The following is a 111,947-nucleotide window of genomic DNA, read 5'->3' as shown; positions in this document are numbered from 1 at the left end:
CTTTGTTTATTAAATCATGGTTATGATTTGTACTGCATGAACCCAACCTAGTCAGTTAATTATAATTAACTTATTTTGTGCAATATGTCCATTTAGCTTGGCTGTGGTCTGCTTAGACAGTCACAGAAGTCCCTGCAGTTCTCTCTTGGCCCTCCTGCACTGATAGGTCTATAAATGCCCTCATGGCCAATGTGTCTGACATTTCTTTCCTAGGGATTTCATTTCATTATGATTTAATTGGCTGTTAGGTGCCAAGCAAAGTTGCTTGAGAATTTTGAAATATTTCTCTACTGAATGACAGCTATTTTAATTCTGCTTTGTATTTGGTTGGCCGTGCCTACATTTTTATTATAGCTGTCTTTCTAAACATTTTGTTTGATGGCTTGTACATTTAGAGACTGAAATGTCAAATATAAACATGTCTGTAAATATAGCATTGCATTGGAAATGATCTTAGTGGGACTATTCATGCCATTCAAATTGATATAAATATGGAAGCAAAATGAGCAGCACATGTACAAATTGATACCAGCTTCACTGGAAACCCAATCCCATGACTATTTGGTCTTCCATGAGGTCTGTCATCCAAAGAGATAAGAATGACTGAAGCCCAGTTTTCTCACAGTTTCAGTCTTTTGTTTCTCTAACCCAATCACATTGTTGGCACTTCTACCTTTAGAATCAAGTCATGTTTCTACAGTCGTTGACCAGGTTTGTATTTCATTCAAAATCATAATCTAGATTGTGTGAAATTAATCATGTGGTTTGAAAAGCATAGTTTAGTTCTTGGCAGGTTTTGTGAATTTACCAACTACAGCAGTACCATGCTTTGTACAGAATGTGAGGTCTCAAATTTGAAATGAAGCGAACCAGTTTAGTTAATAGCTATTTTCAGAAATTATTTTCTTTTTTTAAAAAAAAGACATGGAGAAACAGGCTGAATGACTTAGATATAGATGCATTTCCTTTTCATTATTTTCAATCTCATGTTTCTCATTTCTTTGACTTACTATTTCTTATTCAATTTCTGTGCTTGGCAGACATTGCTTATTTGGAAAGTTTCCTATATATGGTTTCCTGCTTTCCTTTTCATAGCAGCACTTAAAAAATCTAGCAGGGTGTTTTTCTATCAGTAGGGGGCAGTACAGGTAGTCTCAGTTTATGACCATTTGATTAACAATAGTTCAAAGTTACCACAGATTTGGAAAAAATGACTTAGAACCTGTACTTGTACAGATAGTCCTCGATTTATGACCACAATTGAATCCAAAATTTCTGTTGTTAAGTGAGACATTTGTTAAATGAGTTTTGCCCTATTTTACAACCTTTCTTGCCACGGTTGTTAAGTGAATCACTGCAGTTGATAAGTTACTAACTCAGTTGTTAGGTGAATCTGGCTTCCCTATTGACTTCGTTTGTCAGAAGGTGCAAAAGGAGATCACATGATACTGCAATGGTCGTAAATATGAACCAGTTGCCAAGCGTCCGAATTTTGATCACAGGATCTTGGGGATGCTGCAAAGGTCATAACTCTGAAAAACGGTCATAAGTCACTTTCTCAGTGCCATTGTAACTTTGAAAGGTCATTAAATGAACTGTTGTAAGTTGAGGACTAGCTGTACTTCATGTCACACCACATCTGCAGTCATGTGATTACAATTCAGAGGCTTGGCGAGTGGCTCGCATTTATGATCAGTTGCAATGTCCTGTAGTCACATCACATAAATTTGTGAACTTTATTGCCGATTTATAGCCAAAAATGCCCATTAGGGAAGTTGGATTCACTTAATGACTACTGTAAAAATGCTTGTAAAGGCAGGCGACTCAACTTATGACCGCAGCGACTTAAGATGGAAATTCCAGTCCAGGTTGTATTGTAAATCAAAGACTATCTTGCCACAGTTGTTAAGTGAAACATTGCAGTTGTTAAGTTACCTGTAAAGCACTCGGACTCTTGCTTTTTTGTTTCCCCAGTATCAATGCGAAAGAAAGCAGGCAGGTTTTTACAGGAAGCTGCTTTGTTTGGGAACTAGTAGTGATATGTACCTTTCTCTCTCCTCCTTTTCAGATTTGCAGAGTTTGCTTTTTACAACAGAGGGTTTGTTTTTTGTTTTATTTTTAATGTTGTAGCTTGTCTAAAAGGCTGCATGCTGTTTCTTTCTTTCAAATAGAAACTTATTCTGTCCCAGTTGAAAATGAATAGTTTTGATGAGCAGGTGAAGGAGCAGGGAAGTTTGGATAAGAGTTGCAAGGGCAGATCAGGACATCTGAAATGGTGAAGTATGGTGGGAAGGTTAGAGGACGTAGAATCCCTGGAGAAACACTCTTTGCTATCCTGATCTATTATGATGTGTGAATTCAGCCATTACTGCTCTCTGATTGTAGATGTTCAAAATTTAATAATTTCTAATTTAATAATAAGAAAATCAGAACTGTTGTCTTCTCAGAGACTTAGAAGATGCAAGGCTGAGAAATGTTTTCCGAGAAGCCAACAGTTCTGATCTTCTAATTATTCATTTTTTAAAAATGTCTATAATATTTTTAAACATTTTGTTCTTGCTTTGTTTTATCTCTTTGGTGCAGCAAAGGAATAGTGTGATTGATATTAGTAGCTTCTAAAGGCATAACTTTTACAAGACTGCATCATCCCACACACTGGGGCGGGGGGGGGAGGGCGGGGGGGAAGCACAAGTGAAACATTTGTTGTGGAAGAATTAGGTGGAGAAGTGCAAAAATCTGTTCTTTTAAAATGGGTTGTCTTCACAAATTGAGTGGGAAAGTGGGGTGGGGGTGTAACTCAGAGCTGACATATGTTCAAGCCCAAAAGGCTGAAAGAAGCGCATCCTCTATTTGGTTTGTTGACAAAGCCATTTCTAGAGGAAGGAAGTCTTAAACCATCCAGGCTGAGGTAGTTTCCAAGTAGTTACTTGCTCAAGTGTAACATTTGACAGCAAGAAAGCTCCTGTTTGTCTGAACTCTTAGTCGGAGTTCTCCTGTCCTTGTGTTAGGAAATACATTCCAAGCCTTTTAATTGGAAAATTAAAGACAAATTCCAAAACAGTGGCACACTGCTTTGGGAAATGTAGACCATATGGTGTCCTTTGTTACTTTGCAGGTTGTATTCTGTCTTTTGTGATGTCATTTTATGTACTAAGGGAATGCAGAAAATCTTCTGGAGGAGGCATCAAACACCATAGTGGGATGTCAGATGCTGGATCATGCAATCACAGTGTAACAACAAAAATATCTCTGAAACAATTAAAAACTAAAACCGAAAGAGAGTCATGATTCCAGCCCGCTGCATAATACATTTAATACACATCTAAACACACACATATGTACATGTGTGTGTGTGCGTGTGTATAATTATTTAAATAAGCATTGCTCATAAAATCTGTTCATTGTTTTTGTGCTTCTCTGCATGTAAATGTGGACTGAGAGGAATTGGGCAAGCACAAATATTTCTGCTTTGCTTTGCAGAGTATGTTAAATAATATTTTTCAATTATATCTTTTCCAAAATTGATGACCCTCACATTCCCTTATACAGATAGTCCTCAACTTATAATAGTTAGGGACCGTTCAAAGTTACAAAGGCACTGAAAAAAGTGACTTATGACCATTTTTCACACTTATGACCATTGCAGCATCCCCATAGTCATGTGATTTACATTTGGACACTTAGCAACTGACACGTATTTATGACTGTTGGAGTGTCCCGGGGTCATGTGATCAGCTTTTGTGACCTTCCAACAAACAAAGTTGATGGGGAAGCCAGATTCACTTAGCAACGGTGTTACTAACTTAACAACTGGAGTGATTCACTTAACAAATGTGGCAAGAAAGGTCGTAAAATGGGGCAAAACTCACTTAACAAATTTTTGACTTGGCAACATATATTTTGGGCTCAATTGTCATCGTAAATCAAGGACCGCCTCTGTATGCTTGGCCACAACTCCTGTCATTGATGGAAATTGTAGTCTAATACCTGTAAATCATCAACTTGAAAAAAGCTAATTCTCTATTTCCCATGGACCTAAATAGAAGAAACAAAATTTCTTTTGCAATTGGGAGAAACAACAACTTAGGTTAATTTATTTCCTATTGAGTGAGATTATATTTAGCTGTGGTGGTTCAGTGGTTAGAATGAGGTACTGCGGGCTACTGCAGGCTACTTCTGTTGCCTGCCGGCTGCCTGCAATTTGGCACTTCAAATCTCACCAGGCTCAAGGTTGACTCAGCCTTCCATCATTCCAAGGTGGGTAAAATGAGGACCCAAATTGTTGGGGGCAATAGGCTTGACTCTGCAAACTGCTTAGAGAGGGCTGTAAAGCACTTTAAAGTGATATATAACTCTAAGTGCTACTGCTATACAGCAGAGATTTTTCTTGTCTAAAAAAGATCAGTAAATTGCCTTCAAAATTCAAGACTTTACTGTCTCAGCCACTCAGAGAATAGAAAACCAAAAAGAAATCTTCCCCTTAGAGACATGCACAATTTTGGTCTATAACTATATCTAACACCTTTTGCTATTTTGAAGGCAAAAAGTGTGAGCCTATTTCACTCTTATTTTTGGAGTTCCAGCTGCTTGCATGCAAACCCATTTTCATTACTGCTTTTGTGGAGTAGGATTAATCTGTTTTTTAACTTTACATAATGGTCTTCAAGTTGTCATTTAGCTGTTCTTGGCTTTTAGTTTCACATAATAAGTGAATATTTCCATTATGGCTTAGTATTATGCATAAACATGATTCAAAATATCAAGGGTTAATATGAAAAATAGCCACAGTATTTTTAATATATTGTAATGTTACTGAGGTTTTTTCCCTTTTAACTGAGCTGGCCCTTTACAGGTAGTCCTCGACTTACAACAGTTCATTTAGTGACCATTCAAAGTTACAACAGCAGTGAAAAAATGACTTATGACCATTTTTTACACTTACAACCATTGCAGCATCCCCATGGTCACGTGATCAAAATTCAGACACCTGGCAACTGACTCATGGTTGCAGTGTCCCCGGGTCATGTGATCACCTTTTGCGACCTTCTCACAAGCAAAGACAATGGGGAAGCCAGATTCATTTAAAAACAATGCAGTGGTGAAATCTGAACCTGTTTGCCACCGGTTCATTGGTGCACATGTGCAGTACGCGCCAAACACACGCGTGGCATGGAAAAAAGAGGCTTGGGAAGGTAAGTAGAATAGCGAGGGGGTGGGAACAGCTATGCCGCGTGATTTAGATTCACTAGAAGCAGCACAGCTGATCGTCAGAAATACCTGTTCGGAGGAAACCAGTAGCTTTTTTTTACTACTGATTCACTCGAACCGGTAGTTTTTATCACTACTGGTTTGCCTGAATTGGTGCGAACCGGTAGCATTTCACCACTGCAACAATGTTACCAACTTCACAAGTTGGTAACAAGTTGTTACCAAGTGCAGTGATTCACTTAACAAATGGGGCAAAACTCAATTAACAACTGTCTCACTTAGCAACAGAAATGTTGGACTCAATTGTGGTCATAAGTTGGGGACTACCTGTATTAGGCCTTCATGTAGCCACATGATGCTTGTGAAGGGCCAGCAGTTGCCTTGGCTGGATATGCCTTGTCATCAGTGGGAGGAAAAAATTGCAGGATGAAACATGTGGAGGGGAGACATCCATATATTTAAAATCTCTCGAGGAAAACTCAAATATAAATGCAAAAATAACTTTGCAGCTGGACGATCATAACAGCTCAATTTTAGATGACCATTGATGTCACTTTCAATATATGGGTTAATGTGTTCGTTGGACATTTGTATATATACTACACCAAGGGTCCCCAACTCCTGGTCCATGACCCGGTAGTGGTCCGTGGCCCGTTGGAACCAGGCTGCTCAAGCAGCAGTCAAGCATGCAAAGCTTCATTTGCACAAGCAGAGAGCATGTATGCAAAACCATCCTCTCACCCCATCCGCTGCCACCATCACTGCAGGTCAGAAAGATTGGAGCCAGAAAGGTTGGAGATTGCTGTACTACACTATTAGACATATTTGCATATTTGTTCAAAGACAACATGTTGAACATATTGGGGTCTCTTTCCTTCAGATAAACATTTCTATTTATTTTCATGTTTTCCACTTTTTTCCTTCTTAAATTCATATTATGCAGAGTTTTGTAGTGAATAACCTATAAATCTAACTCATAGTATTGATTTGGTATAGTTATTTTTGTTTTTATTCTTTTCTTTCTTATTCTTTTTGTCATTGCTTACCTTTGTGACTTGTTACAATGAATAGGAGGGAAAGCTGTTAATTGCTAGTAAACATTCTTTAGGAAACTCCTATCAATGACCTGAATAGTGCAAAGATTGAGAGAATCCTATCTCAAAGGAGAGGAAATGGCATCAGCCTTATATTCAGATGTTAACCTTCAAGAGAGATTGGCAGATACTGTATCTGCATCTTTCCCAGAAGGAGATTCCTGCCATACCATAGTAGCATTCAAAGTATAACAAATCTTGTTTGCCTTATTTCTAGTGAAGTTATGACTTCACCTAGAATTGTGAATTGCTTAATTGTGGTTTGGTCAATATAATTCAATTGGCTGTCTTCACATAGCATGCTAAACCGTAATCAACCACAGTGCCTGCCTGGTAATGCTAAATCAAAAAATCCCATTATGGCTTGGTGTGATATGTGAGCTCAGCCAGTGGTGAAATGTAAAATTTGTTACTACCGGTTCTGTGGGCGTGGCTTGATGGGGGGTAATGTGATTGGATGGGCGTGACCAACTTTTTTAAAAAAAAACTTTTAAAAGCATTTTTTTTATAACCCCTTTGGCTCTTCTCCGAACTTCCTGCCACCATTGCTACCGGATCAGGCGATCCAGTCCGAACTGGGAGCATTTCACCCCTGAGCTCAGCCTAAGTGACTCCAAGGCATTCAAAAGTAAGCCTTCTCTGTGTTCCATGAATTGATGTAGCCGCCTGAATATCAGTTGTTTAAATCTGTGAGTCTTACTTCTAAGTAAGCCTTGAGCTCTTGCACATAGCCATTGTCACTATTTCCCAGATATTCACGAACATTCTTGCGGTGGCCCATGATTGTTTTCACTGAAGGTGTTGAATACTCAATAAGGGAGTGAAGCCGAAGAATAGCTTTACTCAGGTCTGCCGTCTAGGCGGGAAAAATAGTTCAAGCCGATTGGCTAAACTGTCTGACAGCTCCTATAAAAGGGCAAACTGTCAGACAGAGTGTTGCTGGGTTTTACTTGTTTAATAAAGAGTTAAAGTTGAAGAACTGCCTCTGTCTCTTCAATCGCCCACTATCTAACACTGGTGGGATTCTGTTAGGAGAACACTAACAGAAGCCACTGAGAACTTTCTGTGAGGCAGTCAGACCTCCTTCAAGTTGATAAATGGGGGAATGCAAAAATCAATATCCAGCCATCCCCACCCATTCTTCAATTGCTACGTTGAAACAGACACTTGTCATTAACTACAAATCTATCTTTCTGCTCCATTGAAGTTTGATGGCTTAGCAGCTGAAAAAGAGAAGAAGTTGAGAGGCAGAGGCTGCTAGAAGTTGTTCCCACAAGACACTGCTCAAAGTCTAGGTTGCAGCTTGAAACAGAGATGTTTTGAGATTGGTATTCATCCACACAGCTGAGCCCAGACTAATGAAAGCATGGGATTATAGTGGCAATCTTGGGAATAGTGCCTGGGTCTTACATGAAGCTGCTTCTATAGAGAACTGTATTGCAAAGCCACAGTTCTCGGGACACCTAACATGAAGTAACACCAGTGTAACATAGCAGTCTTTTCATCTGAGTAAACTCACATAAGATTGCACAAACAAAGAAGAGATATGGAACGAACAGAGTTAGGTGCAGGTTTCAGTACTTGATTCAGTTGGGATTTGTGCTTTATATATTCCTTACCGTAGTATAGAAAAGAATTTTACAAAGGAACAGGGAAGCTAAAGCTTTTGTTGACATCCAATTCAGAGGAAGTGCCTTTGGCTCAAACATATATAAAATATGACTTTTTCTGTAACTTTGTGAAACCTGATTTAAAAAAATCAGAACTATCAGCACATGCTCACAGGATAACCAGACACAGTGGACCAAAAAAAATAAATAAATCCCTTTCATCGTTTAACAATTAAACTGCACATCAGGTCAGCTTCTAAATGTTGTAGGTTTGGGGGTCTTTTTGTATTGCTGAAATCCAGATTCCTTGAGAAGCTGGATAATTTCTAAGAATCCATTGTTCCAACTCTGGCCTCTTCCACACACTTGCATGGCAATCTCAGGTCTCCAGAAGACTTCCTTTCTTCAGAAATGGAGCTGCTTCAGCAGGTGTTTCAGTTGTTCCACTTTGTACTACTACATCTTTGGGATCTACAGGAACTGCCTCTTTACTGGCCTTGCTGCTGCCATGATAGCAGCATGAGACTCCTGCCGTGGGAAGTTTTGACTGAGCAGAGGAGGAGTTTGCAGTTGCCCCTCACAGTGGCTGATTTTTATTTTACTCAAAGGCTGCCTGTAGGGCAGGGGTGGGCTTCAAAAATTTCAGCAACAGGTTCTCTGCCCAGTTGCTGGGTGGGCGTGGCCATGGTGGGCGTGGCCATGATGGCCTCCTGCACCATGGAGGGAGGGGCATTTTTGCCTTCCCCAGGTTCTAGACGCTTTCCTTGAGCCTCTGGGAGGGTGAAAATGCCTCTTCTGGGCTCCGGAGAACCTCCAGAGGCCAGAAATGGGCCCATTTTCAGATTTCTGGAACTTCCGGAAGGCTCATTTTTCCCCTCCCCGAGCCCCTGCGTGGGCCCTGCACTTACCTCGCATCCAAAATGGGCCACATGGAGACTCCTGGGAGAGGCGGGGTGGGAGGGACAGGGCGGGGTGGGAGGAGCCAGCCAGGGGTGGGATTTGGCGGTTTGCCAAACTGGCCATAACATTAGCTATGGGTCCGCCTGAACCCGGGCGAATCTGTAGCAGCCCACCCCTGCTGTAGGGTAATTGCATTCTCTTGTTGGCTAGCTGAAGAGAGCCCTGGCTAGTTGTGGGGAGCTCTTGGCATTGCAAGGACAGCAGGAGTGGGGGCATTTGCAAGCTGACACAGAAGTGTCAAGTGTTTGGGAGATAAGGCTGGCAGTCGCGTAATAGAGCCATCTGATTTTCTATCATAGAACTAAAAAGCCATAAACTATGAACCATATGCTCTTTAGCAGGTGACATAGCTGTAACGTCTTCTAATCCAGAAGAATCTTCCCAGGCTGGCCCTCTCCAGACTGGGCACGCTAGAGGCTCTGCTAGTTTGGAGATTTTGGAAGTTGCCATCAGGGTACTTGCAGGAGAACACACTGTCAAAGCAGTGTTTGGAAAGAAAATAAGGGGTGGGGAAACCACTCCCAGAGCAGGCTTAAAAACTGACAAGAATTTCATGGCCTCTCACTTTGCTGTTCCAGATAGCTTTCAAATTTCCTGATCTTTAGATTTTTAGTAATCTGCTCTTTAAACATTAGACAACAAAGTGATTGTTCCTCACCTTCTTCTGATTAAGCATCCAGTAATAGAATCTCTAGCCTTTAATTTTAGGACTCTTATCCAGCTTATTACTGATTCCAGGCATCCCTCTATCTTGACAATCAGCTTTTATTTTATTTTTCCATAGTAATGTTCTGGATTACAATAAAAGTATAACCAATTTGATTCTAATCACAGCCTCCTCTGCAAAAATCAACAGATTACATTTTTCATGACAGGACTAGAAATAAGAATGTTGGCTTTCTCGTCCTTGTAATTCCAAACAGCCTGTGAAAACAAGTGTTGGCCCTGTTCTGGTTGGCTAAGCAGCCAAAGCTAAGGTACATCCACTATTGCATTTTCATTCTTAATCATCTTGTTTTGCTGGCATGTCTGAGGGCATTTGTACCAGGAGGGAATAAAATCCTTTTGACCCTGGCATTTCTTTCTTCTTTTTTTTTAAATTCAATTAAGATCTAAAGGTTAACTCTTAGCTGCATGATAGACAAAGCTTTGTGCTCTTAGCTTGTTTGAACAAATATCCCCTTGGCCAGGGTTTGCAAGCCTGACAACTCCACCAGCTGGGTTTTGCGCAATGGATAGCTGTGAATGGTTCCCTAGCTTTGCTGTCTCCCATATCTGCTTTCACACTCCTATTGTAATTGCTAAATAGATGAAGTTTAAATACAAAACCAGAGGCTTTAGTGGGAGAAATTTATGTGTAAAGGTCTCTTTGCTAACCTTCTTCAAAATTCTCAGGTCTGTTGTTGTGATGGTCCAGAGCAAAGTGGAAAACAGCCATGGGCAGGGCTGGCTTCATGGTTATTAGTTCCAAAAAAAATACTGTACACAAAGTGCTGCCGTAACATTGTTCCCTTGTAGACCTTTGGCAGACCGTCTCTTGCCACCTGACATTTATTTGTCTGAGGAAGGAAACGCTGAAACCAGCCAGCTTGCTTTACAAGGCAGAGGCAGGTCTCTTGGTGAGCCACAGAAGGAGTCAACCTCTTACAAAAGAGGAGGAAGGGGGGGGGTGGAATACCTCAAACAGATAAAAGGACACTGAACAACAGTGGTAAATCAAAAAGGCTAGCTGGGAGTTGCCAGAAGTAGGCTTAAATAATAATTTATCTGCAGATCTTGGAGGGCCATTTCACTTCCGCCCATATGCATTTTTGCTGTGTTGCTCAGATGAGCCTTCAGACCAATTTGATGAGTTGAAAATATACTAAGTAAGTATATTTATCCCTAATGCACCAAGACAAATTCCTTGTGTGTCCGATCATACTTGGCCAATAAAGAATTCTATTCTATTCTATCTATCTCTTGATGGGAAATACTCAACCTCCATTAGGCATAATTTTCAGGCCAGAAAACATATGTTTTTCTTGCTTTGTATTTTGTTTGATGTGCAAAACAGTGGGGAGTGATATAATTGAGATTTCCTGGAGGTTGTTGTTACTGATGTTGTGGTTATTGATCACCGCAATACAAAAAAGATCTTAAGACTCTGGAAAGAGTGCAGAGAAGAGCAACAAGGATTATTAGGGGCTGGAGGCTAAAATGAAGAATGGTTGCAGAAATTGGGAATGTCTCGTAGTCTAATGAAAAGAAGGACTGGGGTGACATGATAGCACTGTTTCAATATTTGAGGGGCTCCTACAAGGATGAGGGGGTCAAACTATTTCCCAAAGCATCAAAAGGCAAAGCAAGCAATAATGGTTGGAAACTAACCAAGGAGAAAGGCAACCTATAACTAAGGAGAAATTTCCCACCAGTGAGAGCAATCAACCAATAGAACAGCTTGCCTTCAGAAGTTGTGGGTGCTCTATCCACTGGAGGCTTTCAAAAAGACACTGGACAAATCATTTGTCTGATATGGTATAGGGCAGTGATGGCTAACCTTTTTGCCGTTGTGTGCCAAAAGCGGGGGGAGCGGGGGATTGCGTGTGTGTGTGTGTGCCCACACCCATAATTCAATGCCCCCCGTGCTCCCCCCGCTTTTGGCACATGATGGCAAATAGGTTACTGGTGGGCCCATTAGGCCAGTTTTTCACCCTCCCCAGGCTCCAGAGGCTTTCTTGGAGCCTGGGGAGTGTGAAAACAGCCTTCCCCCCCCCGGAGGCCCTCCGGAGGCCGGAAATGGCCCATTTCCCGACTTCCGGTGGGCCCGGAAGGCCCGAAAATCAGCTGGCCGGCACACACATGCACGCTGGAGCTGAGCTAGGGCAATGCTCATGTGCTCACAGATATGGCTCTGCGTGCCACCTGTGGCATGTGTGCCATAGGTTTGCCATCACGGGTATAGGGTCTCCTGCTCAAGCAGGGGGTTGTACTAGAAGATCTCTGAGATACCTTTCAACTATTACTATTATTATTATTATTATTATTATTATTATTATTATTATAGTGTGTTTTTATAATCTAGATTTGTTTTGTCAATATGAATGTTTTTCTTTCTCATCAGAAAACATCTTTGATACTTGATGACTTCTCCCAGATTTTCTAAGCCCCCTCTAAAGGCTGCAAACATCTATTTGGTGGGTTACATTTTCTTTAAATGCAAAATAGACTCTATTCCTAGGATTGAGTAGCTTCTACAATCCAACTTGGGCCACAGAAATGCTTCTCTGCAGATACTCCTCTGACATAACTGAATTCCTAATCTTGCTTCTACCTTATTTATATTCAATGTCCTCAGATAAGCTGTAGATCTCTGTAGGAACCCAGGAAAAGTAAAGCATTGCACCCAGTGCTTCAGTTGTTCTTTCTCATCCAGATACCTGACCATCTTTCCATCTTTAAGGATACAAGATGGCAGTTGTTCATAAGAGTGGCTGACAGGATTCTAGAGAAAGAGAAGGAAACACAGGACAGGAAGTATTTCTGCTGTCTCCAGTAACTAAAATCAAGGGAGTTCTGAAAAAATTACAATTGCCTTTCAGACTTTGATCTTGCAAACTATTCTGCTTTTAGACTGATTTTTTAAATAAACAAATCCTGCACTTTCATTTTTCATTTATACCTACTAAGCAGGTATATACAAAAGTATGAAGGCTATTGCTTAACGCATTGTAAGCTGCCCTGAGTCTCCGGAGAAGGGCGGCATATAAATTGAACCAATAAATAAAAAAATAAAAAAATAAAGTTTCCTCAAACCAGTGTCCCTAGGCTCCCTGGAGGCCAGAAATGGCCCTGCTTCTGGCCTTCCTGAACTTCCAGTAGGCCCATTTTTTGCCCTCCCTGAGCCTCTGCGAGTGCCCTGCACTTACCTGCATCCAAAATGGGCCGCATGGGGACTCCTGGGAAGGGTGGGATGGGGTGAGCGGGACCAGCCAGGAGTGGGATTTGGGAGTTCTCTGAACTGCACAGAATCTTAGCTAGAGGTTTTCCCGAACCCCTGCGAGCCCCCAGCAGCCCACCCCTGGTATTTGAGAAACAGCCGAAAGCAGTCTGGAAACAAGCCGCAGGTTGCAGTAAAAGTATTAAGGATGCCACCATTGTGCCAAAATGGGCAGATTAGAACAAAACATGCAAAATATCCAGATTTAATCTTCATTCTGTATATGTCTTTTAATTAGAAGAGGTCTTTGGCAGTTAGCTCCCTCACCTCTCGCTGTGAGAGGTAAATTAACCTCTTTCCTGGACTGGATGATAGCTGCTTTGCTCCTTTTCATAGTCCTGACCAGATTGTCCATAGGGTGCAGCAAAAAAAAGAGGTCAAAATGGCAGCCACAATAGTGCAATGAAAGCTTGGTCTATTTTTTTATATGCCACACTTCATTTGCACCACAGGAGCTACCATCTTGACATTTATTTATGTATTTACTTAACTTACTTATTGTATTTTTCAGAGTATAAGACGCACCTTTTTTGACCCCTAAAAGAGGCTGAAAATTTGGGTGCGTCTTATACTCCGAATGTAGCTTTTTCAAAGCTTTTTTTTTTCAGCCCTAACTGGGCGCTAGCCGAGTGAAGTGATCTCCCCCGTGCTTTGCCTGCTTTTCTCATTGCTGCTTCCTCTCAGCTGTGCCTTAGAAGCTGTTTTTTTATCCCCAAGCAGGGGATAAAAAACCAGCAAACTAATGTGCTGAAGCTGACCAGACTAAGGACGCTAGCGGATGAATACTGGTAGGCAGATTTTCCCCCCCTATTTTCCTCCCCAAAAACTAAGCTGCGTCTTATATTCTGAAAAATACAGTATTTATTTATTTGTTTGTTTATTTGTTTATTTGCAACATACCCTGCAATCACTGCTGCCTGCAACTCTTCTTTGTGGGTCAAATAATGCAAGACCAGGAAGAACAACAAAACCAAGAGAGTGACTTTGATTATAAATACTTTTTTACAAACTACATTTTAAAGTAGAAACTTTGCCTGGCCAGTCATTGATTTACAAAATAATGTGTCTGTTTTTAAAGAAAGCAACCTATTCTCGGAGTAATATTCAGTCTGGTTGTCGTGCTATTTTAACCTAGGAGGGTGAATAGGCTACTTAATTGGATTACTAAATGTCAAGATAAAATAAGGATACAAACAATCTCTTCATGCTTCATGCACCCCCCAAAGGGATGCTTCCTGAAATAGAGTGATTGGAGTCTGCCATCTTGTGGCCTGCTTCAAATGTGCAGATAAATTTCTGTCGGTTTAAGACAGGTCTTCAAACTTGGCCGCTTTAAGACTTGTGGACTTCAACTCCCAGAATTCTCCAGCTAGCTACGCTACGCTGGCTGGAGAATTCTGGGAGTTGAAGTCCACAAGTCTTAAAGTGGCCACGTTTGGGGACCTCTGGTTTAAGATAAAGGTATTCCTTCTCGTATTTGTAAGCATACACACATCCTGGAGTATAAACTCAAATAGGTTAGTTAACCTATTCATTGATGATACGTCAGAATTGGTCTCAAGGCTAATGAGGCCACAATTGTCTTTACTGAAACAAAGGTGACCCTTCCTGGGATGGGAGTCCCCTGGAGAGCACAGAGCATCTAAAGAGACTTAAAGAAAGATAATGGGATGGAATAAATATAACACTGTCCTTTGATGTTCCGTTTGTGGTCCTTGTTAAAAAAAACAACACAGTAGAGAAAAAACACCACAACAGTGTAATGTAAATGAAAAAGGAAGTGAAAGAAACCACAACTAAAAATAGCGAGCGGAACATAAAAAAAAAAGAAGAAGAAAAAAGTCAGGCTTGCTTATTGTTTTGATGAACAACACTGTCGCTTTGCAGGAATGCAAAATGAGCAGGGCTAGCAAGAATAACTTTTACCATTTTTCTTCCCCTCTGCAGCTGGCTTTTTGTTTATCTTAGAACTACATTAAACTTATTGTAGTGCTCAGATTACAGTTTTTGGTATTTCCTACTTAGAACTAAAGTAAGGAACCATGTCGCGAATCTTCTGCTTGCGCACTCTAAAATTTTGATGAGATGGACAGATCTCCAAGGGTTGCCAAAAAAAAAAAAAAAGTGTATGTGAACATATTTATAGTGTTTTTCAATTAAAACAATTGGTTTAATAAGAATGTATAGGTTACATTTCAAAGGTGAAAAACACTCTCAGATTAGTCCAGGTCTTTATAATTTTAAACTGCTTTTATATTTATTTATTTATTTATTTATTTATTTATTTATTTATTTATTTATTTATTAAATTTTTATACCGCCCCCTCTCCCGAAGGACTCGGGGCGGTGAACAGCCAGAATTAAAAACACACAATACAAATATTAAAATACATTAAAACGAAATTAAATTATCTTTGGCTTCTCCAATTTAAAACTCCTTACCCATAAAATTCCCCAATTAAAAAATTTTTAACCCAGCCCGGCTTGCTGAAATAAAAAAGTCATAAAAATATTTATATTTTTATGTTTGTTTTATTTCATTGTAAGCTGCCTAGAGTTGCCTTGAACTGTGAGATTGGTGGAATATAAATTTAATAAAACATTAAAATAAAACTTTTTTATATAACCTAGCAATTTATTATATTAAATAACATTTTTTTTTATTGTTATGGAGTACTACTGTAAAGTGGTAAAGAATTCCATAGCAGCAAAACCACATTCATTGAGAAGTGGACAATTCTACTAGCTTGAAAGCTATTATTAAAGTAATAACTATAACAGATCTTTGCTAAATTAACTGGTGGGCCTGTTGAGGGAGTTCTAGAATCTGAGAAAATGGTTGTGTTCCCCACAAATGAATTCAGTTGTGACGAGAGAAAATAAAGGGAAGAAGCCAGAAAAGGGGTAATTGACTTGGAACCCTTTGGATATTTTGAAGGGCAGCTCCTCCCATGGTTTTGGTTTGGTTTTAGGTTTTATTAAATTTGTATACCGCCCTACTCCCGAAGGACTCAGGGCGGTGAACAGGCACAAGATAAAATACAGACATACAAAAGTTAAAACAATTTAAAACCAAATTAAATAATATTGGCCCATGACAATTAAAATCCTAATAAATTTAAAACCAATTAAAATTTCAATTTAAAATTTTAAAAAAGGGGAGAAAAATTAGGCCAGGCCGGCTTGCTGGAATAAGAGGGTCTTAAGAGCGCGGCAGAAGGTGCGCAGATCCGGGATCCTCCGTATTTCCGGGGTGCTCATTCCAGATAGTGGGTGCCCCCACAGAGAAGGCCCTCCCCCTGGGGGCCACCAGTCGACATTGCTTGGCTGACGGCACCCGGAGGAGACCCTCTCTATGAGAGCGTACCGGCCGGTGGGAGGCTATTTGTGGTAGTAGGCGGTCCCGTAAATAACCAGGTCCTAAGCCATGGAGCGCTTTAAAGGTGGTAACCAAAACCTTGAAGCGCACACGGAAGACCACCGGGAGCCAGTGCAGCTCGCGCAGGAGAGGTGTTACACCGGAGCACCATGTTGCTCCCATAACCACCTGCGCGGCCGCACTCTGCGCCAGTTGGAGCCTCCGCGTGCTCCTTAAGGGGAGCCCCATGTAGAGAGCATTACAATAGTCCAGGCGGGAGGTGACGAGGGCATGAGTGACTGTGTGTAGGGAGTCCCAATCCAGAAAGGGACGCAACTGGCGGATCAGGCGAACCTGATCAGGCGAACCTGTGGTTGAACTACAGATAGGCCTCATCTTACGACCACAATGGAGCCCAAAATTTTTGTTGTTAATGAGAAATTTGTCAAGTGAGTTTTGCCCCATTTTACGACTTCTTGTGCCACGTTTGTTAAGTGAATCACTGCAGTTGTTAAATTAGTAACAACGTTGTTAACTGACCCTGTTTTCCCCATTGACTTTGCTTGTCAGAAGGTCGCAAATGGGGATCACATGACCTTGAGGCAGTGCAATGGTCATAAGTATGAGTCAGCTGTCAAGCATCTGACTGTAAAATCATGTGACCATGGGGGATGCTACAATGGTCTTAAGTGTGAAAAATAGTCAAAAGTCCCTTTTTTCAATGGTGTTGTAACTTTAAACAGTCACTAAATGAACTGTTGTAAGTCAAGGACTACCTATAGTGTGCCCGATGGAAATCAAACTTTTAAGCATTAGGAGGAGGTCAGATAGGCTATTCCTGGATGTTGACATATTTTTCAAGGTCCCTGATGAAATGAAGTAATTTGGCCATCACTTTATTTTTCCTCACCAATTGTCCATAAAAAGAGCACAACAAGGTAGAATTAAAATCATCTGTCTGCTGTCTGCTACTGTTGTGACTCCGACCCCCAAGCCCGTCTTATCAGAGGGAGAAGACTCCAAAAGTGAAGGAGAGGAGTTGGCAAGGCCTCGCTCTCCGGGACCCTCCTCTCTGGCAATGCCTCAGGTGTCTTCCGAAGGAGAAGAGATAAGCCAGGAGCCAGCCACTTCCGAGCAGCCGCAGTTAGACAGCGACGGAGATAAGTCTTGGCTGGATCCCCAACAGCGTTGGAAAGACAAGTGCGTGCAGCAGAGAAGGAGGCGTGCCAGAGATTAAGCTGAGTCACTGGACCATACCCCACAGGGGATAAAAGGGGCTGTGGTGGCCATTCAGGCTTTGTGACGGACAAAACTGAAAGCTAGCAAGTCATTCTGCATTTCTGGAACTTTGTTATATGCTCTGCTTGGATTGATTTTTTGGACTGGACTATTCTTTGGCTTTTGTGGACTTACTTTGATGTTTTCGGTCGGAGGGGATAAACCTCCCTTTGTAAGTAAAAACTTTTGGCAAGCAGCCACTGGGTTGCTGCCAATTCTGTTATCAAAGGAAATTCTTGTCTGCTGGTTTATTTTAACTCTTGGTCGACTGCTGGTGTGCGTGTGTGAGACGGGGACAGAACAGCTTCTAGAGCTGATAGCTGAAGTCAGACCAGGATTGACTTCAATAAACAAGGAAATGCTTCACTGAACTGTCTTGGATCACCCATCTCCAGATTGTAGCTTCAAACTGAATGTATTAGTCAGCAAGCATTTTAGTTTCATGGAGGCACAGTACTAAACCCACAATGACCTCATACTTTTGTGGTAATATTCTAAGTCAATATAAGTAATCATGTTTACACACTAACCATCTGGTATTCTTCCTGTAGCTGCCGAGGATTTTATTATTATGGTTCATCGCACAGTCAGCCAGATGTTCAACCTGAATTATTGTTATTTTATATATTAAATTTGTTTGCCGCCCATCTGGCAGTGAGGTGACAATTAAGGACAATTGCAATTGCAGGATACTGCATTCGGTTCAAGAGTTGTAAGAGAGTTGGAGTCTCCAAAAGAGAAAATAGAAGGTCCCTTTCAAACCGTTTGAGCTGCAGGAAGCCAAATATCTCCATATATTTTTCTTCCTTAGTTCCCCTGGACATTCTCCATCAGTTCCAACTCTCTTTCATACAGGCCTCCATTGTGAAGAATCGGGTACCTGTTGCTTTATGCTTTGTTGCGGTCCTGCAGGACGCAGTCCATGCAGGGGTGAAATGCTCCTGGTTTGGACTGGATCGCCTGATCCGGTAGCGATGGCGGCGGGTGGTTCGGAGAACCAGAAGCAAAAATCCTTGCGCCCCACTCCCATGCCCAGCTGAGATGCGCGATCATCAGAGGCTGTTTTTTTTACTTTTAAAACCATTTTTTCTACAACATCTTCAGCTGAAAAAATGCTTTTAAAAGTTAAAAAAAAGCCTCTGATGATCGCACAGCTCAGCTGGGATCATCAGAGGCTTTTAAAAGCATTTTTTCTAAAGCATTCTAAAAGAATGCCTTTAAAAGCCTCTGGTGATCCCAGCTGAGTTGCCTGATTGTCAGAGGCTCCTGAAAGCATTTTTTTCTGCAACCTCTTCAGCTGAAGAGGTTGTAGAAAAAATGCTTTTAAAAGTAAAAAAAAAAAAAGTTGGCCACGCCCACCCAGTCACATTACCCCACCACCATCAAGCCATGCCCATAGAACCAGTAGTAACAAATTTTAGATTTCACCCCTGAGTCCATGATGGGCAGATCTGGGCAAGGGGATCTTGTGTGTCTACACTCTTACAGAGAGATGGCCCCAGATCAGGGGCATCCATTGCTACCGGTTCGGTCATGGGTACGCTCATGCTCACTTGTGCATGCAATGCTTCTGCACATGTGCATATGGGCAGGTGGGTGGAGCCTCCTGCTACCGCCGCTACCAGTTTACCCGATCCGGGGTGAACCGGTAGCAACCGACCACTGGCCCAGATTGCTCTATTTTGAACTATTGACTCCCTAAGGTGGGGGTTATCTTTACCATGGCCTTACCATGGTACCCCCCATACCCTCCACCCCCCATGAGAGTGCCATCAACTATTCAAGGGTAAAAATGAATACCAACAGCAGCAAAGTCTTAAAATTCAAATAGTGGGTAGTAGTTTTTTCTCCTCCTTGTATGTTTACAGCCCAGTTCTAATCACAGGTGTCGGAACAGTGTCTAGAAACTTAAGCAGAGTCCCACTGCTCCAGCTGTCGGCTCCCACAATATCCAGCTGGATGCAGTTGGGGTGCTTATAAGCAGGGGCAGAATGGCAAAAATATCCTTCTGGTCAAGTTCTCCCACTACCAGTACTTGGAGGCATATTTTCCATGTGGATAATACATATTCATAATGATTTAGGGCTCAGGGACACTTGTAGTATCACCTTTTTATTATTGACTCTGCCTGCCATATAAAATTGTATCCTCCAAGCTTCATCAGTAAAGCAGTGTCACTGTCATTGGATGAGAGCCAAGTTTGTGTTGCTGTGGATCCCCTGTGGAATAGTATCTCCTCCAAAGCCTATAGAGCCCTGACTCTATTAGCTTTCAGGAAGGCAGTGATGGTTCTGGTTCTCCTCAGAGGCTCTGGGCCAGCCAGAACTGTTGATGCAACTGAAGTTGTTGATGCAACTGAAGTTGTTAAAGTGTAATCTTTGATTTTGTTTTCTTCCTTGACATGGCTGCCTTTTAGTGATATGATTTTTAAAAAAACTTTTTTGACTTTTTAAAATCCTCTGTAAGCCATCCAGAGCTGCAGATAGCTGTTTTTGGAAATTAAAATAAATAACTTGCACTATGCAATAACCTCTTTTAATCACATTTTATTTAATTAATTAAATTGTGTTCTGCCTTTATTATTTTTACAAATAACTTACAGCAGGAAACATACTTAATACTCATTCCTCCTCCTATTTTCCCTGCAACCACTCTTTGAAGTGGGTTGGCTGAGAGAGAATGACTGGCCCAAAGTCACCCAGTTGGCTTTCATGGCTAAGGTAGAACTTGAACTCATGGTCTCCTGCTTTCTTGCCCATGCCATGCTTCTTGACCCACTAGACCAGGGGTGGGGAAATGTGGCTCTTTTACAACCTGTGGACTTCAACTCCCAGAATTCCTGAGCCAGCTTGGCTGTCTCAGAAATTCTGGGAGTTGAAGTCCACAGGTTGTAAAAGAGCCACATTTTCCACCCCTGCACTAGACCAAACTGGCTCTTATAACTATTTTGTTCTTTACTTGCTGGGTTCACCCATGGTCTAAGCCATAAACCATGATTTATGTGCCACAGTGGCTGGATTCACTACAGTCAAACTCAAAAAGCTAGGAGACCATTGTCAAAAATGTCAAATTTGTGATTGTGATGATTGAAGCTTTGCCTGTTTTTAATGTATGCAACACATCATACTATTGTGACTACCATCTTGACAGTTTTGGACCTGGCACACCTTTCCATGATATCATACCAGGGGTGAAATCCAGCAGGTTCTGAAGAACCAGTAGCGGAAATTTTGAGCAGTTCAGAGAACCAGCAGCAGAAATTTTGAGTAGTTCAGAGAATCAGCAAATACCACCTCTGGCTGGCCCCAGAGTGGGGTGGGAATGGAGATTTTGCAATATCCTTCCCCCAGGAGTAGGGACGGGATGGGAATTTTGTAGTATCCTTCCCCTGGTGTGGCGTGGGAATGGAGAGTTTGCAGTATCCTTCCCCTGCCACGCCCACCAAGCCACGCCCACAGAACCGATAATAAAAAAATTTGGATTTCACCACTGTTTCATACTGTATGTGAACCCAGGGTAATATATCCTGTTGAAGTCTATTTCCTATATTTGCTGACAGAGATGTCAGGAAATTAGTTGTATTACTTCCTTATTGTCTACAGCAACATTGATAGTGTTGCTGTAGACAATAAGGAATTGCAGCAGCATTGCAGCATTGATGGTGGCAACAATAAAATTCTGTTTAGAGCCACTATCATGCAGTTGGTGACACAGATGCATTGGCATGAGTTATGTACTTTCACAAGAAATGGTCAGCTTTTGCCTTGAAGGCATTCATTGCCATCCCTGTTTTTTCCATAGCTTTTGCACCTATTGATCAATGTTTCTCAGTTTTGGCAACTTTAAAACATGTGGACTTCAACTCCCCAAATTTCCCAGCCAGCACATTTTAAAGTTGCTAAAATCCCTGCCATAGATACTGTTGGAAGAAACATCCTTCTAGGTTCTGCTCCAAGTGGGGAACAGACACTGGAAACATGGAGACTGCTTGGAAAGATGGTTTAATGGTGGACAGGATCACATGGCTTGACTTCCTGAACAGAAAAAGGGGCAGATACAGCAAGTTTTTCAGGTTTTATGCTCTATCTGGCTTTGAACTTCCTGGGGCCCAGAAAGAGTATCCTGATTGGTTGTCAGACTCCCAGGGGGTGGGGGCCTTGCTGGCTGATGGTCACATGTACTTCCCAGGTCACATGTGGTGAGTTTCTGCTGCTATTGTGTAGAGGGCTAATCCTATCTTTGGCAATTCCTACTATGGCTCTGCCTGAAGGAGGTAGATCTTTGTTACGTAGAATAGACTGGCCCAGGCCTTAATGGCCCATTGACAAAGAGTGGGGGGCAGGAAGGTGGGAGTGCTTTGTCTGTAAAATATGCTTCTCATATTTCTCATCCAGGGAAATATAATATTCTGCCTTTTTCATATTTCCTAAAATATTTCACTCTTCCAGGAAAGGGGTGGGTGCTAACTTCCTACAATACCACACCACCACTAGCGAAGAAAACAACAGGCACAAAGGAATCTCAAGATTGTCATGTTAGGCAATCATAGTTAAATTTTACAATGTTCAAGGCTGATCTTTTTATTCAAATATTAACTGGATTGTGCCTCAAGCAAAATACAATATCAGCAGAGGTGTAAAAGAACTCTATTGTAGACAATGAACACTGGGTGGTGCTAGATGCCGACATATGTCTATGCACCCAGATATCCCCAATGTTTGGTATACTATTCTACAAATTGGATCAGAGATTACAATAGAATAACAGTTTGGAACATTAATTTAAATATATATATATATATTTAACTTTAAAATATTTCAGGGTGATATTATTTCAGTATTTTATGCAGCTCTGAATCATAAATGCAGGGCTTTTAAAGATTTCGTTTGTTTAACTGTGGATAAATCTAATTGACCATATATTATTGAAATGGCTTCAATGTAGTGAGATGACAGTTCAGACCACAGATACTTCCACATTTTCCTGGGAAGAAACTTCCTTTCTTTATACACTTGGTACAGAGCATCCAGGTAATCTTTGTCAATTTGCTGCAAGTTATTAATTTTTAAAATATATTTGTTCAGACATGATGGAAGGGCAGATACGTTGCAGCATCAATCATAAATGACTACTTTAGGCAGAAAGGGATGAACTACAGTACTAGTTGCAGGTGCCAGAAAGCAAAAACTGGACACACTAAGGTGTAGAGCAGGGGTGAAATCCAGCAGGTTCTAACAGGTTCTGGAGAACCGGTAGCAGAAATTTTGAGCAGTTCAGAGAACTGGCAAATACCACCTCTGGCTGATCCCAGAGTGGGGTGGGAATAGAGATTTTGCAGTATCCTTCCCCTGCCATGCCCACCAAGCCATACCACACCCACCAAGCCACATCCATAGAACCGATAGTAAAAAAATTTGGATTTCACCACTGGTGTAGCGGGTTCAATTACTGGTACATTTATTCATTCCAGTGTCTGAAGCTTTTAGGGAAATGGCTTTAAAACAGTCTCCCATGAAGTTTGGGGCTTTCAAACTATCATATCAGATTAAAATGTCCAACCAAAAAGATAAGCTGTGTCAGCAGTTAATGGCATTTGATCTTCCTTTAAACAGACAGGTTAGGCAGGCAACTCCAGCCAAGGGGTTTAGGCAGTCCCTTTCCCTTTAGAGCAGCTAACTCCCTTTCCTCTTTCCTGGTATTCCGTTTTCAGCTAATCGAAGGGTGGGGAGTTAATACAGGAAGTTCAACAGCCATTGCCATGGCCTTCAACTTTCCCTCAGTCATCACACTCGTTTTTTCTTCCTTTTTCAGTGCAGCGCTTAAGATCAGCAGGTACTGAGTCTAACGTTCCCTAATGAGTCTTACTCTCAGGGAAGCTGAAGTGTTATCCTCGCCACAGGAGAAATAATTTTATTATCTACCTGGATTTAAGAAACCCAATCTTAGTGTAACCAGAAAAAAAAAAGCCAAGTTAGATTTTTTTTCTCTCAGGGTGAGATGGTATGGAAGTGAACCCCAAATGTCTTTTTCTACTGGACTCCAGAAAGCAGGAAGAGAACGAGGTGTAAAACTCTACATTAGTACAGCAGGAGTGGGCAACCTGTAACCTTTTTGAGTGCAGCAAAAAGGCAACTCTCATTAGATCTAGTCCAATTAGATCGCCAGTGATTACAAAATGGATATTGCAATCCAACATCTGGAAAGCCGCAATTTCTTCACCTCTCTATTAGAGCTTCTGGGCAGGGAATTTCAGATTCATCTCTAACATGATTACTAGCAAATAAAGATATTTGAAAAGTGCTCTCTTCTGAGAACTGAGGAAACTTAAGGAAGAAAACATTCCTGCTAAATAATTAAGACCACAATGGAGCCCAAAATTTTGGTTCTTAAGTTAGAAATTTGTCAAGTGAGTTTTGCCCCATTTTACGATTTCTTTTGCCACATTTGTTAAGTGAATCACTGCAGTTGTTAAATTAGTAACCACGTTGTTAAGTGAATCTGACTTTGCATGTCAGGTCGCAAATGGGGATCACATGATCTTGAGGTAGTGCAATGGTGAGTCAGTTGTCAAGCATCTGACTGTAAATCATGTGACCATGGAGGATGCTGCAATCGTCTTGTAACGTGTGAAAAAGCGTGAAAAATGGTCATAAGTTCCGTTTTTCAATGGTGGTGTAACTGAGTCACTAAATGAACTGTTTTAAGTCAAGGACTTAAATTGTATGCCGGATGGAAATCAAACTTTTAAGCATTAGAAGAAGGTCACATAGCCTATTCCTGGATGTTGACATATTTTTCAAGGTCCCTGATGGGAAGAATATTTATGGACCTATTGTCCATAAAAAGAGCCCTACAAGGTAGAATTAAAATCATCTGTCTGCTGTCTGCTACTAGAGCTGATAGCTGAAGTCAGACCAGGGTTGTCTTCAATAAACAAGGAAATGTTTCACTGAACTGTCTTGGATCACCCATCTCCAGATTGTAGTTTCAATTGTAGCTTGCAATCCAACATCTGGAAAGCCACACTTTCTTCACCTCTGTATTAGACCTTCTGGGCAGGGAATTTCAAATTCACCTCTAACATGATTACTAGTAAATAAAGGTATTTGAAAAGTGCTCTCTTCTGAGGAGAATTGAGGTGACTTAAGGAAGAAAACATTCCTGTTAAATAATTAATTAATTAATTAATTAATTAATTAATAATTAATAAAATACCAGTATTATCTTTTAATATTGAAGCTAACCTACGTGGATGTCGACATCCTATAAACCTTTGCCATCAATGTCAATGTCATTTTCTAATATAAATACTGGACCTTTTTTTCAAGGTTCAACGGTAGCTCATGGGAATCATAGTATGGCATGATCAGTAAATAGTAAATGCTTGCAAGTTCACAGAAAATCATTGAAAACACTTTATTAGTCATTTTATTAACCACTTTGTTAAAATAGGGGGATTGCAAAGGTTTTTTTTTAAATTAGTTTTAAGTAGCATCATTATATTATAGAGATTTCATTGGCTGATTCACAGAGCCATGTTTTGAACCAGCCAGAGTGGTTTGAATCGCATAATTTTCAGCTATAAATCCTACTGGCAGGGCTCACACATAATACTAAATCAAATGCTAACAACAAGTATTACTTTGGCACATTTAAAGCCATCTGGGTGACTTAGGGCCAATCACTCTCAGCTCCCCCACCCCATGGTGGTGAAAATTGGAGATGTGTGCATTAAGTATGTACGCCATCTTGAGCTATCAAAATAAAGGTGGAATAAAAATCCATATAAATAGCAAAGTAATTAGCACTGGATGAAATATTAATTTTGAAAAAAGATAATGAAAATGATTCAGATTTAGGAACATCTTTATAGCATGAGCAAGCATTCTTGAGAGCACACACAAACAAAATTGAATTAAAAGATGTAGGAAGGAGACCCTTGAGTAAGAAATAACATTAAGAGGATATGGCTGAAAGATCTGACTGTCAGCACTAGAGTAAATGTAAAGTCTCCAAGACTGAATAAGAGATGATTTCTTGTCCGAGGAACTGATCAGAAATCAGGTTATGTTCGTTCTATATATAATCATATCTTTGGTTCTTTTGGCAATAAATCAACAATCACCTCAAATGTTTATACTGCAACTTGGTAACAATGAAGAAAGATAATTGTGTTTCAATAAGATCTAGCCACTCCTATTGTCATAATTCCATTATTGGTAACAGAGCAATACTTGACCATATGACTTGCTGCTTAGTATTCAGTTGCAGGGTGAGATTAACATTACTTTTATATAGCACAGCTTCTATACGTAGCGTTTCACAAATAATACAATCAAAGGGTCCCTGCTCCAAGAGTCTTATAATCTAAAGCACAAAGAAAAGCAAAAAGAAAGAGTAATTTATTTATTTATTTATTTATTTATTATTTAAATTTGTATACCGCCCTTCTCCTGAAGGACTCAGGGCGGTGAACAGCCAAAATTTAAAACACATACAGTATAAAAATTAAAAAGAATTAAAACAGAATTAAATCAGTTTGGCTTCCCTAAATTTTAAAACCCTTTCCCCATAAAATAACCCATTAAAATTTTAAGCCAGCCCGGCTTGCTGGAATAAGAAGATCTTTAACGCTCGGCGGAAAGTACGGAGGTCCGGGATCAGTCGTATTCCTGGGGGTAGCTCGTTCCAGAGGGTGGGTACCCCCACAGAGAAGGCTCTCCCCCTGGGGGTCGTCAGTCGACATTGCTTGACCGACGGCACCCTGAGGAGACCCTCTCTATGAGAGCGAATTGGCCGGTGGGAGGTTATCGGTGGCAGAAGGTGGTCTCGTAAGTACCCGGGCCCTAAGCCATGGAGTGCTTTAAAGATGAGAACCAATACCTTGAAGCGCACCTGGAAGACCACCGGGAGCCAGTGCAGCTCCGCAGGAGAGGTGTTACATGGGAGCGCCATGTCGCCCCCATAATTACCCGCACGGCCACATTCTGGACCAGCTGGAGCCTCCGGGTATTCCTCAAGGGGAGCCCCATGTAGAGAGCATTACAGTAGTCCAGGCGAGAAGTGACGAGGGCGTAAGTGACCGTGCATAAGGAGTCCCGATCCAGAAAGGGCCGCAACTGGCGTATCAGGCGAACCTGATAAAAAGCCCCCCTGGCCACGGCCGTCATATGCTCTTCTAAAGACAGCTGTGCATCTAGGAGGATGCCTAAGTTACGAGCCCTCTCCGTGGGGGCCAATGACTCGCCCTCAGCTGGCTATATCGGGACGCCGGCAACCACAGCCACTTGGTCTTGGAGGGGTTGAGTCGGAGCCTGTTCCTCCCCATCCAGACCCGCATGGCTTCCAGGCATCGGGACATCACTTCAAGGGCATCGTTGGGGTGGTCTGGGGTGGAGATGTACAGCTGAGTGTCATCAGCGTACAGATGGCACCGCACCGCACCCCAAATCCAGTAATAAAGATGAACAGAGGAAGAAACTTTCAGAGAACTTGCCCTGTCAATGTATTGCAATGAAAACAGAAATTGTACAGTACACCAAATTAGGATTAAACTTCATGCATCTGATTAGGTTGGATTTTAAGGTGCAATAATGCCCTAGATGTGATTATTATGATTGCATGTAGTTTTTAGTTATAACAAGGTCCTAAATTGTTCCAAAGCCTTTCTGGAAAAAAAAAAGATATGAATTCTCATAACAGAAACAAAAAGATAGGTACTAATTTTGAAATAATGGAATCAGATATTTTTAGATTCTGATAATTGGGATCAAGAATGGTTGAGATGAATGTTGAGACGGTTACTATATTTGGGAAATAAATTGCTCTTTAGTTATTAAATTTATACACACCAAATTATATTTAAGTAAGTTTAATGTAGTACCAAAATATAATACATTAAAGGCCGTGATTTCTAAAGAAAAACACTTTTAAAGTAATATATTACTACTTTCACTCATTAAATAAAAAAACCTTTTATAACTGTATGAAGATAAATCATTATTTTAATCTTGGGATAGAGGTGTTTTGTGCAATGGCTGCCATAAATCTCACATATTACAGGTGTGTCCCTAATTTTTCAATATTTGCAATCACAATAATTATAGCAATAATTAAATACCTTTTCTCACAAAGTACTAAGCCTGGGTTAGCCTTTGGCAACAGCTGCACACTCCCAGGTCTGGACTGATTGCTCCACAGGAATGTATTAAAGGGCTCAGAAAGAGTTGCTTTATTCAGAGGGTGCAAAGCTGCGGAGCAACTACCTGTAATGTCGTGCCAATCTACAGCATGCTAATCACGCTTAATCCCTTCCTGTCATTTTCTTGCTACGAATGTCACACTTTGAATGCTTATATTTCAATAGAATGTAAGTATTGTTTTTGTCTGGTTGGGAGGCCATGGGCATAAAAATTCCAGATGTGGAAAAAAAAAACCTGGTAGCATCTCTCCACTATTAGAGTTGAGTGGTATCAGCGTGCTGCTCAATTCCCTCTCATGGGAATTGCATTGACAGTGAATGAATCTGTCAAGAGCTAAACCAGCTTGAATTATTTGAAAGATAACTTTGTCTTTCAAGAGAGAGACAGTATATCAGAGTATGGGAGGGTGAGGAAAAGGAATAGGAAAAACGTGATACAAATACATATGTATCTAAGGGTTATTTGAGGGATCATCCATTCTCTGGATTACATCTGCCCATTCCATCAAATCTAGCAGAGAGGATCATAATATTAATATTTGTTTGTATATATTGTTTTTAGCTTTGTTATATGTCACTCAGTCATTTGTAAATATGATGAATAAATAAATAACATAGGAAACTGTATCACTTGAATATACTCTGGTAGCAGAAAAACACGCCAAGTGGCAAGTGGAATACTCTAAATTGTTGTTACACAGGGGACTTTGTGAATATATATGAAATTTTCAATTGCTACCTAAAAGAAAATTATTTTTAAAAATCAAGGATACTCCAGATACATTTGTATATTTTATTTTTAACAATAGAACAGAGATTGATAAGATTCAAAATATGCATTTAATGTTTCTACCTTGTATCTTTTATATGTGCAAACCGCAATGTGATATGGCCAATAATAAATATGTTTTACCTATTTTTCCAGTCATCATCAGTTAAAAGGAAATGTTCTATTTGGTCAATAAATTTTTCATGCTAGACTGAATAAAATTATATCTATACATTGGCATTAAAGGGGGCCAGTAACTAATGCTGTAGTTTTTAACACTAACATGATACATAAAGTGTCAAGTTAGTTAATGTGCTTGAAGCCCTTTTTCTTTTTAGTTACTGTTTATTTTTAACCTTTGGCTGCAACTTTTTTTTTGCTCCGATCCCCATCTTTCCAGTATTGCTCTGTCTGCATTTCGGTAAGTCGCGAGATAGTCCGTTGAAAGGCAAATATCTCTTCCTCTCCCGTAAACATAGAAAGTGCTTCAGCTGAATCCTAGAGACACGTAAAAAGAAAAATACAAGAATTTTTTGGGGAAAATATTTATATATATTTTTAAATGTTTTAATATTTGTATTCTATGTTTTTTATCTTGGCTGTACACCGCCCTGAGTCCTCAGGGAGAAGGGCGGTATATAAATTGGAAATTAAATTAAATTAAATTAAATTTAAATTAAATTAAAAAAAGCCATTGTGGGCTTCTTGCATGGATCCTCAGTAATGAAATTCCACTGCACAGCAAGACAACGAACTCTTTAGTACAGATCGCCCTTGTTCAGCAACCAAACTTGTTTTGCAATTAGGACGGTGATGAAAAAACAACGTTATGGTCACTCCCTGTATTTATGATCTTTACAGGTGTGCAAAGAACTTAGTAATCACTTCACTTAACGATCAAGTTGCCAGTCCCAATTGTGATCACTAAATGGGGACAACCTATAGTGAAGAGAAAGACACATAGGCCACCAAACCACTTTGCAACTGGAATCCTTGGCTCAAAGGGTAGCCTCACTTGTATCCAGCTCATATCTACTTACTCCAGTGTCAGGGTTCCGACGGATGCCCTAATTAAATCATGAGTCTCGAGCCAAGCTTAAAAAGAAATCCAGTTATTTATTAGGAGCTTTATGTCGGCATGTGAAGCCAGCTCTGACCCTCCGTAATTTATGCTCCAATTATGACCCCCCTACCCCCAGGGTGTGTCATCAATCACATTCGCCAACAGAGCAATTTCACGGGTTGTAGCAGTCACTCCTCTTGGGCTGCTGTAGGTAAACTTGGGATACAGCCTTGAGGAGATAAGCGTGGAATGTGCATTTGTCTTTGGCTGCTGTGCCATTTTGCTGGTTTCCCATCCCCCCTGGCCTATGGCAACTCGAGAGCAGGCCAGGGATGCTTTGCAAGTTGACATCCAGTTTCTGAAACATTAACAGGAAACAGAGCTCCAACTCCCATTATTTTATAAACACACCCAAACTTTATATACGTGCATTTGTTGATGCTTTTTTTGTGTTTGTATGTCTAATGTGTTTTATCAGTGTTGTATACTGTGATTGCAGGACCTCTGTAGATTGCCATACGCTAAATAAATAAATAAAACTCCCATTACCTAACATGAAGTGTGGGGAGGGTAGAAATATAAAAAATGTATCCATGCCTTTGTTTTTTACACTTCACTGGAATGGAATTACCTTTCAGGTAACCAGGATGGCTAGAAGAGCCAAATCCCAAATTTCATAGGAAACAGTGGAGAGGATGTCAGGTATTAGGGTTTTTAAACTTCTTTAACTACCTGTCCAGACCATTTTTGTTGCATTTCCAGTAATACATTTTGAGGGAAGGGTAGAAAGAGATGAAGAATATAAGCTGAAGTAATAACAAGTGAGAAAGAGAATGAGAAAGTTAGAAAAACAGAACAGCTGGTGTGCAGGTAAGACTCTTGACACATAAACAACTTTATAAAAAGATCCTGGACTACAGTGGACAAAGACCGCTGTGGCAGTGAATATACATCTATTGCTCTCTCCATTCCCATGAACTCAAAAGCCGTCTCAAATCTGCTGGACTGAGGCAAATTGTCAGAAGAGATCATCTGATGATGAACCTGTCCCATCAGGTGTAGCAGAACATGTGCTATATGGTACTTTCTGGGGGGGGGGGAAGTCCCCTTTTGAGTTTGTTACCCTGTCCTTTCCAGTGAACTGTGTGAACTACCTGTTTTTCAGGAAAAAAAAGGATTTTTCTTCCACAAACCATCCCTGGAGATTTCAAAAGGCAGCTAGACAGCCATCGATTGGGAATGTTTCCATTTGAATTCCTCTTCTGAGCAAGGGGTTAGATTCAATAGCTTGATGGCACCCACAAACTCCAGGATTTGGGTGCAAAGTCAGCATAAGACTTTATAGAGATAAGGGTCCAGGCTCTCTTGAAGAAAGCTTACTGACAGGTTACAAAAGGATTGTTCCTGTCACTCACCTGTGCCTTTTTTGATAAAAGTCATCAGAACTCCAAAATGATACCTATACAGTAGTGGCCAAAATTGTGGAAACCTTTTGGGAAAAGTGTATTTTTGAGGTTTGATGGCTAATAACACCACTTTTTTGGGAGTTTCAAGATAATCATATTCTACTGCTGGAATGGCCTGGGAATAACCCAGACCTTAACCCAACTGAAAATCTATGGAGCCGAATAAAGAAACTTGTTAGTTAGAAGCGACTCAGCAATAAAACCCAGTTAATAGAAGCAATCATTCAATCTTGGTTTCACATTATAACAGCTGCAGAACTAAAAGATTTGGTACACTCCATGGGAAGACGTTGTAAATTCATGCTAAAGGTTACCCAACTACCGTATTTTCCGGCGTATAAGACGACTTTTTAACACATGAAAATCTTCTCAAAAGTCGGGGGTCATCTTATACGCCGGGTGTCGTTCTCCTGTAACCAGGCAGACCAGCCCGAAAGGCTCTGACGAGCCTTAAATGGCTCTGACGGTCCCAGCTCTGACGGTCGATCCCAGCTCTGACGATCCCAGCTGAGTTCCCTGCAACTCAGCTGGGATCGCCAGAAACCACGTAAAAGGGAAAAAGTTTTTTCCCTTTTACTCTGGCGATCCCAGCTCTGACGATCCCAGCTGAGTTCCCTGCAACTCAGCTGGGATCGCCAGAAATCACGTAAAAGGAAAAAAAGTTTTTTACCTTTTACTCTGAGGATCCCAGCTCTGACGATCCCAGCTGAGTTCTCTGCAACTCAGCTGGGATCGCCAGAAACCACGTAAAAGGAAAAAAGTTTTCCCCCTCCAGCTTGCTTACCTCAGCTGCTAGTCGCAACGCTTGCCTTGCTTTGCTTGCCTGAATCTATTCAGGCAAGCAAGCAACTCCCTGCCTGCAATCAAGCAAGGAGTTAGTTGTGGACTTCAACTCCCAGAATTCCTCAGCCAGCAAAACAAAGCTGGCTGAGGAATTCTGGGAGTTGAAGTCTACAAGTCTTAAAGTTGCCAAGGTTGGAGACCCCTGTTTTATTGGGTAAGTTTTTTTCCCCTTTGGGAGCTTTAAAAAAAATAGTCAATTGGGGTTTTTTAGTTGTTCTTTTTTAGACCTAGCCATTTAAAGTTTAGGAAGTTTTAAATTTAGCTTTCATATAAAAATAAAAATAAAATAAAATAAAATAATATTTGTGCAGCTTTCTGAGATTTAGTGTGTTTCTGTAGTGTTTCACTCCAACTACACAAACACACAAAATCTCACAAAGCTGTATGTGGAATTTTGTGTGTGTAAAGTATGAAAGTTGGTTTTTTGGACTTTTTGTGGCTGTGTGAGGTTCCTGCTTGTTGCAGGGGCCATTTTGGGTCTAGCACAGCTGCTTTTACATTGTGGGTGAGCCAGTTGTGTTGTGTTGTGTGTGTTTAGAGTGTGAAAGTTTTTTGGGGGGGCTTTTTGTGGCTGTGTGAGGTTCCTGCTTATTACAGGGGCCATTTTGGGTCTAGCACAGCTGCTTTTACATTGTAGGTGAGCCAGTTGATGTTTTTTAATTTTTATTTGGTGTGCATTGGAAGAGGGGCAGTCTTATATGACGAGTATAGCCCAAACCCTATATTTTAACAGGAAAAGTTGGGGGTCGTCTTATACGCCCAGTCGTCTTATACGCCGGAAAATACGGTAAGTATTAACTGACATGGTAATTTTTGTATATCTCATTTTTTCTGTGTTTCACTTTTCTTCTTTATATTGTAACTACTATTCTAATACCAAATCCTTCATAAAAGTTATTGCATTACATTCTTGATTAAATTATCTTTCCATTGATATATAATTTTATGGTACTACTAGAAAAAAAAGTGGTGTTATTAGCTAGTTTTAGAAAATACACTTTTCCCAAAAGGTTTCCACAATTTTGGCCATTACCGTATAGGTATCGTTTTGGAGTTCTGCGGCCCTGATGACCTTTATCAAGAAAGGCACAGGTGAGTGACAGGAACAATCCTTTTGTAATCTGTCAGCAGTTTAGCAAACGTAGTAGTTACTGCCCATGAAATCTATTTTCATTGGGAAATGCTGGTAGTAATTTTTCATATGCAGCAGTTAACTCAAGAATTCTCACTCTGCAATTAATATCTGGGGGGGGGGGGAGAGAATAATAAAAGATTCACAAAAAGATATTGCGCATTAATGAATATTTATGAATGTTTGCAGTGGGGTTTTGCTTTGTTTTATATTGCATATTGTAGGAGGTAGTGTGTATCAGCTCTTTTCCATATGAATCTAAAGAAAAAAGACACTTATAGATGCTCCCTATTCTAACAGAGCTTCTAACTGATACACAGCTTAAAACAAGTACAATGAACTGCATTTGAGTAATTTGTAACAGTTGACCCAACATTTTCAATGCATTAGAAATATATTCTTAGATTTGTGGACGTTTATGGATCCTAATCCATGAATAAATAGCATAACCTTAAATTACGGCAGAGGAAAAAATGCTACATTGAACCTGCAGGAAAGCTACAGACTGACCCTCTAAATGTTTTTTTGTTTTACAATAATGCCAGCACATAGACCCAAACCAATTATGCTCTCTTGCAACAAAGGCACTAATGTTCCTAGTGCTTACCTGGCTCAACCCCAAATCATCCATCAGTACCCTTTTCTCATCCAGTCCACTATCATGGTCCGCTTGAATAAATATACTCTGGAGGGGAGCTGATGCAGAGCAAATAAGACGCACCTGGAACAAAGAATAATGGCTGAAGTTCATCAATTAGAGTTCTTATTTCTCCATTGAATCTCTCAACCCTCTTTATTTTCTTTTATTTTTAAATGGAATACTTTTTAAAGTTCATTTGGAGCAACTGGTTTCTGATTCTGGTGGTACAGGTTGCACTCATTAACAATGCAGAAGGATGTAGAGGTGGTGCTATCATTCAATTACAAATAACTTTTAATATTGAAATATTTTTATTATTTATCTTACTTCTGTAATAGCTTTTAAAATAAAAAAACAAAAATACAGTAGATCCATGATAGCGAACCTATGGCATGCGTGCCACAGGTGGCACACAGAGTCCTCTTTGTGGGCACATAAACCATCGCTCAGCTCAACTCCACCCTGCATGGATGTGCCTCCCGCCGGCCAGCTGATTTTTGGGTCCCTGCTGCGCATGCACAGGGGGGTGGGGCGCATGTGGGAGACGCACGCATATGCAGGGATTTGTGCGCGCATGCGTGGGGGCACGAGGGAGCGCGGGGGGTGCGGCACCCCCCTGTGGCCCATTTTGGGCTTAGCAGGCCTCTCGGCAGCCTCCTGGGCCATGGGGGTGGTGGTGGTGGTGGTGGTCGCACGCGCATTGTATTATGGGTGCAGGCACATGTGCGCGCACTTTCAGCACACAACGGCAAAAAGGTTAGCCATCACTGCACTAGATGCTGAATTGCTATTTCAAACTCGATCAAAAAGGTACTTATTTTATTTATACATCAGGCCATCGCTCTAAATCATAGGTGTCAAACTTGCAACATCACATTGCCATCATGTGAAGTTTTGTGACATTTTTCCCATTACCGGAGGTGGGGTGGGTGTGGCATGCACGTGATGCATCTGGCCCGTGGGCCGCCAGTTTGACACCCCTGCTCTAAATCATCACTAAATCAAATTTAGATAGCAATCTGTTTTCATTCATTTTTTAAAAATATTTTTGCCGTATACAGTATTAAGATCCAGGAAAAATCAAATGAGGGATTCCAAAACCTTTCAGCCCAGTGATAAAACCAAGAAAGCAGGGAAACATGTATAGTTCTAAGACACACACACCTTCATTCAATAATGCCAGACATCCAGATATTATGTTTCCTTCAAATATGAAAACCTTTGGATCCAGCTGTCCAAGAGCTCCAAAACACTGGAAAGCAAACCAGGTCTCTTTAGAATCTCCTCACAAGGGCTGCATGGATTCTTAAATGCCTGCTTCGTTCTACTACCCATTTTGGCATGACATCTTACAGGTGCAGCATTTTTCATTCAATTAAAGCAAAAATTCCTGAGAAAATACTTGCCTGGCAGGATAGAGATGCAGATCAATTGTGAGCAATTGCATTTTTTTAAAAAATGTGCAGGTAGCAGTCAAGGAATCTTTTCCAACTTTAACTTTTGAAAATTGCAGCAGGCTAATAATACTAGTCTTTGGAAAGCATACTTTTTTCCCCAGGACTTTTGGAATGACTACAGTATATGACAATGACATGCTATTCTGCTGTCCTCCCAGGAAGGGCCATAGAGATTGGGACTTTCGTAAATGATCTAGATGTCTTAAATATAGCTCCAGGTGATCCTTGTTAATTTAAAATAGAGAGGTAACCCTCTTTTTTTAAATTTTGAGATGAGAATAAATTCTGATTAGGCAATACTTGAGGACAATGATATCATTATGGATTCTTTTACACAACTAACATTATTTGTCTTTATGAGATTTACCTCAGAATGGAAACAGTTTGCTTGTTTCTTTCTCTTAGCTCTTGTGAGGTATTGTAATAAATATGTCATGCTTCTGGAAGACACAGTCATTAAGCACCCTCTTCAGTGATGGGTTGCTCCCGGTTCAGTCCGGTTCTTGTGAACCGGTAGTAATGGTGGTGGGAGACTCCGCCCACCTGCCCAGATGTCATCATGAATGATTTGCACATGGGTAGAAGCGCGCACGCGACCAAAGCAAGCGATGCGCACGCGTGTGCGCTCCCGTTGCAAACCGGTAGCGGAGGTAACTAAAACCCACCCCTGACCCTTTCCTTTAATTGTAGTCTCACTATGGATGCACTTGTTGGATTTCGGAGAAGCAAAAGTTAGCCTATTTGCTTCCTTTCAGATGCTCCTACTTGTTCAATAGGAAAAGGTTATACTTGTGCACGGCTCTCTGCTGAGGGGGAATTATTAATAGAAGCCAGGATGTTGGGAATTTTATTCTGACCTAAACAGAACTCATTTGCATTTTCAGGGGTCATGTATGGATAACAACATAATCAGACCATTTCCCCATTTCAAAGTAATTCTCAACCCATATGCAATTAAAAATTAAAATTAAAATGCATACATATATTTCAAATGAAATATAATTAAACATACTATACTTAAATGTAAAAATACATTTAAAGAGACACATTTAAATACATAATTTTGCATAGCCATTTTAAAAAAATCTGTAGATTCATCTGGAAACAGGAGAAAATAATCCTATGAATGCACTTTAAAAGCAGAAAACTGACATGGAACAGAAATAGACTGATCTCTCCCATCGTACGTCCATGAAAAAACTGATAAAAGTTCTTATGGGCCATAAAGACAGTATATAGGGAATATTTGTTTTACTCTCTCTCTCGTGTTAGCCAGGAAGGATAAGAAATCTCTATTGTAGTTTTTACTACCTTGCAGATTCCCTGGTATGGTAGAAAGAAGCATCACCCAATGGGTTAATCTTCCCCAGTGCTGCAGCTGCAGAGGTATACTTTAAACTGTCACTATGTATTTGAGGGGACAATTAGGTTGCTCTTTTTCTTTTCTTGGAGAATATTTAGTCTAAAGAACAGAACATGATCCTGGAAGGAAATGGATTGCAGAAATGAACAAAGTTAGCGTACAGATAGGAAGGTAAATCCTTCAGAAAAGTATCCATGTAAGGGCGATCACTGATATGGGAACGGTATGCTTAGAAAAGCAGGATGTCAGGATATAGCAAATGAAATACGACATGTAAGAAGCCCAAGGGATCATACAACAGAAATCCATTGAGGCAGGCAGAAAGGACAGACTTGAGAGCTAAAAGGGGACAGTGATCTACCTTAAAAAACCACAGCCATAGAACAGTACAATGCTGCTTAAAATGCACAAAAAGGATAGAAACATTGGTGTTCCTTCACTGGGAGGCTAAAACCAGGAGCTCTGATGTTGTGTGGTACTTGGGAAACAATACTTGTGGGAAAGTCCAAACACGTTACACATGTAGCATTAGAGGAAAGAAGTAATCCTGCTTTGTTCTGCTAATAAAAAAACATCACTCTGACATCTGTTCATAAAGAAGTGCTATGCTGCTCAAGGAGCTAAAGGTTCTTCTAAAACCAATGAGTGGCATTTAGTCAGCAGAAAATGTATTTTCTGGAAATGGCCCACATTTCTTGCTGAACAAGACGGGATGTGCCTCTGTGCCCGTGTCCGTGCATTACTTTCCCGGTACATTTTTGAAAAAGAATTTAATCTCAATCGATATGTCCTGATTGCATAAATATTTAAGTGCATGTCTATAATCACACATAAGGTGAAGCTTAATAATCTTCCATTACGTTTTAAAACATCAGCTTAAATACAAAGAACCTTTAAGTTGTTTTAATATTGCTGATTTTCCTTCCATGATTGAAACCTTCGTAAATCTAAGTGCCGCATTTATCATTACTATTTCATTAGAGGTTCCACAACTCAGACTAAAAGTAAGAGTAGTTGTTTATTCTAAATTGAGTATCACTTTGGGGCAAATTCATTAACATTTTACTCATCTGTGCATTTTGGAAAATAAATCAACACATACACCCGCATGCAAAATAACCTGGAGTAACTACCCAACAAAAGTCTGTAAGTGGTTTGAACAGAACTATTGTCTGGAGTCAAAACACTGTGCAATTTCTCAGCAAAAGCAGTTAACGCAATTTAATCGGATGAATTTGACACGATAGGCAGCGGCAAAATAGACTGAATGTTTTCTTTATCTTAAAATTATTAAGGAAAGAATTCAGTAGATAGCAATGCTTTTGCTCTCCTATTCTTAAGAAGACAGATAAAATGCTCCCCACATCCCATATTATGATTCAGGGTCACTAAATGAAAATGTTTAGCAGGAGATCCAAGGAAGAAAAAAAATCAAAGGCCAAATTGAACTATTTATCCTATCTTTTTTATATTCGATCAACTACAGGAAGACAGTTAATTCAAGTCCCATTTTTAGTGCAAAGCGATAAGCTGTGAATGATTTTATGACAGACACTCTTTCTCAGCTTTAGGAAGCAGGCAGCAATGACAAACGTGTGTGTGTGTGTGTGTGTGTGTGTGTGTGTGTGTGTGTGTGTGTGTGTGTGTAGATGGTAGTTATCTACATTTTTGATATACCCTGAAAACAAGCAGATAGGGTTTTCCACTGCAGAACCGCCAGATGAAGATGAAGGAAATCAGCATAATGTCCTGACTACCCTTTTCCACATAAATCCAAACAAAAAGTCTGAAAAGGCCCCATTATCATGGACACCTCAGAAGTAGACTAGGTGATGAAAGGCTGGAAGCAAATTCACTGTCTCTTTCAGTCATCCTAAAACCCCAAACCATGTCATTTTAAAAAGGGATGAAGATGAACTTTCCGGGTGGACTCTTCTTCACTCAGAAGGGAAACACTGTGTTTCTAGTATGAAAAGTTATTTGAGGTATGCCCATTTCCTCAGGAGAAGAACATATGGTAGATCTGCCCTTTCCTGGGCTGATCTGCCTGCTTTATTTATTTTTTTAATTCTATAGTCTTTCATACAAACCTATAGGAATTTTGGAGGCAAGTACATCTGCACAAACGTTTGTTTGAAAAATTTTGATTTGTAACATACCTTTTGTTTTTAGTTTTTCAAGAGATTGCTATTGTAAGGGTTTGGTTTTGTTTTTGCAACAAAACCAATAAAATAATTTTGTGGCATATTTTTCTCCCATATGTTGCAAATTCAGCGACATCTGTTTGGTTATCTTAATTCTAATCTTTACTAGCCATGGACAATGTTGCTGCTTTATCTAGCAGTAAAAAAAAAGTAATAGTTTCCCTGTCAGTCATACCCAATCTAGGGTGCGATGCTCATCTCCGTTTCTTGGCTGAGGCAGCCAGCGTTGTCCAAAGACTATTTCCATGGTCATGTGACCAGCATGGCTGTATGTCAAAAGTGCACGGAATGCTGTTACCTTCCCACCAAAGTGGTACCTATTTATCTACTTGCATTTGCATGCTTTAGAACTGCTAGGTGGGCAGGAGCAGTAATGGGAGCTCACTCCATTCCGCAAAGCTCGGTTCTCAAACCTGGGCTGTCAGCTCTCCAGCTGACAAGCTCAGTGTCTTTAACCACTGAGCCGTTGTAAATTTTAATGCAGCTGGCAGCTAAAGGAGAAAATGCAGTAATTTAAATTCAATTAGACAACACATTAATCTTAACAGTCAAGGCTTTAATAGCTCACATGGCAATGCAGTATGATCCATGAATATATGCTGATGCTTTTTGCCAGGCATTAATTAATTAATTAACATTCAGCATTTCCAAAATAATTCAAGATGCATTCATCTTATAAAAGATCCCGGACCTGCGCACGTTTCGCCGTGCTCTCAAAACTTTTCTATTTCAGCAAGCTGGCCTGGCCTAACTCCCATCTTTTAAATTTTTAAATTTTTTAATTCGTGATTTTACAAATTGGGTGTTTTAATCTGTGTTTCGGCCGAAATATTTAATAATTTTAAGGGATTTTTTAATATTTGTATTATCCGTATTTTATCTTGGCTGTTCACCGCCCTGAGTCCTTCGGGAGTAGGGCGGTATAGAAATTTGATTAATAAATAAATAAATAAGAACCTGCAAACCAAATGCTTACCTTTTTTTCATAAAAAGTATCAATGAGAGTGATGAAGCGTCGAGCTTGGGTTCTTTTTGCCATTGTAAGGAGAGGTATATTATGAACAAAAACCAGATCAAAATTCTTAGATATTTCCAAATAATCACTGGCTCCAAGAGGCTGAAATGGGAAATAAGCAGCAGGAAATCAATAGATTGACAGCTTATATTTCAAAAGGCAACAAAAATGCTGTTTTCTGTTTAAAATTGGCTTTTCTTGTCCTAATCAATCAAATGCTTTTCTATTTTGCTTCCCCCTCAGAAAAGGAGGGGGAAACTAAATATATGGATTTTAATAAACATGCACATTTTGTTCTAATTGATTAAGACCGTGTTTTTCCTTTATTCCCATATTTATACTGTAATAAAGAAGGATAAGGCTGAAAGAAAAATAAAGATGTAAGGATAGCAAAACATCATTTACCTCACGATAATCTTATTTGGACAACCCCACACTAATACAGCTCGCCTTCTACAACCATTTCTGAAGCAAAAGGTAAAAATGTATATAGGTAGTCCTCGGTTAGCGACTATTCATTTAGTGACTGTTTGAAGTGGTGGCAGCAATGAAGAAAAGCTATGTCTGGTCCCTGAAGGCTGTTGCATCACCCCATGATCATATGATAAACATCTGGCTGCCTGGAAGCCAGCTCACAATTACAACTGCCAGTGAGTTTCAACTCCCCTCACCAGTCTATCTCCTCCCCATCTCTGCCCTTTGGGCTGCCCTGCACAGTGACATCATTGGCAGTTCCACAGCTGAAGTAAAGGTCCAGAGCTTTCAACAGTGTCAGCCAGCTGCTATCACCCATGGACCACTACTTCAGCTCCAGAGTCACTTAATGTCACCTGAAGACCTTAGCTATGGCTAGCCACCCCAGTGCCATAGGGTAAAGTCCCAGGCATTCCCACTGCCCTGTGCTCTACTGGCCCTGTCACCCACAGCTGACCTTCACCATTTTCTTCCTCCTGTTGCTGACAAAGTTTGCCCAGAAGGGGAATTAATCAAATTTGCAAATGACACCAAGCTGGCAGCAATAGCCAAAATGTAAAGAAAAGTAAGATTTTTACTTAAGGCAAGAAAAACCAAATGGACAGGTATAGAATAGGGGGAACTTGACTCCATGGCAGTAACTGCAAGAGGGATCTACAGGTCCTAGTGGACAATCACTTAAATATGAGCCAGCAGTGTGCTCAAAAAAGCCGACGCAATCCTAGGCTGCATCAACAGAGAGACAAAATCAAGAACATGTGAACTGTTAGTACCACTTTATAATGCCTTGGTAAGATAACATTTGGAATATTGCATCCAGTTTTGGTCACCACAATATAAAAAAGATGTTGAGTCTCTTGAAAGAGTGCAGAGAAGAGCAACAAAGCTGATTAGGGGGACAGAGGCTAAAACATATGAAGAATGGTTGCAGGAATTGGGTATGTCTAGTCTACTGAAAAGCAGGACTAGGGGTGACATGATAGCAGTGTTCCAATATTTGAAGGGCTGCCACAAAGAGGGGGTCAACCTATTCTCCAAAGTACCTGAAGGCAAGAGAAGAAACAATGGATTTGACTTTTTTATTGCTATTTTGGTTTTTAGCACCTGTGGTAATTTTGATTATACCTTGATTGGGTTTGTAGGGGTTTTCCCCTCTTCATGATTTGATTTCTTTACTTTTTATATTGCATTGTCACAGGACTATAGAATAGAGTTGGACGGGACCTTGGAGGTCTTCTAGTCCAACCCCCTGCTCAGGCAGGAAAGCCTATACCATTTCAGACAAATGGTTGTCCAATCTCTTTATAAAAGCTTCCAGTGTTGGAGCATTCACAACTTCTGAAGGCAAGTCGTTCCACTGATTAATTGTTCTAACTGTCAGGAAATTTCTCCTTAGTTCTCAGTTGCTTCTCTCCTTGATTAGTTTCCATCCATTGCTTCTTGTCCTGCCCTCAGATGCTTCTCAAGAGTTTCTCAAAAGCATTATTCTTGTCAACTGCCTCTCACAACCATTGGGAGAGTGCTGAGCACATCTGGGGAGAAGAAATAGAACCAGTCATAGAGTACATGACATGGGCAGTAGAGCTTAGGTGTCTTCACAAAGGTATCTACATCTCTTAGTAAGATCTGCCTTTGAATCGTATCAACAAACCAAACCATTTCTATTCTTAAAAACAAAATAAAGAATACAAGCACATAAATCTCACATAAATCCAAATCCAAAGGCTCTGTAAAAGGGAAACAAATCTTCAACTTGAAAAAAGGTGGAGTTGACAGAAGTCTAGCGTATAACCTGATACTGAAGATATAGGAAGCTGCTTTATAGACAATAGCACTTAGACTTATATACCGCTTCACAGTGCTTTATAGCCTTGTGGGGTTGTAAGCGGCTTACAGAGTTAGCATATTGCCCCCCAACAATCTGGGCCCTCATTTTACCTACCTTGGAAGGATGGAAGGCTGAGTCAACCTTGAGCCGGTCAGGATCAAATTCCTGACAATGACCAGTGAGTTAGCCTACAATTCTGCATTCTAACCACTGCGCCACTACGGCTCTTATATTATACCATCAAATGTTAAATCTAGTTTGCTTAATACTGTCCATTTTAACTTCAAGCAGTTTGCAAAGTTTTAGCCTGGTGTCCTTCTCAACTATACTCCAAGAAAATTTTTTAACTGACAGCGAAAAGGGCTTGAATCTGGAACACTGATGCTCTAACTCTTCACAGTGCAGTGAATATACTGAAACGATCCTCATTCAGCAGTTGTGGAAAGGCTGTATAATTTTATATTCTCTGGGTATACGTTCTTGAAAAACATTGCAATTTTTTTGAAAGAGCCAGACGAGTTACTGAAGCTACCTGGAATCCAGGACTTTGTTTTCTATGAAGGATTAGCCCAGTATTGTAGGCTGCATAGAGAGCTTGTAATGGTGGTGTGCTTTATTATGAAAATATCACCTCTTTGAAGAACATGCTGTTCTCTTTTAATAGCCTACGTTTGAGAAAATATTTCTTAAGTCATGTAATTTGCTCCGTAAACAGCCAATGTGTTCGACCTGAATACTCAGTGCAATTCGGGTACCTTCTTGGAATGTAAATTTCCAATTCAAGTTTCAGAGGAGATTGCATGACACATTGTTCCACCTTCTTATAATCATCTGAGAGACCAACAACTGTGGGCCTCTGGATGTGGCAAAGTTATAAAACCAGCAACCTTACGCAGCAATAGGTATATTGACTAACACGGTGAGTTTTACTTTACTAATGTTTGGAATTTGACAGGTTCCCAAGCCTTATGTCTATAACACACTGTAGAAAATGAATATATGTGTAAGATAACAATTATGGGAATCATAACTGATATTAGACTTTTGTATCATTATGCTTGTCCTTCCCAGTCCTTCCTTGCAATTCTCTGATCAAATTTGGAGAGCACTCACCAGCCAGCCTCTATTTATACTTCACACTTAAATTAGTTTTATGACATTTTAACTTTTTCAAATGTTAATAGAGAAAAGAAAATACTGACTTTCCTGCATTGTTTGTAACAGTAACAGTAACACAGTTGGAAGGGACCTTGGAGGTCATCTAATCCAACCCCCTTCTCACGCAGGAGACCTGTATTAGGGATTTGAACCGCCGAACTGCTGACCTTTTTGATCGACATGCTCAGTGTCTTAGTCACCGAGCCACCTAGTCAGGCAGTTTGTGATTTACAAGTTGGTTTTTCTGTCTTTTTGCTACCATAGAAAAGATGGATGATGGGAGAGTCTGTTGTAGCTATTTCTCCTGATAATCCTTATTATGGAGGAGTAGGATTTTATTAACATTAGGCTAACTCCAAATTCATTTATGGCAATTCAGCCTCATCAATTAGCCCATTTTAGCCTACAATCTAAGTGATTCCTTTTTCAATTTATCTGCCAAGTTAACAAAAGTATAACTGTCATTATCTCGGTTCAAGTTTTTTTAGAGGTATATATTAAAGCATTCTTGGAAATAATGAGCAATAGATATTTTTCTATTAGTGCCATATTAGGATGGTGATAACTTTGAGTGTTTTTACATCTGAAGAAAGTGACAGCCTTCTCCTTTGCAGAGGAATTATTCATCAACAGCATCATCAGCTTAAAAAATCATTATAAAAGAACAGAAAACTGAGGGAAGTACTACTGTTAAATCTTAAATCTGTCCTGTGCAATTTATTTAGAGATAAGAAAATGTACATCCAGACTTACTTATTGTTCTAATAGGCAAGGCAATTATTGGTTTTGGCACTCTGAAGTTCCTCCATTTTATTTAGAATGGATCTCTATTTTATTTAGAATTGATTACTTCTGTTAAGATGCAAGAATAAGGGTTAATTTGAATACTGCAAACTAATTTTGTAAGAAGCAGCTTCGACATCATCGTTTGGACAGAGAATATAACCAGGGAGGCAATTGTGTTGATTTTGCAATCATAAACATTTCACAATTATTGTCAATGATAAAAACATGCCTGTAATTGTAGAATCCATTTTTTAAAATTTACTTTAAGCACCAGCGTAACTAGAGGGCTCTAGATGCATTTCTTAAGGTTGCTGGTGAACAAGCCCTCAGTTTTCAGTTTATTCCCCCTCTTCAATAAAACAGCAAACAAATCAATACAATATAGAACTCCAGAATTATAACCTTCACTTATAACATAAAAGATAAAGGTTGTCCTTGCAAATATGTGCTAGTTGTTCCTGACTCTAGGGGGAGGTGCTCATCTCCATTTAAAAGCTGAAGAGCCAACGCTGTCCGAAGACGTCTCCGTGGTCATGTGGCCGGCATGACTAAACGCCAAAGGCTCACAGAACGCTGTTACCTTCCCACCAAAGGTGGTCCCTATTTTTCTACTTGCATTTTTAACGTGCTTTCAAACTGCTAGGTTGGCAGAAACTGGGACAAGTAACGGGAGCTTACCCCATCACGGGGCATTAGGGATTCGCACCGCTGAACTGCTGACCTTTCAATCAACAAGCTCAGCTTCTTAGCCACTGAACCACCGCGTCCCCCACTTATAACATATGCATGTCCTATTTTAGAATCATAACCTTGGAGGGATTCATTCAGGCCACAGAGTCCAATTTCCTGCACAATTTAGGAATCCAGATTAAAGCATCCCCAATAGATGACTGACAGGCATGAACTTTTTAAAAAACCTTATCCACTGAAGAGGAGCCTACATTTGGCTGGGGTTAATACTGGCTACTATTAGCTAATGCTCTCCACCATAAGCAACTATTCTTTTTCCATCCCATTCCTGACCTATGATGTGTGTGTGTGTGTGTGTGTGCGTGTGTGTGTGTATTATTACACACAGATAGGTACATAACTAATGTTTGTGCTGTTGTTTTAAAAAAACTGTACACTTTCTTAGAGTAGTACTGTTAGAAGAAGTGTGTATAAATGGAAAAAAGGAAATGAAGAGGTATTGGGTCAGTGGTGGGTTGCTCCCGGTTCGCACTGGTTCACAAGAACCGGTAGTTAAAATTTGTAGTAGTTCGGAGAACCGGTAATAACATTGGCTGGCCACGCCCCCGAACCGGTCCCCGGCTCGGTCGCCGCTCGGTTACCCTGCCCACCTCATCAGAGGCTTTTTTTTCTTTTTTACTTTTAAAAGCATTTTTTCTACAACCTCTTCAGCCAAAAAATACTTTTAAAAGTAAAAAAAAAAAAAGCCTCTGATGATCATGTGGCTCAGCTGGGATCGTCAGAGGCTTTTAAAAGCATTTTTTCTACAACCTCTTTGGCCGAAAAGGTTGTAGGAAAAAAAATGCCTTTAAAAGCCTCTGGCGATCCCGGCTGAGTTGCTAGATCATCAGAGGCTTCTAAAAGCATTTTTTCTGCAACCTCTTAAGGTTGTAGAAAAAATGCTTTTAAAAGTTAAAAAAAAAAGTTGGCCTCGCCCACCCAGTCACATTACCCCCAAGCCACGCCCACAAAATAAACCAAGCCCACAGAATCAGTAGTAAAAAATTGTAGAACCCATCCCTGTTGGGTCCCTTATACTTAAGATCATTACTAAGTCTGCAAGTTCACTCTATTCTTACTGGGAAACAGTAATCTCTGCTCAAGCGTAATTATATTAAAAAGTTATTGCTGCCATCAGAGGGCAGTATTTGCTACACAGTCTACAGTTTCAAGGGTTTTGTTGTTTAAAGAAGTAGCCACAGAAGAGAAGGATGTTATTATCAATTTTTCAAGGTTTCTTCATTACAAATCCCAGATGTAGGCTTCATTTATAATTCAAATCATGATAAACTTGTAATAAACATAGATTAATATCTTTTAAATTAAATTACACATACAGAAGAAAACCTTAAATCAATGGGTCTGATATGAAAACACTAGTTTTTAGTGACCATAAGTTAGCTGTTGTTGCAAAAAATGTAGTTATGGGCAAATAAACATTTATTATTATAATAAATATATGTAGCAGCTACATTCAGTCATTGTTTCCTACATAATTATTTGGAACTCCAGGAGTAATTATGTCAAGCCACTGTCAGCTTTGGCCTCTTACATTCAATTTTTTTCTATGAAACCCGAAGAAAGATTAAAAAACTCTCACCTTTCAGAGATTTGTAATTTTAATTTAAGTAACTGTGATTAGCTGTAACTATGACTGAAAGAAACAGACATGGAACTGCTGCTCTGACAAGCCCTTATAAAGAAATATTCCAGATCAGAATGTGGTGGATAGAATTGAGATTTTAAAAGTGGATGTTTTCATAGTCCTTTTGGCATATAAACACAAAAAGCCTGTTCCAGTTTGTTCATATACGTCCAGTTAATTTACACTAAACTACTGAATTGTATTAACCGCATAAGTTTCCAAATATAATTATGAAGTAGAAAAATAGCAGAAACTGAATATCAGCAGACTTAGGGGAAAGGACCACATTCTCACAAGGGAGAAAATTTGGCATATTATGAATATTAATCTCAATTAGTACTTTCAATTCTTACATTTTCTAATACTTTTATTAAAAATAGTTAATGATATTTTAAAGAAAAAGTCAGCCTCTATTTCTGAGCTTACAGACACACTGCCCTTTATGCAATGGACCTCATAAAGAAAAATCTTAAAGGAATTACTCTTTTTTTTAAAGAAAAATCTTTCTTAACCAATCTTCTAAACAGATGAAAGGAACTAATGTCATGAGGATTTCCTCCCCCCCCCCAAAAAAAACAATGAGGTAGTACTGAAGGCATACAGATAGTCAACTTATGTCCAATTGACTAATCTATATGCTTCACCAACTATTCGAAGTTACAATGGACTCCCTCACAAAGGGATTTACAACCCAGTTTTGAAGTACCAATGTCAACACCCTGCCACATTTTGGGTGCTCAGCAACCCATCCATATTTACAGCTGTTTGCAGCATCCCATGGTTACATAACTGTGATTTACAATGTTTTTGCCAGAACTCAGTGTTAACTTCTAGTTTCTAGCAAAATCTGGCCCATAGCGAACAATGGGTTTAACGAACACCACAAAAAAAATCATAAAATGGGTCTAGTTACATGGTGAGCTGCTTTACAACCGTCAAAACTTAACTGCCAGGATCAATTATGGTTGTAAATTAAGGATAACCTCTACATTGTTATAGATACATTTTGATACTTTTTTTCTGTGTGTTTTGTTATCTTTTATCTCAATTTAAACATGTATTTTGACCATATCCTATGCTTTGTTGAAAGTCCCAAGATAAAGCCTCTTTTACGTGTAGGATCTTAAATGTCAAAAGCAGGACTGGGAAATATGACTCCTGCCTTGATTATCCCTAACATCTCTCACAGTCTCAGTGCTCATCAAGGCTACTTTCCCAGTACCTATTTTTCAGTCAAAGCAACTTGTATACCATGGACAGCAAGGAAGCATACATGCCCTTTCTCTGCATGTCCAGAGCCTTCTTCAGAGAAGAAAGGAAAGAGAGAGAGAGAGAGAGAGAGAGAGAGAGAGAGAGAGAGAGAGAGAGAGAGAGAGAGAGAGAGAGAGAGAGAGAGAGAGAGAGAGAGAAAGAAAGAAAGAAAGAAAGAAAGAAAGAAAGAAAGAAAGAAAGAAAGAAAGAAAGAAAGAAAGAAAGAAAGACGGGCAATTGAAATTGCTATGTTGCAGTTTGAATTTTAAAAAAGAGGGGGGAAAGAAAAATAAAAAACTGATCTCCAGTAAATGATAGCACAAAATGATTTGGACAGTCTGAAGGGAAACTAAGATATGTGAAAGAGAGTTGGAAGCAAGTTTAGGAAGCTCGGAAGTGAGATGAGTTTAGGAGTTTAGAAGTCAGCCACAAAGAGAGATGGTTGGGTTCAGACTAAGTCACGTGGTTTTATTGAATAAACCATGGTTTACAAATCATAATTGCTAGGTTAATTAAACCACACAAACTGCCTAGCATGATGTGCAGGTGGGAAAAAGGGGCATTATTTTTATCGGCAGGGCTCAGTATTAATATAAATGATTAATTTTTATGTCCTTTGGCTGTTTCATCAAAACATTAAACTTGTATGTTCAAACGATGTTTCTGCCTTTACCAATTTGGCTTTCAAAGAGGTTTTGTTGTAGCATTTTGTGACTGCTCACTCACCTTGACAACCAGTACATATTGTTCACAAAACCAGATGTTTTCATAAATCAAAAAAGGTTCAACAGTCTTCCTTCTTCTTGCAAAATATTGCCCGTTACTGAAAATCAAATATTCTAGGAGATCTTTTGGTCTGATCCATAAAAACAGCTAAGTCTGAGGTATTAATACATCAACGGACTCTTTTCTAAAAAAAGGCACTGACATTAAATATCACAGATTACTTTGAAGAGAAACATCCTGTACCTGCTTTTTCATCTTGTTAGTGTTTATAGTTCTACTTTGCAATTCAGTTGTGGTGGTTGCTATAAACTCAAAAGAGATCTGAAGGCTTATTTGGAGCAGGGATATGATCAAAACAGACCTGAAAAGCCCAACCAGCTTGATGGTGTACTCACTTTGTCACACAGCTCTTCAAATGTGAAGTCTGCAATGGTTCCACATGCTTTATTCACTCTCAGTCCTCTGCCTTGTACTTTTAAAATCCTTGGTCTAGTTACTATGGGAACATGAACAAAGACTCAATCTTGTCTGGATAATTACTATAAAACTCATCTCTTACAGATAGGAAATGCATAGCTTGATGAATAATAGCACATGATTCAACACATAAATTAGACAAAATGCTGATACAATGACTGCCACTTGAGTGTGGCATCAACCCATATACAGCAGTAGAACTTATTAATTGGTCAGTGGAGATTGGGCATTGTGTTCTAAATGTATTCTCTTTCAAGAGAAATTAACTTACGTACAATCATTTTGTTTTTGAGCCAGCTCATCAAACAACTTATCCATGACAGCCTCCACATCAGCTTCACTTGTGCTACAGTGAAAAGAATAATAGAATATGAAATTAATAACACTTGAAGCCAACATCAAACAGCTGCCTGAGCTTGCTTAGCTTTCTGCCCATTTAAGAGAGAGAGACACAGAGAGAGAGAGAGACAGAGAGAGAGAACGAACAGGATGTTATGTTGTAAATACAAACATTAGATTTAGAATTCACTTAAAAAGCAGAGAACATTAACTCTCAGGTAGATAATTTCATTTTATTTACATTCATTGAAAGACTTCTACATTTCAAGCTGTCTCCATTAATATGACAAAGCAAGCAAGGCCATCCATGCAATATATGCACAACAATGAGACAGGCAGAGTCCTGTCTATATTTTATAAAAAAGGTAAAAGCTGACTGACATCTGAGAGGGAACCTTTTGGAATTATGTGTATTCATAACACAGACAACACTTAAAATAGATTGGAGTAAAACTGATCTCTCTTCTGCTGGCTACTGGAGTCCAGAATCAAGATTACAACCCTAAGACATTTTAGAATATCTATAACTCTTCTGAATATAATTTAGTTGATATATTCAAGGAGTTGATCAAAATAAGTCTTTTTACTTTTAATAAAAAGTCACCCAATATTTATAGTTCTTTTTATCAATTAAAAAAATAAATTATGCAATACTTTGCTTAAAATTTAGAAGGTGCTAAAAATTTAAAATGTTAATAGCAGCTGTTAAAATTTCCAAGCCAGATTTCCTATCAGATGCCTCTGGGGCATCTGTTGGTAGAGCTAGAAATTTGGTTTCAACGTCACCCATTATGCAACTTAAGACAGCTGTCCAGAGCTGGACTAGCCTTTTTGATAAAAGACAATAAATTGCCATGTTAGTATAAATGCTATTACATCCTTGTATTTTTTATTTTCTGGAAGTAGAGAAGTATTGATAATTTTTATTTCCTCAACTGTCTGTGAGGGGTCTTTGGTCTCCAAAGATGCTAAAACAGAGTGAAAAAATCTCCCCCCTCCCCCTCTCTCCCTCTCGATTGGCAGCTGTTATAAACAGGCAAGAGGACAACCATTCAAATGCCAATACCACAAGCTATGATTTGCTACGCTGTGGTGTGTTCAATCCTTGGAGAGCAAAGAACCAATGGTGGCAGAAGTGGGATCCACGGCTGTGGTGTAATTCAAGACTATTGGCAGGGAGAAGCATTTCCTCCTGGCTGCAGCTGCTTTTCCAAAGCACAGGCAGTTTGGTCTAGTGATTAAGACACCCAGTAAAAAGCAAGAAATAGTGAGTCCTAAGTCCCATCTTAGCCATGAAAGCCTGTTGGGTAACCTTGGACCAGTCACTCTCTCTCAGCCCAATCCCAATCCCAAGGAAAATATATTGGATATGTTTGCCATCTCGAGTTATGTATCAACTTCACTCCCTCACACTGCCACTTGGTAAAGAGCAGAAGACAACAATTTTCTTTTCTCTTCATCCTTAGTTGGCAAAATATCTTGGCCACTCCCTGATAACTAATAGTGAGAGGCATAATATTTATTTCTTTCGTTACATTTGCATTCAGGAGCTCATGCAGCATATACCTGTATTTTTTGGAATATAAGATGCACTTCCCCCCCCCCAAAAAGGGTGGAAATGTCTGTGCGTCTTATACAGCGAATGTTTTTTTTTTTTTTTAATTTTGATTTATATGCCGCCCTTCTCCGGAGACTCAGGGCGGCTTACAATGCGTTAAGCAATAGCCTTCATACTTTTGTATATTTATACAAAGTCATCTTATTGCCCCCACAAACTGGGTCCTCATTTCACCTACCTTAGAAAGGATGGAAGGCTGAGTCAACCTTGAGCCTTGGAGAGATTCGAACCAGCAGTAAATTGCAGGCAGCTATGTTAATAACAGGGTGCGTAGACCACTGTACTATCAAGGCTCCACCCATCCATTGGCCCCCCCACCCTTCAGCTGTTTTTGACCTCCATGCGTCGCATTTTCGGCCTCCGCATGCCCCATTTACCGCCTGTTCCAGGCTGTGGGGATCGCCACAGTATATCGCTGCCAATCGCCGCCTCCACATGTTGTGTTTTTGCCTCTGCAAGCCCTGCTTTTGGCCTCTGTGCGGCGCATTTTTGGCCAGTTCCAGGCGGCAGGGATAGTCAGCGGCAGCAATCCCCGCCGCCTGGAACAGGATGAAAACACGACACGCAGAGGCCGAAAACAGGGTTTGCAGAGGCCGAAAACGCAATGCACGGAGGCACCAATGGGCTGTGGTGATCCCCGCAGCATGGAACAGCTGATTGGCAGTATTCTGGGAGGCTAATCCAACTGCCAATCAGCTGCTCGTGCTGAATCAGGCTGCAATAATGTGCTGAAGCTGACCAGGCTGTTTGCTGTTTGCTTGCAAGGACGCTAGCCAGATGAATACCAATGGTAGGCAGAGGCAGATTTTTTTTTCTTGTTTTTCTCCCCAAAAACTAATGTGCGTCTTTTACTCTGGAGTGTCTTATACTCTGAAAAATACAGTAGATGATGCTCCCTCCTTAATTTTTCTTCAAAACAAAAACTTAATCACATTGACTGTATAAAACGGAAGTGAATAGCCCAAAGTCAACCAGGGGCCTCTACTGTTGAGGGTACACTGGAATATGTATATCCCTTGTCTTACTCCAACACCTTAATCACAATGTCACATTGGTTCCTAGCTTTTAAGGGTAGGATCACGTTTATGATTGCTTACTATTGCAGCCTTTCATGCTCACACAAATTATGTTTGGTGAACTATGATGTATTGGTGATAAAACTCATGATTGGTGGGAGTTGTAATCCCAACGTATCTGGGACAAAATACACATAAGAAATATATTTATTAAGAGTGCTACATTAAAATTAGCATTCTGTAATTCTTGCCTATGAAGTGGCATGCAATGCCGGTTCTATGTATTCTTTCTCCCAAGCATCTACAGTATATATCCTTCACTGTAGTAAAATGTAATCTAGCCTCAGCATATCTTAAAATGACTCCTTCCAAAAATCTGTTATGGGAAATCCATTGGTGGGCTAGATGGAAAGACAGGTTTTCTTCAACTTACAACAGTTCGTTTAGCGACTTCGAAGTTACAACGGCACTGAAAAAAGTGACAGTTTTTCACATTTATAACCATTGCAGCATCCCTATGTTCATGTGATCAAAATTCAGACGCTTGGCAACTGACCCATACTTATGACGGTTGCCATGCCCTGGGGTCATGTGGTCACTTTTGCAACCTTCTGACAAGCAAAGTCAATGTGTAAACCAGATTCACTTAACAACCATTTTACTAACTTAACAATTACAGTGGTTTACTTAAAAGCTATGGCAAGAAAAGTTGTAAATGGGGCAAAACTCACTTAACAATTGTCTCGCTTAGCAACACAAATTTTGGACTCAATAATGGTCATAAGTTGAGGCCTACCTTTTTTAAAGGTACTTATTTATTGCTCACCAAAAATACAGATTTGTAGAATATTTAAATAGTAGTATAGATAGTCCAAAGGAAAGAATACAGAGTTGGATTAGGACTGCTCTTTTTACTAGTGGAGAACATTTTAAAATCCTTATAGTCGTATAAAACAATACCATAATAAAAGCCAGAAGATTTATTTTTCTATTGGCTTGATTAAAACCACTTTCCATTTCAGATGTTGGAACAACTTTATATCACATATACTTGTATTCCCAAATTGCTCTGAGGGTAAACTATCATTAGGGAAAGAAGAAATCAGAGCTATACAGATAAATTGTACTGATAGTTGTATTATAGCTTCATTTTTATCATTATCAGAAATACAGAATTCTGAAGTCAATCAACATCCTAGATACAAGCAGATCATCTGTCAAAATAAGACTAAGTTTTGAATCCCCAAATGTTAACACCAAATAGTAAATGAGCCCCTATTTATATAAATAATTACTTTACTACAATAAGGATTCTCGTTTATTTACCAGGGAATTGAACACTCTTTGCAAGAGGATATTCATTGCTTTATAGCCATCTGTCACTTCCATTCTGCAAGCACCATACCTCCCCCCACTTCTAATTAGCCTTAATTCAGTCACAGATTTGAAAAAAGATGTTACTGGAGATACTGGAAATATTATCTGATGGTATGAGCAATGTCTTTAGGATTTATAGCAGTTGACTATGGGACTAACTTGGTTCAGTTTTCCTCCCCCTCTAAAAGTTGCTGTGACTGTAATAAAATGCACAGTCAGTCATAGTTTCTACCTACAGATAGTACAGCTTTCCTGCAGCAGGCAGTGCACGCTTCCTGTAGTCAATTCCAGAATCCAGTTGGATGGTGTTGCAGTATTTCTGAGCAGAGAAACAAAAGAAAGGTGGCATTACTTCTCTTAGTCAGACGCTGCAGATGTAACTTTGCATTTGTTGTTCTCCCAACAACAACAAAAAAACCGTATGCGCAAAAATAAGCACTTATGTAACAGTACTGGCAAAAAAAAAAAAAGCGCATCTGAGGCAAATAACCTGTATAAATAAAACTTGCATATCTGAAACTTGCTCACAAAAGCATATATGGAATTCTTACGCTTTTTAAAATAATAGCTGACACCCCGGGGCTCTACGTTTATTACCAAAACAATAAAAGAAGTGCAATATCAAACATTCTTTTCTAAACAAAAAGCTGGTATTTTCTTCAAAATTTAAATCCATACCCCGATTTGTACTTCGTTGCGTATCTTCCTGCCATCTATTCTTTTTTTAACTTTTAAAAATAATACATCCAACAGAAACAACACATGTATTAATTGGATCTCTCTTTGGGTAACTGACTTCTCCATCATAGGACTGATTAAAGCCTACAGGCATGATTGCATTCCATACTCACTAATCACCATCAGGGATTCCTAATCAGCAACTAAAGAACTTTTAACGGGAGTCTTTGTATTTTTCACCCTTAATTTTCAAAGCTACAATCCTAACACAGTTGGTTTACATTAAAATCTTGATATGATTGTATTTGATCTGTTAGTGTTAAAAGCCTACTCTTGTTCCCTCTGAATTAGTAGCATAGTCAGGTAGAGCTGCTTGTAGTGCCAAAGAAACGATTTCACTTTCACAAATATGAACTGTGACTTCTTACCTCATTTAGCCTCAAGGCTATGAATTATTCAGCTATTCAGATTATTGGGTGTTGGTTTACTACTTCTACTTAGCATAGTTGTGTATGTGTATCATTCAATCATATTCTAAAATTTAATTAGGATGGTTAAAAAAGTTCTCTCACATGCACCAAGCACATCCAAAAAATCTTTTTGTCTTTTCTTTTGAAAGATAAAACATATTTATAAAGCTTTCCCTTCAGCTTAAAAAGGTAGAAATAGTGTTATGTGGGTAACAAACACAGCGGTGTTTTAAGTTAATATTGCTAATATTGCTATTGAATGATTTTTTTCTCCATCAAATAGCAGTGGCTCTCAATGGACTACTTATTTTAAATGTGTTGGGACATTATGGGTAATCGGTTTTAAATTGGGGGAAGCCAATATAAATTTAATTTTGTTTTTATAGTATTTTAATGTTTATATTGTATGTTTTTTAATTTTGGCTGTTCACCGCCCCGAGTCCTTCGGGAGAGGGGGCGGTATAAAAATTTAAAAAATAAATAAATAAATAAATAAATTAGTAGAAAACGAGTTAAGTCCCATCACAAAATCCACATTCCTGGTTATACTAACCATGCAGAAACATACACATCTTTCAGATATATCAACAGAAAGGTTTTCCTTTATTTTGCGATATATCAGATCTAGCAGTGATGTGGTATGATGTCTTGCTTCATCAAGGGAAAGACGACTTTTGATCTTCTCCTGAAGGATAGCATTCCTTCCATAATTACAATGAACAGACTTGCTCTAGATCAGGAGTCTGCAACCTTAAATACCCAAAGAGCCATTTGGCCCCGTTTCCCACAGAAAAGAAAACACTGGGAGCCACAAAACCCTTCCTGTGCCTGACTATTTCTTGAGCGGCCACAAAACTAGCATATGTAATTGAATTAAATGTTCTGTTTTCTTCTGAAACTTTTCTTTTCTTTGATTTATCCATGGTTGGCCTTCCGGGAGTTGAAAAGCTCAATTAACAGTGTGCCAGTGGGTGTTGCATGTTGGCAGTTGTGACACCTATTTTGAGTGACAGGGAGCCGCAGCAGAGGGGTGAAAGAGCCACATGTGGCTCCAGAGCTGCAGGTTGCTGACACCTGCTCTAGATTGTGTCTCCGAGACTCTGCAATAAATATTCCCTAGGTCAATGTTTTTCCAACTTGGCAACTCTAAATATGTGGGCAGAGTCAAGTTTTCCAGAAGTGAACCAGCACACGATAACAGTGCTAGTACAGCAGTAGCACATCTACTATATTTCAAGAAAAAAAAATCAATAATGTTTTTACAGTTTTTCAAACACCCTCCAAAGAAGACTAGAAAACTTGCTGGCCAGTGATGCTTGATTTCTAAAAGTAGTAACAGGAAATATAGATAATGCAATAAATAAAATAAGAATTTAATTTACATCTTGCGGTACATTTTTCCATTAAATATATAAATCAGATTTGTCAAACTTCATTAAAAGGAAAGGACAGGGAACCTACTCCTCTAATGGACATTTTAGACTGGCCTAGAGTTCCCCTAACCTCTGACCATGGGCCATGTTAACTTGAACTTAATGTTAGATGTAAATCAACACATCAAGAAGGTTCAGGATATATGGGAAACACTGGAATTAAATGCCATGGGAAATTTACTGAATTTACTATCCTGTAAGCCAACAAGTATAGTTTTGGTTCTGGTTGGAAAAACAGCATTTGGGAGCTAATCTAAAGAAATGGCAACACATGAAATCCTATTCATGTAGATGGGTGTTCACTCCTATGATGGCACTTCCTCTTCCTTGTCTCCACTCTATTCCAGGGAAAACTATTTCCATTGAGGAGTTGACAAAATACCCTTGATTATAGTTTGTATAATGTACAAACACTATAGATTAAAATGGATGAAAATATATAGCAGAAAATGTAAACAACTACGTGAATCTTAAGAGAGCAAGACGTTGGTTCAATTTACATACAGTAAAAGCGTTAGAAAAAACATTATGCTCAATTGTGATTCAAATAGCTATTAAATTTCAAATGCATTTGATTTTTATATTATAAATGGCTGATATTTAAAAAATTCTTGCTCAAATTCCCAGCTAGTTGTAGCTCTAGTTATAAGACTGTGCTCTTGAAAGCTATCTTGAGCTCAATTATTTTTATATGATTTTAGGAAAGATTTCATAGGCCCTATAAAGGGTCAGCTTGATGACTGGATTAGACGCAGAGCTCAGAGATACCTCATTTTTGCTTCAGCAGCTAGATTTTTGGAACAGGGGAAATCCTGAAAAAAGTATCTCTATTGATGTTATTTGACTGGTAAGTGACTGAAAGTTAGTGGTCATATGATTGTCAGGAGATAAATTTTCCTCGATAACCAACCATTCCCAGATTCTTAGTGTAATTTTGGGTAGAGAAAAATCTGTTTATTTTCTGACACTATATATTGTCTTGAATATGGCTTATTGTATAAAAATAACATGCAAACATTCAAGTAAGCTGATTCAAACCACATCCTATTCAGGGGCAGGTTTCAAAACCTGTCGCTACCAGTTCACTCGTGGGTGTGCGCGCGCTCGTGCGTGCGTGCGACGCTTCTGTGCATGCACAGAAGCGTCCAGGAAGGTGGGCGGAGCCTCCTACCGCCACTACCAGTTCGCCCGATCCGGGGCAAACCGGCAGCACCCCACCGCTGATCCTATTATACTTCCTGAGTTTTAAGTATTTCTGACCAAACAAATTGGATAAAATACAACAAAATTTTATTGCAAACAAAAATATTTCTTCTATCACTAGAATTGTTTAAATCATGTAAGCCTTGGAATGGAGGACTGCTGAAGGAAGTGGGACTTACAAATACTGTTCCTCCCTCTCTTTCACTAAGTAGTACATCCTGAGTAAACTATTAAGTATGATGATTTCCACAGTGCAATAAGACTCTGGATCCAGTTGATTCCTTCCATTTCCCTTCACGTTTTGTGCTAGCTAATCTAATCCACTGTTTGCCTCATTGTCCACCCTTCATATCTTTTACCAATTAATCTAACTCCTGAGAATCTTTCTTAAGTCTTCTCTTTCTTTTGGACTTAAAATATAACTGGTGGTCACACACTTCAATTCTACACATAGCAGATGCTGTGCTAAAGCTCAGCCTGAGTGTATGTTGTGAGGTAAAATGCATCTTTTAATCTAATCAAAAGACCAAAGATTCTGATTTATGTGATAACCAAAGTCACAGAAAAACGATTATGTTATGCTTTGCTCATAGCAAACAATAGGAGAGTAGCAATATATTGTTTCCTCCTCATGCATTTGACCTTGTGATGACTGTGATGGATATAATTAAGGTAAAAGTTCTTTAAAATAAAGATTTTTCCCTTCTCAGGAGAACATACATCTCTGTAACAAAAACAACAACAACAACAACAACAAAAAAAAACAGAAAAAGAAGAATCATCCAGCATTTTGTGAAATAAAAAACTTGGTCAAACTATTGTTCAATGTGCACTTAGTCTTTGTCTTCATGTTCTGATGTTGTTCAAACAGCAGACTTAAAAGAAAATAATGTCAATGAATCCTCCCAGGCACTATACATGACCTCTAGGGTAATTAGCAATCACTGAAAAGCAACAAGACTAAAATGTTCTATTCTTTATTACTGTCAGCTCTTATCTTGATCAGCATTTTAATAAAGATGGTTCGTTCCGAAGACAGTTCCATGAATCAGTCATAATTACATCCTGACACACAGTGAATAGTAAAGCAATACTAAATATCACTTCATCAACCTTTCTAACCTTTATGCAAGTATTAACAGTAAATAATTTTTACACAATCCAACAACAGAAAATCTGCATATATCTTAGCTTTGTACAGACTCTACCCCAAGTGAATTTCCTGTGACCTATACCAGCAAAAACACAATTGGGCATAATTATCCAAGCTTCAGAGATATTCAGGTGTTGCTTTTTTCAGAGTGTACAACTTCAAGTACAAAAGGCTACTTGTTCTATATAATAAGCCCTCAAAGGGTTAAATTAAACACTCGTTTCCTTTTCCTAATAACAGCAACTCTAAAGCATGGCAAGCTCATGCTGAAAAACTCATGGCATTCCTTAACGTAACTGTTTAGTTCTATATTTTGAATACCGGAAATCTAAAAAGACACCCTAAATGGATTAAATCTTTGAGCTAAGATACACAGCAATCTGATTATTCTGTTTGCTAAGTTGCAGAGTTTGATGACAAAATGAAAAAGAATGAGTCCTCTAAGGGCTAATTAAATCATATTAGCATTTGATATTTGCAGAAAGTTTTCAAATTGCTTGAACTATTGTTTAAACCACTGATTGATTTTTTCCTTATATATTAAAATAATATAGATCTGTACAAAATGAAAAAGGTTTCTTTTTCCAAAACAGTATTGTTCTCTGGAATCTCAGCTGAATATATTTAGCTTCTGAATTAGTTTCTAATTCTAATTGGATATTTTGCTAATTGTTCCTACATAGAAGCATATATTAATAGCAATTAATAAATTGACAAAGATTGTAAAATTTGCAATGTAAAAAAACAAAAAAAATGCAACTATAAGGTAGTTTATTTTTTCAAGATTTCTTGGGACCTTTTTTTTTGTTTAGGCACAACATGTAAATCAAATTTTGATCTTTGATAGGATATGCTGAATTATCGATATCCAATTCACATTTTTCACACAAGGAGCAAATAGAAATCTATTTTCAGATTTCTTAACATTATTCAAATAAGTAGAAGTGAATATAGTCAATAGCATATGTTAGAATAAAATCGTCAGACATTAAAAGATATAAATACAGGTATGTAAATACACTATTCTGATGTACTTCTCCTTAGAATGAAATATTCTCACTAGATTTCCACTCTTTCAACTTGGATTTGCACTTTTCTGCATTGGTCTTTCCTTTTGCCAAAGATTCAAATAGGAAGGGCGGAAAAAAAGTGAAGAAAGATGTGTTGATTTTGGAAACTAGCTTTCCCACAATACAAAAGTGATTAAGATCTAAGCAAAGGCTAAGGATGGCTTATGCCTAACTCTGATGAGGTCCAGTACCTCATTACCCACAACTGAAAACTTCTGCTGCATTTTGTTTCAAGGGAATCCAAAAGTCCTTGCTGTAAAGCAGACTGGGAGGGGGGGTTTGGGGGGGTGAACATGCATTCAGCTTTTCTGTATCACAACCATTATGAAAGAAGTATAAAACACTGCCTTTATGCTGCCAAGCCACAATGACTCCTCTTACATCAAAGCAGTTTTGCCACTTGGATTTGTTCCTTCCAAATTTATTCAAGCCAAGGGCAGGGAGACAACAATTCATACACACTAATTATACCTAATTATCTATTCCTCCCCCCCTCCCTCAACTTTCAACCACCGTTATTTGCTATTTGGGTTTCTCACAACCTCCTCTTGCCCTGTCCATCCAGCTCCCCAGTAAGTCTTTGAAGAAAACAGTTGTGGCTTTTTTTGAATATTCACCACGTAAGGTTCAAACTATTCCCATTATTCTTAACACAATTTAGTTGCTAAATTTGAAGACTCTTTTTCTTAATTTGGAAAATTTTTAACAATTCTGCCTGAAGAAAATTGCCAGTGATATGCTTTTCTTCTTCAGGAGCTTCTCTTCTCCTGATGCTTTCTTTTCATGAGCTCAATGAAATGTTTATTGGATTAATGTTCTTCTCTGTGGACCTTCCTGGAGCCTGTGATAAAGCCCTTACAAACTTTATTAACTGGCTGAGACTTTGGGGAATGGGCTATACAGAAAGATGGGGCTCAGCTTTATTTCACATTGTACTACAAGCAAAGAAAAGTGCCATATGCTAATTAAGCAAACACATCCCAATACCTGAAGAAAACACTATTAGGTAGCTGTTCCAAAATGTGCGTAACTTGTTTGAACCAAAGAGTTAATTTGCTGAAGCAGGATTAAAGGAATCATTAATATTAAAATAAAAAGGGAAGAAAATGTTAAGAGTTTGCCGCAATTATTTTAACATTAGGTGACAATTTGTTTTGAAAAATGAAGAACGGTCAAACAATGGCTCGGGAAAAATAATTGGCACTTACATACACACTTCCATACAGACGCAATTTACTTTTCTATAGTTTCAAAATAACTTCATTGAATCCAAATGTTTTAAAAACTGTTGCCTGGTTCTTGAATATTTAATTTGTGTTGTGGTTCTAGAAGAGACAAAATGAATAAATGCATTCAGTGTACTCTTGATTCCCATTCTATAGGAAACCTTTTAGAGGAGCAAATGAAAGTCTCAAGTTCTAATTTTGTAGGCTAAAGCATAGATGCTTTCAGACAAAATGCTTAAGATGAGATCACATTAAAAGCAGTCATAGAACAGGGCTATGTAGTGAACGTGGATCTAATTCAAAACCTATTCTAGCATTTTATTATATTCATGAGTGTATGCCTGCATGTGTATAGACACACAGAGCCTCCTTTTTTTTATTATATTAAGCCCAGTGATTCCCAACAACGGAACTGCATTGTATATCCCAAAAGTAATCCATTTAATTAATACAGAGAAAAAAGAAAGACAGAGTCTACAACTGCCACAGCTTGGGAAAGAAAGACTTCTATTGAAGACTTGCTTGGCTTCTCACTAAGAAAGAAATCAAAAGGCCTAACATCTTCAGCACTGAAAAAGTCAATAGATAAGTGAAGACATCACAATATCAAAGACTTAATCCCAGGAATTCTGACTCAGGTGACAGCTTAGCAGAGGTCAGGGTGCTGACACTGACCACAAAAGCAACTTTAAACTATTCAGTGTACTGAAAGCTTCTAGGCTATCGCCGCCTTAGAACAGAATTAACTGACAAATCAGTTTAATCACCAAAATGACTTTTTTAAAGAAATCAGAAGAAACAAATTTGTTCAGCCTTACACAGGTGGCCCGACAAAGGCAGAACACATAATCAGAAACATTTTATATTTTCTCACTGGTGCTAAAAGATGCGATTTTGCCCTCAAATGGCTCAGAATTTGCCAGGGTGTAGAGAGAACCATTCTTGACCTAACAGAACAGTAGTTAAATACATTTTATTATCACTAACAAGTTTGAGACCATAAAAACAATAATTTAGTAGGGATAAAGCCAGCACTGTTGAAAACAAGCCAGTAACCTAATCTAAAATTTATTCAAAGACAAGTTTCATAAAATGAAACACAATTGACTTCCAGGGAAATATGCAGCTGCATTACTACTACTTAAACGATAATAAGAGATGTAGGAGAAATTCAAGAATAGCCACAGCTCAAGTGAAATTAGGTCACTATACAGACCACAAAACATGAAATTTGAAGGAAAAAAAACCAGAGATGGTTTCTTTGGGCCCCACAAATGAAAGATGACAATTGACGTAATATGCTAACTCAGAAAATAGATGCCCCACTGATTTTAGCTAATACAAAAGTGGTTGCACATTTGTAGACTTTAGCATCTTCTACGCAATTTCATGAATTTATATCATTTATAGAAATCATGTGTTGTTGATTACTTTGACTGTAGGAAAAGCTACCCACTTATTTAAAAATATTATCCCTTTATTGCTTATTTTATATGGAGATGATTCAACAAAACAAAGCATTTTAAAATCTCATTAATTTTCAAAGAAAGGATTTAAACATATAAATGCAATGCCATTTCATATATAATATTATTTACTGATATTTTTTGTATTGATCAAATGCATTGTACGCATATAAATACATACATACATACACACATACGATATACACATTTCATAGGCACTTGACTGAATATCAGAAGTGGGGAAAAAAACAATTTTCCCCCTACTGTAGTGAAATACTAGATTATTATAATAGGTACCAGCAATCAGTAACAAAAGAATCCAATGCAAGGTCTCTTAAACTTCTGTGAGACCCTGTTGAATTTACATTGAATTTTTATGAGGCCTCATTTAAATGAATTGGAACTAAATGTAGGTAGTTCTTGACTTGCAACCACAACTGAACCCAAAATTTCTGTTGTGAGTTTTGTCCCATTTTACCTTTCTTAACACAGTTGTTAAGCGAATTACTCAAGTTGTTAAGTTAGAAACATGATTTTTAAGTGAATCTAGCTTCCACACTGGCTTTGCTTGTCAGGACGTCGCAAAAGGTGGTCACATGACTTCAGAACACTGCAGCCGTCATAAATACATGCCAGTTGCCAAGCTTCCAGATTTTGATCACATGACCATGGGGAAGCTGCAATGGTCGTAATGGTCACTAAAACAAATGGTTGTAAGTTGAGGACTATCTGTACCTGTTCTGATGTAAATTTCCCCTTCTCATTCCTGGTAGTGTTTTTAAACATAGAAGTAGCCAATGAAATTTGGGAAGCCGCCATCTAGCCATGCATCAAACCAACCCCACAGTTATATAAATTATTTCCCCCTAGTTTCTTTTGCATTTAACAAGAAAACATGGATTTAAGGAACTATATTCACTATAGTAATTTTTAAAAAGTTAGTTCTCCAGCAAAAAAAAAATTGAAAAAGCAAAAACAATGCCATGTTAACAAAAATAAATGCTTCAAGGGTATTATATTATTTTTATCAGAAAAATCATCTGAACCCATCATAGGAATAATGACTTACTAAATTATGGAAATACACATTGATGTCTAAATTAACGTCCTCTTTTAAAAGTAATACACAGATTTATACCACATAAAAAATGTGAGTTTCTCAATGTATAGAATTTATATTTTCATTTTACAAGAAATCAAAAAGAGAAGATATTTAGTAAAATGGGATTGAAATTATGATTCATACATACACAATTCTTGATATTCATTTTTGGTTTAAAGTTTAATAGTGATTTTTACTCTGCCAAAGTAATATAATACATTCAATTTTTTTACTAGTAAAGTTATACTTGAAAATTTTATCTCTTATAGCTCCTCGTTTATTCATCTATATTTTACTTTTTATTCCTTCTTCTGGGTTTTTCATGCTTGCATATATATTTTATTTTTATTTATTTATTTATTTTGTCAAGCATATATAAGATAATAGGTAAAAGTATAAACATAATTTGAATACATGAAAAGAGTAAGTAAAAAGGAATATTAGGACAGGGACGGTAGGCACACTGGTGCACTTATGCACGCCCCTTATCAAACAGAAAACACAATAAGATCTTCCCTAATGCTTAATAACTTTTTAAAAAATAATTAATAAAAATATATTTATTACCTTTAGTACAGCAATAAATGGCACAAAGTTAACTCTCTGGAGCCCATTTTTATAGAGATCTGAAAGAAAACATATTGTATTATCTTTGCTATGTCCTTTTCCTAAAATTCTCTATTATTATATTGCTTATGCTGAAGGACCAAAAAGAGATAAAATAAATTGTTAATTTCACTCCAATCTAAAATTTTTTTTTGCAAAAATGCTACAAACAAATAAATAATTAAAATGGCATGTACCATTGTACTGTAAAAGCACAATCTTTGGCATTCAGAAAGCAAGTCTGGTAATTCTGTCTCCATCCAAGGCATCTGTCTCTACCCATGCCTTGGATGGAGACAAAATGACCAGGCTCCTATTACAGATGCAGCCAGCATCCACATACAGGACGTATAAATTAACTTTTCCAACCAAACATCCCAAAGACCAAACATTATTATAAGAATAAATATGCCAAAAAGGCAAATTGGAACAAGTAATAAAAAAATATAAAATACACTTTGTAAATCTTATCTGCAATCCCACAGAAAAATACAAGTAATTCAAACTGGCCAATAAAAATTAAAAAAAACAAAAAAGGGAAATTACACAGCTACTTACTGCAGGTAGTCCTCTACTTATGACCAGAATGGACATTGTCTTACCTGAACATCCCTTTTCTGGGTGCTGCGACTACAATCCATGGCTGGGTTTATTCTTCAAGTCTTGACAGGAACTGAGTGAAAACTTTCTTTCTTCGTGCTTCAACCACACCCACTTGACCTCTGACACGCCAGTCTTTGTCACGAAGGCGCGGTCCACTTAAGGTACGAGTGCTTCACAGATAAACAGCAACAACAGACACCCAGGTCACCCCAGGTTCGGAGCAGGAGGCCGAAAGGGAGGGAATGGATTGTAGTCGCAGCGCCCAGAAAAGGGACGTTCAGGTAAGACAACGTCCGTTTTCCAGTGCGCTGCTCCTACAATCCATGGCTGGGATATACCCAAGCTCAAACCCCTTGGGCGGGAGGCAGACTGCTCCCAGAATCCAGGTCCACATGTACACACTGCAACACCCTCCACCCAAACGAAGTCTCGGCCGAGACGTAAGCGTCAATCTTGTAATGATGAATAAAGGTCGAAATAGACGACCATGTGGCAGCACAAAGTTATCCGAGACAGAGGCCTGAGTAGACCAAGCAGCCGTGGTAGCTGTGCTACGGGTGGAATGTGGAAGAATCCTGCCCGGTAGGGGCTTGGCTTTGAGTTCATACACTGTCGAAATGCAGGCCTTAATCCACCGCCCCACCGTGGAGGCGGAAACCTTCTGACCCATGGAGGCTGGATGGAATGAGACCAGAAGGGCCTCGGTCCGTCTGAAGGAAGCTGTACGACGAATGTAACGACGAAGAGCCCGCCGCACATCCAGCGTGTGCCAGTGCGCCTCACGTTGGTGACAAGGAGACGGGCAAAAGTCCAGCAAGATGAGCTCCTGGGCCCGGTGAAACCAGGAGTTCACCTTGGGCGTGAACATAGGGTCCAATCTGAGGACCACTCTGTTGGCATGAAATATGCAGAGATCCTTCCTGATGGATAAAGCTGTGAGCTCTGAAACCCTCCTGGCCGATGTAATGGCCAGGAGGAAGGCCACCTTGAATGACAGGAACTTGAGAGCGACGGATCCCAATGGCTCAAACGGTGGCAACATGAGCACTTGAAGGACCAGTGGGAGATCCCAAGACAGGTATCGATGAACTGTAGGCAGGCGTAAACTCGTGGCGCAATGGAGGAACCCCCGAATCCAAGGATGGTGTGACAATGATTGATAAGGTGGGCACATGAGAATGGTGGACAAAGCAGATGTTTGTCTTCCCAAGGTGGAGGGGGCCAAACCCCTGTTCAGACCAGCCTGGAGAAATTCGAGGATGTCTGGGACATCAGCTGATGTAGGGTCGACATGGTGCTTGGAGCACCAGGCACAGAACGCCTTCCAAGAAGCTTCGTAAATGTGGGATGTTGATGGCCACCTAGAAGCCTGGATAGTCCCAATCACCTCGTCCGAAAGGCAGTCCCTCCTCAGGATGACCCTCTCAAGTGCCAGATGGCCAACTGGAGCCACTGTGGCTCTGGATGGCATATGGCCCCCTGGCACAGAGAGATTCGATGTGGAGTAATCACCCAAGTACGAGCAACAGAGAGCGCCACTAGATCGGTGAACCACGGACGGTGTGGCCAATTGGAAGCCACCAGAAGTACTTCGGCCTTTTCGATAAGCAACTTTCGAATGACTTTCGGGATGAGGGGAATCGGGGGGATCGCATACAGCAGGCCTGGGGGCCAACAACAGCGAAGGGCATTGCAGTCCTCCGCCAATGAGACACAAACTGAGGAAATTGAGAGTTTAACTGGCTGGCGAACAGGTCAATGACTGGAGTCCTGAACTGATGCATGAGTTCCCGAAACAAAAGAGGGTGAAGCTGCCATTCCACAGGGTCGATCTGCTCCCTGCTGAGCCAGTCCGCACGAACATTGGTGACGCCGGAAATGTGGTCTGCTTTGATTAAAAGAGTGTAACGTTCCGCCCAACTCAACAACCTCTCCACCTCTAGCATCAATGACCGGGACCGCATGCCCCCCTCCTGGTTCACATGCGCCTTGGCCGATATATTGACCATGAGGATTAATACATGATGTCCTTCCAAGATAGGACAAAATTGATGAAGAGCTAGCCGAATCACCCTCAGCTCTAGTAAGTTTATGCTGTTCCGTCATTCGGCTGGAGACCATGGCCCTGCACTACCTGATTGAGAAGGTGCGCGCCCCAGCCATGAAGGCTGGCGTTGGAAGTCAGTACCAGTCGGTCTGGCTCTAGAAAGTAACACCCCAGCAGCAGGGCTGGTGAGGTCCACCAGCGAAGCGAGAGGCAAATCTGTGGAGGTAAGGTCACCCTGTGTGTTGAGTTGCTGCATCCCATCCGCTGAAATGGAAGGAGGAACCACTGCAATGGGCGAGTGTCTGCAAGCCCAGGGGATGATGGCAAACATGACACCATTTTCCCCAGCAGCTGTGACAGGAGCAACAAGGGAACAGATCTCTGGGTAAGCACTTGATTCACCATTTCGTTGAGACTCTGGACTCTGTCCGGCGACGAGAACACCTGTCCCTTGGCTGAGACTATCACCACCCCAAGGTGAAGAAGATGGGTGGAAGGAACTAAATGGCTCTTGTCCTGATTGATCGAGAATCCGTGCTTCTGGAAGGCACTGATTACTAGCTCCATGTCACCTGTTGCCTGGGTCAGGGAGGACGACAGGACCAGGATGTTGTCGAGGTAACATAAGACCTGCACTGGGATAGATCTGAGTGTTGCTGCCACCACCGACATCAATTTGGTGAAGGTCCTGGGGGCCAAGGAGAGCCTGAAGGGCACGGCACAGTATTGAAAATGGTCGCCCGCATGCTCGAATCTCAGATACTTCCGGTGAGAGGGATGAATTGGGACGTGTAGGTATGCTTCCCTGAGATCCACTGACTGTAAGAGGTCTCCCTCTCTCACACTGCTGAGGATCGATCGAAGGGAATGCATTTTGAATCTGTGATAGCAGATTTAGCTATTTCAGGTTTAGAATCCCCCTCCAGCCCCCCGAGTTTTTGGGGACCAAAAACAGAACAGAATAGAAGCCGGTCCCATGCTGATCCAAGGGTACCGGTTCTATGGCCCTAATGTCCAAGAGATGGTGAATCTCGTCGGCCATTAGAAGTTTCCTGTCGGGCGAGACAAGAACCGGGCAACATAAGAAGCGACTTGGAGGGCAGCCGGTGAATTCGATGGAGAGGCTGTGAGTAACGGTGCGACAAACCCACGTGTCCGAAGTCGACTGCTCCCACTGGCGGTGAAAGATATGGAGACGATCGCCGATGGGATCCGACGACCGGAAGTCACTTGCCCCTGCGAAAGGACTTGTAGCTGGATCCTCGGAATGGGCGCTTGGCAGAGGATTGGGGTCTGCCACGATCGCGGAAGTGTTGCCTGTCTGAGAAATGGTCTCACCCTTAAAAGGATGGTCGTTGGGAAAAGGACCCCCCCCCGGGTCCTGAGGAAGAGCGAAAGGGCTGCCACTGCGAGAATGGAGTGTAACGGCGTTCTGGTCTGCGGTATGAGGATGGGAGGATTTTCCGCTTGTCCTTGTTCTCAATGAGCCAGCGCGGCTCTAAAAAGGTCGGGGGCCTTGTACGGTGCCGCAGTTAGCTTCCACTTGGCCTTAACGTCAGCCTTCCAACTGTGAAGCCAGAAGAGCCGTTGCAATGTGACTGTGGAGGCCAGTGCGCATGAGGCAAATTTGGCCGAATTCAAGGAGGCGTCTGCTGAATATTCGGTGGCGGCTACTATTTTGTTGATATCTTGTTGTAATCTAGTTTCCTCAGGGGGAAGTCTCTCCTGTAATTGCCTCAACCATATTAGCGACGCCCTATTGAAAAATGATGTAGCGGTCGTGGTCTTGATCGCCCAGGACGCTGCTTGATGCATCTTCCGAAAGGCGAGTTCAGCTCTCCTGTCCTCAGCTTTGAGTCCATCCAAAGAGTCCTTGGAAATAACCAACGCAGAGGACAGACTCGCGACCGGGGCGTCCACAGATGGCAACGTTAAGAGATCCTCCAGTTCAGGGGCTGTGCAATATAACCTCTTGTCTTGACTGCTGGGCGCTGTCAAGGAACCAGACTGACTCCACGGATTTTGAATCACCTCGGAGAATAGTTGGGGGCAAGGAATGAATTCCTTATCTGGTTTGGACAGCTTAAACAGAGAATCATGAGGTCTCGTCGCCGCCTGGGTCATGCTGGGCAACGCGTCACTCGCCCCGAGGTTGGTTGTCAACCTGGCCTTGTGTAATAGCGACTTGAATAGCGACAGTCTAAAAAGTCCGGTAAAGGCCAGGGCGTCCGGCAGCAAGTCTACTGAGAACTCTATGTCTTCAGGGAATTCTTCCCCGTGTTCAGAATCTATGGAAGAAGCAAACTCCTTGCGTGAAGGAGAATGCACTCTCGGGGGTTGTACAGGTAAGGATTGAAAAGGCAACTGGGTCGCCTGCTGAATGCCAGCCGCCAATAAAGACGATAAGGCAGTAGACAACAGGGATTGGAAGTCCAACTGGTTCCCCGGCAGGAGACCCTGCGCCGCGTGGAGCCCTCCAGCAGTTGGGGTAAATGTGACCTCTGGCTGCTTCCGTTGGGGAGCCTGAGGCGCAGACAATCCCACAGCCGAGACATCCGGCATGGAAAGGGAGACCCCTTTTGAAAGACCAAGTGGTTGACCGGAGCCCTCGACATCATCCGCCAACAAACTGGTCGATGAGGCAGCTGGCAGAAGGGACCCTGTAGCCGTGGTCTCTGGTAGGGGAGGGGCAAGCTGCAAGGTCTGCGGTCCCAGTCCAAGAGATGTTGAGACAGCCTGTTTGACTTTGTTATATTGGCGTTCCAACACCTTGTGATGATATAGCGCATCTTTGTCTAAGCCAGACGAGGCTTTAGGCTGGCGGGGCTTATGGTTGGACGAAGCAGAACGCTGCCCCGACATAGTCTTATGTTGTTTAGAGGGCCTTGGTGGGCTGGCCTCCTGTTCCAGGTCTGATGACAAGGATGAGTCCGCCATTGGAACAAGGCAGACCAAAGGGCAGGGTTCCTATGGGTGATAGGAGCGTAGAAGTGGGACTGAGGGTCCCCCAAAGTTACAATCACTTCTATGACACACAAAGCCCTTCTCCTACCAGGAACTGCAAACTTGGAGCACTAGGGAGGCAAGCCGTCCAGACAAGGTGCTACGTGCAGCGGCCCACAGTAAAGCAGGAATAAAGCCCCTCAAGGCGCCGGCTGAAATTGAGCCAAAATGCATCGCTGTCTCTGCCTGTTCCTCTGTTCCGGAGCGTCGCCGAGGCTCACAAAATGGCGGCCACGCTGATGACTGCAAAATGGCAGCCGTGATCGGAGACAAAATGGTGGCCGTGACGATGAAGGCAGGAAAACCAGAGGCTCCGGTATCTTCAGCCGCTCGGACCAGGCGCAAGGCTAACAGCCTCCTCCACGCTGCGAAGCTGACACAAACCTCAGAGTTTGCACAGACACCGTGCAGGGCAGGGGTGGGTTCTAAATTTTTTTACTACCGGTTCTGTGGGCGTGGCTTATTTTGTGGGTGTGTCTTGGAGGTCATGTGACTAGGTGGGCGTGGCTAGCTGGTCAGAGTCATTTCTGGAAGGTCCTCACACTTACGACCAGTCCTCACACTTATGACCTGACTAATTTGTTTGCTTTTAACACTGATCAGCTGTAGGACGGCCCTTTGAAGCCCTGCGGCAAGAGTTTAAACAGTTTTTTTCCCTCTAGTCATCAGCTGGGACTCAGGAGGCAGCAATAGATTGGGGGTGGGACCAAATAAAAGGTAAAAATAATGTGGGTGGGGCGGTGGGGTGGGGGAGAACCGGTTCAGTGACATCATATCATCACCGCTACCGGCTTGGCCAAACCGGACTGAACCGGGAGGAACCCATCACTGGTGCAGGGACTCCGGAGTCGCCACCTACATGAGAGCGATGATAAAGGTGTGGGTGGGCAGCCCAGCGGACCGGCAGCCCAGCGCCAACACCGGCGGCTAAATTGCCAAATATGAATCCTCCCCAAGGGGACAGAGTCCGGAGGCTGCTACAAATGATGTGTGGAGAGGCACAGGACTGCCTGGAGTTCCAGACCCATCATGCACGCCTCAGCAGCTGGCCGAAATCCTCCGCTCTCTTCTCGAAAATGCAACTAATCAAAAATAACCAAATTTCTCTCGAAAAGCAACCAAAAAAGGGATTAATTCTGGATGAAAACCGAGCACAAAGAAACATACCAGTCTTGTCAGCGACTGAGTGAAAAAGACTGGAGTGTCAGAGGTCAAGTGGGCGTGGTTGGAGCACGAAGAGAGAAAGTTTTCACTCAGTTGCTGTCAAGACTTGAGGAATAAACCCAGCCATGGATTGTAGGAGCAGCGCACTGGAAAATGGAGTCTACCCATCATGGTCGTTAGGCATGATGATTATAAAGTGGCTCAACCACATCACCAACCTGATTTTATTACCTTTTTTGTGATGGTCATTAAGCAAATACTGTGGTCATAAAGTCAACCCATTGTTCATTATAGGTCAGTTTTGCTGAAAACTTGAAATAAATGCTGATTTTCAGCAAAACTGTTGTGAATTGCAATCACATGTTCATGGGACGCTGGAAATGGCCATTAAACACGGGCTGACGGTTGAGCACCCAACATGTGATCATGTGACTCGGAGGGAGGGACTACTGTTGGAACTTTGGAACTGGGTCCCCAGGGAGGTCCATCGTAACTCTGAAGTGTCACTAAGCCACCAGTCTTAAATCAAGGACAACTTGTATTCTCAGAGATTTGATAGCCATATGGATTTCTGGAATAGAAACCACATTCCAAAATTTTGGAATATATCCTAAATTTGAATCAATTAAGCATCCAGATATCATCACCTACCAGATTTGATACATTATTTGGGACAGGCTGTCTCTATATAAAAGCTTTAGATACCAGGAACAGCTGTAGGCAGATTAGATCCTCATCTTTTTGCTTATAATCTATTCGTTTACAGGGCAACATAACATATAAAAGGGTATTTTATAATCCAGCTCTAAATATAGTTCACAGAGAGGATTGTTTAGGGTTGAATACTACATTTAAATTCTTCTTTGTGTGTGTACAAATAGTTGGAAAAGACAGGAGTTTCAATAGTTCAGTACTGATACTGAACATAATTTTAATTTATTAGTAACCTTATGTGATCCCAAGAAAAATAATTAGGGAATTTGGAGGATCTTTATGTCTCTTTTGTGTTTTTGACATTTAAGTATGCAATTCTGATGCTTTTCTAATATCAAGCCTTTATAAACATGACTTCAGGGAAGACAGAAGGAATAATGAGTGCTAGGAAGGAATAATAATGGCAGGGAAGAAAACTCTTGAAGTCACTGATGGTCAGCCTTTGCTTCTCATCCACGTTTGCAATTTTCAGGTGTTTCCTGACTCCATTTCTATGTTTTACATCTTCAGGTTTTCAAGAGTATTCTTTGACACTCTTCACTATCATCATTTGGCTAATCAATTGTAAAAATAATAAAAACGAGATATAAATAAATAAAATCTGAACCTTTCCACTGGTTTTGCATTTATGCCCTCAGAAATCAAGAGCAAAACTTATGAATGTGTACCCTACGGCTGCATTCATTAGAGCGTAACAGGTTTAGCTGTTATTAGACAACCCGTGACCCATTGGGTCATCATTTCAGAGACACCAGATTCCTCAATGCCTTCCACAATGACAGAGCTGCTAATGTACTGGAAAAATTCTTCAAAATTTAAGGAGATATTTCAAAGATGAGTCTGCCTTGAAAGTAGACCGTGTTGAACTGTAGAGCAGTCAAGCATCAGGAGTTGATTATGTTTTATGACTTTTGCATTATGTCATAAAATTCTTAATGGTAGTTTTATGTCATAAAATGTTTTTTTAATTTATCAAATTTCAATTCCACAGGAGTCACGGGTCCACAGATTTTGGACGCAAGCCCCTTTGAGGTATCTGGGTTGAATAAGTTTTGCCATGTGATGCACAGTTTCACACACGAGTTTAGTAGCATACAGACAGAAAAGAGCAGCACTGTCACTTGGCAGAAATGAAACACTAGGGTCACATTACTGTATGCCAATTCTTCAGCAACTATTATGATTCTTGTTTATGTTCAAAGCACAATTCAATGTGTATAATTACACACATGTTATAATTCAGTTTGATGAAGATAACACATCATTTTATTTTTAATGACTGGACTCAATTACTAAACTATGTTTTTAAGAATGGCATACAAATTTGAAACATAAAATGTAAATACAAATATTTCTAAGATTTTGAAATAGATCTAATTAAGATAGTAAAACTATATAGGCTAAAAAAAAATCAAGCATAATAACATACTTTATAAAATCTGTTTGGCCACTAGGGTTTTCATTCCAACCAGCAATGCATAGCAGCTGTTGACTTACAAATATATTTAGCACTAGTAGTTGGCTTAGTTCTTGTTCGGTGGCAAACCCTTCAGATTTCAACAACCCAAATCAGCAAGGTCAAAACTGAGATACAGGTGGTCCTCACTTAACAATGGTAACTGGAACCAGAATTTCCACCACTAAGCAATGCAATTGTAAAGTGTGACATCACATATCCCCATCACTTAGCGAAAGCAATCCTAGCACTCTTCATTGTCATTGTTAAGCAAGGATCATGGTTATTAACAGAGGATCTCCTAGCAACTTCTTGCTGGCTTCCAATGAGAAAAATCAATGGGAAAGCTAGCAGAAGTCACAATTCCAGAGTGGCTTTCGAGCAGATTAGCAGGCAGTTAAGTGCAGGCCATAGTATAGGCATGGCCAGGTTTTGGGGGGGGGAGGATATCACAGTTGCCGGGCATAGGATGGTATGCAAATGGTCAGTGCAGCATGAACAGAGATGGCTACTTCCAGGTGAAGAAGTGGGCACAGGTGGGTGCTACAGCACTGCACAAGCAGAACAGGCCAGCCACACTAGCATGACAGTGCAGGCCAGTGCATCCTACAAGGTATGAGATCCCCAGGATTGTGGGGATCATTGACTTTGCTTGTGTGAAGTGGGCAGGGTGGTCACAGATGTGGTCATGTGACTACATGATGCTGCAACCATCGTGACAGCTGATTGCCAAGCATCCAACTTGCAATCACGTGACTGCAGGGGTTCTGGGATGGCTGGAACTTTGAGGACTGGTCATAACCACTCCTCATTCAGCACTGTTATAACTTCAAACTGTAGTTGAATGAGTAGTTCAATTATCTGTATGCTGGAAATAGTATTTTAATAAAATTTGAAAGGACATGGATTCCATTCCCATTCCCATGATGGGTTTGCCATCAGCAAACAGGGTACTACTTTAAGGTGATAATTTTACTTCATCTTAAACACTAAACTATATATTATGGTATAATCTTTCATGAACTGAAGCGGACTACACTGTTGAAAGCATAATCCTGAATGAGAAAAATACAAAATGTAAGTGTTTAAGTGTTTAAGTTAAGTCTTTTAAGTTAAGTGTTGAATGGATTCTGTTATTATTTCCTCTTGCATTCTCACTGGCTATTATTGTGAATGGCCCAAGCAGCTTATAGCTGTGATCGGAGGCAACTTACAAAACATATCTAAATATATAAATACCCACACATTTTGTGTCTTTCTGTGTACTTGCTGTGGAATAAATATTATTGACTTCAGATTAAATATTCTATAATACTTTGCATTCCCTGTACTATTTTTCTAGCATAATTTACTTTTTCCTATTTTATATTAATTATATGTCTTTTAAGGAGTTAAGGACAATACACACTTTCCTTCCCCTTCATTCAACTACAGTTTGAAGTTATAATGGTGCTGAATGAGGAGTGCTTATGACTAGTCTACAGGGAAAAGCTACATACCATTAACTCTGTTCTTCCTCTAACTCGAGTGTCGGCAACCTGCAGCTCCTGAGCCACATGCAGCTCTTTGGGCCCTCTGCTGCTGCTCTGTCCCATCACTGGCTGGCCCCGCTCCTTGCCCTCCCCTCCCCGGCACTGCTCGCTTGGCCTTGGAAATCCGAGAGATACGGGGGGAGAGGGCAGGGGGCAGGGGTGAAATCTAAAATTTTTTGCTACCGGTTCTGTGGGCGTGGCTTAATTAGTGGGTGGGGCTTGGTGGTCACGTGACTGGGTGGGCATGGCTTGGTCAGGTGGGCGTGGCCAAGTCGACATCACTTCGTTGCCCTTTTTTTAACCTACAAAACACAACACAACACAACTGGCTCACCCACAATGTAAAAGCAGCTGTGCTAGACCCAAAATGGCCCCTGCAACAAGCAGGAACCTCCACAGCCACAAAAAGCCCAAAAAAACAACTTTCACACTTTACACACACACAACACAACACAACACAACTGGCTCACCCACAATGTAAAAGCAGCTGTGCTAGACCCAAAATGGCCCCTGCAACAAGCAGGAACCTCACACAGCCACAAAAAGCCCAAAAAACCAACTTTCACACTTTACACACACAAAATTCCACATACAGCTTTGTGAGATTTTGTCTGTTTGTGCAGTTAGAGTGAAACACTACAGAAACACACAAAATCTCAGAAAGCTGCACAAATATTATTTTATTTTATTTTTATATAAAAGCAGCTAAATTTAAAACTTCCTAAACTTTAAATGGCTAGGTCTAAAAAAACGAACAACTAAAAAAAAACCCTATTTTTTTTAAAGCTCCCAAAGGGGAAAAAACTTACAGGCAAGCAGGCAGGCAGGCAGGCAGAAAGAGCTGCTCACCAACGAGCTTGATTGCAAGCAGGGAGATTCAGTTGCTTGCTGATGCAATCGATTGCAGGGATTATAGCAAGCGAAGCAAGGCAGGCGTGCGAAGGTAAGCAAGCTGGAGGCTGGGAGGGAAGGGATTTTTGCTACCGGTTCTCCGAACTGCCCGCCGCCATCGCTACCTACTCGCCCGAGCCGGTCCGAACCGGGAGCATTTCACCCCTGGCCGGGAGGGGGGGGAGATGGAGAGAGAGACATAAATACAGAGAGAGAGAGAGAGAGAGAGATACAGAGGGGGGAGAGAGACAGGAAGATACAGAGAGGGAGAGAGAGATAGAGGGGGGGAGAAAGAGAGACATAGAAAGATAAGGGGGGGAGAGAGAGAGAGAGAGAGGGAGGGAGAGAGAGAGAGAGGTTTTTGTGGTTCCCGGTGTTTTTTATCAACCGGTTCTCTGCCCTAATGATTGGCTGGGTAGGCATGGCTAGGGGGTCATGTGACTGGGTGGGAGTGAGTGATGTGGAGTTGGCCACGCCTACCCAGGTTTTGTGGCTCCTGGTGGTTTTTTCTTGTGGGAAACGGGTCCAAAAGGCTCTTTGAGTGTTTAAGGTTGCAGACCCCTGCTCTAATTACTCTGCCCTGCTACTTCTATTTCTTACCTTTTTGTTTCAAAGGACAATTGGTTCTTGAATGCTTTAAGGAAAGAGTAGTTGAATCTACCCTTGATTACTCCAGGAACTGAAGGGACTTTCATTCAGAAAAGGAGAACTGTGCTATCAGAAAATGTCTTTCTGAGAGTGCAGTTCTTCTATCTATAACCGACTACTTTAGATCCCGCTCAATGCACATTAATATCATTTATTTTTATGACTTTTAATAGAAACCACGAAAGTACATCATGTATGACATAGAGTTAACATCTAACATCTTAAAATAACACTTAAAAGTACAAACATGGTAAAAGAGACATGTGTTAATCAGAAACAGATCACACATACAGTCAATTTAAGATATCTTAACCGTACTTTCATTGAAAAAGCCAGGATCAGCATATTATTCATTATTACCTTCTGGTGGCCTGTTTGATGTGGCTACAACGATGACACCATTTTGGAACAGGTTTTCAAAAAGCTGTTTGAGAATCATAGCATCAGCGATATCTGTGACCTGAAGAAGACAATACTATTATTGTCAAAAGCAGATCTTGACTTGTAGAAATGACAAAGCTGCATCCAATTTGCTTTGAGGGCTTTTTTTTTTTCCTGTCTTGTTTTTAGTCAGAAGAGAGGTTTGTTGGTTCAAAGGCAAAAGATTCTATGTTGCCACTTGAAGAAAAAATGTGGGTGGGACGGAAAATAATAAGCAGGGAGTATGTAGCAATCTTTTCTCAAGACAAGTCTTTATTCCAGATTGCTAAACAATTCTGGTTAACTTCCATTCTAAAACTCCATTTGGGAAAGAAGAGATTTAAGATTTAAAAAAGCCCTAGTTTGAAACACATACAAATACATAGACCTGCCAGAAGATCAGGAAAGAAAATAGACACCAGCTGCTCTACATTTCTATTACCTTTCCAGAAAAGGTTCAGAGAGGTGACTTTAAATGGTCATGGGACTTTTAGAAAATAGGACAAGTGGCCAAGTATACATCATCAGCTGCTGTTGAAAATAGAATGATATGACATAGATACTATTGTGCGATTGTTACACAAAACAATTCAACAGATGGCCCATCACAAAAAAATAAGCAATTTCATTGTTCTTTTTAAGTGCCTTCTATTACTGTCCATGAATAATCAAAAAGGCACTGCAGTCAGTTCCAGCACAGTCAGCCTCTTCTAACCTTCACAGACACAAATCATTCTCTCTCACACAGAGACACACACTCTCTCTCTTAAATGAAGAAGGGGGAGCAACAATTCATGACAAAAAGAAACTTTTGTCTGAGGATTTTCACTTCCCCACTTATTGTTCCTCAAATTATTACAGCTGTGCTAAAGACACTAATTTTATTATATGCAGAACTTCACTTAAATATGTAAATTCACAACAGATGAATACTACCAATATAAAAAAGGAACATGATAAAACTAGCTGAGAAAAAACATTCCCACTCCAAACCTCACAACTATTCCCACCCTATACCTAGGAGACTTCCACACATAGCGTTGTTCCATGCTTCTGCCTTTGGAAACTGCTCTACCTAAATCAAGTTATACATCTTTTAGGTAGTTGACTATTTTCTTAGAATGAGCAGGCTGGTAACTACAGTACAAGTGTAGAGAGGCACTGAAGAAAAGTACAATCTAACAAATCAAAACTTGGCATCTTTGAGCCTGTCAATAAGAAACAAAAACAAAATCAGAAAGGCATTAGGTAGCTAAAAGCAGGTATCCATTTTGATGAGACCTCTGAAACGGGTAAAATAAGACAGGAGGAAGGGGAAAAAAAGAGTTTTCCGCTTGAGAAATAGAAAACTATACGAAGCAGGACATATTATAATTTCCCAAAGGAACACTTCTGATAAAGCATAGCAGCTTGGAACATTAAATAGAGAAAGATTTATGACCGGAGAAAACACAATGAGGACATGCCCTGTTTCTCCAAAAATAAGACCCAACCGGAAAATAAACCCTACCATGATTTTTCAGGATGCTCGTAATATAAGCCCTACCCCCAAAATAAGCCCCAGTTAAGATTGTCAGCCAGATGGATGCATTTAGTACCGCATTTTCCCAAAAATAAGACCTAACCAGAAAATAAGCCCTAATGAGCCTTTTGGAGCAAAAATTAATATAAGACCCTTATTTTTGGGGAAACAGGGTAGTTGGTGTTTTGCTTTGCAGAATTTAAATCTACTTGTCTACCAAAATTGATTATTTTTTAAGTTACATAATTAAAAAAAAAGCAAGAGTCATTTGGTATATTGAATGCCAATTTATGTCCTTTTGATCTCTGTAGCTTTGGAGAGGAAGACAAAAGTGAAAGCATCTCAAAGCTCAGGTTCTGCCTGTGCTCGGCATTCATTATGGATGTGAACAAAAGAAAAGAATACAAATTACCAATAAGAGATGTCTGCTAATGAAGAGAATGGTGAAATTTCATTTGCATTTAAGAGAAAAGATTTGTATGACCTAGAGCTGCTTTCTTCTCACATAAGTTTTTTTAAAAAATCTAAATAATGTATGTGTCTAAGTACCTGAACCCCAGTTATCCTCTGATTGGGACAATTTCTTGGGATGAATAGTAAATATAAGTATGTTTAAGTAATTAGTGTTATCACAAAAAAAAGGAGTGTAACAGTGCAATCTTAGACATGTTTTACTCAGAGGTCCTCCTGCATTTAATGAAACTATGTATTTAAAATTGTTCTCTTCACTTTCTTACAAGCATTGCCTACACAGTATATAACAATATTATTTTACTCATTACAAGTATCGTGGATCCCAAGCCCAGCCACTCTTTTCCTGCTATTTATATGAAAATAAAGCTACATCATGTCTGAAATGCCTGGTTTTTTTAAAGTAGAGATATAGAACGTGACATCAGACTAAGGCAGTGTAACCAAAAGGAGGACTCACAGTTGGTCCATAAACAGCTGGATGAGCTTGATTTTCTCAGAGTTTCACATCTGAAATGACAGACGTGCATAGTGTGAACTGAAGGTTGGCACAGACTATTAGCACCCACAATGTTGCCGGAAAGCTGTGTACCATTTTATCTTGAAAAGTGCCCATGGGGATTTTAAATCAAGAATTTGTTCTTCTTTTTGTTTCTTTAAAGATAAGCCTATTTTAATGCAATACTGTTTGGGGATTGGGAAGAGAGAGAGGGGGGGGGGGGAAAGGGAGAAAGAATGATACCAAAAGCACCAGCCAGTCACTCAGTTTCTGCTATAAAACTGCAGCTCTGCTTCTCTTTCTTGAATTTAGAGAGGGACAAATGTCTATGGAGATTCTCAGTCATCCAGGTCACGGTTGTCTCAAAAGTGCTTTCTTTCAAATGAAAACTGGACTTTCTTGTCCAGTTGCCTTTTGAAAGAAAGCACCTTAGAAAGGGGCATTTTTGGACTAACTATGGCATTACTGCTTTACTCTAGACAATTGCCTTCAGCCCAAGCAAATTCAAGGCTCCAAATTTGGCAAAGGACAAATTTTAGGAAGAAATCCGCAGCAGGTCCAAATGCACAAATCTCATTTTTTCTATGTTTGAACAACCTAATATCATAAAAGGAAGCTATACTTAACAAAGTTATCAACAGTTTCATAAAAACAAACCAGTAAATAAATACTGTAAATGCTTTTTAATGCATTTTCAAATATCTTACCAATATCCAGCAACAAAATACTTGAACTACGGAAAGTGAAGCATCATGTTTTGGTCTTAAACCAGTGAAAGAAAAGTATCACAGAAATGCTAGTTTGCTGGACTGCAGAATCTGAAAAGTGAGACAATACTCCACAGCTATTCAACTTTGAGGCACCCAATGTGGCATGAATGGGAAGACAGAACAGCAGAGTTATATCTTATGCTACTTTTAAATAATGCAGAGTTTAATGAAGCTTCAGTTCATTTAGGACAGGGATCTATTGTACTATATATATATATATATAAAAGAGGAAATAGATACATTGTGTGTCTGTGAAACTGTGAGGAAAATAATAGGTTTGATTAATGGTGGTTCTTTTAAAGTGAAGTTTAGGAATACATTCAACTAAGTTCAGGATGTATTTAATTATGAATAAAAGTGCTAAATGTATATACGTGAAAAATGAATTAATGTGATGTAAGTTAAGGTGAATGCATATAAAAGTAGAAAACCATAGGTTGTTAGCTGGAAGTTGTTAACACTCCAATAAAAAGTGACAAGGGAAAAATAGGGATAAATTCTAGGAAAAAATGTGCAAGTCTGCATGAATGCGATTCAGTGGAAAATTTATTTTGTTGGGTGATGTGAATAATGGATGAAAATTAGATGAGAAAGTAAAATGAATGGGCCATTCAGAGATGTACATAGTAATAAGAATGGATATTCTTTGGTGAACTCCACATTCAGGTTCTGAATGTGAGACATATAGTGGAGGGAATGGAAGGGAAGGAGACCTGAGTTGAGCTGTGTTAAACTGAGTTGAGCTGAGGAACTAGAAGAGAATGTTTGAATGTTTTATTTATTTATTTATTATTTTATTTTATTTTATTTTATTTTATTTTATTTTATTTTATTTTATTATTTTATTTTATTTTATTTTATTTTATTTTATTTTATTTATTTTATTTTATTTTATTTTATTTTATTTTATTTTATTATTTTATTATTTTATTTTATTTTATTTTATTATTTTATTTTATTTTATTTTATTTTATTTTATTATTTTATTATTTTATTTTATTATTTTATTTTATTTTATTTTATTTATTATTTTATTTGTTTAGACTTATATGCCGCCCTTTCTCCGAGAGGACTCAGGGCAGCTCACAACAATAAAACAGAAAAATAAAACAAAAACTCCAGGTTAAAAGTTACACATAAAATCCCTAAAATCAATTTAAATCCATTTTAAAACCCCCATCAGTCCAGGCCGGCCAGGCGAAATAGCCACGTTTTTAGTTCGCGGCGGAAAGAGTGAAGGTCGGGGGCCATCCGGAGCTCCAGGGGGAGCCGATTCCAGAGGGTAGGTGTGCCCACAGAGAAGGCCCGCTGCCTAGGGATCGCCAGCTGATCACTACCTGAAAAATTTTTGTTCCATTAAAAAAAATACTTTTTTTATGGAAAAAAGTATTAGGAGACAGATTAATTTAGCAACGAAATGAATGGAAAGTGAATAAAAGAAAATAAAGTTAAAAGAATCATGTTACAGAGTCTACAGAAGTGTCTGGATTTATATTCATAGAAAGTATGAAAAAAATGCAAGGTGTAAGAATGAGGAATGAAAATTCTGTAGATGAGAAAAATACATAGAAGAGTTATTGCTAAGATGATGAGAGACGTTGTACAATGTGTAGTGTCATTGTTGCAAGAAAACAGTAAAAGAAAGCAAAGCTAAACTTGCGAAGAATTTTATAGGAATAATTGTCTTGGACATGGGAAAAGAGGACTAAACAAGGAGCTTCTTCTAGAATAAATTCAACTATAAATAAAAGTGATAAGAATATGATGGATATCAAAGGGAAATTTAAGGGAAATTCTAGATTTCAAATTTTCACCTCCAAAAATGTGCAAGAGGAAAAGCTTTTTTAAAATCAGACAATGAATCTTGATAGCCATTGTGGCATAAATTATTTTTTATCTTTGCATTTGTTAAGTACAAGATGAAATATTTTGCTCATATATTTCTTATAATAGATTTTTGTATAATAGAAAATCTAATGTTGTTTCTGTTATTAGTATAGTTTACCCAAAATTCAGATCTACCATCACTACCTTTGAAATATCTACTCATCTGTGTAATTTATGAAAACAGTGTTTCATTAAATTTCATCTTTGTGATAGCCCGTTAATACACACTGGCTATTCACTCTAAAGCTTACCTCAGATACCCATTCAACAGTATCCAAGGCTTAAAGTCAAGGTATATTACACATACTACATCTCCATAGCCCACTATGCCAGTTTTGTATCAAAAGAGGAAATTAGGCTAGACTGGTGTAATTTGCTTTTGGCTAATTCAAGCTACTTGTCATATTCCCTATTCTCTACTGGTCATTTATAAGTGGCCTGTAGCTCAGTAGCAGGATATGCTAGGGACACAATGGGATTATAAGGACTTTAATGATGAACTCCTCAACAGATTTATCATCTGTCAGGAAACAAACACATTTGATTGCCTTGTGCCACCTTGATTACTATTAACCCAGCTGTGAATTTTCACATGCCAAGTAGAAATATATATATCATAGAGCAGAAGTGGCAAGAATTCCCCATGACTATGTCCAACCAACAAAAAGAAGAGCTCTGATCTAGGCTTCTTAAATTTCCAAACTGAAACCAAACTGACTTCTGTCAATTAAAAATTGCAGAAAATCCTGCTTTCAGCTTTAAAGCATAAAGATGCATCCACAAGATTAAAAAAAGACTTTGTGGAATAGGGAAGTAATGAAATGGAAATACTTCATTAAATACGGAAAAAAGAATGCACTTCAATTCAGAATTACATTCATTGCTCAAGCACAGCTATTTTCTTCTCCTTCCAAAAATATTCTATACTGTTCTATGACTGCAATGCAAGAAAAACTAGTAAGTATCAGTACTGTCCATAATAATTGAGACTGTAAGAAAATTAGAATACTGGATGTCACATTTTAAATGGCAATGTTAAAAGGAGAGAATCAGTTTGGTATAGAGAGTAAGGCCTCAGGCTAGAAACTAGGAAATTGTGAGTTCTAGTCCCACTTTAGGAAAAAAGTCAGATGGGTGATCTTGGGCCAGTCATTTACTCTTAACCTTAGGAAGGAGGCAATAGCAAACCACTTCTAGAACTAGCACTAATCCAAGCATTTACCAGGAATCAAAAGTTGACTCAAAAGTGTGCACATACATGCACAATCACACACACACACACACACACACACACACACACACACACAGCTAGAAATTTTGCAGGAAATATTTTTCCCCACAAAAACTACTCTCCACTGGGATGTTTTCTTTTTAATAATCCTGGCAAATTTATTTCTTTTATTTTACTTTATTTCTCATCTTTCGCCTAGGACTTAGCCAGAGTAGCTTTATGCTCTTATTTTTTCCCCTTCCCCCATTGTTTGTCATTTATTTTTCCATGTTGCAGGGCAGGGAACGGGTTAAACAGTTCCTGGTCCCAATTCTTTTCTACATAGCGATTTCTTTCATCTTAAATAAAGGTTTGACATATGAAAAAGTAACCTGTAGTTTTGTCCACAAATCAAAAAGTGTTCATACTGAATCCCATGATAGTTGCCACATTATTTCTCCAACCAGCTGATCTTTCCTGTACATTTCCCAGAACTGGGACATTCATATATCTGAGGCCAGGCCATGAAGATGTGTTACAATGGGCGCTGCTTTATGATTTTAATTTCTAAATCTTGTAGGATTTAATTAACCCATTTTATTTTTAAAAGAAAACAAGTTAAAATAATATAAATGAATAACCTATGAATGTCTACTCGGAATGAAGTTTTGACTGTTGAGAAAGTTACATGTACATATTAAATCTTTGCTTACACTGACAATTTTAAGCTGGAGCAACATAGGCCAGAATCTATGAGAATGTGGATAAAGCATGGGTGGTAGGAGCTCAAATATTTCCAAAATATACAATTAAAGCAAAGACTCAATTGGACAAATGGTGATACGAATAGTGTGTGTATGTATGCATGTTTATGTGTATGTCCATATGTAAAGAAATACAAAACATCCACATACTAATAAAACAGACACGCTTATTTATATATACAGAAATATAGTGTGTGTTGTGTATGCAGAATGCATGATTAAACAATATTTTAAAATTGAATGTAATGTCATATAAATCAGACTGCATATTTTCAAAAAAAGATTCCGGTTTAGCAAATAGCACTGATATAATAATACTGTCTACGTGCGCCTCAAATTTTATGCATTCAAGATCATACTAACTGTGACAAATTTTGCTGCTCCATGCATACAAATAAATAAATATTTCAATAAGAAAAGATTAAAAAAAAAACACCTACAGCATAGAAAGTTAATAACCATACAAAATATTGCTACCAGACATGGTTTTTTTTTTTCAGGAAGAGGGAATGTGCATCTCTTATAATATATTCTTACCTGAAATTCATCAAAACACAAGAGACAGGCTTCCTCACTTATTTCATCAGCTATAGGAGCAATTGGATCATATGATTTAGCCATTAATCCAGCTTTTCGTTTTGGTAGACTCTGTTTAAGGCAATGTATTCCTGAAGTGAACATTTTACAAGATGTAAACATGTTGGAAATAGACTCAAAACAAAGATTATATTTACATGTTAATAGAAGTAACTTTTGTCGCAGTAATTCTGTGCTAATTCCGTTCTTTCAATTTTTAGAAAAACAATGACAACTACAAAGCATTCTCCCCTCCAGTGAGCATCCTTGATTCATGCAGCATCCCATGGCTTTTTGCTTCTTTGCAATATATACAGAATATCATAAAGGGGGTCAAGATATTATCCAACAACGTATATTTTTCAATTTGGTTTCCTTCTCTCTATAACTATGGTATATATTAAAAGCACAATGTCTATGTTAAGATTGATGTATACTATTGAGAAACAAATGTAAGTTCACGGACTAGAGCAAATATAAAGAAATGAGAACAAGGAAATAAAGGAGAAACAGAGAAAGCTTACAAAAGACTAGGAAGCTTTAAAGACTTAATGTTAATATAATGGAAAATAGAAGATCTTTGTATATTAAAATAGCTAACTAAATCTTCACCTCTAGTTTCTAAATAAATGAACAACATATACATTGTACCATCTATTTCATTTACTATACCATGTATCTCACAAAAAAACCTGTATATTTGCAAAGAGGAAGTTTACTGGAAAGTTCATTATAGAAAACATTTATTTTCCTGGCACTGAGAAGGACAAGTTCAAGTTCTGGTACATGCTAACTTTCCCCTTGTTTAGGTTCACAAATGCTGACACAATATAGGCAGGATGTAAATATTCTTTGATATCACAAGAATTCAGCCAATAGTCAGAACACTGAGAGTTCGTGTGTGTGTGTGTGTGTGTGTGTGTGTGTGTGTGTGTGTGTGTGTACATATAGCAGTTGATGGAAATCAGTCACTCTCTTTCAGTTACCTTTTCCTATCCTGTTCCACCTTCAACTTGACATGACATCTTTTTGCTATTCAACTTTTAAATCAGGGCCTTATGACAACTGAAAGACCAATATTATAACACAAGTTCATTCTTCGCTTGCTGCTGACTATTGTAAAAGCGTTAGGTATTTTCACAATATTGTTCAATCTCTCTATATAATTGTCACAAGACCACCTATCACCACTTTTCAGCAGATGCTCTGAATTTTTAATCATGCAAATAAGTACCAATGAATTAAAATAATTAAATTATTGACTGTCCACAGGTACTTACTCACTCAAGGAAAAAGAAGCCTACTAACTCAAATCCTTCAATGTTTTCCCTAAATTAATTCCTATGGGTGTTGCGAGACAGCTCTATTCTAACTGAAAAATCAGGTTGAAAATTTCCCCATACAGTCTACGTTAATTCCTTTCTTTTCGGCTTTCAACTGACAGTCTTCCAGCGGGCACCAGACAAAGAATTAAGAAGAAACAGGATGACAGATAACACAGAAGATACCTGTAACATACTGTATTCTACTAGAAAGATTTAAACTTACTTTTATGCACATCAAGCATGAAGCCATGGAAATGGACTCTCTTTTTTCTTTCTACTTGTAGATGAGAATAAAATATGTCCATCACCATTGTCTTTCCTGTGCCTTCAAATAAAAACACACATACCCAACAGGTTGTTAATTTAAAACACTATGTACTGATTACAGTAATGACTGTTCATTAGCATTGAGCTAATGAAATCATAATCGTGATCTGAACAGTACAAAATCATTATCTTTAAAGCAAGACTTCAACTAACATGGGCAGGATCATTTGTATTATATGAATCTATATCAAAATCAACAAATGCAATTATTGTTTCTATCCGAAATACACTGAACATTATTCACTAAAAAATAAATGAGAATACCTCTCTTCTTTTTTTAAAAAATAGATTAGTCATAAATACATCTTTCGGTCAGACCAAGTATGCAACTCAACTAACATCCCCCTTCCACATAACAAGGGCATCAAAACAAGTGCCCTCCCTGCCATATGCAATCAAGGCTCTCACAGGGTCCAGGGATCTCATATCACAAAGCACACCGTGTTGATCCATTTCATTACCTGACATTGCTCTGAGCCTTGATTTGCTCTGTAATGTCAAAGCAAACTAAATACAGGTCATTAGTAGCTCTGCCCGGGGTGCTTTGTTCTATTTAATCTTACTGCTGTCATTGGAAAAGAAAGTTAGCTTATTAGCTAGCTATAAATCTGGGAAAGTGTGCAAATATGCTAAAACAAAATTGGCCATCTTTCAGTTAAAATCTTTCAACTTACCAACATCACCATAGATATAAAGGCCTTTTGGAGGTTTACGTCTTGTGAAAAGCTGCAAATTAAGAAAATAATTATATTTTATTCTCCTTGGATAAAAGCAAAATAGGAAAACAACATGATATATTCATTGCAAAGTCACTATAGCTTCCAAACTCAATTCAACTCCTGCATTAAAAGAACAAAGCCTGCTCTGCTGCTTAGAAGCTCAAATATTATTTTGGTTGATTCAAGCACACAATAAGGGAAATTGGAAAGGACAAAAACTCTAAATATTCTTTTTAATATCTTTTCAAGCCCAGTAGGTTGAGCATTTTGAATAATTCTATAGTGAAAATTATATAGAAACTACATGTAAACAGACCATCTTTTCAGTGGTTTATTTATTACATATATATATACTATCATATTTTGCAGCTCTTGAAGGTTCACAACAATTATAAAATATCACAATGAAAATATCCACAGAAAATGCAATTAAAAATAGGTTAAATTAAAATTAAAATAACATAGCCCTCACAATTCACCCAAAGTCTCCACAGTAACTCTGTTTCAAGTAGCTTCTGGAAGCTTATTATTATTAACGGAACCAATCTTACTTGCATGGGAATACCATTCCAGAGGAACAGGTTCTCATGTAGGAACAGTATCTCCACACCACAACCTCCTGCCCACTTCTCAGAAATAGAGCACTACTAACAGTTTATCTTGAGAAAGACACCTTAGATGGGTTGAATCCAATTGGAGGAGACACTCCTGAAGGTATTATGCCATGTATCATTTTATAGGTTAAAGCCAGCTTTTGAACTGCATCCAGAAGTCTACTGGCAGCCAGTGCAAGGCCCACAATACCAGAGTTGCACAAACACACTATTCAATACTTACGACACACAGGTCTGTATATCTTGCACAGTTTCAGTTTCTGAGTGGTCTTCAAACCCATGAGGAATGCATTGCAGTATATGCATCATGATGAGGGAATGATTCTCTGTGGCAATGCTCCAGGTCACAACAGCCAGAGTGGGCAAAAGTCTTCTGGGTAAAACCTCTACTTGCTTTTACAGAAAACAAGAACTCCACTCCCCAAAGTAACAGATTTGTTCTCTCAAGAATAGTGCCACCTCTTTCAAGAAAGACCACTGAAACTGATAGAAGGCGATGGACAAAAAGCAACTTCAGGTTCTAGGGTTCAATTTTAGCCTATTTTCTCTCATCCACTCTGATAGCCCTTAGACAAAACCTTCCTCGTAAAGTATAATTAAATATAATCAGCAAACTGAATGTACCTCATCCCAAATCTACATGATCCCTCCCAATATGTAAATATTAAAGGGGGGGGGTAGCACCTACCAAGCCCATCTCTCATCTTCTCCTCCCAACAAATACAGCCACATTCTGAAGAAGCAAAACCACTGTAAAACAGTAGCTACAATTCTTGCAGATGCTCCAGAAAGATACCATCACTGATGGTATCATAGACTACTGTGAAGTCTGAAAGGACCAGGCGGCACTGTCCCTATCTAAATTTCAGCAAAGGTTATTGCCTCTCTTTATCACCAGTCCATACTTATGTTCAGTCACATTCATTTTTATTCTTCCTCCATCAATGCTGTAGGAATTGCTTATAATGCCTTATCTCCTGGAACTCCTCAGAAAACCGAGGAGCAACCCAGCATCAGTTTACAGAAAGAAATTGCTTGAGGGGCAATTTCTTTTAGAGTCCAGTCTCCTCCTAATGCTAAACAGGTAATTGCTCGATCACTGGGAAACTTCCCCAAGAGTCCCCTGGAAACTCTCGGGATCCATCACTCATCTTCAGTTCTGAAGAGGTCTTAGGTGGCAGTTAATTTCATTTGGAAGCATTTAAGACACACAACTTGGTAAATGTACTGCCCTCCATATTCAGATAACCTATAACTGTACCACAACAAGTAAACTAGAGACAGATAACAGATAACCCCACCACTGCCCCAAAACTAGAAAAAGAAAAGGTCCACATAATAACCAGCTCTGTCCATGTGTTGAGCCAATGGTTACTTGGAATGAGCCCATGAGGCAATGAACTTCATAGCTATACCCATCTCTGCCACAAGTCACTGGAAATTGGCCTGCATATATAAATTCAATAAATTTATTTTTTTTTTCTGTTCACAACAATGTCCCACAGGTGCTTCTCAAAAGGCAACTGGACTTTCCCGGTTTCCTCCTTCATTTCTCATCCAAGAAGCTTCCTCAGTTCAGAGTATAAGAGAAAGAAACATGATGCTGGACAGCTGGGATTCATCTCCATTTCATCAGGACAAAAAAACTCTTGGGAATCTCAGATAAGAGAGAATCTCCTATTTCTCTTCCACCTGCTCAGTACGCAAGCAGACCCTTTTGCTTGCTGATAAAAACAGAAGAATTTGTTGGCAAAAAAGGAATGGGCAGGAAGTGCACATGGTTGTAGACTCTGCTTGGAAAGGTCTCATTGTCCTGTGAATATATTATAATATTTTGCAATTCTCTTCTTTCTTTTGGTCCAGTTACTGCTTCATTCATTCTTCATTGTTCTCCTTTTCTCTTTTCATCTCTTTCTCTGGAAAATTACTTTTTCTTCTTCCTCCTCATCCCCATCTTAGTTCTCTCCTTTTTTCTTTTCTGCTACACATGTGACAAGTTGTGAAAGCAATTTCTACGTTTAAGAATGGTTTGTATATGCAGAATAGGATCATGAATTTTATAATGAAATACCTTACATTAAAGGAAATTAAGTTTAATAAGTTATTATTATTTTAGTCTAGTCGTCTGCTTTTGTGGGGGGAGGGAGAAATGTTGAGGGTATGAACACACATTCATCTATGCTACTTTTCAACTAAATATAAAAATAGAAGCAATAGAATGTCCACAATCAGCAAAGAATCCTGAGCTAAACGGAGGCTGAATATTTCATTCAGGAAGAAATCTGAAACATATTTCAAATCAACAAGAAATTATTTTGAGGGGAAAAAAAGATAAAGGTTTTAGTGTGGCCTTCACAGTCCCCATCTGAATAGCACTGAAAATCTATGGGAAATCTCAAGGACAAAATGTACATCCATGCATATTTCTGAATTAGCAGAGTTTGTAAAGAAGAATGGGAAAAATGCCAAAAGCTAGAACAGAAACATTCTCAGAGAATAGCTGTTTATTTCTGCTAAAGGAGGTGTTACAAAGTTCTGATTGAAAAACTATCCTAACTTTTTATGTGCTACATTCATTGTTTTCTTAATCTAAACCGGTAAATAATTCCATACAAATAATACGTATCCATTCAAATTTCCAGAAAGATGTCAAGTTTAACTTTGTACCATGGAGAGGGTATACCAGTTTTTGTTCACCTAAGAATTCACTGAAATATACAATTTAGTCAGGGATGCCTAATATATTCAAAAAGGATTCATTCTAGTTGTAAATTAAGATGCACAACACAAGATATTTAGGATGCTTGGAGTTCTCCAGACTCTTGGATATGATCCTAAGAAACCCCTGAAAAAGTGCTATCAACCCATAATGTTTATGGAACAGAAATAGAAAAATATTTAAAACTTAAGGGAGCAATTAGTGCAAATATACAGATAGTCCTCAACTTATTACAATTGAGCCCAATGTTTCTGTCGCTAAGTAAGACAGTTGTTAAGTGAATTTTGTCCCACGTTATGACCTTTCTTGCCACAGTTGTTAAGTGAATCACTGCAGTTGTTAAGTTAGTAACATGGTTCTTAAGTGAATCTGGCTTCCCCATTGACGTTGCTAGTCAGAAGGTCCCAAAAGGGGATCACATGACCCTGGGAAACTGCAACCATCATAAATATGAGTCAGTTGCCAAGTGTCTGAATTTTGATCACGTGACCATAGGGATGCTGCAACGGTCATGTGGAAAATGGTCATAACTCACTTTTTTCAGTGCCATTGTAACTTTGAACAGTCACTAAATGAACTCTTGTTAAGTTGAGGACTATATTACTTATGTAAATAAGAAATTTAAGTTTTATTAAATTTAGCTTAAGTTGAAACCTTGCACTGGACCATTATCATCTCTTCCACCATGTCCAGCATGCCAGAGTTACGGTAAAAGAAAGACTTCAACCAGAAACAGCTTATGTATTAATGCTAAAAGGAGCCTTGATAGTACAGTGGTTTAGTGCACCCTGTCATTAACACAGCTGCCTGCAATTTCTGCTGGTTCGAATCTCTCCAAGGCTCAAGGTTGACTCAGCCTTCCATCCTTTCTAAGGTAGGTGAAATGAGGATCCAGTTTGTGGGGGCAATAAGCTGACTTTGTATAAAATATACAAAAGAATGAAGGCTATTGCTTAACGCATTGTAAGCCGCCCTGAGTCTCCGGAGAAGGGCGGCATATAAATCAAATTAAAATTTAAAAAAAAAAAAAATTAAAATTAGTTGCCAGAAGGATGCTGGTTAAAAGTATGAGCTGAATCTCTTACCCATGGATAAAATTGGAAGGGAGATTTCTACAGAAAAGTTCGTTGAGGAAGCGAAGCTTTCCAAAACTGACTTGGGAGCAGAGGGAAGGAGACAATAAATCTCCCCTCAAAATAAACACTTTTGCCTTTTAAATAATATATACAAATTTGCATATTCCACTAGATCAAGTATTCTTAAAATACTCAAAAATGTTAGCAGTATGATACTTACAAAATTGTCAGGGGCAAGAAAGCAGATACAGATGTGAAATGTTCAAGTTAACTACAGGTAGTCCTTGACTTACAACAGTTCAGTTAGTGACCATTCAAAGTTACAACGGCACTGAAAAACAGAATTTAGGATCGTTTTTTAGAGTTACGACCTTTGTAGCAGCCCCATGGTCACAAGCTCAAACTTCAAGCTTGGCAACTGATTCATACTTATGACCGTTGCTGTGTCCCAAGGTCATGGGATCACCTTTTGCGACCTTCTGACCAGCAAAGTCAATGGGGAAACCAAATTCGCTTAACAACCAGGTTATTAACTTATAACTAAAGTGATTCACTTAACAACTGAGGTAAGAAAGGCCGTAAAATGGGGGCAAAACTCACTTAACAAATGTATCACTTAACAACAGAAATTTTGCGCTCGATTACAACCCTAAATTGAGGACTACCTGTATTGTATCTTAGCTATAATAGAAGAATTTTTCCAGATTGCTCGCCCTCCGTCACATGAAATTGGGGGGGGGGCCGCGGGGGGGGCACATTCCTAGGTCTCCTGCAGCTATGCAATGACCCAGGGCTAATTCCCCATTTGATCCCTCCCGCTTGCCTGCTGCATATTTCCCAACAAAAATAAATTAATGATATACTTTTTCTAAAGTTTATGTCTTCAAAAATAATTCCTACTGTATCTGCAGTGATATTTTTAAATCATGTTTTTCTAAAAATTAAAACATCAACATATTCTCCATTATATCACATTCTGAAATGAAGAGGTCTGGGTTTTTTTACATAAGGGCCTAGAGGTTCAAACTGCAAGCTATCCAAGAACTGCAATTTATCCAGCAACAAATATGAATAAGCTCGCAGATGAGGGAACACTGCTGATTACTGTTTGGCAATGTTAAATAAACCATTTATCTAATAGGCCCCTCTTCACCATCTTTGTCTGCTGTTTTCTACCCAATTCGTCTCATCGATTTTGTCTGATATTCTTACTTCTTCCCTCATGTTCATTTCTTTCACATTATCCTGTAGGTTAATTTTTTAATTTTTTCAATGGATATTAGTTTTGAAGAGGTTTCTGATATTTTCCTCTGTCTAGTCTAGAACTAGGGGACAAAACTTGCAGAGTTTTCACCAGAGTCGGGAAAAGAAATGTTAAAAGCAACTAGAATAAGTACAGCATAGCACAAAAATCTGAACTATTTTCTTCAGATTACAGTATGACTCTGCCACCTTCTGGCAAAGAACTCTTTGTAGGTTCAGGATACTACCTTCCACTCTACACATATTAAAAATGGAACAATCCAAAATCTTCTACAGAATGTGTGCATTCTTGGAGACACAACAATGAACAGTGTTACTCAGGTAATAATAACACACAACTTAAGTATATTTCAAGTTTAGAACACTGGAAACTGAGTTTTATTCTACCAAACATTGGTATATTATTATTAGTAACTTGTTCCAAGTCTGTTTTATTTAGGAACTGAATATACCGTAGGTTGCAGATCATTTGGAATCGGAGTATTTCCCATGAAAATATCTCAATCAATAATATTTGCTAAATTTAATTGCATCGGGGAGAATAAAAATATCAATCTTATTTTACCTTGAATGCCATCAAATAATCATTACTATTTCTGATACCCAGCCTTGTTGTTTTGTCTTATCTTCTCAGTCGCAGCCTCTTAGGCATGAAATGGGATAATTAAATAACATTGTTTTACAGAGCCGTTGCAATCAAATTCAGAAAAATCATGTGAACCAGATACAAAAACGGCTGTAAAAATGCTTAATGGAAGAATTTTACCTTTGAGAATATGTGTTTTGGACTGAGGTTGTAGCCTTTAAGACTTTCGTGTAGCTTCTGCAGGCACCGCATGACTTTCGTTTGCTGTTCATCATTCCTCAGCTGCTCCACTTTGGTAAGGAATTCATAATGTTCTAAAGGTCCATTGCAAAGCAATAAGGCTTTCGAATTAGCATCTGCTAGTCCACCGCTGGCAGCTTTCTCTGTTACCTGAACTGTATACGCTGTATGACATGAGAGAAACATTTATTTACTGTTTAAAAAAAAAAAACACTAAAAGAGTCAGTCTTATTCTTATATAATAAGTTAGTGGGCTGAAATGAGAAACTCTGATCAAATCCCTTGGACCACAAAGCTCACTGATTTATTTTCATCCCACCTTTTTATTTTTATAAATAACTCAAGGGGGCAAACATACTTAATACACTTTCCTTCTCTCATTTTCTCCACAACAACAATCCTGTGAGTGGGCTGGATTGAGTGAGACTAACTGGCCTAAAGTCACCCAGCTGGCCTTCCTGTCTAAGGCAGGACTTAGAATTCAGTCTCCTGGTTTTTTGGCCAAGACCTTAATCACTACATCAAACTGGCTCTCTTAAAGTCATCAGCTTGTCATTATGTTTTCCAGTGTTTTTCAACCTTGGCCTCTTGAGTGGACTTCAATTCCCAGAACTCCCCAGCCAGAATTCTGGAAGTTGAAGTCCACCCATCTTCAAGCAGCTAAGACTGAGAAACACTAACTTAGTCCAATTCAGTCCCCATTAACAAATAGCTTGTGAGCCTTCTGCACCATTCAGAAGAACATGAGACGTAAATAACAACCTTTACTATAAATTTTGCTACTGTTCCAAGACTATTTTCCACATATAACTTAAACACACAACAAAACACCCATCAGCTTCAATAAGGGCAGTGTATAATAATACACAGTATTAGCATGGCCAGAAATTTCTGTACAGATTTCTGATGTGTTTTTCATGAACATCACAAGCATGCAAAGCAAAAAGGGTTTTCAACATTTAACATTACTAAATACATATTCAGTGCACTACATTCAGCTACATTCATCAGCCTCACTTTGACATGTACAACTACAGATTGATATATACAATATATGCTGTCCTTCATTGGGCCATTGAGATGGATATTTTCTATGACACCACAAGATAGGGATTAACATCTAAATATCAATATTCTATATATCATCAGAAAACAAGAGTTGTTACTTTTTCATGTAAAAGTAAAGGTTTTCCCTGTCCAGTTGTGTCTGACTCTAGGGGGCACTGCTCATCTCTGTTTCCTAGCCAAGGGAGCCAGCACGGTCTGAAGACATGGGCCACATGACTATATGCCAAGGCACATGGAATGCTTTTACCTTCCCACTGAAGTGGTACCTATTTATATACTCACATTTGCATGCTTTTATTTATTTATTTATTTATTTTTCATATTTGTATACCACCCTACTCCCGAAGGACTCAGGGTGGTGAACAGCCATAATAAATACAAGTACATATAGAAGTTAAAAACTATTAAGAAACAGATTAAGTAATTTAGGCTCAAAGATTTTGAACTAATAGATGAGCAGGAGCTGGGAAAAAGTAACAGGAGCTTACCCCATCATGTGGCACTTGGATCTTGAACGCTGGCTCTCAGCTTTCCAGCTGATAAGCTCAGCATCTTTAATTGCTCAGCCATCGCACCCCCACTTTTTTACATATATAACTAATAACTTTATTAAAGTTTTTGAGTTGTTATTTTTGAAGACCTCCCTTACTATTACCATCTTTTCTAATGCTAAATAATTCATAAGATTATAATGAATAAGATTATCTTGATTTTGAACTAATGTTCCTTCCTATAAATTAATCTAAACCTCAAAAACACAGTTATCTCTCAATAATTCAAGGCTTTTAAAATATTCTACATATTCTCTTCTCACCATTAAACTAAACCGGCTTCTTTTGCCTAGGATTTTCTTATTAAACTCAGCTACAAATTGTTCACATCTACTTGACAGTGTGTTCTAACACAATGGGATTTACCTTTAAGAAGACATAGTAAGAGTAACTACTAGAAGTAGACATCAAAGCAATATAGCTGTAATTTCCAGGGTTTATACTTTTTATGCTTCATCTTTAAATAATATAGAGTTCATCCAAAGATTTATAATTTCACATAACTTATGCTATTTATACATCACAATTTTAGACTACCTTTGCAGATATGAACTCTACAAGACAGCTTATAAATTAGATAAAAATACAATCTTAATTATCAAAAATTTGAAAGATAATGTGTATACATATAATCCTGGTTGAAAATAGTAAAAGCCAGAAGCCACAGAAGTTCCCTAAAAGCAGGGTGGATTTGATTTAAATCGAGTTGATTTAAATCACAATTTAAATCATGATTTAAATCACTAGTAAAAAGGCTTGATTTAAATCAACTCGATTTAAATCATAATTTTTAAAGAGCAACTGTCATCTCTGCTACTCCTTTGACCTACTGTTGTCTCACCGATAGTCCCAGTGTTGCAGAATATACAGCCTCATGCTACATAACTAAGCTCCATTTCATGCTGAATAAACTAAATTATTTATGTATCTTAAATAGAAAACTATCTTACAATAGATTTTTACCCAAAAAGTTTATTAAAATAAATTCGATAAAAATAAAAAAAATCCAATTTAAATAAAAAAAATCCGATTTAAATCAAAAAAATCTGATTTTTTTGATTTTTTTAAAAAAATCATTGATTTTTATCCACCCTGCCTAAAAGTATATCTTAGAATCAGGCTAACGAAATAAATGTTTTAAGATTTTCCTATAACCTTCTGATGATTATTTGCCCCAACCATTATTGAGTTAATGCAAAAAATACCTTCTTCTCATGCCCATTTGTCTGATAGTTCTTACTGCTGGCAATCTAGTAAAACCTCTCTTGTTTTTTATCAAGTAACAGATATAGTAACTTGACACACAAAAAAAATCACTCTTTTGATTGGCACTACATCTCTTTTGTTGGTTCCTCCAAGTTCTTAAGGAGAAAGTTGTCATTAGACAATTCAGAAGTTTCCTCAAATGACCATTCTTGGCAGGTATCTTCAAACAGATGGGGCAATTAAATACTATTATTTGTACTTCACACCTCTTCAATTTCTTTTTTGAAAAGCATCATCCACATCTTCTCCATGATGGGAGATCTATACTACTAGTCTATTTCTTTTATATTTCTGCGTAAATGTCATTTTTAACATATACTGTGACTCTGCTTCTCTTTTTATTGCTTGCAGTTTCTTTTACATTTTTTATTAAATTGTACCCTTGAATATTTCAATCACAATAATCTTTCCAAATGATTTTTATACCTGTTAAGTCTTGTTTATCTTACTATATCAAGACTCCAGAGTTATTTTCCATGTTTGGAGTGTTGGTATGTACATAATAAACTCATGAAGTTTATAAGCTAATACTCTTACTGATTTCTAATTAAGAGGGTTAATTAGTCAATTGGCTGAATTATTTTTGTTCTGTCATTGTCTTCTATAGACAGGAAGGACCCTGTCTATACAGGACCTCCAAAGTTCTTCAGATTCTTTTCTAGATCTTCCAAATCTATGATGCAGCTATTCCTTGAAGGTCCCGTTCCCACCAACAACAACAACAACAACAACTAACAGTGAGAATTACCAGGAAAAGATAACTGCTAGTGGTCTTTCTAGGCTTTGGCATCTGTTCCTCAACATCCATCCTTCTGGCAATAAAGCTGCCAAGCTAAGAGCCATTGGTTCCTATACTAGAGAAAATTGTCCTCTTAAAAATCAGATGCATTGCAGGTCCAGAAAGAGAATGGCCCAAATATTCATTGAATTAGAAAGGAAGGAGAGAAAAGCCTAGAATTTCAACTGAAAAGTATAGATTAAATATTGTATGAGGACTTTGATTTCAGTGTTTATGTCATGTATGCATGCAAGTTCACTCATCCACAGTAAAGAGACTAATCTTGCTAAACCGTGCACCTCCTCATCAATAAATCAATTTCTGGATAAGGAGTTAAAGATCTAGAGAGCTGAGATTATCTCTGTGTACAGCATGACCTTAGTTGCTTCTTCTATACTATACTCTTCAAAACTCCACCTTCTTGCCTTATTTTCAATTGGGAGTCTTGATCCTGCCTGCTTCTCCTGCTAGAGATTGAAATAGTTGTTCTTCCGGTGATTAAGTATCACTATCTGAATATCATACTTCTGATGGTCTTTCTCATCCACTGGTTGATTCTGCTCCTTACAGAGAGTTGCTTCCTCTACCACTATTTCTGCTATTTATGTCCCCAAAAAGCTTCACTACTATATGCTAAAGTGTAGCAATTTTTAATTCTAGTTCCTTCTTTTAAGCAGTACTATACCTTTTATTTCTTACATATGTACATCAAGTATTTTTTTTCCAAACTTTTAGAACTGTCCCTACCCTGGTAAGCAACTAATGAGAACAAAGGAGAGGGGAAAGAAATTGGTAGAAAATGAGAGAATAACAGAGAGATAGGTACATGCTGAATAAATCAGATTATGGATTAGAATGACACTACCTTTGACTCTTGCTCTTCTCAGAATAAAAATGCATCTTATAATAATTGCCACTGAGGTATTAAGTTTGGTTGGCTGGAAAATTCTGGGAGTTGAAGTCCTCACATCTTAAACCTGCCAAGGTTGAAAAACACTGTACTAGATACAGACTAATTCTGCAAGCCAAGTTCCTATATTCTTAAGAATGCATATTCTGAATCAACTAACACTGACACAGATTCTGACATACGCATCCTAATCTACTTTTTATAAATTCCACATAATTTAACAGGCATTCCTTATTTTAAAACTTAGAATCTTATGAACAAACAGATCATGCAGGATGGAATTCAGCCTGTCCAAATCTTAGCTATGGTAGGAAAGAAAATGAATCTGTTATCTAAAAGGTTTCCCTATGTGAAAAGTTAAATACCGTGTTTCCCTGAAAATAAGACAGGGTCTTATTTTCTTTTGACACCCCCCCAATAAGGGTTTGGCCTTATTATCGGGGGGTCTTATTATTTTGGGGGTGCAGGAGGCAACGAGCGTGGGACTGGATTCCCGTCACTGCTGTCGCCTCCCCTCTATTCTTTGCGCCGGCCAAGGGGCCCAAAACGTCCCATCCCACCCCAATGGCAACAGCTGCTTCCCTTCCCCACTGTCTCTTTATTGAGAGGGGTGGCAGGTGGGATGGGAGAGAAGAGAGACGCATGGAGCGAGATGTGGCTCCCCTTGCTGTCTCTGCTCCCCCCCTCGCTGGGCATGACAGGGCTGTAAAGTTCAATCAAACTTCTCGAACTCATGAGAAGGTTTTCTTTTACAGTGTGTTTCCCTGGACACAACAGCAAGGAAAGTGATGGAGCCTGAAAGGTAAGACCTGTGTCTCGCTTCTTGCCTGCTCTACCTGCAATCCCCAAATTGCATCCCTAAAGGGGGCGAGCAAGGGGCAGGAGCCCTGCCATGCCTGGCGAGGGGGGGGGAAAGAAGAGACGGCAAGAGGAGCCACGTCTCGGTCCACGCGTCTTCTCCCCCACCCCACCTGCCACCCGTTCTGATAAAGATATAGCGGGGAAGGGAAGCATCCAGGCTGCTGTTGCCATTGAGGTAGGGTGGGACGTGTTGAACCGCTCAGCCGGCGCGAAGAACAGGGAGGGGAGAGCATGTCCCCCCACTTCCCCCCGCCTCAACTCATTTTGGTTGCGCAGCAAGCAACCAGAGGAAATGGTGGGACCGGCTGCGCATGCGTGTAAGTAGTTGGTGGGGGGCTTATTTTGCAGGGGTGGCTTATATTATTGCATGTGTTGAAAAGCCCTATTGGGATTATTATCCGGACATGTCTTATTTTGGGGGAAACAGGGTATACTTCTGGCAATTTGTAAATATTCTTGTAAATTAACCAATAGAAAACCACACATCCAAGTCAGTTAAAGTGCATCAGTTTCCTACAGCAGTATCTACTAGCAAGACCAGTGTTAACTACAAGACAAAAACATGCATGCAGATATCAAAAGTGCTGTTTTCACTCCATAACAACAATATGTGCATTGTAACTGAATTATAGCACGTAGTACTTATTGCTATGCTTGCAAATTTATAACTTCCCAGACGTTTTTAGCATGCATCCTGTGCAAGAAAACATGCTTGAATATATGTATTTATTACTTGTGCACATAGTCTGACAACTGTTAACCTGGACAGTTCACCAAAATAGCTGCAAAGTACATCAATATTTTGTGGAAAAAATGTTAATTGATAAGAGTATTTTCCTGTACATCATTTTTATGATACTAAAGTACAGGCTGCAGAATCCATCAGTGTAACACTTTTTGGCATTGGGAGCTTCCCATTTGCCAGTAAAAGGATTTACTGATGAGTCTTAAGTGGAGAGGGTTTTTTTTTTTCTGCATCTCAATCAATTCTGGGCCGTACAGAATACACAGTCTCTTACTCAGCCTTATTGGAGATAAGCCAGCAGTTCCTGATGTTGAACAACCTTCTCTTTTGCCATTAAGACAAGAGCTCCACTACTATAAAGGTAATGACTATTTTTTTAAAAAATCCACAAAGAGATCTGCATGCTCTGACATCGATGCTCAGTCCATACCCAGAAGTATTTTTTAATCTACTTGATCACAAAACCAACAGTATACAACACATTAAAACATAATACAGTTTGCTTGATCCCCCTTGGTTTATGTGTTAAACTTTGATTCACTGATGTTAACATAACTAAATTTGTACAGGCAGCATCTGGAAGGGCTTGGAAAGACCATCCTGAAGTAGGGGGCAAAAGGATTTTGTGGGGGCAAAAGGATTTGTGCAGTTGTACAACATCCTATTGGCAAGCTGTATATAGAGACACTTCTCAGAGAATAATCAGTGCACACTAATAAATGTTAAGCGCGTGTACCCATTTAAATCAGCTCTCCATTGCAAAATGAGGAATAAAATTGAAGACCATCCCTAAAGGAGCATAAAATCCTTAGGCCAGAGGTCTCCAACTTTGGAGACTTGTGGATTTCAACTCCCAGAATTCCCAAGCGGGCACAATTGCCAAGCTGGCTGGGGAATTCTGAGAGTTGAAGTCCAACAAGTCTTCAAAGCGGCAGAACTTCCCCTGCTTTAGGCCGTAGTGTTTTTAAACGGGAGAGAGCTAGCAGAACGGCCGGCTTTTATCCTTAACTTTTCAGCATTGGCGGACATTTCAGAACCTTAAAACCTCTTCGGAACACGGCGTGACTCTTCCCGAAAGGCGGATGCCGGGCGATTCAAGTGCAGGAAAGAAAGCCGAGCCGCGTTAACTCCCCTTTAATAACTGGGGATCTTGACCAGTCACGACCAGGGCTTGAAACTGGTTTGACAGCTGACCTTCCAGCTGAGCCTTAATCCTCCTTACAGATCGCGGGCTAACTTCGTACGTCCTAGACTTGGTGACCCAAACGCCACTAACCTTTCCGCGGGGCCCAGCAAGTTAGGACGAGAGCGGCGGGTCGAATGGCAGCGTTTATCAGGCGGCGCCCAGTAACCAAGGGCGACACGGGAGCCGCCATCTTGACGTGCTTCCTTTCCTCCTCCCCCCTCCCCTCCCCTTTTGGAAGATAACTTTATTGGCAGCAGATGCAGCCGCTCCGCCACAGCCTCCTTTCTCAGCCAGCCTGATTCCATTCACCTTCACTTTAAACCAGGGGCTCGTCCTTTGCACGGACTACGAGCTCCAGGAGGCAGCACGTGACTCCGGCTCAAAGAGACTGCAGGCAGCCGGATGCAAAAGGCATGCTGGGAAGTGGTGTATTTGCTCCTTGCCTTCAACCCGGCCGGCTTGATTCTGTGATTTTTGCCGGCTGTCTTGTGTAGGTTTGGTACGAACAAGAACGGCGTTGTTTGAATTCAGTGCATTCATATGATTTATGATCATATATCCGTCTGAGTCCGTAAGAGAGCATAGGGATTGGAGGGCTTACAGTTCTTAACACGTGTATAACTTGGCATGCATTGAATATTACCTGCAGATGTACTATGGTACTAATGAGTAATTCCAATATTTTATATGCGATTTACTCTGATAGGGGGGAAAAAACAATATTTCTCTTGTGGAACTTCAATATCTAAACATATCCTGCATGTTTCTTCAGACTCTTTTAAGTCTTGTCAGTAAGACTGGTATTGGAAGAAATGGCCATCTGGGTTCAGTTCCAACTGGGAGGAAAGACACTGGAAACATGGAAGCTGTTTGGAAAGATGGTTTAATGGTGGGCAAGACCACATGGGGTTTTTGGGTCCTAGGCAAAATGAGCACATGGGTAAGAGAGAGAGATTTATATCCTCTCTTGGGCCCTGCCTTAGGCTTCCTGTTTTTGTGTAAGGGCAGCAGGGGTGGGTTCTAAATTTTTTTACTACCGGTTCTGTGGGCGTAGCTTATTTTGTGCTTGCAGAGCTGTACTGGTCTACCCATTTATTTTTGCAGACACCACTCTACTCATTTGTTTTCTTTTAACACTGATCAGCTGTAGGGCGGCCCTTTGAAGCCCCACAGCAAGAGTTTAAACAGTTTTTTTCCCTCTAGCCATCAGCTGAAACTCAGGAAGCAGCAATAGATTGGGGGTGGGGCCAAATAAAAGGTAAGAATAATGCCGGGGGGTGGGGGGAGTCCAGAACCGGTTCGGTGACATCATATCGTCACCGCTACCGGCTCGGTCAAACCGGGCCGAACTGGGAGGAACCCACCACTGAAGGGCAGGTATCCTGTTTGGTTATCAGACTCCCATGGGGCCAATCGGGTAACTGTAGGTTGTCTTGAGTGCTAGGCTTGGTTGAATCTTGCTGGGTGATGATGTAATGAAGAGGGTTTGGGGCAACTCCTATTATGGCTGAGGGCTAATTCTACCTTTGTTGGATCTTGGGTGAGGGTATTTGCTTATATATAGACCTAGCCATCTCTTTATCTCTTAAGTGCTGACATCTGCTGTGGGCTATTGAGGAGGGTGGGAGCTATTAAGAGTGAGTCTGCTTCCTGCCTAAAAAACAACAACATGTTTCTCCATTTCTCATCCAGGGAAATATAATATTCTGCCTTTTTAGTATTTCCTAGAATATTTCATTCTTCTGGGAGAGGGGTTGGTGCTAACTTTCTACACTGGTACATGGTGATTGCATTTAACATTATGCATGCAAGGACCAATTTATGACTTTGTCATATTGAAGTAACCAGCTAGTGTGTATAAACCTATGAATGTCGTGCAAAACAAGCCTTATATGTGAAATGTACGGTGAGTCTATATTTTTAAGGCCCTTCAGACATCCTTTTGTCAACTGGCCTGGGGATCCCATGATAGAGTGGAGCAGTGAGATTGTTACATGACGGTTAATTGGAATGCACTCTGTATGGATTTTTTTCCTTGTCATTTTTAAAATCTTTTTAATGTATTTTGGCTGTGTTCTAATTGGTTTTTATATATTTGGATTGTTTTATATGGCACTCAGAGTCACTATGTGAGATGGACAGCAATTATCATCATTTAGCCATTGTCTATCCGCTACAAGATGAAGGCCTCTTCCGCATGTTTCCTGAGCTTTCTTTTGCCAATTGGACCTGCAATACTTGCTGATGTCGTCGATCCATCTTGTTTTAGGTCTTTTTTGTGGATGCTTTTTAATCAAGTGGGATCTATTCTATGACTGGCTTGGTCAACCTGCCATCAGTTCTTCTTGTGCTTTGTGACCAGTCCATTTCCATTTCAATTCTTTTATTCTCTTGATGATATCCTATATTTTCATTTGTTTGATAATCAGCAATATGTACTAAATACAATAATTAAATAACCACACTAAGGTAAAATGCATGACTCTGTGTATATGTGTGTGTGTGTAATTAGTTGTATTTTTATTGTTTTTATTCTAATTATTAGCTACCCAGAGTCACATATATATACAATACATATATACCATGTTTCCCCGAAAATAAGACCCTGTCTTATATTTTTTAGAACCCCAAAATAAATGCTTGGCCTTATTTTCGGGGAGGTCTTATTATTTTGGGGCACATGGAGCAAGACGGGGCTCCTCTTGCCGTCTTAACTGATTTCCAGCTCTGTCTCCCTAACCCTAACCAGAGGAAATGGTGGGGACCGGCTGCGTATGCGTTTAAATATTTTTGGGGAGGGCTTATTTTCAGGGGGCAGCTTATTTTAGCGCATGTGCTCAAAAGCGCAATTGGGCTTATTATCAGGGGATGTCATCTTTTCAGGGAAACAAGGTATATATATCATATATAAGGGGTGCAATTCAGCAGCTTCTGACAGGTTCTGGAGAACCTGTAGCGGAAATTTTGAGTAGTTCAGAGAACCCGCAAATACCACCTCTGGCTGGCCCCAGAGTGGGGTGGGAATGGAGATTTTGCAATTTCCTTCCCCTGCTATGCCTGCCACACCATACCACGCCCACCAAGCTACGCCCACAGAACCGGTAGTAAAAAAATTTGAATTTCACCACTGATATATACTATATATATATATATAAAGTATTTCTCTTTAGCCAGGTTCTACCTATGTAAACCAAGATATTATGCAGCCCTAGTTCAGTGAAATCACCAAAAATCAGGCCCAAAATCAGGCCAGATTCGGTGAGTCAGACGCACCACTGACACTTGGGAGAAGAAGAGAGAGAGGAGGCGCTGCGAGAGCGCCCATTTCTCACGTTTTTCTCCTCCCAGGCGGTGGCAGCATGTTCAGCTCCTGGAATCTGGCTTGCCAATCTTGGCCGGCAAGGGGGAGTGGCAGGTGGGGAGATGTGGGACGGCGGAGAAGCAAGAATTCTGCCGCTCGCCCAAACCCCAGATCTCCTGTTTACCCTGCAGGCTCTTCAAGAGGAAGGTGATCAAGCCAGTCCGTGGCTTTTGCAATCCAAGCCAGTGCTGCTTCTCCTGCTCCCCTTTCTTCCCCCCCTCCCCAACAGTGTGTAACTTGAGAACTTGGATTCTCTCTTTTAAACACTTCCCGGCCGTCTTTTTGTTCTCCACTTCGGCTCCAGGAACTGCAACCAACCCCATTCCACCCCATCCCTGGCTGGGGGCGTGCTCAGGAGAACTTCGGCAAGGCTGGCCGGGCGACCCTTGGGTGGAGACTCCCACCCTGGCCCCCTTGGCCACTTTGAGAGCGGCTGTGCAAGCCCAACCCAGCCCAGTCCAGCCAGGCTCCTTGGTTGGCAACTAGGGAAGTGGGATGGGGGAAGAGAAGGTCCAAGAAGACCCCCGGGCTGCCCTACCGTGCTTCTCCTGCCCCCTCACCCTCCTTTCACATGTTGCCTCAGTCCGCAGACAATATCCCTCCCTAAGCCGCCATCCCCCCAATCTCCCATAATCCTTTCTCCAAAAGCCAATCACGCGGAGCTTGCTTGCGTACAGGCTTGTGTACACGGGCGAGCCTGAGAAGACAAATGTTGGCCTTCGCGACCCGCACCAGGTGAGCCCTCCTTGCTTCCCTTTTGACCTGCTCCACACCGGGCATCGGGACCCTCGGGGCCTCCTTCCACCCAACCGAGCCCTGCCAACTTTACGGGAATGGGGAGAGGGCGGAAGAAAAAAGTTTCCGGGCATTGGGGAGCTGCCACGATTGCTAGAGGTAGCGGCCTGAGCTGCACCAGCAGAGCAGCTGGTTGGCGCTCTGGCACCATTCCCCCTTCCTGGGGCTGAGGTTTTGAGGTCCTGTACCTCAAAAATAATTAGACCCCCGATAATAAGGCCAAGGCCATATTTTGGGGGTCAAAAGAAAATAAGACCCTGTCTTATTTTTGGGGAAACACAGTATATACAAACACACACACACACACACACACACACACGGGAAACCATATAAATGTATATTTTTATATACTAAACTGTGTAGCATTCAGAACACACCTTTATAATACCTAATCAATTAACCTAAATGATAATACAGAATAGTATGGCTTTCACCTTCTCAGAACAAACTAGGTAACAGTCAGCTAAAATGAAAAAGTTTATATTGTGAGTAGTTCTCGCCGTATATCGCTTGCCACTCTTGTATAGTATTTCAATATAATCCATCTTCTTTGAATCGCTGTCTATCCTTTGGCAGCATTTAGCAGTTTGGAATCTCCTTTTGAGTTCAGACATCTTTTAGAACGCTTTTCTTGTTTATACATGACTGTTTTCATCTTCAGTATCTTTACAGATGATGTTGCAATACTGCTTCCTGAGTCTTCTGATGTGATGGAATGTAGTAAGGAGGTGGATTCCCAGGAGGGAGGTGATGCATTCCAGTGGAGTAAAAGGCAACTCAGTCTAGATGTTATGTGTAAAAGAAAGAAAACGAAGTCACAGACTCTCTCTAATAGTTCACATAGTATATGGTAGATGCAGATACCGTGTTTCTCCAAAAACAAGACCCTGTTTTCAGTGGTGGGTTGTCCCCAGTTCGCACCGGTTCTATAGAACCGGTAGTAAAACTGGCAGGAGGCTCCACCCACCGACCCTGATGCCATCAAAACGCTTCTGTGCATGTGCAGAAGCTTCTGTGCTTTCGCTCGTGCGCGCGTGCAACCCCACTGCAAACCGGTAGTAAAGATAAGTAGAACCCACCCCTGCCTGTTTTATATTTTTTTGAACCCTGAAATAAGCACTTGGCTTTATTTTGGGGGTGGTCTTATTATTTTGGGGCACATGGAGCAAGGCATATGGGGCTCCTCTTGCCGTTTTATCTGATTTCCAGCTCTGTGTCCCTAACCCTAACCAAAGGAAATGGCAGGGACCGGCTGTGTATGCGTTTAAATATTTTTGGGGAGGGCTTATTTTCAGGGGGCAGCTTATTTTAGCGCATGTGCTCAAAAACGCAATTGGGCTTATTATCGGGATGTCTTATTTTCAGGGAAACGGTAATAAAGTGCTCAGTTTGGTATGTTTTTGTCTACAGGTATGAAAACAACAAAATAATCTACCTTGGGCCATTTTTTGGTTTTTGGACATCAAACAACTCTCTGAAACTCTTCCTTAAGGTCCTTGCTGAGATCTTTATCTTCCTTTGCTTCTTTTCCTTGTTCTTCTCATCCTCTACCTTCCAGTTTCCCGATTCCCCCCACGCCACTCACTTCCAGTTTCCTTTCTTCTGTCTCTTATATTTGGACAGTCTCTTTTCACATTTATTTTTAGCTACTTCCTTAACTTCATTCCATAGTTCAGGATTTCAATCTGATTTGTGATGTTGGAAATGCTCAACATCATATTGTAGAAAGTGGTTGGCTTTCTTACTTTTCTTTAGCTTAATAGGAACTTACACATGAACAGTTTGTTTGTTTGTTTATTTATTTATTTATTTATTTATTTATTTATTTATCAAATTTCTATACCGCCCTACTCCCGGAGGACTCAGGGCGGTGAACAGCCAAGATAAAATACAGATAATACAAACATTAAAAGTCCATTAAAATTATTAACTATTTTGGCCGAAAACAAATTTAAAACACCCAATTTGTAAACAGATTAAATGATTTAAAAAATTTAAAAGGGAGGATTAGGCCAGGCCAGCCTGCTGAAATAAAAATGTTTTGAGAGCACAACGTGCGCAGATCCGGGATCTTCTGTATCTCTGGGGGGAGCTCGTTCCAGATGGTAGGTGCCTCCACAGAGAAGGCTCTCCCCCTGGGGGCTGCCAGTCAACACTGTTTGGCCAACGGCACTCTGAGAAGCCCCTCTCTATGGGGGCGTACTGGTCGGTGAGAGGCTATTGGTAGCAGAAGTTTGTGATTTGTTCTAGTCAGGGCTGCCCTTATCTTTGATGTTTTAACTAAGCTCCACCTAATTTTAGCAATAATGTCATCAATTTGATTTCTATGTACTCCTGTAGTGATATCACTTTTTGCAGTTTGAGGATGTTTAACTATGAATAAATCATTAGAGTGGAAGAAGTTAATAAATTAGCCTCCTGTTTCAGTTTTGTTTTCTAAGCCATACAATACAACTACATATTGATCCTTAATATTTCTAACTTTGGCGTTCAGTCTCCAGTCACAAGCAACACATGATGCTTACTGAATAGTGACTGTATTCTGTAAGCATGATTTTAAAATTAAGAGCTTTACTATCTCATTGATTTCAGTAAAAATTAAATGCACTGTTAAATTTCCAATAAAACTAAGAAATCTTAAGCCTGATTAATTTTGTGAACTCTGTTTCCTATTGTTTTTCTCACACCACTTATTTATCTAGAAATGGGAAAACTATATAATTGAAGCACATGACTAATCTAAATAAAATTTAGAACAACAGAATTCAGGATTATGTTACAAAACATAAAATGTATGTTATTTATTGTATAAATGTACACAGAGGTACTTCAATGAGACTTGCTTAAAGGTAGATATAAGATTGCTCTGTTACTAATTGTATCAAATAACATTTTTATAAGGTTTAAAAATAACTTTCTTTTTTGTGTCCTTTTTTGAGCTTTAATGAGTTAACTCACTCTCAGATGTTTAAATTCATCAACACCTGGACCCATTTAACAATGAACTCCAGTGTGCAAATCACTATGGATTGCACAGACATTTCAAAAAGACATTGCATATTTGCTAAAAGCAATATTTTTAGATACTCGAACAGAGTATTCTCAACTTTGGCAAAAAGTGATTTAAATAACAAATAACTTCTCTCTATAAACAGCTTAGCTCCTTGAGAACAATGAATAAACAAGGAGACAAGAGTCTTTCCCCCCCCTCTCTTTGCATTATTAACTCTCATCACGATATGAATGGGTGAAATGTCAGGAATAATTGGAGAAAATCACAGCATAATCTTCGGCAAAAACATCTGATTTATTTAAATTGTCACTACTCATTCTTAATAAATCCTTTCTTTAACCTTTTGATCTGCAATCCAGCAGGCTAAAAACTGAATGTTTGTGTGTGATGCACATCTCCTGCTTGTCACACAACTTCATATTCTTGCACGCTGAATAGAGTCCCTATCATGAACCCCTTTGCTCAGGTGCTGACATGACCCTTCTGACATAACTTCAATCACAGTGCTAGGGAATACGTATGAGACATGATACAGGTTAAATATAAAAATGAAAGTAAAGAACAGATTGAGAATAGGTATGTCATTTTATCAATGTTTACTTTATCTTCTCTATATCTTTTCACTCCAAGCACCAGATTTTAATTGTACATCTGTGAGAATGATAATATGCATAATCCAGCTGTACCAAGCTTTTCTGCACCAAAGGAAATATTATCAAGAGCACAAAATTGAATTTCAAGTGACAGGGGTCACATTCTTTTTTGATGGCCTGATGGCTATGTTCTCGTATCCAGTGAACCCCAGAGAGACATTTGTATAGATATTTATATTCTATTACATACTCTGTTGTACTTCTACACATGGAAAGTAAATCCTATATAAATTTGTCAAATTTCATTTTTATTTCCAGTCATTCTACAGCCTATTTGATGGTGTCAGAGAAGTAGCATGTTGCATTAGGGAGAATTGACTAAGAATACTATAAAATAGTATTATAGTTCATTTGTTAAGACATACAAAATATTATTCTGGCATATTTCTATATCCATTATGACTGTGTAGGGCAAATAGTAAACACTACAGTCAAAAAGATACAAAATTGGCTGAGACACTAATAATTATCTATAGATATGGCTTTTTATAAGACAGATGTTGAATACAAGATATATTCTTTTCTACCAATCTCATAAGGGGCCCATCAGCTTCCATTATCTTCTGTAAAGACCCTGCAAATTTGGTTATTTAGGGTGATTCTTAATGGTGTGTGAACCCATTTGAATTTTCAATATTTCTGCACGTGTGACCTAAGATATCTTCTCCACACAAGTCCTAAGACTAGATAAAGAGAACCCAATTAAACTAATGAGTTAAAAGCATTATACTTGTTAATATATTTACTGAGAAAAATACAGGGCCCTTTTGATTGTAGCATCCAAATCGTGGAATCCCTGCCACAAGGAAATTTGTCTCATCTTCTGATTGTTTTAGATGTTAAAGTGATTAAGAAGATATTAAAGGGATTGGTTTTATATCATTAATTATGTGGTGTCTGTATGGCTTTTACTGATGATGACTTTTAACGTCATAAGCACCCATATTTTATAAAAGCTTTCAAATTAAACTTACTCACATGAAATATACTGTATTCTAACTGCATTATTAATGGTAAAATTCCAGATACATTTTGTCATTTCCTCTACTCTCAATATATATGTATAGGGATATAGATGCACAGCTATTTCTATTTTCTTGTGTTTTGGTTGGCAGTAAACTCAAGTGTGCTTGAATCACAGTTTTAATACTACAATACTCATGAAAGTGCCTTTTCGTTTTTTTTTAATGTAAGTACTGAAGAACATCTTTATTGTGACTAACAGCCAATACATAATAAAACTCAATAAGCCAAATCACAAACCCTAAATATTAGAGGGAATTTTAAAGAAAATTTAATTACACTTAAAACAATAGAATAACTTGTGAATAAAAGCAGTCACAATGACTGGGGAATTTATTTAGATGTGGGGCTATTAATTCTGAATGTGTGACAGCATAATAATCAGCAATATAATAAGACATGATTTCAACATGGCAAAACCTTAGCCTAAATGGGATGGTTTTGTATTTCCCTTCTAGGGTAGCTGTAAGGCACAGTAATCGGCCAACATTTGCAGTATCTCTTTTAAGCCAGAGATAAGAAAGTATATAAATACATTTTCCACACAGAGTTGAAATATGCTAATTTGAAGTATTTATTTAATATAACTTATATGCCGCCCTATCTCCATAGGATTCAGGGCGGCTCACAACAATTAAAACAAACCAATAAAAACATAAAATACATATATAAACAAATATTAAAACCCGTTAAAATAATTGAAACCCCCCCTCAGTCCAGGCTAGGAGCCACAAACAGCCATGTTTTTAATTCGTGGCGGAAGGTGTGGAGGTCAGGAGCCAGCCGGAGCCCCAGGGGGAGTTGATTCCAAAGGGTGGGCGCGCCCACAGAGAAAGCTCTACCCCTGGGGGCCGCCAGCTGACATTGTCTAGCTGACGGTACCCGGAACAGGCCCTCCCTGTGGGAACGCACCAGGCGATGGGAAGCTGTTGCTGGTTGCAGATGGTCCGCCAAGTATCCTGGGCCTAAGCCATGTAGAGCTTTAAGGTCATTACCAGCACCTTGAATCTCACTCAGAGGGCAACTGGCAACCAATGCAAGCCGCGCAGGAGAGGTGTTACATGGGAGAACCGGGATTCTCCCATCACAATCCGCCCGGCTGCATTCTGTACCAGCTGAAGCCTCCGGGTGGTCTTCAAGGGCAGCCCCATGTAGAGAGCATTACAGTAGTCAATATGGGAGGTGACTAGTGCATGAGTAACTGTGCGTAGGGCATCTCGGTCCAAATAGGGGCGCAATTGGCGCACCAGACGAATCTGGGCATATGCCCCCCTGGTCACGGTTGTTATATGATCTAGACTCAACCGCAAATCCAGGAGGACACCCAAGTTACGTGCCCTGTCTACGGGGGGTAAGACTTCACCCCCTATAGCCAATGATGGAACCTCTCCTTCGGACCGAGATGCCGGTATCCACAGCCACTCAGTCTTGACAGGGTTGAGCCGAAGCCTGTTCCTCCCCATCCAGATCTGCACTGCTTCCAGGCACCGGGACATCACATCGATGGCATCACTGGGTTGGTTCGGGGTGGATATAAAAAGCTGAGTATCATCAGCATACTGATGGTACCTCACCCCGAAACCACGGATGATCTCCCCCAGCGGTTTCATATAAATTTTGAACAGAAGGGGCGAGAGAACCGACCCCTGGGGCACCCTACAAGTGAGGCGCCTCATGGTCAATCTCTGCCCCCCTGCCAACACCGCTTGCGTCCACCCCGAGAGGTAGGAGGAGAACCACCGTAAAACGGTGCCTCCCACTCCCAACCCCTCGAGGCGCCGCAGTAAGATACCATGGTCGATGGTATTGAAAGCCGCCGAAAGATCCAACAGGACCAGAACAGAGGAATAACCTCTGTCCCGAGCTCTCCAGAGATCATCCACTAGCGCGACCAATGCCGTGCTGTACCCGGGCCTGAAACCCGATTGGTACAGATCGAGGTAAACCGCTTCATCCAGGGCCATCGGCAGCTGACGTGCCACCACACTTTCGACAACCTTCGCAAGGAAGCGAAGGTTGGAGACCGGATGGAAATTACTCAAGACAGCTGGATGAAGTAGGTAATCAGGAACAGTCATTCATTAGAACTAGAGCATTGATACAATAATTAATCACAGGGCAAAGTTATATTGCAGCTGAACCTCTATTAACAGGGATTTCATTGGCATCCTATCCTTGGAATGTATATCTAATATCTAACTTTTATGATAGACTGATCATGTTTATAGATAAGCAATAACAGTCCTCTCTGTTTAGAGGAGTCTGCATCGTAGATTGGACCTAGAAATTAGATCAAAAGGTACATAGAGCAAAGTCCATGGTTTAAAAATGTACTTTTCTGCAGATGTTGTTAAATTAGAGCATGATCAAAGAGGGTGTGGTCATTTCTAAATCCAATTTGTTCCACAATATATTTTCTGAATTCATCCAATCCAGGAGTTTAACAGATAGATGCTCGGTATTGCTAATGATGCCGAGGAGGCTGATAGGCTGGTAGTTAGATAAAAGTTTCTGATTCCTTTTTTTAAAAAAATATGGGAATTATCAAGACAGGTCCCATTTAGGCATCAGCACTTTCCAGTGAATGAGCCAGGTTTTTTGAATGATATATTGAGTTAATTTCTTAAGATGTTTCCTCATGGTAATTCTATCTTTATGTGTAAAGAAGGATCATCTCTATGGCCTTCCAACACTCTTGATCAAATTATTGGTGAATATAACTGCTGTTTTTTATAAGTTTACTTTTATGTGTTATAGTGAGAGCTGATGATAGAAGTTGAATGTGTTAGTTGTAAGCAATAAAAATATCAGCTTTATTCTCACATTCTAAAATGGTGGTTCTAAGCTGTAGCACTTCTTCCATAGTAAATATACATGCTTTCTGTTTTTGCTGGGTCAGGCCCAACTCTGAGTCATTTCTAGGAATCATATTAGGCTCAAAGTGAATATTTCAAAAGTTGCAATTTTAAGATACTGTGAAAGTGCTCATTCTCCAAATTGTATATTAAAAACACTGATTCAGCCCTTTTTTTCTGAATTCTGATGAAAGACTTAACTAAATTTCCTTCCTCAAAATCTGAAGGGTGCTGTATGAGCATGATGAACTTAAGCGTTCTTTGAAGAAAGGTATCATAGATGAATTGCGTTCTGTGGAAGTTAATTGTCTTGATGGCAGCTACTCAAAATCATTTCAACAGCAATCAGCATATGTCACACTTCT

The 111,947-nt window shown here is 39.6% G+C and overlaps 1 protein-coding gene and 1 long non-coding RNA gene across 2 annotated transcripts; one reads left to right on the top strand and one right to left on the bottom strand.

Annotated features, from left to right (window-relative positions):
* Nucleotides 1-28,467: 28,467 nt before the first annotated feature.
* Nucleotides 28,468-100,286, bottom strand: AFG1L (AFG1 like ATPase). The gene is made up of 13 exons (XM_034409121.3): nucleotides 99,973-100,286; nucleotides 92,458-92,681; nucleotides 85,975-86,026; nucleotides 85,197-85,298; nucleotides 83,610-83,740; nucleotides 75,890-75,989; nucleotides 63,433-63,491; nucleotides 53,301-53,383; nucleotides 48,990-49,060; nucleotides 48,633-48,733; nucleotides 39,602-39,742; nucleotides 33,569-33,682; nucleotides 28,468-28,955 (listed from the first exon to the last, which is right to left on the bottom strand). Exons 1-13 carry the CDS (start codon nucleotides 100,070-100,072, stop codon nucleotides 28,809-28,811), a joined length of 1,425 nt encoding a protein of 474 aa, XP_034265012.1. The 5' UTR covers nucleotides 100,073-100,286; the 3' UTR covers nucleotides 28,468-28,808.
* LOC117660831 (uncharacterized) lies at nucleotides 99,630-102,357 on the top strand. Its single transcript, XR_004589813.3, has 2 exons — nucleotides 99,630-100,372; nucleotides 102,003-102,357. It is a non-coding gene; the product is annotated as an uncharacterized LOC117660831 (long non-coding RNA).
* Nucleotides 102,358-111,947: the final 9,590 nt, after the last annotated feature.

Source organism: Pantherophis guttatus, chromosome 1 (genome assembly GCF_059756535.1).
Source record: "Pantherophis guttatus breed Tessera chromosome 1, ASM5975653v1, whole genome shotgun sequence".
In the NCBI taxonomy this organism is placed as follows: domain Eukaryota; kingdom Metazoa; phylum Chordata; class Lepidosauria; order Squamata; family Colubridae; genus Pantherophis; species Pantherophis guttatus.
This window is presented reverse-complemented; position numbering and strand designations above follow the sequence as displayed.

Excerpts from the sequence above, each read along its gene's own strand:
- AFG1L (XM_034409121.3), bottom strand. The coding sequence starts at position 100,072 with ATGGCGGCTCCCGTGTCGCCCTTGGTTACTGGGCGCCGCCTGATAAAC. Across the intron at positions 85,299-85,974 it reads TTATATCTATGGTGATGTTG|GCACAGGAAAGACAATGGTG; the intron begins GTAAGTTGAAAG and ends TTTTATTTGAAG. Across the intron at positions 53,384-63,432 it reads CATTTATTGCTGTACTAAAG|AAATACTGCAACACCATCCA; the intron begins GTAATAAATATA and ends TTCTCTGCTCAG.